This window comes from Dipodomys merriami, unplaced genomic scaffold (genome assembly GCF_024711535.1).
Source record: "Dipodomys merriami isolate MVZ:Mamm:240054 unplaced genomic scaffold, mDipMer1.0.p SCAF_72, whole genome shotgun sequence".
NCBI lineage: Eukaryota > Metazoa > Chordata > Mammalia > Rodentia > Heteromyidae > Dipodomys > Dipodomys merriami.
In genome coordinates this window covers 711,630-855,808 of record NW_027206313.1, presented here as the reverse complement: position 1 = coordinate 855,808, position 144,179 = coordinate 711,630, and the positions used below count along the sequence as shown (strand labels likewise).

The following is a 144,179-nucleotide window of genomic DNA, read 5'->3' as shown; positions in this document are numbered from 1 at the left end:
CCTAGGGGTTTCACTGCTGAGTGGGTTCGCCCTCTGTCTCACCGTTCTGTGCTTGCTATGTCCTGTTTGTCTGGGCCACACAGGCCTTTCCCTATTTCTCCCGTCTTTGGCTTTTCCAGCTTGTATGTAGCTCCATGCCTCTGCCAGTCCCCAGCCCTTCAGCTTCACCAGTCAAAGCTAATTAAGGGAGATGGTTACACAGGAGTACCTGTGATCTACCTTCTTAAAGATCCTCTGAGCTGGTTGCGTAAAATGCAGAGGTTTGAACTTCTAAAAGACCACATATTAAGAGATTCTCAAACCATACTCTAGACTCTGGTCTGTAAGACTGCTTCTATAAAACAGCCCTCGCTCTGGCTTTCCACCTGACCGTGAGCTCTTTCTCCCCCACACATTCTCCCAAGCACGCATTCAACTATGGTGGTGCTAGCTACCATTAAACCTTTACCAGGGCCAAGACCATGCTGTTTAGACTTTCAGCTTCCAATAAGTCTCTTCTTTAGGTACTACTATGTGTTATAGTGACGGAAAATGGCAAACATTACAGGCAGTGATACAGAGAAAGAGGCATAGGTTTTAAAGCCAGAAAAACCCAGAATCAAGTATGATTGTGTCTACCTTCTAGACTCACTCTTTTCCTCTAAATCTCATTCTCTGTCCATGATATTAGTGTTGTTCCTATACAGGTTGTTGTGAGAACTCAATGTTCTGGGATTTAGCATACTAATGCACAGGCACTGGTAGGTACGTAATTATCTTCTCTTTCCTTCCTGCAGGGGATTGGTAAGTGCTTAATGGTCAGCTATCCAAAACAAAACCTATGTTTGCACATTTCCACGGCGTAGATTCTCCTGGTGAGGCTGATTTCAACCCACTAAACTGAACACAACGCTGGAAAGAGAAAAACACAGCATCCCTGCAGGCCAACCCAAGCTGCCCCTTTCTCTCACTCTTCACTTGTACCTCTTCCTTGTTTTCAGATCTCATTCAAAAACTTCTGGTCGGCATGGAAGGTGCATGCCTGCGATCCCAGAACTTGGGGCAGAGGGGTAAAGCGTCCATGGCCAGGGTGGTGTGCATTCCGTCTCAAAACAACAGCCATGACATGGTGATATTCTTCCTGGAGGCATCCCAAGATGTGAGCAGCCTCCTCTGCTACTTGTTCTGCCGCAAACACAAGCCAATCCCAATGGAACAAGAAAACCGTGGAATCGATCCCAACAAGTCCCCCCTTGCAGTAAACTGAAGCCATGTAACTCGTTCCCACTAGTGGAGTGTGCGCAGAAGAAATGACTAGGTCAACCTAAGGCCAACACGTGTGGGAACTGGGGCATGACCCTACAGAGGCCGGAGATGCAACACAGTGGAGACTTGCATCCTGAATTGTAAATGACAACAGAGGCAAAGGCTTCCACCAACACACGCTGCACGTGGAGCTTGCCGAAACCAGCTCAAAACCACTGCAGTGGCTCCTCAGCATGACCCTACCAATCCTGACTGACTGCACCCGGATGGTGTGACCCGGCCACTCTCCTGTGGGGAATTCCGTATGCATGATTGATGTCGTTCACGTGCCAATGACATACAAAGAAAAGCAAGGACCATTTGGTGTGGTGAAAATTTTTCTACCAAGAATCTTAGGCTTGAAAAAAGGTTTCTTTTGAAACATCCTGTAATAATGGGATATGTGTGGAAAAATAATAGAACAAACATCAATATGCCAGCCACACAAGTGTGACACAGTTTGACCTTTACACTTCCACTCTTCTTAACAATAAAATATTATATCAAGACTGTAATATAAATCACCCCTTAGAATTCATAAAGGATTTGCTCCAGGACTACTGTGATATCAAAATCTGAGCATACTCAAGTCTCTTATAAGAAAACAGGGCACGATATCTGCAAATAAACCCATGCATATTCTTCTTTTTGCTTTAAATCATCTCTAAAGTGCTGATACAGTGCAATGCAATGCACTGCGATGTAGAAAACAAAAATCTCCTAATCATATGAGTGCCCAAATTTTTAGACAAAAATCAAATGTCCCATTGTTGTTTTCTCACACAGCCCTCTGGATCTCTATTTCAAACCTTTCTTTTAATAACTCATAGTATTAACAATATTTATACTTACCAGTTACCTAGCAACCATTAGACTGTGGATAGTGACCACAGCTGTTCATTTCTCCACATTTCCCGTGGAAGGCGGGGAAAGCCAGTGTCCTGGAGCCAATCCCCTGAGGACACAGAGGACATCCACAAACACCACATGTACAGTGTGTACAAGCATCATAGGACATGGAACATCCTGGAACACAGCCCACAGGGGCAAGGGAAGAGCTCTGTGTGGGTAAGAAGTGACAGCTGGCTTTTGTCAGGTGGAGCTTAGAAAGAACGGCGTATCTTTCAGAAGCATCCATTTTATTCATACATTAGCGTCTCGGTGTGGTGAGATGATGAGAGATCAGGATATGAATAACTGAGGTGTTGAAGTAATGTTTCGTTTAAAGATGAAAGGAAGGATGGACAGTCTGTAGAACAGAAGACAGTATACGCATTAACTCTTACCTAAATCCAAAGACTTCAAAGAAATTAGGGCAAGCTTGGGCTCTGTGTCCCCCTATTCCTGCCCTCTGAACCCTCACCCAGTGCTCAGCTCAAGACTCAGTAGTGCTGCCCGGACTTCCATAAAGTCCATACACCATGTTCTGCGTAACAGGTGAGCACTCCTGAGCAAGCAGCTCCCCATGCGGCCTGCTCAGGATCTACCCTAACCCGTGAGCACTCCTGAGCAAGCAGCTCCCCATGCGGCCTGCTCAGGATCTACCCTAACCCGTGAGCACTCCTGAGCAAGCAGCTCCCCATGCGGCCTGCTCAGGATCTACCCTAACCCGTGAGCACTCCTGAGCAAGCAGCTCCCCATGCGGCCTGCTCAGGATCTACCCTAACCCGTGAGCACTCCTGAGCAAGCAGCTCCCCATGCGGCCTGCTCAGGATCTACCCTAACCCGTGAGCACTCCTGAGCAAGCAGCTCCCCATGCGGCCTGCTCAGGATCTACCCTAACCCGTGAGCACTCCTGAGCAAGCAGCTCCCCATGCGGCCTGCTCAGGATCTACCCTAACCCGTGAGCACTCCTGAGCAAGCAGCTCCCCATGCGGCCTGCTCAGGATCTACCCTAACCCGTGAGCACTCCTGAGCAAGCAGCTCCCCATGCGGCCTGCTCAGGATCCATGGGCCAGCCAGGAGTGCCTCCAGGGAGTGTTCCCCAGACACGTCTGTCCTGCCCCACATACGACCCTCATCTCCACCAGCACGGGGGCTGTGTTACTGTTCTCTGCACCTGGGAGGAAATCTCCACTGCCCCTTCTCAGGATCAGTTACAATGTGAAGAACCCACAGACGGCCTTGAAACATTTGCTGAACATGCATATTCGAGCTGAGATCACCAGAGGAATTGTCACTTCAGAAAGGTCTGTTGGCTTGTCTTTCCTACAGGAAGCAGGCCACACAGGTTTGGGGGAGGGGGGCTGGGGAGGAATGTCTTGCATATACCAAGCCAGAAAATAGCCTTGACCACCAAGACAGTTGGTTCATGCTATAATAAACCTTAAAAGACAAATCTACCCGAATAACCCTTATTTTCCACTAACTGCTACATACCACACTAAGAGATATCTCTTAGTAACATGTCTAGTATTTACTACACTCATTCAGAGATCATTTGTCATATTATTTACTCATAAATTTACTGTTCATTTAAAATGTGTGAGTGTCATAAAGCCCTCAAGGGACCACAGATTTTTTTTTTTTGGGGGGGGGGGAGGTGTTGGTCGTGGGGCTTGAACTCTGGGCCTGGGCGCTATTCCTCAGCTCTTCAGCTCAAGACTAGCGCCCTCTACCACTTGAACCAGTGACACTTCCAGTTTTTTGGTAGTTGATTGGAGATGAGAGTCTCACAGACTTTCCTGCCCAGGCTGGCTCTGAACCTCGATCCTCAGATCTCAGCCTCCTGAGTAGCTAGGATTACAGGCATGAGCCACTGACACCCGGCTTGGGACCATAGATTCTTGATGGAGAAAAAAACTGAAGTATGGCCTTCTTCAGCTGAACTGTTTCTCTTTTTAAAGAAAGTGGTACTCTGCTAAAAATTTGTAAGCCAACTGAGATGGAGCTCTATGAATAAATGTTAAACTCAGTCATCTTACTCCCGTTACTGGGAGTATGTCCACATGGAGAGGCCCATAGCTGTTGGTACGCTGAAAGCAATTCTGGGAGGGATCAGCATAGTCCAGGGCAAGTGAGCAGGCACCTGCTATTCTAGAAGGGCTGCATGTCCTGCAGAAATCTTCCCTGAGGGATACTCCTTTCAGGGCAACTCTTCACAAGAGTGACTGCTTACGAGATGGCATTGATGAAAGGCTGTCTCTCTGCACTTGGACCATCAGGGCCATGGGTAGATACGGAAACACCTAGACGATTGTGAGAGCCCGCACTTCTATCCCATAATGTTTGCCTGCAATGCCTTTAACCTGGATGATTCTCTGAACACATGTTACCAACTGCTCAACTTGGAAAAACAAAATTTGAAGAAAAAAGTATAACACTTCAATGCGGTGTTTTCATTTTTAATTGGTCATATTCTTCGTGGGGACCCTCTCCTCCCAGCATGTGCCAATCCTGTGTGATAAAGTAAACTAGCCTGCTTGCTTGTTCTCTACAAACCAATTAAGTATTGGAGGTCACATACTGAAAATAAATATAGGTTGCTCTTACATTAAAGAGACTCGAAGAAAAATAAACAAATCATCACAAAATAAATACTCAATTGTAGATTATTATAGTCGGAAGACCCCTACTGAGGCAGGCAAGCCCACTCGTCGTCCAGAGTGACAGAGCCCACCGCAACAAAGCTGTTAACAAAGAAGCAACTTGATTGAGAAGGTTCCTACACTGACTGGCCAGGGATGCAGCACAGGCTCGGGAGCTGATACTGCGATCCTGAGCGGCCCACGTACTTTGTTTTTTAAAGGGAAAATTCACGAGGTCAAGCCTGGTCATGTGCAGGTGACCAATGAGATCGCCACACACACAAAAGATTGCACAGTCATACTAGATCACATGCGGTGGCCAATGAGGTTACAGTTTGTCACATAATGGCTGTTTAAACCAGCCAGTCACTTTTGGTTCAAATGACTCACAAATTCAGCAGGTAAGGCGGGGCTTCCGGTAAGCACGTGGAAAAAGTGGAAAAAGTCGGAGTGTACAGTAAGCTCCTAGTGTTGCCAGTTTGAGCCAGATTACAACCTGATTTACCAGTCAGTCCTTAACAGAACAATCAAGGTGGGTTAGGTTGTTAAGGGGAGGGGAAGCTAGGGAGACCTAGAGGCTTCTTTCCATTCAGGAACTGGGCTGGTTGGAGCCAAGGTCTAGTTTACCTTGTTTAAAGGTTTTTTCCTCCTAAAATCCCTAAAGCAAAGACAAAGCCTGGAAAGAAGCTATGCCAGCTCGAGTCTCCTCTCAGGGCCTACTTCAATTATGAGAAATGTTTTGAGGGAACAGTCTGAGAAAATGACAGGGCGGACTAAACTAAACCATGAAGAGGTAGAGGTAGGTTTCATAAGATCTCTTTGAGGAAATGAAGCATAAACCAAGATATCAAGAATTAGTGATAGCTCTTCAGATAAGAAGGATTAAGGATTAGTCCTGAGGGTACTGAGGGTCTTCCAGGTCGAAGAAGAGCAAGCAACAAGTCTCTGGAACACAGACGAAACCAGAGGCCAGCACATTAAGTGAAATAAACAGACACAGAAAGACCAAAGCCACAGACTCAGTCATTTGTGAAAAACAAAAAGTTAATCTCATAGAAGAATGGAATGGAGGCTTGGTCCCCAATATAAAGGGTTGAGATGATGGAACTGATTCTGCAATGAGTTCTGATTTTCTTTTTTCTTTTTTGTTTTTGTCGGTCATGGGGCTTGAACTTTGGGCTTGGGCGCTGTCTCTGCAACTCTTCAGCTCAAGGCGAGCACTCTATCGCTTGAGCTACAATGCCACTTCCGGTTTTCTAGTGGTTTATTGGAGATGAGAGTCTCATGGACTTTCCTGCCCAGGCTGGCTTCGAACCGCAATTCTCAGATCCCAGCCTCCTGAGTAGCTAGGATGACAGGCGTGAGCCACCGGTGCCCGGATGACTTCTGATTTTCTATAGCATGAGCATAACTATTGTTTATAGCAATATATACTTTAAAATAACTAGAAAGAAGAGCACAAAAGTTCAGAATATGTAGGAATGATTTATGTTTGAGGAAATGGAAGTTGTATTGCCCTAATTTGACCATTATACATTCATTATATATACATGGAATTATCCTGCATACCAATATAGCATTAAAAGTAAACACACAATGTCATTTAAGCTATAATGCTATTGTTGGCTCTAGATGGAGACAGTGAAGGTCAAAAGGATCTGGCAGATTTCAGGTACATTTTGAAGAATAAATTCATATATTTCAAATCTACATGACTTGGAGATGAATTGGATATATATTGTAAAGAAGTTGTGAGAGATATTCCTGGTTCTCTAGCATGAAAATTGACTGGATAGGTGAACCATTTCCTGACATGCTCAAGATAGGAGGAAAGTCAAATTTGAGAGTAGGAGTGTCAATAGTTCAGCTTAAGATGGGAAGAAAATCGTTTTGAGTTTGTGAGACTTCCAAATGAGGCTATCCAGTAGGTAGTGAGAAATGGAAATAGGAAGATAGAGTTGACAGAATTTATATAATATTAATGTTTATTAATAACTTATAGAATATATTTTATATGTGCAAGTTATATAGATGCAAGTCATCTTCAGCTCTTCAGCTCAAGGCTAGCACTCTACCACTTGAGCCACAAAGCCACTTCTGGCTTTTTTCTGCTTATGTGGTGCTGAGGAATCAAACTCAGGGCCTCATGCATGCAAGGAAAGCACTCTACCACTGAGCCACCTTCCCAGCCCTTCAATGTTGTTTTGATTTGCATTTCTTTTATGGCCAGCGATATTGAACATTTCTTCATGTGTCTATTGGCCATTCTTATTTCTTCTCCAGAGAAGTCTCTTTTTAATTCTTTAGCCCACTTGTTAATGGGGTGGTTGTTTCTTTGAGGGTTTGTTATTGGGGGCATTAATTTTTTGAGTTCTAGATATATTTTTAATATGAGACCCTCCTCTGTTGTATTGCTAGTGAAGATCTTCTCCCAGTCTGTGGGCTTTCTGTTTATCTTGCTAGCTATGCCCTTTGCCATGCAGAAGCTCTGCAATTTCATGCAGTCCCATTTGTCCAACCTTTCTTTGATTTGTTCTGTTTCTGATCTTTATTTAGGAAGTTTGACCTGTGCCAAGGAGCCCTAGCATATCCCCTATCCCTTCCTGTAGTATTTTCAGGGTCTTTGCTCTTACCTCAAGGTCTTTGATCCATTTGGAGCTCATTCTGGTGCAGGGTGATATATAAGAATCAAACTTCAGGTTTCTAAATGTGTGTAGCCAATTCTGCCAGTGCCATTTATTGAAGAGGCTGTCTTTCTTCCATCTGATATTTTTGGCTCCTTTATCCAAGATTAGGTGGCCGTAGGTCTGTGGGTTCATTTCTGGGTCTTCAGTTCTAGTCCATTGGTCCTCAGGCCTGTTCCTGTGCCACTACCACGCTTCTTTTATAACTACAGCTTTATAATAGAGTTTGAAGTCTGATATTGATGTTCCTACAGCACTGTTCTTCCTGCTAAAGATTGTCTTTATATGAAAGTGATTCTATAGGATAGATTCCTACAAGTCAGAATAGATAAAACTTGGATAGAAACTGCTGAATTGCCCATTACAATTTATACTCCTTCGCAGTGGCCTTTCATTCACACTCTTACCAAATCTATATAGTATGAATCTTTTTATTAGCACCCTTACATAAATTTTAATGTCCTATATCACTATTTATGAATAAATGTGAAAAAACAAATCTGGCTTTGATTCACTTCATCCCAATTGAATAATCTTCAAAGGAAGTAAGCCAGTTGTATTTCAGCCTTTGTGGTCTTTACCTGACCTTTCTAAAACGATTATTAATGTTTTATAAGCATTAGCCCTTGCTGTTATGTTGCAGGCATTTTCTCCTAGATCACCTCTTGTCTTCTGTGCATTTGGGGCAATGTCTGTCATGAAGACACTTTCAATTCTATAAGAGCACATTTGTGTCTTGTGCCTGACCCTTCCAAAAACTCAAAGGTAAGCTTTGCTTTCATTTAGCATAGCAAAGATTTGGCTTTCATCCTTTGGGATCTATACTGAAAATTTATATAATGCATCCATGAGACAGGAATGAACTTTTTTGTTTACATGACTGGTTTTCTCAGTAAGCATTTACTGAATATACCATCCCCCTACTGATATGAAAAGCCATTGATATAAATGTTAAAATACTCATTTCCCATTGATAAACACACCAGTGTTAATTAATTAAAGTTGGTGTAAGGTGTTCTTTCAGCAATAAGAAAAAAAGAGATTTACAGAAACAGGACATTAGTTCCTAATAATAAAATACTGGTCTCAGCATATGTGCCCCTATCTCTTTGGCAGGAGGTCCTACAACCAGCTCAGCTAATGGCAATCCATTACAGAACCTCTGCTTTAAAGGCGAGTGTAGACTGTATCACGTCCTAACCCAGCTCTGCAGGGTCCATTAAGATTAAGATGCTGTCTTAGCTTCCATAGTTCCCTGGCTATAGGAAGCTCTACAGCTTAGTTCAGAGTAGATTCTTCACCTCAGAAGTAAATGTCAAAGGAATATCAATAAAGGTTTCAGGCAACCATATGCTGTTTGTATGAGGCTTGCCACAGGAGATCAGTAAGACGATGGTCAACAATGGATGAGTAGTTCTAAATCTCTGGTACTTGCCCTATGAATACCTAAGAGACCTCAACTGGAATTTCTCTAGAACAAAACTAACCAGCAAGAATTCTAGATTTAATAGCTAGTAAACTAAAGGCCTATTGTCAAAAGGGAATAGAGAACTGACCTTTAACACACACACACACACACACACATACACACACACACACACACACACACACACACACACACACACACACACACACACACACACACACACACACACACACACACACACACACACACACACACACACACACACAACCACATCCTAGCACTTTAATGAAGTTTAAACACAAGATGTGCTACTGACTAGAAGCCAGGCAACTTCTACCACTTATTTTCTTTATTGGAGCCATGCTATGTGAGAAAAGTTCTCAACTCAGAAAAAGGTCCATCTTATTTGGCTTTTCCTACTGTTATAAGACTAATAAAACAGGAGCTAGGATTCTGAGTTGAGTTAGTCCTCCTAGTGTTTTCATTCAAACCAGAGTGGTTTATTAAATACTTCTCAAAATCCCTGATAGCAAAATGGCCACTAGTTATTAAGCAATTTGTGTATGCCAGTCGGGATCCTAAGTACTACATTTTAATTCTAGTATTTCCAACAGCCCTATTAAATAAGTATCTTTGCCCTTCTTTTACAGATGACAAAGAAGCTTAAAGAAGCTGAGTGACTTAAAGCTAGCTCATGACATGGCCTGATTCAGACCTGGTCCAGCTCATTCTGGAGGTTATGTTCAAAGTAAGGACAAGATTGGAGGACTACAGCAATGCATGTTAGGCAAGTGGACTATATAATATCTGTATAGCAATAAGCATACTAGAAATTATGTTTTATATCATTTTTATTGAAAGAAACGATACAAAACTATTCCATTTGATTAAAAACCAGGTTCTATGAGTCATCTTATAGCTGTGGAGCTGTGGTTTTTATTTTAAGAGTTGATGCTTAGTAATCAGATGATTTTTTTTTAACTGAGTTTTTTTTTTCCCCCTCTTGGACAAAAGGCAGGCTCATTAAAAGGCAATCCAAGTTAACAACTATTTTGTCAAAATTTTCATACTCCTACTACAAATGTCTTAATTTTGTTTCCAGCTATAGTTAAAAGTAGATTGTCTTTCCGTACTGAGTGAAAGGGAATAAATCTCTGCTTAATGCTGGCGCTGACGCCATTAGATTTGTGTCAGGGATATATAGTTTGATTCTATTATAAGTAAGAGACTTGGTTCCATAGCCATGCAGTAAGCATAATCTGTTGGCTTCTAGCCAAATCTGCTGCAATGACTGGTCCAGGTTATGAGAGTGGAGAGCTGAGTAGAAAAGGAAGTCAATGGCTGGTGCATTTCTTATCTTTTACATAGGTGGAAACTATGCATCACATTAGGAAGAAAAGAAATAGCTGGTGAAATGGAACGATTTTCTTTAAAATCTGAATGAAATCCAGAGCTATCTTTTACTTTCAGAGTTCAAAAAACCAACGAAGGTGAATGAAATAAAGTAACTGGGCCAGCTGCCTCCCGTGCAGGCCTACACCTGAGCTATCAAGGCTACGCAGAGCCCCGACGCAGAGGCTAACCCCAGTACCAGGGGAGTGTCCACTGCTCCCTGCCTGCACCAGAGCCTCAACCTGATGAAGAGGAGGTTTGCCCCTCACAGCCTTGAACTGAAAGTAGCTGCGAATGATTTCACCACATCTTTTGTTCTCCTAGATCTAGCCAAGGATGTAATTCAAAACATCAAATCACACTCAGAATATACCTTTAGAATTTTCTTCCCTATCTATCCAATATGTCAGACAAGATGTGATCACAGACTAACCTTGCTCAGGATGTGGATGGTTCTATCAGTAGAGGATGGTAGGAAGCATTGGCACAACTGTCCTTCCTGAGAGGAAATTGTCCCAGAATAATGATCTTGCCATAAATTGAGAAACAGAAACAGGAAGATGAATGGACAAGTTAAGGGCATTTTCTACTTCCTGTACACATTCCAAATATCGTATTTCATTCTAAAAATCACTCTAATAGAGATATTGATAAAGTGGAATATAACCAGCAGGGGGTGCTCAGGACGGTGAACTGCCAGGATGTCAGCCTTTATCATTGGATGATTCTCTCAATGGGACGCTGGATATGCCTGACTGGCCCAATATTCTGTCCTTGAACTGTTCAGACCTGTTCTCAAAACACTTCCTCCCCCCCCAAAAAAAAATGCTCCCTCTTCCATACACTCAACCCCCTCCTAGTCCCTGCCTACTGCCGCCCGGACCATAATCCTTCCCAAGTGGATGGCTTCCTTCCCCTCCATCCAGCACATCACAACAGGGATGGCACAGGTACTCTTGCTCCTCAGTCCTCCAAGCCAGAGTGTCCCCCGGGGCAGGACATGCACTGATAGGATGCCTCACTACACAGGCTGAAAGAAGCATTCAGAAACCCACAGAAGCCTCCGGAGATCCAGAGGTCCAGAGCAGAATCTCACCTGACCACTTCCAGGTTCTGAATAAATTACTTGAACCTGTTTCTCGCACAAGGGTTTTTGTAATAGTTACAGGCAATACCGAGCACAAGTAAGTGCTTGATAAATGTAAGTTACCAACATTAAAATCACCAGTCCAGCGATTCAATCCCCAGCCCTCCCCCCTGAATCGTAATCTCAAAGGCAAGATGCACGGTTTCCCCTTCTTCGCACAGAAGAACAAAGTACAAATGTGTGATTGTGTTGGCTGTGAACACAAAGTTAGATACAAACATCACTGCAACCACAGTCTCTTCTGTTGTGACTGTAGAACACGGTGTCTCCCCCTGGGATACAGCCTGTGGGGTGAGTCCGGAAGATCGGGCCTCTTGGGCTTCGACCCCATCTTCTCACCCTCTGAGAGCATGCAACTCTGCAGAAGCCCCTCGTTCTCTGCTGGGGGTACTGGGAATTTCAAGTGGTGCTCCTGTTTCAGGTGTGTCCACCCGCGCTGGTCCTGTAGCCTCCCACGCTGCAAAGCGTCCCACTGACGCACCGCACAGCCCTCACCCTCCCCGCACTCTCCTCACCCCCCCACCTGTACTTCCTGCCAGGGCCTGTCAGCAAGCCTGCCTTCCCCTGCCTTTTCAGGCAGAATCTGAATGCTTCCAGCGTACTCAGAAGTCCCTGACTGTGTGGGTCCCGCTGCATAATAAGAATCCTTGAGGGTTCTAGAACTGATACCAACAGCGAACATGCCCCTCCTTTAGGCAAGTACCCTAGAATTTGCTTCTAACCAATATCTATTGTCTCACATAACTCCAATCATCTCTACACTGACCTACAGTATCCAATACAATGTTAATGCCACATACATAGTTACTGTACTGTGTTACTTGGGGACAATAACAAGAAAACTATATGTGCATGTTTGATTCGGGTATTATTTTGTGTGCCAATCCTGGGACTTGAACTCAGGGTCTGGGTGCTGAAGTTTTTCCTCAAGTTTTTTGCTCAAGGCTAGCTCTCTACCACTTGAGCCAAAGCTCCACTTCCAGCTTTTTTCTTTTTTCAATGGTTATGGGCAAATAAGAGGCTCACAGACTAGATGGCTTTGAACCTGGATCCTCAGATCTCTGCCTCCTGAATGGCTACGATTACAGGCATGGGTCCCCCAAAACAGATGGCCCACTGTATATATTCTGCAAATATTTTGAAGTCATCTCAAGTTCCCTTATAAATTCCTTAAATTTCCTGAGTGATGTGTCTTTTACTGTAATATCTGGTTTTTGTAAACAGCTCCTAAGCTTTGTAATTTTCTAAGGAATGGAAATCTCTTATTGTCCACAATCAGCCCTTGGGATCCTTTCTGAGTTTAGTAAGTAACTTAGGAAACTCCTGGCCTCTGAATGGGGTCAGTTAGTTACCTGAAAGACCAAGTGATTAGAAGACGGAACTTTGGGGCTTTATTCACTAGCAAGCACTGGAGGTGGAGCTCCATAAACACTGCTGGACAGTGAGATGGTCTACACTTCTGGTTGCTAGGCACGAGGGGTACGGATGGGTGGTGCAGTCAGGACCTGCCAGAGGCAGGCCTCTCCCTCATTCCTTACCGCACCCACTTCTTCCTCTGACTGTACTATCCTTCACAACATCCTCTACACCTCTTTAGTAAATGTAAATGATGGACTTTCCCCAGCTCTGTGAATTGCTCTAGCAGAGACAGCAAAAAGAGGAAGAGGGTCATGGAACCCCCATTTGTAGCAGATCCATCCAAAGTATGGATCACAATCTATGGAATCTGACCCTCTTTCAGAAAGTATAAACAAACCATAAATCACAGTAAAAGTCCTTTTCACAAGAGGACAAGACATCCCATTCTGGTGGCTGCTGAGGACTGTGAACCTCGGTCACCTCTCCTCTGACTACAGGCAGAGGGACCGATCGCACAAGTACATGGGGCCTGAGGCCCAAGACAGGTATCAAGAGGTTTTGCAACATTTCTATTCTCTGTGCATCGTCACTTCCTTATCTTCTATCAGACAGGTAAGGTAGCCTGCTCCTTCTCAGCACTCAACTGCCCACTTTCCCTGCCTCCCTTTGGGCATTGGTTCAAAGCTATCTGATCTGGTGTCTCTCATAAGTCCCCAGATAAAGTTCGTGTTCCCTCTTGCAGTTTCAGAGTTTGGACTGATGGACTTAGGAGACTTGGGTGATAGCTGTTTTAGAACAGCTCAGTTGGGGGGCAGGGAGTTTCCCTACATGCTGCTCACAGAAAGTGTTCCATGCTGACTGTAAGAGTAGTGAGGGGAAAATTGTTAGGTTTTTCCCTAAGCACAGAGACCTAATCTCTTTCTCCTTTCCTGGGGTGCCAGGAAAGCTGCACCAAGTCACTGTGGCCACTGGTACAACTGTGGATACACTGTATCAATAGATACATTCCTGGGGGAACCTGGGCAATGCTTCCCTGGAGGCTCAGACAAACTACAGTGTCCACAATCCTCAGACAAAAACTACAGTGGCCACAATCTTTACACAAAAACTACAGTGTCCACAATCCTCAGACAAAAACTACAGTGTCCACAATCCTCAGACAAAAACTACAGTGTCCATAATCCTCAGACAAAAACTACAGTGTCCACAATCCTCAGACAAAAACTACAGTGTCCACAATCCTCAGACAAAAACTACAGTGACCACAATCCTTACACAAAAACTACAATGACCACAATTCTCAGACAAAAACTACAGTGACCACAATCCTCAGACAAGACCTACAGTGACCACAATCCTCACACAAGACCTACAGTGACCACAATCCTCACACAAGACCTACAGTGACCACAATCCTCACACAAGACCTACAGTGAGCACAATCCTCAGACAAAAACTACAGGAGGTAAAAGGAAACTTATAAGTAAGAAATTTTTTGAAACATAAATAGTATTTTTAAAAGGAGAGTGAAAAATGGAGTATGGAAAGATTGTGTATACAAACAAGGTTTTGGCTTAAAAGCAAAGGATTTTGTAAAATGCAAACAAATAAGGACAAAATCAGGAGGATAAAAGTGTGTTGCAAAGAATTGTGATAAGGTTTATCATGAAATATAGTTGATTTTTTAAAATGCTATGTTGATAAATTTATAAAAGACTCTGAAATTTCCTCCTCAATCCCCAATAAATCTGGGGCACAAAAAAAGTGCACTGAAGATTTTTCTGAGATGACCCCACTCCTTTTTGAGAGTACGTTCTTACTGTTCCTACGTTTTGCATCTTGCTTGACCCTTTTCTCTCAGAGGAATACAAGAACCAAGACCCTGACCAGAACTTTACGTAACAACAGACTCAAGTCCATATTGCACAGTACCTTTTTGTCTCCTCTTCCATCCAAAGGAATCAAGGGGAAAAGTCTTAAGGCCACAGGACCATTCTGTACTCAAAGTCTTTTCTCCAAGATCACAGTCTAGAAAGTTAGCAATCAATTTATTCGAGGTGATTAGAACTTGGGAATGTGAGTCATACAGCTCCACCTCATACAATGCCCACATCCTTGGAACACATCTTTAAACCTTCAATGTTCATGTCCATAGCCCTTCTAACATTCTAATTTTCTGGATTATCGGTTCCCTCGACTTTGGAGATGACAATTTCTACCTCATTCGGCTTCCCGTTATTATGATCATACTTGACTATCATCTGGAATTGTCCTACTGATTAAGTTTAAACCACAGTAATGCATCCTATGACAGGGACCTCTCTTCTTCCAAGGACCCATAGACAGTCTGTCTCCGACCATCTGTCACCCATCTCTTGATCATTTCATGTATAGCACACCAATCTTCTCCCGAACAATGAAACCAGACAATCTCTTGGATGCAAATTTTTAAACAATCACAGGTGGTCTGCCTCCAGTGGAGCCTTGTATTTGCCAAGACTTCCAGGACAGTTTTCCCTAATCTTTCTTCTTATACACCAATATCACGGTAGTGAAAATGTTGTAGGGCATGTTGTTTTAAAATGTGAGTGTTTCCTCCTCTCAGTAACTAATGTAAGTTAATAAAAAATAAAATAATAGTGCCTGAATTTCCACTAAGATCAGACATTTTGTAAAGACAACAACAAGACACCAACTTGATTTTTAGTTGGCATTACTGAAAGAAAAGTAATAATAATAGGCGTATGCCCAGTTTGAACCACACTTAAAGTGTTGGTTGAAAGCCCAAAGAAAAGGATAAGAGAGGTCTTAAAAAACAAACTAAAAGAAGTAAGTGGGGGGGGGGGGTAGTTGTGGAGGTGGGGAAGGAAGGGATGGAAGGGGAAAAACAAAGGAGGAGGCAACAGTGTTCGATAGGAAATGTACTCATTACCTTGCTCCTGTAACTGTAACCCCTCTGTACAGTATTTTTACAATAAAAACATACGAAAAAAAGAAATAAGTAGCATTTCTACATGTGAATAGCAAAGAAAGGACTTCTAAGTGAGGAAACAGCACAAAAAAAAATTGAAGTAACTCTTGGATGGCTGGGGCACAACCATATTGAGAATTAGCATATGTAGACCTAAAGGCCAAATCCTTGATCTTTATGTGTCATATTAAGCTCCATTAGGGCCAAGATAATTTCATTCATCCTGTATCTTTACTAACTCTGGTACAGTACTTCATGCATAGAAGCAGATTATTAAATATCTGTTACATGAAAGAACAAATAAGTGAAACTACATTTACTCATGCATAGTTGAGTCAGGTGACCTAAATGCTGTGAGAAATTCAGGCAAATGGAAGAGGCAGTGTGAGTCAGGCTAGGAAATTTGCACGAGTTATGTGTATTGCTTTATGAGCTCACTAGATGATTCAGAAACTGTTTTCCCAACATTCCTGTAAAAATCAGATGGCAGTAACTTCCTTAAAGTAAAAAAAAAATTTTTTTTAAGTATGCTCACTTCAGAAAATCTGGGGCATATCCCAAAATTTTAATGACTATTTAAATCCTTGTAATCTTTCCAACTAAGGATACAACACCATAACAAAAACATTTTCTCCTGTCCTCAAAGATTCCATTAAAGAGTGATTACAGTGATATGATTTGTCTATTAGCATATACATGTCTACTTTTCATTAAATAATTTATCTATTATTAAACAGATAAACAATTTCCAAATGTTTACTTCACCTCCATAAATACATGTTTAAAATCATCTCTAATAATTTCCATACCTATTAACCCTAACTATACACTGGGCAACAGTGGCTCATGCCTGTAATCCTAGCTACATGGAAGACTGAGTTTGAAAGATCTGTACACAAGGCTAGCTCAGGCATATACCCAAGCCTCCTTCTCACCCAATAGCTGAGCACAATGGTATGTCCCTGTCATCTCAACTATGTAGGAAGCTGAGAGGATTTCCACAACAGGCCAGCCATGGCAGAAATGTTCATGAGACACTATCTCAAAGGAGCTGGGTAGAATGACAATGCCTGTCATCCCGGAAATGATAGAAAGTGTAAAACAGGCACATCACAGTCCAGAGATGCACCCAGGCAAAAGACAAAACTCTACCTCAAAAATAACCAATGTGGAAAAAGGCTGGAAGCCCATGACTCAGCGCCTGCCTAGGAAATATGAGATTCTGGTATCAAGCCTAAAAACCTAAACGTAGTCTTCCAAACTCCGCTGAAGACCTACAAGATGGCCATAAAAGATATATCATCATGCTTACATAAAACATATTAAGAGTAAAAATATGTAGGTTCATCTCAAAGGTAAGTAGATATACATTTCTAACATATTTTCAGTAAACATTCTAGCAGGATTTTGAGGGAGATGTAACAAGCTGATTCTAAAAAGAATAAAGAATACCTAAGATACAAATAACCAAGTTAACCTCCCTCCCTCTCCTCTCCTATACTGAGGTTCTGAACTCCAGGTTTTGTGTTTGCTGGACAGCTGAGCTATGCCCTCTGGTCCTTACCTTATTTTGAAACCCAAACTATATGAATGACAAAATGAAACAAGATTGCCTGTCTGTACACAGTGGTGGCCATTACACAGACTGTGTTGCTGCTTGGATGTCTACCTATTTTTTTTTTTAGCCTTTGGTTTTGAGTCTAAAAGTTTCAGATTCCAGCTTAGGTCAGCCTAGTCAACAACACTTGTAGAGGATCTGGAACAGAAAACCATTTTTTTAGTGTAAACGAGAAGGCAGAAGTGGGGATAGACAAGGGAAGCACCATATATTTAGGTGTTGCTCCTGTAGTTACATGTTAATCCTGAAATAAACTAAGAAGAAATGGAAAAATTTTACTTAGATGAATTAAGATAAATCACAAGACCACCACAAAGGAATTAATAGTGGCACAGAAACAAATAGATGGAACAAAATAGGAAGCCCCAAAGTAGACCCACATGTACGTGGAAACTGTATATAATATAGATGTCATCCAATTCTATAAGATTGATTATTGAGTAAATGGTATTAGGAAAACTGGAGACAAACATACTAGGTTTTGTAGTTTATAGGACTTTAACCTATACCCCCTCTAAAACTAGAATGATTATATGTATCATTATTACATAATTACTATATGTTAATCATATATAACATTGTTATTAAGTATATATTTAGATATATTAGTAATTTATGATATATTAAAGTGTATATATTTATAAATATAAATGTTATATAATATATATAATAAAATGTATGTTATACATTATATAGTATATAGTACATATCTAGTGTATTGTATATAATATAGTATATATAGTACCATATATGTGTGTGCTATATTATGTATGTACTATATCTCATATATTATATAGTATATAAAATATGTAAATATAGTATATAAAATATAGTATATATACCCTATATATGTATTCTACTATATTTTGGGGGAATAATGACAAGAAAAATGTATATAATATACAGTATATTATATACACTATAGTATATGTATATAGTATATGTATATGTATAATATACATATACTATACTATATATAATATATATAGTATATTATACAGTATATTATATACTGTATAGTATATGTATATAGTATGTGTATATGTATATACAGTATATTATATACAGTATAGTATATGCATATAGTATATGTATATATATAGTATATGTATATGTATATAGTATATGTATATGTATATAGTATATGTATATGTATAGTATATGTATATGTATAGTATATGTATATGTATATGTATATAGTATATGTATATGTATAATATACATATACTATACTGTATATAATATACTGTATATTATATGTATACTATATATAATATACAGTATATTATATACAGTATAGTATATGTATACTGTATAGTATATATTATCTATAGTATATATAGTATGTATAATACATAGTATTTATCATATGTAATGTATAGTATGTATACTAGAGTATATACTATCGTATGTGTGCTATATTATATACTTTGTATACATACTATACTATACATAATATGTATACATAGTACATATATATAGCTTTATATACTATGTATAACGTATATACTATAGTACATGTATTATATTAGTTGATCATCTCCTCTTGTATATATTTGCCATTTGTGTTTCTCTGGTATGATGTGAGTTCTAGATCTTTTTTTTTTAAATCACCATGCCCATGCATCTTTTGCCTACATGAGGGCTGCTGTTTCAAATCGTGCACCAGGTAAATTCTTGTTAAAACTTTTGAATTATTTTGAAAGAAGTCAGGGAGCAAGCAGTTTGCAACTTGAGAGAAAGAATATTGCAGGCAAGGGAAAGATAGCTGCGAAAGCCTGAGTCAGGAATGTATTTATGTTCTAGGATAGCAAAGGACCTGAACAGGCTGCAGAAGTGGCCAGGGGAGAGTCTAAGTAGATAAAGCTAGGGGAGTCACTGGTGTGACTTTGTGTGCCCTTTTGACTTTGCTTTAATTTGAGTAAGGCAGCAAACCAGATGGTCTTAAAGTGGGTGACATCTAATTTATGTTTAATAAGATTGTTCATAATGATCTGTTATGTAAATGTGATCACTATTGACTTCAAGATATCTCTTACCTGGTTAATAGTCTCCTATAATCATAAAACAATGTAAAAGAAAAATGTCACATAGTTAAACATTGTGTAAGGGAACAGAAAAGCACTACACATTACTCTAAACATAATGCTACCAACTAAACAAGCAAAAGTCAATTCTGATTGGTGCCCACCCATACTTTCAATAAGTGAAAATTGTGTGAATCGTTAGAATGTTAGATGTGAAAAGCCATAGAAGTGTATTTTTTCAGTCTGATTTTAAACTAAGTATAACATATTTTAACTTTAAAAACAGGGAGAGAGGAATTCCTCCTTCCAATGTGTATTAAATTTTACAGAGAGATTTAAATAGTCTCAGCAGTTCACAGCCAGCTTACTCTAGATCCACAATGAAAACCTGAGTGACAAACAAACAAGGAAAGCAGGAAAGCAGCCCAGCCTTTGAAAGTAAGCCTTTGAAGTGACTAGTGTTTGGGAACCAGTTCCTTAGAGAGCTAGACAGAAAGTTACTAGGCTAATTATTCAATCTAGCAATGACAGAGAACCTATGTGTGGCTATTTTTCATATCCTCTTGGGATTTTATTATACAGACAGACAATAACAATAGTTTGCTGACTGGGTGTTATGTATGTTTTTCTCTTATGTATAATTTTTGTAGGGAAGTATGCAATTCTTTTTGTGTGACCAGCCAGCTGCTAGACGCTCACATCTGTAATCCTAGCTACTCAGGAGGCTGAGACCTGAGGAACAGGAGACTATTGTTCCAAATAACTACCAGAAAAGCCAGACGAGGAGCTGTGGCTCAAAGTGATAGAATGCTAGCCTGGAACATAACAGTTCAGGAACAGTGCCCAGGGCCTACAGCCAAGCCCGACTACAGGCACCATACATACATACATACATACATACATACATACATACATACATACATACATACATACATACATACATACATACATACATACCAATTTCCATACCTATAACTTGCATCTAGGTTCCTATTTTCTAAACTTTTCTTCATGTCTCTCTCATATAAATTCATATTTCAAAGCCAAATTTTCTGTCCCCATCATAATAAGCACGTTTGCAAGTCATGCACACACACTTCCAAAAATTTATCATGGTGGCATGGTCAAAAGTGGAATTCCACTCAGGCTAATGCATCGTGTAGGAGGAAAGTGGTCTGTGTGTCAGTAGTTCACACTCTGTGATATCACATTCAAATGAACGGTTTTACTTCGCCACACACTTTTGGAGTTTCAGTGATCAAACTTCTTATGCTGCTCCTCTGTAGTGCCGAGTCTCCTTCTAATATTTTAGGCAGCATTCCCTTGACTAGTTGGTCATTCTTCCCACTGTGGGAAAACCACACCCCGTCTGTGCAGGGCAACACGCGGAATTACACACATTCAAGCTCATTCCCTGCTGGAACAGAATCAGTGATCCTGGAAGTTTTCTACTGGGCAGGATGGTGAGGGTGAAGCTCAGACACCCCATTTTTTCCCCACAGCAATAACTGCTGCCTTCCCACTTAGACACAGGCACCATCCTAACGCTTTCACCAGGCCATTTTTATACACAGACAGCCCACGGGGAGCACATAATAACTTCTCCTCCTCTCACCTCCTCCTCCTCCTATCGAAGGAATTAAACCCTAAAGAAAGTGAACATGTGGATAAGCTAATTTAAGAAATTGTGGGTGAAGTTGCAAGCCTGTTTGGGGATGAAGAACTTCTAAACTAGCAGCTTTCCAAACCACAGATAACTGTGGTTCTTCACGTGAGAAGTCATGACACTTATTTATATTAATCAGATGACAATAGGAGTTGCTAAACATTCACATTTCAACTTTCTAAAATATTAAAATATGTGGATGCTCAAGTTGCTTATATAAAATAATCTAGTATTTGAATATATATGTGCATATGTATGTATATACACATACATATATATAGCCAGTCCTGGGGCTTGACCTCAGGGCCTGGGCACTGTCCCCAGGCTTCTTTTGCTCAAATCTAGCACTCTACCACTTGAGCCACAGTGCCACTTCTGACTTTTTGTGTGTATGTGGTACTGAGGAATCCAACCCAGGGCTTCATCCATGCTAGGCAAGCACTCTACCACTAAGCCACATTCCCAGTCCTTGAATATATTTTAAATCAACCTGTGCTTGTTCCTAATACATAATGCAAAATAAATGCTATGGAAATCATTGCTACATTGCATCTCTTAGAAGGAAAGAAAAAGTCTGAATGTCCTCAATATAAACACAATTGTCGTTGCAGTATTTTTGATATAAGGTTGGTCGAAACCACAGATGGAGACATCTTGGGTCTAGAGGGTGATAGGACTGATTTAGGTTGACTTGATGTTTTTTTGTTTTGTTTTGTTTGACTTCGTGGTTTGTTTTTTTAATTTTTTTTTTTGGGGGGGGTCCGGTCATGGGGCCTGAACTCTGGGCCTGGGCGCTGTCCCTCAGCTCTTCAGCTCAAGGCTAGCGCTCTACCACTTGAGCCACAGCACCACTTCCAGCTTTTTTCTTTTTGCTTATGTGGTGCTGAGGAATCGAACCCAGGGCCTCAGGCATGCGAGGCAAGCGCTCTACCACAGAGCCACCTTCCCAGCCCGACTTCATGGTTTTTATGCTGCCAGGAGAAAATATATGTATATCTGTCCACTTGTTTATTGTCTTTCCCTGCCAGAATGAAAGCTCAATCATCTCAGGGACTTTTTTTGTTTTTTGGGGTTTTTGGGGTTTTTTGTTTGTTTGTTTGTTTTTGCGTCCGGTCGTGGAGCCTGTACTCTGGGCCTGGGTGCTGTCCCTCAGCTCTTCAGCTCAAGGCTAGCACTCTACCACTTGAGCCACAGCGCCACTTCGGCTTTTTTTTTTCTGCTTATGTGGTGCTGAGGAATCGAACCCAGGGCCTCATGCATGCAAGGCAAGCACTCTACCAATGAGCCACCTTCCCAGCCCTCAGGGACTTTTTTTCTCTTCTTCTGCTTTGCATGCTACTTAGAACATACTAGGAGCTGTAGAACATACTAGGAGCTCAATAGTTATTTGTTGAGTGAATAAATACATGTCATTACCTAACTATATTGTTCCCTTCTTGCGTCTGTGTGAGCTACCTGGGTCTATCTTTGCCTCTCACTCAATCTTTAATGCTCTCCTAACTCACTACCACATTGCTTTAGAGAGAGTCAACTGCGGTTCACTAACAAACTACCTCAAAGGTATTCCATGGCGCCAGCATGAGTCATCAAAGCTACTATTCCTCAGAGTTTTCACAGTAGTCTCTTGATACAAATCTAAGACATTTACAAGAGGTGAGTCTACACCAGCTGAGGACTCTTGGGAAGTTTACAAACTGTTAAACTAGTAAAACCAATAGTTACTTCTCTTGCATAGACTGAGTTCCCCTCAGTTCACAAGCTGAGCATCAGCAGATGCACAGAAGTACTGAGCCAAGCTTGTCATTTGTAAACAGGATTTTTCTAAGATCCAGTCAGCCTGGAAAGAGAAGCAGACTATTTTAATCCATCTGTTTCATCCTCTCTGTGTCTGCGTGGTGATTCACAGAAGCAAGAGTGGATCTGAACCATGGTGGTTCTCAGATTCACAGAAGCAAGAGTGGCTGTTGTGCACCAAACTTCCCTCATTATCAGTCCTTCTCACATCCCAATCTTATCCAAACTTTTGGATGAACCTCTCCTGAGAGAGTATCTCTGGTGCCATTTGACTCAATTTCATTCAGATGGTTACAGTAGGAAGTACTTTTCCAAACTTGCCAGATTAGGAAAAAAATGTGAATATTATTATTTTTTTTTCTTGGTCATGGGGCTTGAACTCTGGGCTTGGGCGCTGTCCCTGTGCTCTTCAGCTCAAGGCAAGCACTCTACCGCTTGAGCCACAGCTCCATTTCCGGTTTCCTAGTGGTTTACTGGAGATAAGAGTCTCACAGACTTTCCTGCCCGGGCTGGCTTTGAACCAGGATCCTCAGATCTCAGCCTCCTGAGGAGTTAGGATTATAGGTGTGAGCCACCAGCACCCAGCGTGAATATTAATTTTTAAATGCAACTCCCAATGAACTGCAAAATGATCATAGTCGTATAAATCTCTAGCCTCCTGAAAAGCAGACAAGGCAACAATGAAGACAATAATAACACAGACATAGACACATGATGTGTACATATAGTGATGCTCATGGCACCATAACCCACAGCTGTCAAAAAAGCAAGTCTCCAACAAGAGCTGTATGGAGGAACCCAATGTGGAGCAATGCAACTGAGTATCATTCAGACTTCAAAGGAGCATAATTCCGATATATGCTATAACATAAGTAAACACTGAAGGTATTACACTAAATGAAATAAGCTATATACAAAAGGGTACATGTGTAATTTCACTCAAATTTCCTATAATAGTCACAGTCATAGAAATAAATAGGAAGTAGAAGGGTAGTTCCAGGGCTTTAGGGCTAAGATAGATGGGAATGAGAATTAGTGCTTCATGTTTCAATAAGAAACGAGAGAGACATCTCCAGATATCTGTAGTCATCAGTTGTAATAGTTACATAAATATCTGAATACAAATAATGCTATTGAACTGTAAACTTAAACATGATTAGTGAATGTTTTATATTTTATGCTTTAAACATGGTTGAAATATATTTTATGTTTTGTATATATTATTGTATAGATAATTAGAAATAATACACGTTTGGGTATATGCATATGCACATACATATACATATATAATATATCTATATATAGGTATATATGTATATATCTACAGAAGAAGCTCATTGTTGTGGTGTGTGCTTGTCAACCCAACCACAGTGGTGTGAGGTAAAAAGATCACAGTGTAGGTGCTGGCTCATGTAAAAGGAATGACTTTTAGCCAGGCACCCATGGCTCACACCTGTAATCCTCACTACTTAGGAGACTGAGATTTGAGGATCAAGTTTTAAAGCTAGCTTGGGCGGGAAAGTCCATGAAACTCTTTATCTCCAATAAACCAGGAAATGAAACAGAAATTGAGCCAAGTGTGTTCCAAGTGGTAGAACATAGTCCTGATTACAAAAGCTCAAGGGCAGTGCCCAGGACCTGGATTCAAGACCCGGGAGCAGCACGTGTGCGCACACGCGCGCGCGCGCACACACACACACACACACACACACACACACACACACACACACGACATTTAAAAATAGCCAACACAAGATTAAACCAGAGTCATAGCTTAGCATTAGAGCCAATGTCTGGAAAGCACATGGCCCTGAGTTCCAATTCTAGTACTGCCAAATAAGCAAATAAATAAACCACTCCATTTCAACAAAACTAATTTAGAGATAGTAACTACACGCACCAAAACATGTACTAAAGCAGCTGACCATGCAGGGAGTGCCTTCCCCCCATGAAACCAGAAGGGAGGAAGGAAAGAGAAGTGATAAAGCTCTTGCCTAGCATGTACTAAGCCTGGGTTTAATCTCTAGCCCCCTGTGATGATGATGATGGTGGTGGTGGTGGTGGTGGTGGTGGTGGTGTCATTGTAGAAACACCTGCTCACAATGAACAGATCACACTCCTTTTGAATCCTCTCCTGTCAGCAACAGCTGTATTATTCAAGTGTGCTGAATTTGTACTTGTGAACAAAGAATAGGAAATAGAACATCCTTATTAACATTCTACATGTGCTTTTGGAACAAAGCCTTATGCAGTGAATGTTTGTGCCTTCCAAAGGCCATGTATTAGAGCCTTGGCCTCGAATTCAGTGGAATTCGCACGTAGGCGGTAGTTAGGTTTCGGGGAGTTTTGGGAGCCCCCGTGATTTGATCAGTGCTCTTACAAGAAGAGACATGACCCCTCTCCCGGCACCCAGAGCTCTAGAAAGCCCTCATGGGGAGGGACGTCAGCCGGCCTTGCTGTTGTACTGCCCGCCCTGGAACCTCGTGAGAAATAAGTATATCCGTCGGTTAAGCCACCCCATGGGTATTTTGTTAGGATAAGCTGGACACATTTCTAGAGAGGTTGAAGAAAAAAATAGTGTTGTAAAAGGTGTTATGGAGAAAAGCCTTTAGAAATATTTCATTGAGGTGAGGTTTAGAGAGAACATAATGAGCACCATATACGTGCGTCCCACTTTAAGCAATTATCAACACGTGGCATCTGTTGCATGTGGTTCTCTATTTTCGCTTTGTTTTTGTGGAGTATTTTTAAAGCAAAATCTTCACATGGTATCATTTTACCTATAAATATTTCTGTAAGGACCTCTACAAAAGGAAGATTACAAAAACCCAACATGACCACATTTAGCTTTATCATACCCTATAAAATTATTGACATCCTTAAATTAGCCAATGTCTAGTCCCAGAGAATCTTTAAATGGATTAGGTTGCCAAGCAATAATTTTTCAATGAATCTAAAAAAATTTAAGAAGAGGTTTAAAACTAATACTGCAATGTCATTTTTCTGTATTGCCCTGAAAATATAAATCTTGGTGTTCCGATGCTAGAAGAGTATAAAAATAGGCTGTGAATCAAAACCATTAATCACGTCCTGTTATTTTTAGTTACCAGTTTCTTCCTGATATTTTAACTTAGCATCAGTTTACTAAATTTAATCATTATTTTCCAGGGAAAACGTTGTAGATAAATCATGGAAAATTTTGACCAAAAGTAAAATTGAAAGCTAAAGCAAGGTAGTTTTCAGAACCTGTTTCCATGTCCTTGTTTACTTAGTTAATAGTCTGTCCTATAACTCAGCCATCTGCCACAGACATAGTATGACACAGTCTCAGAAACCTCACATCTAGAAATGTAAAAATGAGGAGGGAAGAGATGGTAGGGGAAAAACAAAGGAGGAGGTAACAATGCTCAATAGGAAATGTACTCATTACCTTATTCATGTAACTGTAACCTCTCTGTCCTGTATCTTTACAATAATAAATATATACTTAAAAAATAAAAATGTAAAAATTACAAAATACAAATGACAGTTGGCAGCAGTCCATAGGACCCTCCATACTACAGATAATAACAACAGAAACTTAAGAGGCCACTGGCCTATGAAATATTTGCATTTAGACAAATTTACAAAGTATCACTGGCTTTTTTAATGTTACTATGATCTTTAAGTAGTCATACACAGGAGTTGCTACAATGCATCTTGATCGATATCAACCTTTCCAACATTCTCTTATGCTGCACTCCACAGGTTCTCAAAAAATTGACTGAATTTTGCTGAACTCCAAGTTTCCAACATAACAACAATTAACACCTAATGGTGTAAAATATATCGCCTGGAACTGAGTAGGAAAAAGCTTTTTTTTTAATTAATACATTTTATCTGTATTCAGTGCATTTCCTGCTATGACACAGTTGTACATTTGTACTTAAGAATCTGTGTCAGCAGTCCAGCACTGTGACAAAATGGCTGTTATGAACAACTTAAGGAAGGGAGGGAGAGAAGGAGGGAGGGAGGGAGGAAGGAAGGAAGGAAGGAAGGAAGGAAGGAAGGAAGGAAGGAAGGAAGGAAGGAAGGAAGGAAGGAAGGAAGGCAGGAAGGAAGGCAGGCAGGGAAGGAGGGAGGAAGGCAGGCAGGGAAGGAGGGAGGAAGGCAGGCAGGAAGGAAGGAAGGAAGGAAAGAAGGAAGGAAGGAAGGAAGGAAGGGAGGGAGGGAGGAAGGCAGGCAGGTAGGCAGAGAGGGAGGGAGGGAGGGAGGGAGGGAGGCAGGAAGGGAGGAAGGAAGGAAGGAAGGAAGGCAGGCAGGCAGAGAGGGAGGGAGGGAGGGAGGGAGGGAGGGAGGGAGGGAGGGAGGGAGGGAAGAAGGAGAGAGAGAGAAAGGAAAGAAAGAAAGAAAGAAAGAAAGAAAGAAAGAAAGAAAGAAAGAAAGAAAGAAAGAAAGAAAGGAAGGAAGGAAGGAAGGAAGGAAGGAAGGAAGGAAGGAGAAAGAAAGAAAGAAAGAAAGAAAGAAAGAAAGAAAGAAAGAAAAAGAAAGAAAGAAAGAGAAACAACAAAAGGAAAGAAAGATAAAGAGAGTAAGGAAGGAATGAAAGAACGAAGGATGGAATGAAGGGAGGGAAAGAGGGAGGGAGAAAGGGAGGGAGGGAGGGAGGGACGAGAAGGAGGGAGGGAGGGAGGGAAGAGGGAAGAAGAGAGGGAGGAGGAGAGGGAGGAGAAGAGGGACAAAAGAGAGGGAGGGAAGGAGGGAAGGGAGAGAGGGAGGAAGGGAAGAAAAGAAAAGGAAAAAGAAAAGAAAAAGAAGGTTTATTTTGGCCCATAGTTTCAGAAATTTCAGATTACAATGTGAGCCTTGCTAGGTCTGTCCTGTGGTGGACAGTACCCTGCGTGAGAACACGTGACTGCATGCACTTGTGTGAGGAGACCTCCCAGGACTCAGGCTGCATGCACTTGTGTGAGGAGACCTCCCAGGACTCAGGCTGCATGCATTTGTGTGAGGGGAGACCTCCCAGCACTCAGGCTGCATGCATCTGTGTGAGGAGACCTCCCAGGACTCAGGCTGCATGCATCTGTGTGAGGGGAGACCTCCCAGCACTCAGGCTGCATGCATCTGTGTGAGGAGACCTCCCAGGACTCAGGCTGCATGCACTTGTGTGAGGGGAGACCTCCCAGGACTCAGGCTGCATGCACTTGTGTGAGAAGACCTCCCAGGACTCAGGCTGCATGCACTTGTGTGAGGACACACCTCCCAGGACTCAGGCTGCATGCATTTGTGTGAGGGGAGACCTCCCAGCACTCAGGCTGCATGCATCTGTGTGAGGAGACCTCCCAGGACTCAGGCTGCATGCATCTGTGTGAGGGGAGACCTCCCAGCACTCAGGCTGCATGCATCTGTGTGAGGAGACCTCCCAGGACTCAGGCTGCATGCACTTGTGTGAGGGGAGACCTCCCAGGACTCAGGCTGCATGCACTTGTGTGAGAAGACCTCCCAGCACTCAGGCTGCATGCACTTGTGTGAGGAGACCTCCCAGGACTCAGGCTTCATGCATTTGTGTGAGGGGAGACCTCCCAGCACTCAGGCTGCATGCATTTGTGTGAGAGGAGACCTCCCAGCACTCAGGCTGCATGCATTTGTGTGAGAGGAGACCTCCCAGCACTCAGGCTGCATGCATTTGTGTGAGAGGAGACCTCCCAGCACTCAGGCTGCATGCATCTGTGTGAGGAGACCTCCCAGCACTCAGGCTTCATGCATTTGTGTGAGAGGAGACCTCCCAGGACTCAGGCTGCATGCATCTGTGTGAGGAGACCTCCCAGGACTCAGGCTGCATGCATCTGTGTGAGGAGAGACCTCCCAGCACTCAGGCTGCATGCACTTGTGTGAGGAGACCTCCCAGGACTCAGGCTGCATGCACTTGTGTGAGGGGAGACCTCCCAGCACTCAGGCTGCATGCACTTGTGTGAGAAGACCTCCCAGGACTCAGGCTGCATGCACTTGTGTGAGGAGACCTCCCAGGACTCAGGCTGCATGCATTTGTGTGAGGGGAGACCTCCCAGCACTCAGGCTGCATGCATCTGTGTGAGGAGACCTCCCAGGACTCAGGCTGCATGCATCTGTGTGAGGGGAGACCTCCCAGCACTCAGGCTGCATGCATCTGTGTGAGGAGACCTCCCAGGACTCAGGCTGCATGCACTTGTGTGAGGGGAGACCTCCCAGGACTCAGGCTGCATGCACTTGTGTGAGAAGACCTCTCAGCACTCAGGCTGCATGCACTTGTGTGAGGAGACCTCCCAGGACTCAGGCTTCATGCATTTGTGTGAGGGGAGACCTCCCAGCACTCAGGCTGCATGCATTTGTGTGAGAGGAGACCTCCCAGCACTCAGGCTGCATGCATTTGTGTGAGAGGAGACCTCCCAGCACTCAGGCTGCATGCATCTGTGTGAGGAGACCTCCCAGCACTCAGGCTTCATGCATTTGTGTGAGAGGAGACCTCCCAGGACTCAGGCTGCATGCATCTGTGTGAGGAGACCTCCCAGGACTCAGGCTGCATGCATCTGTGTGAGGAGAGACCTCCCAGCACTCAGGCTGCATGCACTTGTGTGAGGAGACCTCCCAGGACTCAGGCTGCATGCACTTGTGTGAGGGGAGACCTCCCAGCACTCAGGCTGCATGCACTTGTGTGAGAAGACCTCCCAGGACTCAGGCTTCATGCACTTGTGTGAGGAGACCTCCCAGGACTCAGGCTGCATGCACTTGTGTGAGAGAAGACCTCCCAGGACTCAGGCTGCATGCATCTGTGTGAGGGGACCTCCCAGCACTCAGGCTGCATGCATTTGTGTGAGGAGACCTCCCAGGACTCAGGCTGCATGCATTTGTGTGAGAGGAGACCTCCCAGCACTCAGGCTGCATGCACTTGTGTGAGAGGAGACCTCTGGCATCCCTGCTGACTACCATTCTCAACTCAGGCAATGAGTAATAGTGGAGACATTTTCCTTATGGAAGGGCTCCTCTCAGTACTATTTATGTGTCAGCAAAGTACAGATTCTTCTGAATGAACAGCCAATTTGATAAAGATGTCATACCTGTCAAACCCAATGCCTGAATTTGCTGTATCTAAAAAGTTTACCGGGGCTGGGAAGGTGGCTCAGTGGTAGAGTGCTTGCCTTGCATGCCTGAGGCCCTGGGTTCAATTCCTCAGCACCACATAAGCAAAAAAGAAAAAAGCCGGAAGTGGCGCTGTGGCTCAAGTGGTAGAGCGCTAGCCTTGAGCTGACGAGCTGAGGGACAGCACCCAGGCCCAGAGTTCAGGCTTCACAACCGGACCCAAAAAAAAAAAAAAAGTTTACAGGCTTATATAGAAACACATTCCATCAGCCGGAGTACTGTTCCATAGGACAACTTTATTCTCAATTTTAGTAGCATAAATGTATCTCTTAGCCAGAAGCTGGTGGCTCACGCCTGTCATCCTGCTACTCAGGAAGCTGAGATTTAAGGATCACAGTTCAAAGTCAGTCCAGACAGGAAAGTCCATGAGACTTTGATCTCCAATAAACCACTCAGAAAAAGCCAAAAGTGGCACTGTGGATCAAGTGGTAGTGCTCTATCCTTCAGCACAAAGAGACTCAAGGACAGCATCCAGGCCGAGGACTAGAAAAAAAAATCAACCTGCTATATGAAGTTTTAGGCTGTGTTTTTCAGCCCAAATTTAAAAGAAAGAGTTTACTTGGTTTTCTTTATGCAACATTTACTCTTCTCCTAGACATGTGAAGTGGTATAGTGCCTGTAGAACATTTCCCCTATCAGAATGATACATCAAAATCACATGCAATATCTTAATTGGTATGGGGTGTGTGTGTGTCTGTGTGTGTGTGTGTGTATATACTGATACTGGAGATGGTACTCTAGACCTCATGCTGTTGTTTAGCTTTTTAGATCAGGGATGGGGATTTATCACTTGAACCACACCTGGATTTTTTAACTGGTTAATTGGAAATAACACATTTGTCTGGGCTGGCTTTAAACTATAATCCTCAAACCAGTGCCCTATATATGAAAACTTTGTTTTTAAAACAAAACGTGTGTGTGTGTGTGTGTGTGTGTGTGTGTATGTGTGTGTTCACCGAACAGCCCACAGAACAAGTGTGTGTGTGTGTGTGTGTGTGTGTGTTCACCGAACAGCCCACAGAACAAGTCATGGTGGGCACATACTTGTAATACCAGCACCAGGAGGCTGAGCTGGAGAAGGACAACTTCAATGCCACCCTGGGGCATGACACCGAAAAACACCTTCAGAATGGTCCTGAGAGGAGGTGAGCCTTTACACGCTTGTAGGGACCAGTCATCTGACAGTGCTTGACTCTGAAAGAAGGTCTGTCTACGGGCCGGAAGCTGCCTCTAGAAGGCGATCCTATTTGAAGGCAGGCCCTTCTCAACCAGCGCTCCCAGGAGCTAGGGAAACAAACCATTCCTTCCCAGAACGAGATCTGAGGACACAACTCAGGGCCCCCAAGATAGTGGCTCTCGCACAGACACGCAGAACACTCTTTCTCAGATTGATAATGTGGAACATGAGAAAGCTGCATCATCAGTGAAGTACTACACTAGTTTATTAGTGAGATTTTGACTATGATACTTAAAAAGGAGTTTTAGAAGCCTTGTCTTCTCCAAACAAATCACTGAAAGAATAACTTCCACGTCCTTAGGTGATTAAGGTGAGGTTTCTACAGAGTTCAAACACTGGGGGGCGCTGGCTCTGCTTCCTTCTCCCCATCCTGACAGCATTCAGTAGCCCCAACCCTTTCCAGCGCCCTCCCAAGTCCTGGCATTGTCATCAGAGGCTCCTACCAGAGCCGCTGTTCCACACACTAGAGCCAAACAAACGTTTCATGCAGTGACACTTACATCTCCCTCAGCTGGCACTGCCCCAGACACCGTGCAGGCTCAGTATCTCTAAGTAAATAAACCATTAAGCAATAGTATACATTAAGCTATATTTCAATAAAAATCATGCGGTCTGCCTGACTTACACGATATTCTAGATTAAACCTGACTTTCAGTTCTTGAATAGAATATAAATTCAATTTATCAAACTTTTCCAACTCTCATTTCTCCCTTTGAAGTTCTGATCTTTGTCTTTTTCTCCCTTTTTATTTTTCACTTTCTAAGCCACAGTGCTATTGGGAGACTTTAAAATCCTGAAATGCCAGGTACTGGTGGCTTACACCTGTACTCCTAGCACTTCAGGCTGAGATCTGAGGATCGTGATTTGAGGCCAACTCTGGCAGAAAAGTTCGCAAAACTCTTATCTCCAGTTAACCACCAAAAAGCCAGAAGTGGAGGTGTGACTCAAGGGGTAGAGCACCAACCGTGAGTGAAAGCATAAGGCCCTGAGTTCAGGTCCCAGTCAGTACAGGCACATACACCTTTCTTCTCTCTCTCTCTCTCTCTCTCTCTCTCTCTCTCTCTCTCTCTCTCCTTCAGAATGAACAACCAGCCTTTCTCTAATATCACAGGAGGCTCCATTCTTGTTGGTGGTCCCTAAAAAGACCATCTTCTTGGGCAGACAGAAGAAACCACAAAGGTGAGTTTAATGTGAACTGAGCCTGAGACTATAATCTAGAAACTCCACTCCATTGTGGCCACCGTGGGGTGACCAACTGTCCTTCTTTGCCCTGGGTCAAATTGTTGCTTGGGTCATGGGACATCTATGCTAACCCAGGGCATGAAAACTGGGACCTTCTCAAAATCGGGTGAGTGGTCTGGTCACATGTAACCTCATCATTATAGCGATTGAGACTTCCCAATGCATTGAGTTGATATTGAGTATTGAAACTTTTTTAATGCAGCTTACCCAGGATGTTAAATACCTGAAACACTTTTTAATGTTCTTTTTCCTATTACTATTCCTACCAAGACTATCTGCCATATGAATTTAACAACGGCGCACAGGATGCAGTGCTGTATTAATTCCCATCGGAAGCAATTATCTCACCAAGGTTCTGAACAACTCAAAGAAATATTTCTGAAATAACTAATTAACCCCAGCAGAAATAAGGGAGAACACAAGCAAGCAAACAGAACAGAAGTAGGCATGGGTTACAGGTAGCTTTGTTAACACATGAAATTCCTTTTTGCACTAGGTATTGTTCAAAATACCTCGTTCCAGTGCTAATGAAGAAATGGACTGCCAACTTTATCTCCCCATTCTTGCATTTTGAATGTGCAGATGTTATATCAGAATGAGAATTGACACACTCAACCTTACTTAATTACCACGAAGCAATGAAAGAACTGCAACAAGGTAGTTCCACTCAGAATTGCTTGTACAATTGGTTAGGCAGGAAATTCAAAAGTACCTTATACCTTGAGAAATGCTAAAAGCAGCCACCAGAATTGCAGTTTCAAAAATAATTATTGAGAACTGGTCATAATTATATTCATCAGCATGATCTGAAGTTTCTATGCTCTGATCTAAAAATTAAAATCCCTTTTCTTCTTCCACTAGCTGACTTGCTATTTCCCTTTTTCCCTCATTTTTCTGTTCTGCATCTGCCGGGCCTGAAACACTTTCCCCTTGCTATCTCCCCCGTATCATGCTGGCTTCACGACCAGAACTTCCAGCCAGCCTAAGGCAAAGCTGTGCACCACTGATGTTTTTCCTCCCTCCTTTCCTCCTCTAGCTCCATGAGGGACCAAGTATCACAGATAACGTTCTCTGCTCCATAAAACACGATACCCTGTTTTATAACCAGGCCTCCAAAAACTTAGCTTCTCTCAGCCCAGAAAAAATTGGGGGGGGGGGGAGAGATGGTAAATTAGAGTTAATTTTAACGTTAGCAACTTGTGACAATGACAACTTTTTTTACCCAAAATATACCTCTGATCAATTATAAAGGGGCTGGGAAGGTGGCTCAGTGGTAGAGCGTTTGCCTTGCATGCCTGAGGCCCTGGGTTCCATTCCTCAGCACCACATAAGCAAAAAGAAAAAAGCCGGAAGTGATGCTGTGGCTCAAGTGGTAGAGCGCTAGCCTTGAGCTGAAGAGCTGAGGAACAGCGTCCAGGCCCAGAGTTCAGGCCCCACAACTGGAACCAAAAAAATAAAATAAAATAAAATAAATCAATTATAAAATGTTTGCTGCGTAGATATGGTGACTTATGCCTGTAATTCCAGCTACTCACAAAACGGAGATCAGGAAGATTATGCCTAGGCTGGCCAGGTTAAAAAAAAATCAGTGTGAGTCCCATTTCAACAAACAAATTAGGTGTGGTGATAAATAGTCTATGAGCTATATGGAAGGCATAAGTAGGAAAAAGGGTCCTACTTAGGCATCCTTATTTTAAAACACACTAAAGCAAAATGTGGTATAGCTTAAATGATAGAGTGCTTGCCTGGCAAGCACAAGGCCCTGAGTTCAAAACCCAGCACCTCCAAAGGAAAACAAAGGTTTGCCTCCAAGTGTGGTGGGACACATCATTCATCTCAGCACTTGCAGATGGAGCAGGAGTACCGAAGTTTTGGCTCAGCCTGACATGTCTAGCAAGGTCTTGTCTCAAAGGAAATGTGCCAAGACAATTAATGATAGACTAGTAAGTAACAATATTTTATCCAACTTCATATTTAGTGCAAAATTTTACACACTATGTATATGACAGTTTAGTAAATAATTTCTTACAAGCTGGCAAAAAGTATTGACAGTGTTGTCATTATCTTCATTTGCAAACTTACCACTTCTGGCAACAGTTATAAGACAAGATCACCTTTTCTTGCAGTGTTTAGGAATTATGCTGTTCTTTTGCTAGTTTTTGCCTGGTTTTGGCAGAACTGGGGTTTGAACTTAGGGCCTCACACTTTGTAAGCAGATGCTCTACAAGTTTCATTATATCTGGCATATGATTTACAGTAAATATGGCTTACTGGGCCATTAATATTGTGAAGTGAAAATTGTTTTGTCTTCATAAGCACTTAAGAAACAGTATTATTTGCATGTTTGGTGCTAATGGCTCAGGTCTATAATTTTCACTACTCAGGAGGCTGAGAATCTCGGTTCCAAGCCAGCCATGGCAGACAAATCTGAGAGACTCTTACTTCCAAGTGAAGAAGTAGAGGTGTGGATCAACTGGTAGAGCTCTAGCCTTGAGCAAAAAAGCCAAGAGACAGCATGAGGCCCAGAGCTCAAGCCCCAGTACTACCACACACGAAAAGGATGAAAATGACAGGGGTTTTTGTTTTGTTTTGTTTTTTGTTTTTGTCCATTGTGGGCTTGAACTTAGGGCCTGGTAATTGTCCCTGTGCCTCAAGGCTAGTGCTCTACCACTTGAGCCACAGTGCTATTTCTGGGTTTTGAGTGGTTTAATTGGAGATGAGTCTCACAGTGACTTTTCTGCCTGGGCTGGCTTCAAACCACAATCCTCAGATCTCAGCCTCCTGAGTAGCTAAGATTATGGGCATAAGCCACTAGAACCTGGCTAAGAAAAATAATTATTTGCAACTTACTTTCTCATAAAATTTCAACAGCCATGGATTGGCAGTTACAAAATCAATCCCAAAGAAAATGTAAAATTAATAAAAACCATTTCTAAAGAAGGCAGGGCAATCACAAGTAAGACCATCAATTTGTTTTCAGGAAGAAACTAGTTTGCCTGATTTCATACTGCTAGGTAACAATTTGATAATGTTATCCTAAAATTATCATTTAATAATCTGTACTGAAAGTTAACTGGTAAGATCTCATGTAATGTGCCATAAGGTATTGTTTGTGTGTGTGCAGGTACTAGGGCTTGAATTCAGGGACTCACATTCTTCACTTGGCTTTTTTGCTCAAGCCTGGTGTTCTACCACTTGAGCCACAGCTCCATTTCTGGCTCTTTGCTAGTTAATTGGAGGCAAGAGTCACACAGACTTTTCTGCTCCTGTGGACTTCAAACAACAATGCTCAGAATCAGTGTCTCCTGAATAGCAAGGATTACAGATGTGATCTACTGGCACCCAGCCTCTCATGAGGTATTTTTGTATCACATCTTCTTAGCTTGATTAAAAGTGGCATTAAAAAAAAACTAAGACAAAGTTTAAAACACATTTATTAGCTGGGCAACGGTGGCTCATACCTGTAATCCTAGCTACTCAGGAGGCTGAGATCTGAGGACCATGGTTCAAAGCCAGCCCGGGCAGGAAAAACCATGAGACTCTTATCTCCAATAAACCACTAGAAAACCAGAAGTGGTGCTGTGGCTCAAGCGGTAGAGCGCTCACCTTGAGCTGAAGAGCTCAGGGACAGCGCCCCAGCCCAAGAGTTCAAGCCCTATGACTGTCAAAAATAAAAATAAATAAATATATATATATATTTTTGGTCAGTCAAGGGGCTTGAACTCTGGGCTTGAGCACTGTTCCTGTGCTCTTCAGCTCAAGGTGAGCGCTCTACTGCTTGAGCCACAGCACCACTTCTGGTTTTCCGCTGGTTAACTGGAGATAAAGAATCTCACGGACTTTCCTGCCCGGGCTGGCTTTGAACTGTGATTCTCAGATCTCAGCCTCCTGAGTAGCTAGGATTACAGGCATGAGCCAAAAGCATCTGGCCTTTAAAACATATTTATTGGGTTTTTGATATTGTACCAATACATGAAGGTTTCATTCAGATATTTTCCCCAAGAAATTGAAAACAAAAGAAATAAGCCTGAGAATTGAAATAGATTTCCTACAATGAATAAAAGCAAAAATAAGTAAAGTCACATTTAAAGCATAAACTGGCATGACTTAACTGCTACTTGGTTTTTATTCCAAGAACATTGCTAAGAGGTAGCCATGGACACAGAAGGAGGAAGCTATCTCAGCACTCCACGGCTGCTGCCCAGCGAAGTTTTGTCAAGGAGGAAAGGAGCTTAAATCAAGAACAGAGTTAGAATATCCTTACAATATTGGAGATCAGTGCAGAAAATTGCAGCCACTGGAAATTGAGTACTTTTTTTTTAATCTTTGGGTCAAAATAATCCTGCTGTGAAAATAGGAATTGAGAAGTGTGTGTGTGTGTGTGTGTGTGTGTGTGTGTGTGTGTGTGTGTGTGTACATATGTGTATCACTCTACTTATTTTGAATCTGTGCTATCATGCACCTTTGAATCACGCCTTATTTTCCTGAGGAGGTTTAGCTACCCAGCTGCTACTCAGATGTACAAATTATAGCTCTTGGAAGTTAACACACTATTCTGCTTCTATATGACAGTCTCATAACTTTGATTAATATAAGCTGATTTGATTGCCAAAGGTACTCTTCTTTATTCAAGAAAGATATTTCAAGCCAGGAGCAGTGGTTCAAGGCTGTAATTTGAGAGAGAGAGAGAGAGAGAGAGAGAGAGAGAGAGAGAGAGAGAGAGAGAGAGAGAGAGAGAGAGAGAGAGAGAGAGAGAGATCAGGGCATCATGATTCAGGGACAGCCTTGGTATAAAGGTTCATGAGACCTCCTCTCAGGCGCTGTTGGCACATCAGTTATCCTGGCTACAGGGAGAGCACAAGGCTGGTACGGTGGTGTGCACTAATCAGCCAGTGGTGACTCAGAGAAGTACACATGGGAGGAGAGCAGCCCAGGCATAAAAGCCAGACCCTGGGCTGGGAAGGTGGTAGAGCGCTTGCCTTGCATACCTGAGGCCCTGGGTTCGATTCTTCAGCACCACATAAGCAAAAAGAAAAAAGCCGGAAGTTCAGGCCCCATGACCAGACCCCCCCCCCAAAAAAAGCCAGACCCTACCTCAAAAATAACCACACAAAAACGAGGCTGGAGGCATGTCTCAAGTAGAACAGCAACCTACTTGCAAACACAAGGCCTAGTTCAATCCCAGGTTGACCTAATTCCCGCCCCCCAAACCAAAAAAAGATATTTCAAGACCAAGACACCCTAGACCAGGTTCTAGAAATTCATCGAAGTTATGCTTCTTTGTTCTCTTAGGGACAGCCACCAGGCCTTCCCTTGATAATGACATAATATCAATCTGCCAAGCTTTCCTGGTTGCTATGTGGTTCAAGGCTACAGCACCTGCACGGCATGGAAAAAGGCCTGCGTCCAATCCCTAGCGGAGTCGAGGAAACAAGACGAATCAGGAAAGGGATGCCTGTACTCTACCTTTCTGTGTCTCTTCCTCCTCCTTCCTCTTCCTTCCTTCCTCCCTCCCTTCTTTCTCCCTCCCTTCCCCCCGCGGCCCCCCTTCCCTCCCTCCCTTCTATTTGTCAGTAGCAGGTCTTGAAGTCCTGACCTCGTACCTGGTTCACATCTGTCCTTCTGTCACCTGAGTCGCGCCTCCGGCCTGGCCTTGTGTTGGCGGGAGACGGGTTTCCTGGGCTCTTCTGCCCGGACAGACCCGGGTTCTCAGGCCCTGGGCAGCCCGGGCAGCCCCGGCAGCCCCGGCTAGCAGGCCCCGGCGGCCCCGGCAGTCCCGGCTCGCAGGCCGCAGCCCCGGCTCGCAGGCCCCGGCAGCCCTGGCTCGCAGGCCGCAGCCCCGGCAGCCCCGGCTCGCAGCCCCCAGCAGCCCCGGCTCGCAGGCCCCGGCAGCCCTGGCTCGCAGGCCCCGGCAGTCCCGGCTCGCAGGCCCCGGCAGTCCCGGCTCGCAGGCCGCAGCCCCGGCTCGCAGGCCCCGGCGGCCCAGGCTCGCAGGCCGCAGCCCCGGCTCGCAGGCCCCGGCGGCCCCGGCTCGCAGGCCCCGGCTCGCAGCCCCCGGCGGCCCCGGCTCGCAGGCCCCGGCTCGCAGCCCCCGGCGGCCCCGGCAGCCCCGGCTCGCAGGCCCCGGCAGCCCCGGCTCGCAGGCCGCAGCCCCGGCTCGCAGGCCCCGGCGGCCCCGGCTCGCAGGCCCCGGCAGCCCCGGCTCGCAGGCCGCAGCCCCGGCTCGCAGGCCCCGGCGGCCCCGGCTCGCAGGCCCCGGCTCGCAGCCCCCGGCGGCCCCGGCAGCCCCGGCTCGCAGGCCCCGGCAGCCCCGGCTCGCAGGCCCCGGCAGCCCCGGCTCGCAGGCCCAGGCGGCCCCGGCTCGCAGGCCCCGGCAGCCCCGGCGGCCCCGGCAGCCCCGGCTCGCAGGCCCCGGCAGCCCCGGCTCGCAGGCCCCGGCGGCCCCGGCAGCCCCGGCTCGCAGGCCCAGGCGGCCCCGGCTCGCAGGCCCCGGCAGCCCCGGCGGCCCCGGCGGCCCCGGCTCGCAGGCCCCGGCGGCCCCGGCTCGCAGGCCCCGGCGGCCCCGGCCGCATTACAACGATCGGTATTCCCCTCAGCCTCGGCCGCCACGGCCCAGCGGGCCGGTCATCCGGGTACTTGCTCTGTTGCTCGCCGGAGAGCTAAACCCTGCCAACCAAGCCGCGCTGAAAAGGAAGAAGATTCCAGAAGGCGATGCTCTCCACCTGCTCCCCGCAAGGCCTTCCAGGCCGCGCCGCAGACTCCCCGCACACCACGCCTTCTCGGCCTCAAGAGAACATTCTGGAAAACTCCCGTCAGCAGTGTGACAGGCCCGTCCGTCAGATGTCCAGTTCACTGAGGTGTGCCAATTTGTAACCGAGTTCTAGAACCTTCCCGGCTTGAGCAGCTTTGTCCCGCCAGGGCTCTGTCTGCAGGAGCCGCCTTTCTCCAGTAGGAGGCGCCATTTCCTTCCGTCAGCTCGCGGGGAGGAGGGGCGGGCCCGCCACGGAGGCGTCACGTGACCCGGCCGCCTCCACGCCAGGGGGCGGTCTTGCGGAGATTACTTTACGTCCGTGCGCGGCGTCGTGACGTAGCACGCCGGGGCTGGCTGGCCGCCATCTTGCCTCTTTTTCCTCGCTCGCTCTCTCTCCCCCTCGGCCAGCAGCGAAAGTGCTTGTGGCGGTTTGGACGTCCGCGGCCTCGGCCCCGAGTCCCGCGGCCCTTCCCGGCCCCTCCTCGCCTCCCCGGCCCCGGCCCGCCCGCCCTCGCCTGCGCCCCGGGCTCGGCGCGACCCTCGTGCGCGGACCTGACATCCACCCTGGCGGGTAAGGAGGAAGCCGCGGGCGGAGGAAGGGCCCCGACGGGGCGGCGTGGGGCGGCCGGGGGGGGGCGGAGGGAGGGGCGGCCGGGGGGAGGGGGGCGGAGGGAGGGGCGGCCTGGGACCCCGGGAGGGGGGCCTGGGACGGGAGGGAGGGGCGGCCTGGGACCCCGGGGGGGGGGCCTGGGACGGGGGGGGGCGGAGGGAGGGGCGGCCTGGGACCCCGGGAGGGGGGCCTGGGACGGGAGGGAGGGGCGGCCTGGGACCCCGGGAGGGGGGCCTGGGACGGGAGGGAGGGGCGGCCTGGGACCCCGGGGGGGGGCCTGGGACGGGGGGGGCGGAGGGAGGGGCGGCCTGGGACCCCGGGAGGGGGGCCTGGGATCCGGGGGGGGGCCCGGAGGGAGGGGCGGCCTTGGACGGGAGGGAGGTGCGGCCTGGGACCCCGGGAGGGGGGCCTGGGATCCGGGGGGGGGCCGGAGGGAGGGGCGGCCTTGGACGGGAGGGAGGGACGGCCTGGGACCCCGGGAGGGGGGCCTGGGACGGGAGGGAGGGACGGCCTGGGACCCCGGGAGGGGGGGCCTGGGACCGGGGGAGCCGGAGGGATGGGGGGCCTGGGACCGGGGGGGGGGCCCGGAGGAAGAGGCCGCCTGGGACCCCAGGGGGGGGACGGCCCAGGACCGGGAGGGCCGGAGGGAGGGGGGGCCTGGGACTGGGGGGGGGGTGGCCCGGAGGGAAGGGCGGCCTGGGACCCGGGGGGGGGCGCTGGGACCCAGGGGGGGCGGCGGGATCGGCCCCAGGCCGGGCGGGAAGGCCGAGGCCGCGCTGCGAGCGGGAGTGCACCGGGCCGGCCGGCGGGCGGGAGGCCCGACTCCATCCCGCCCGAGCGGGCGGCGGCGCGCGGCCTTCCCGGGCGCGCGTGTGCGTGCCTTCCCCGAGCCCACGCGAGGGCCCGGCCGCGGGTCGGGCGTGTGTGCAGGCGTGAGCTGAGCGTCTTCCTTCCGGAATGGAGGGTGCGGCCCCTGCCGGGCCCGGTCCCCCTCCGGGCCCGGGCTCCCCGTCCACCCGGGCCCCGGCCCACCCCGGCCGCCGTCCCGAGGCAGGCCCCGCGGCTCCCGTGGGGGCGGGGCGTGCTCCCTGGCGCCAGGCCGCCCGGCCCCTCGCGCCCGCGGGTGGTGAGGGGCCGGTCCGTCCGCCCCGTCCGCCCCGCCCCGGGGGGAGGCCGGTGCACGTGGTGGGTACGGCCGGCCGGCCCCTCACCTGAAGGGGGCTCGCCCGGCAGCACGGCCTCCTGCCCTCTGGGACCCAGTGTTCGGGTTCCAGATTGGGGAGTCCGAGGCGCTTGGCGTGATTGGCGCCACCATTTTACTGTGCGTGAGTCCAGCAAGATGGACAAGGCTCCGCTCGGGAGTTGTTCTTGATTCCCAGACTCCTCAGAGGCGCTTCCCCTACCCTTATTGTACCGACAGGGAAATGAGTTCAGATGAGAGAAATTCGCCCAAGGTCACACAGCAGTTCCTGCTGACATTATATATACATCCAGACCCGTGGGTGAGACCCAGCTGTCCAACTGCCTTCTTGTTCCTTTTAACTTTATCTATCTCTGGGTTGCAGTATGTACAACGCCGCTGTATTGTAAAGGTGAATGCGTTGCTGGGTCTCAAAATGGGCTATAATCTACATATATGTCTCTCTATATAGATCCATCCCTCGTTGTTTAGGGGGTGTGTGTGTGTTCTCCTCATTTTAAGAATTTGAGAGAATGTTGGTAGAGTATTTCTCATTTGTGAAGTGGGGTAGTAGCTCTTCTCAAAGATTTGCGGGACAGGTTAAAAAGATTGTGTATGTAAAAGGCTTATTTCGATTTCAGTACATTGAAAAAGTCCTAATAATGAAGGGAGAAGAGTAATCTGTATTCTCAGGTTTGAACAAAGTTTTTCCTGGGTACTTAACATAATTTTTGTTCTCTTTTTCCTTACATTTAGACTGGATTTATATCTTAAATGTTTGTTCTTTTTGTTTTATATATTAGATAGCTCTGAGATCAGCTTCTTCTAAGGAAAAAATGCAGTATTTCTGCCTTCAACTTTTCTCCTTTCTCTACCTTATGGGAAAAAAATGTCTTTGAAGGTTATATTATGTCTCCAAGTACCCCTACCACACCTACACTGCTCAGTTTGTAAATTTGTTTGGTAACATGTGTCTTTATGCTATTTATGTCATACTGTCATCAGCAAGAATTGACCATTGGTAAAATTTTGAACAGAACTGTATTCATAAAAGGAGATCCAGAAATTGTGCCTGAATTATGACTAACATTCTTTTTAGTAAAGCAAAACTTGTCATCGTATGCATTGGGTAATAATGAAAACTTAGTCATAGCACTGTAAGTTTTAGGATAATGCTGTTGGTGGAGCAGTCAGAACATTTTTGCAGTTCAGAGTATTCTGTAGGGGTAACTTCAGCTTTTTTCCATGAGAAAAGACAGAAATAGTGCTAGTTCAAATCCTGACTTTGCTCTAGATTGATAGAATGCTAGCCATGTTTTGTGGCTTGTGTCTGCATTTGTTTGCTGGCATGAGCTGAGTTTCAGCAGGGAACTTGTGTCTCCTTGGCAGATGTGGTTGACATACACTAAGAGTCTGGGGGCTGGGAAGGTGGCTCAGTGGTAGAGCACTTGCCTTGCATGCCTGAGGCCCTGGGTTCGATTCCTCAGCACCACATAAGCAAAAAAGAAAAAAGCCGGAAGTGGTGCTGTGACTCAAGTGGTAGAGCGCTAGCCTTGAGCTGAAGAGCTGAGGAACAGCGCCCAGGCCCAGAGTTCAGGCCCCACGACTGGACCCCCCCCCCCAAAAAAAAGGGAGGGGCTGAAATTATTGCTGCCAAAATGATGTAATCATCCCTGTGTGGTGGTCTTGGTGCACCATATTAAAAAGGGGATAATCACCATGTACAGATCACATCTAGTATTTTTAAAACACAACTGTTTATTCATGTAGCGTGCTGTCTAGTTTTTTTTTTTTCAGTTTACCTTCTGTGTTCCTAAATTTTTCTTTACTGAGCTATTTCAGTGTTCTCATCTTGTGTAGTGATTGGAATATAGTTTTTGTGGATTATTTAGTGACAACAGGTTTGAATTACCAAAGGATAAATACTCACCTAATGATAACTAATACGCATAGTAGTTCAAAAAAAGCACTCACCTTGTCTGTTGTTTCCTTTTATTTTCCCATTTGAATAATGTTGCAGATAGTTATTGTAGAATTAATAGATTTACTTGTACAATATTTTCCTTAAATTGTAGTTTTATCCAAGAACTAAACATCCTTACAACTTTACAAGGCCCACAGAATCATGGAAACAGAAATAAGATTCTACCAACATATTCACAGTTTCAAAGGTTAATATTAACTAAATGTTATGTTGGAACTAGGGTGATAGAATACTTGCCTTAAGGTATTTGAGGGCCTGGGGCAGTCCCCAGTACTGCCCTATCTTCCCTCAAAAAAAATTTTGGAGTCATGCCAAAAGGTGAAAACAAAGGTATATAAGAAGATAATAGAAATTTGGTGGAGATAAATCCATAAATAGAAAAATGTCAGAGTATGGATCTGGTTTATTACAAATGAATAGATAAGATTGGTGGCTAAAGGGTAAAAATAACTGTAGGTTTGTTTTGTATTTGTGCAGGCTACCTTGAACTCAGGGTCCTCTGGCCTTGGGGCTTGAAGGGTTGGGAATTTTTGGCCTATGCCATCACACGTGTCTGGTCTGGCAAGGGTTTCTCTATTCCTTGTCTTCTTGATATGGATCATCAAAGCCAAGCTCTTGCATGTGCGAGGCAAATGCTCCAGTAGACAGTGTTGGGGGGGAGGGGAACAGGAAATTTCCTCTCCTTCAAAACTATTAGCTACTGCAAAGAGTACCTGTATCTTCCCCTCAAAGATGGGTTTTTCTGTTTGCCCAGAGGCCAATGTACATTAAGAAAAAGCTCCTGGGGGAAAAATTAAGAGTACATTTAGAACAGCACAGAAAAAAAAAAAAACAATTGAGAGACTGGAGAAATGGTCACTAAGGAGCAAACATTTTTGAGCATTTTACTTAGATTACAGGTGGCTGAGCAAGTTTAGAACTGAAATTTTCCAATATATCTTCAAGTTAACTATTTTATTAACATTTTTTAGTAAATGGGAAATGCTATACTAAATACCAAACATGATCAGATTTCAAAGGAGCCAGAGAACATGTAAGTGCAGTTAATACACTTCATTCTTCAGATAGAATTGTTGATTTGAATTAAAATTGAGAGGGGGGGGCGCAATATGGCTATTGTAGCTTTGTCTGTATTTTTGAAGTACCTTGACATTAGATATAAGTTTTGTAGATCTTAATTGAAGGAGCACAACATGAGGAGTACAGAATTACTTCTGAAGGTTATGGAAATGGAACAGATGGGGAAATTCTAGTTTAAAAATAAGAAAAAGACTATTGGAGGATGGTTGAAACAGTTTTGTTATGTGACCCAAACTGTCGTTGAACTAACGCACCCCAGTCCTCTTGCGTCTGCCTACCAAGGTGCAGGCATTACCAGATATATGTGCCACTACACCCAGCTTAGGGGAAGAATGTAACTGAATGCAGGTGTTTGACCTAGAAGCGAGGGTTCATTGTATTGCTCTATGCGTTTGTCAAGTTTGTATTTTAAAAAATGGACTCTGGTTTTATAGTTCAGCCAGTTTTTATCACATCGGATTTGTGTATCCCCCACTAAAGTTAGGATATTATATAGGCTGTAGAAAGATGAAACACCTCTCATCAGTAAACAGGTTTTTTGGCATTTTAGAGGCAAAGTTGTTGCTGCTGTTGTTTCATTTTGTTTTTTTGTGCTGAAGAGCTCTTAACAGATGGGAAAGGCCAAAAGTTGCCCACATGTGCTGATGAATTTTCTGACCAGAAAGAAAGTGAATATCTGATGCCTAGATTGTTTAAGAAATGTCTGTTTTTACTATTTTTCTGTAATACTATTCATATAGAAGCATTCTACATATGTATGGCAGTATCCTTAACTTTAATATTATAGCAGTTGATAAAACTTTAAGACCATTTCCCATTCTTTACACAAAGCAATGGTAAGTGAGGTGATGGTTATACCAGTTATCTAATAATCATTACTCATTATGTGTGATTATGTGGTACTTAAAAATAAACGTTTGAAATCCATTTGATGTTATTTTAGACTTTAGAATTGCTGATTATAATACACTTTAGAATTACTAATGGATTATAACAATTAGATATGGAAGAGACCTTAGTAAGTTAGTGAGTTCAACTTTTTCCCAAAACAATTGCCATGACAACAGATTAACTTGATTATGCTAGGATTCCTCCAGTCAAAAAAAAAAAATGGATCAGGAGTTCAGGACAGTTGACCTTTAACATTCACAGGGCATGTATTCTACAATCTTCTAATTTTCTAGATTTGTAGATATACTAACATTCAAACCCCTTCACTTTGTCTCTCTTCATTTCTTTTCTGTTATATCTCCCAGAAGAAAACAAAGTGCCCCCGGGGCCTGGGGAAGGCCCCATGAAGGAAATAATGTGAAATACCTCCATTTTTCCCTTAGAAGCATCCACCTAGAAGTATATCTGGTGTCATTGGATGCAGATTTTGTGTTTCAGCAAAACTAAATCTTTTCACAGCTCTCTGGGTTGCCTGGCAAATTGTATAAATGGAATGCTAAGAGTTTTAAGATAACTCATTTCTACTCATGGATAAATGGCCAGTTAGAAAGATTTTACTTTGTATTCAATCTAAATGGTTATTTCTAGATGGTTAAGCCTGGAATTGAGATACTTTAAAGCATGATGAATATGAAATTTGTAGAAGCTTAGAATTTCAGATTTGTGCCTAGGTATTTATTAAAATAACAATTTTTATAGAATAGGGATATAATATTACTAGCTGTCACAGACCTTAGAATCTTTTCTTGCAGACACACTGGGTCTGTATTCTGCATTTGGAAATTTAGTGTATGGGGGTTTGTTTTTTGAGACTGTGTTTCCTAGTTCTGGTCTTCGATTTCTGAGTTTAGGTTATCCCCTGCCTAGCCTCTTCAGTTGCTAGAATTATAGTCACCTATCACCAAGGGCAATGACATTTTGGTTTTGATCCAAGAGTGATCTGCATGCCATTCCAAGACCATTTAAAAGAGGGTAGACACATGCACACGTGCACATGCCAGTGTCCTGAGGCTTGAACTTAAGGCCTGGGCACTGTCCCTGAGCTTTAAAATAAAGCTCCAGGCTAGCACTTTACCACTTGAACCACAGCTCTACTTCAGGCTTTTTGCTGGTTAATTGGAGAGTCTCATGGACTTGGCTGCCAGGGCTGGCTTCAAACCCAGAGAGATCTTCAGATCTCAGCTTCCTGAATTATTAGGATTACAGGCATGAGCCACCAATACTGAGCTCCGATACCTTTTTAAAGCTTAGAAAGTCATCGAAAGACTGAATTCATTGTTCCGATGAATGTATTTCATTCACCATATCTCCTTTACAGTTCTTTATTCAAACTTAACAAAAGTCATTGAAATGAACAGTGTACAAAATTGTTTAATTGTTTAGACCATGTTATAAGCATCCTTCGGTATCTTTAGAAATAACCCTCATGCCAAAATCCACGAATGCATATATAAAATGTGTTGTTTGCATATAACATGTACAGGCTGTGTATTCCAAATCATTTCCACATTGCTTAATACCTAAGATAATATAAATACTGTGTGCGTAGTTATACTGTAATGGTTTTTTAACTGGGTTTATCTTTCATTTAAATATTTGAAATATATTTCAGGAATTTCAGTCTTTATTATTATAAAAAATATTCAATGTATTTTTTAATATTTTCTGCCCACGGTTGAATCTGTGGACATGGAATTTGTGGATACCAAGAGTTAACTGTAGTTCATATTGATCACAATCTTTATTAAGTCTAAATTGTTTTTCTCCTTCAAATACTCTAGTTCTCATTTGTGTTGTATGCATTTAATGAGGGATGTGTAGGGACTTTTTGAATAATTGGTTTATAAAAATTAAACAGGAAGGAGAAGTAGGTGTATGTATAGAACACAGGCAGATCTCTGATGTTAGTTTGTGAAAAGTAAACATCAAAGATTACCACGGTGTAGGCTGGAGGCATGGAACAAGCAGTAGAGCACTTGCCTAGCAAATGTGAGGCTGAATTCAAACCTCAGCACTCCAAACAACAAAGATGAGCAAGAAATAACATGCTTGGGAGAACAGATTAGTGTTTGGGGAGTGGGGTAATCACTTCAGTTTTATAGAAAAGTTTCAGTAATGGTATAGAATTCCCCTATTGCTTCATCTAGATCACACTGTGTGGCGTTTTTTTCATGTTACCTTATAGCATTCTATATGCACCAGTTGAGGTGTGTCCCCACACCACCTGATGGTAAGGGAGGAGGGAGGTGAAGCTAAAAACTTAGGTCGACCTAGAAATCAAAGAGAATGCTTTCCGTTGAGCCATTTGCCAAACTTTGTGTTTGGTATTTGGCTCTTATAAATAGTATGTATGTATATGTGTGTATAAGATCTTGATATATTCAGTAAATGTTTGTTAAATGCCTACAGTATGTTTTTCTGAAAATGGTTACACATTATTTTTTATGTTAACACAACTGCAGGACATTAGTTCCTCTTGAAAATACAGTCTAAACTTAGAACCATATGAATAATTAGGAAAACAGTAAACAGATACTTAGAAACCCTCAAATGATTGAAAAGATAATTGTGTTGTTAAATTTGGTAAATTACAGTTTACTGAAATTAAAAAACTACTTCTCCACATATACTAGATTTTAAATGTTAATATTTTCAGTATTGAAAACTGGAATCTTACAAGCTTGTATGCTAAAGGAATTTCAGGGATCATAGCTAATTTTTTTCTATAGATGTAGAAAACAAAGGTTTTCTTCCACAGCATTTTAAATGATAGCTTTTAAACAAAACCACTGAAGCTTTATTACATGGTTATTTACAAAGAAAAATGAATCAAATATCCCAATTCTGCTGATTATAGAAAACGTGCTTATGAGAGCATTTCTACCATATAGAAATTCTTTTTCTTAACATTTGGGGTAAACTTGTCCTTTCTGGTTTTCATGAAAACCATCTTTTTGTTATCACTGTTTGGTGTTGTGTTTCTTCTTTTTGTCAGTCCTGTGAACTCAAGGCCTGAGCTTTTTTGCTCAAGGCTAGCGCCATACCATTTAGAGCCACAGCGCCACTTCCTGTTTTCTAGTGGTTAATTGGAGTTGTGTCACGGACTTTCCTGCTCTGGCTGGCTTTGAACTTCCATCCTCAGATCTCAGCCTCCTTAGTAGCTAGGATTACAGGTGTAAGCCAGGGCTCTGGGCCCATCCTTTCATTTTGAAAGGTTGATACTGCCTTCCAAATTTCTAAAGCTTTTAGGAACAATGCATTTGCTTCAAAAGCACTGGCTTCCTTCTTTTCCCCCTTTATTTGTTTCTTTTTCTTTTCTCTTCCCCGCCCCCTCCTCTTTTCTTTCTTCCTGCTGGGGTTTGAGCTCCAATACAGTGCTAGGCAGGCAGTCTACCACTTGAACCCTGCTGCCGTGGCGGTCGTAGGGTTTTAACTCAGGATTTCACACTTGTTAGGAAAGTACTCTTACTACTTGAACTGCACTGCCAGCCCTTTCCTTTCAGTGCTTTTCTGCTAGAAACCTGTTAAAAGACAAATATACTTTTTGTGCATAATTTGGAAAAGGTACCTGTTTTGTTGTATCTAATTTCAGTAAAAACTGTTGGGGTGTTTTTTGGGGTTTTTTTGTCATTGCTATTTAAACAGTGACAGGATTTTTTTTAAGGCTTTGTTTTTGCAGACATGCTGGACTTTAATAATTTAGATGTTAGGGTGCATGGTCAGCAAAAGGGTAATCTAGAAGTATTGTTACCATTGTATTAGTAAGGAAAAGCTTTTTTGATGGCTATAGTTTCTTTTGAAGTCAATTTGGCAAGCTGAAGACAAATGCGCCTGTTGAGCTCATTGTTTGAAGGGGGTTAGTGTATTAGCTGTACATGAATCAGTTTAAGATGTGTTTGTTATATTGTGTGCAACCATGTATTTAACAGCAGTTCAGATGTTTTAACCGGTGTTTTCCTCTATTTGCTCTTGATAGCATTTAGAATAAATGCTAGGGTAATACTTTTTCTTAGTCTAGTAGACTGTGAAGTTTGACAACTCTGTTTATTTTGGCTTCATCTTCTGGCTCTCACCCTTAACCATAATTTTTATACTTTATACTTCTAGATCAAAATGGGTTTATTTCAAAAGTTCTCATTTGTGGCTATACTGTGGATAGACATTCTTGGAGAGTTTTTTTTTTTAAAGAATACTTTGAAATTATTCCATAATACTGTCAGATGTAGTCCCAGAAGTTCTGCTTTGTCTGGCATGCAGCTTTGGAAAGTGTGTGTGCACTTGCACACACTTGCGTGTGTGTGTGTGTGTGTGTGTGTGTGAGAGAGAGAGAGAGAGAGAGAGAGAGAGAGAGAGAGAAATCTGTGCAGCCTGCATTGAGAATTCGTTTTTTTCTTGACTCATCACCTAATCAGAAAGGTCTTACTGAGCTTTACTACCCCTCTACTAAAGTCCTTCTCTCCCTTTTTGTGGTCCCTTTACCTAGTTATGTTTTTTCATTGCTATGATTTTATATTCTTGTTGAAAGTTCCAAATTGCTCTAGCAGGTTTAAAAGGACATTTTCATTACTTAAGGTTGTAGTATTCAAGAATTACAACATACAGTAGTAAAGTGTATTATCCTTTAGAATAATGGGTAGAATAATGTGGATTAGGTTCCCATGCCAGGAGTACATAGGCATGTGCACGGTGATGGAAGAAGAGTTAATGGCAGTGATATAGTTAATGTTCAGGTAGTTATGTGCATGTATTTATAAATAACCTTTTGCTCATGTTACTTGTTGCCTAAGTACATAAGAAGTTGGGGTTTTTTTTTAAGCTTTTGCTTATCAACTACTTTTTTTCCATGTTCACCTGTGGTTTTTGTTAACATTCTTATGTTGTGTATATATTGGGACTGCCAGTATGGATAAATTTGAATCCTTTCCTTTCCTCTTCTATTTCCTTATTTTTGAGATTGGTTCTCACTAAGCAGCCCAGGTTGGACTCAAACTCAGATTCTTGGTCTCAGCCTCCTCACTGCTGGGATTACAAGTGTGACCAGCATTCCCAGCTTGACTAATAAAAATATATGGTTATTACCATGTTTTAAGAGAACATAGAGTCTTAAATACTCTAGTGAAGCACTTAAATGCTTTTTCATTCTATCCTTTGGGATATAGCTGCAGTAACAAAGGAATGTAGCATAGGATTAGGAAATAATTGTAGTTGATTAAGACCAAATTCTTATCCTTTTCATATTCATTTGTTTTTATATGGATGTATTTTTTTCTTTTTTTTTTCTTTTTTTTTGTTTTGTTTTGTTCATCATGGGGCTTGAACTCAGGGCCTGGACACTGTCCCTGAGCTCCTTTGCTCAAGACTAGCACTCTACCACTTTGAGCACAGTGCCACTTCCGGTTTTGTCATAGTTAATTGGAGGTAAGAGTCTCCTGGACTTCTCCTGTCTGGGCTGGCTTCGAACCATGATCCTCAGATACCAGCTTCCTGAGTAGCTGGGATTACAAGTATAAGCCACCAACACCCAGCTTAATATGTATATTTTTAATTTTATGGTCTTGAAATCAGTTGTGGGTTTTGTTTGTTTCCAAATCACCATGCCTGGGGCTGGGAAGGTGGCTCAAAGGTAGAGCACTTGCCTTGCATGCATGAGGCCCTGGGTTCTATTCCTCAGCACCACATAAGCAAAAAGAAAAAAGCCGGAAGTGGTGCTTTTTAAGAACCATTTTGGTATTAGGGAATGATGGGTATGTATGACTTCTCATCCTGGTAAGCGGAGGACTAAAGGACAAAATAAACCAGATTGGGGTTGAAATTTAGATTTGCAAAACACCAGGAAGTGGTGGGGTTACATGAAAGAGATGAAGTGGGGCCAAAGGGACAGTGGTAGACAGATGAAGCGTAGAAGAAGGGGGGAATGCAGTCAGGAATCCAGAATATCTTACAAAGTGAACAAGAGTGAGAGAAGGGCTGAGTAGGGGAAGGAGGTGTGAGAATATTGAAATTTGTCACATTGATCAAGATATATTGTATTCATTAACCAGTTTGTTAAATAGCAGTTTTTTTTATTTTTATGTATTTATTTATTTTGTCGGTCATGGGGCTTGAACTCTGGGCCTGGGTGCTGCCCTTGAGCTCTTTCTTCAGCTCAAGGCGAATACTCTACCACTTGAGCCACAGCACTACTTCCAGTTTCCTAGTGGTTAATTGGAAATAAAGAGTCTCATGGCCGGGCGCTGGTGGCTCTCACCTGTAATCCTAGCTACTCAGGAGGCTGAGATCTGAGGATCGCGGTTCAAAGCCAGCCCGGGCAGGAGAGACCGTGAGACTATCTCCAATAAACCACCAGAAAACCGGAAGTGGCGCTGTAGCTCAAGTGGTAGAGCGCTCGCCTTGAGCTGAAGAGCTGAGGGACAGTGCCCAGGCCCAGAGTTCAAGCCCCACGACCGACAAAAAAAAAAAAGAGTCTCATGGACTTTTCTGCCCAGCTAGCTTTGAACTGTGATCCTCAGATCTCATCCTCCTGAGCAGCGAGGATTACAGGTGTAAGCCATGGTCACCTTGCCCCAAGTGTGATTTAAAAAAAAAAAATAGACAATTGTATAATTTGCATGAAAAGTATATAACAGAGGAGCCATAGTTCTAGCTTGTTTTACTCAGCATAATCATGCTGAGAGTTATCCTTGTTATTATTACCTGTTCATTGTTTAGTAAGATTGTACAAAAATTAGTTGCTTTTCTTTGTAACATCAGTAACAATCCAAAACTGAAAGTAAATGCAATATTTAAAAAATTCTGACAATCTATTCTGTTAAGATGTATAAGATCTGTATATTAAAAACTACAAAGCATTAAACCCTAGATAAGTGTATGTATGTCCCCATGTTAAAGGTGTCAAGACTCAAAATTAAACTGAGAATTCCTACAAATTCATCTACAGATTTAAAACAATTACTGGAAGAAAGCTCAGAAGAAAAAATTGTGGTATAAGAGACAGGGCAGGCAGAATTTTAAAAGCTTATTCTAAAATACAGAAAGAAGTGGACAAGGACCTACAGTAGTCTAATAGAATAAAAATTGAGAGTTAACACCTGATTTAAGAGTCAAAGTAGTAAAGTTGTGTGGCACTGGTTGTAAAAATAACAATTAGGCCAATGGAATATAATAGAATCTAAAAATATCTGATTTTTGACAATTAGAAGGAATGCCCTGGGTAAAGAAAGATGGTCTTTCCTATAAATGATATAGGAACCATTAGGTGTGTATAATATAGAAAAAGAAACATGTGTATGTGGTTAGACAGGTTGTGCATAGTGCATGTCTTATTCTATACGTTTTGATCTATTCATCTTTTATGTCTGAATTCAGCCATTACTGAACTTGTTGGACAAGTAGTATGATATGCTTACTTTATTTTGTCGGTCATGGGGCTTGCATTCTGGGCCTTAAGCCACAGTGCCACTTCCTATGATACGCTTATAAAATAACATTCCTGTCCACTAACTATAGTAACTGCAAAAATGCTGGGCATTTTTCAGTGGATTGTTCTTTTTTTTTTTTTTTTTTTTTTTTGGTCGGTCATGGGGTTTGAACTCTGGGCCTGGGTGCTGTCCCTCAGCTCTTCAGCTCAAGGCGAGCACTCTACCACTTGAGCCACAGTGCCACTTCCAGTTTTCTAGTGGTTTTATTGGAGATAAGAGTCTCCCAGATTTTCCTACCCAGGCTGGCTTTGAACCTCCATCCTCAGATCTCAGCCTCCTGAGTAGTTAGGATTACAGGTGTGAACTACCAGTGCCCAACTGGATTGTTCTTTTTTTTATTGTTTTGTGTTTCTTGCTTCTTTGCCTACATGATAATACTTGTTTTTGAAATAGTGTCTTGCTACACAGCCTAGTATTCTTTAAATTTGTTTTGGGACACACCCCCTACCGTTGCTTCTCTGCAAATCTTTACCGTTTTCTTGATGCTTCTAGTAGAGCACTCTTTCTGGTGGCTGCCTTGCTCTCCCTGAACTATCAGCTTCAATTTTTTTCAGCTGAAGGACCTACCAACCTTCAGTTTAATTTCTTTCCTTGTGCCAAGCTTGTAGACCTCCCTTAGACAGTAAATTTAGGCAGCTGGATGGTTCAACCTCATTGTTTCCCAGGTATCAGGAATCCCTGCCCTTTTTTTGCTTCTGTTCAGTTCAGTACCTTAAGCTGTTGGTTCTATACGTGTGTGTGTGTGTGTGTGTGTGTGTGTGTGTGTGTGTGTGTACCTATACAGTTTAGCTTTTGAGTTGTTTCAAAAATGGAGGAAATCTCACTTCTGTTACACATCTTGACTGAACGTATAAGGCTATTAGTGTGGGTCTAAAGAAAGTCTTAGATAGCCATGGTTCTTTGATTCATTCTAGGTATCCAGACAGGAGTCAGGTCTTTCTTTTTAATCTTTAAATAAATTGTACAAAACAAAGTTAAGCCCTAGTATGATACCTCTTCTGAGTTGCTTGGATTCTTTTGATAGTCTTTCCTAGAAGTAGTCTTCATTTTTAAAGAGTTTATTATCATTTTTCACATGTATAGAGTGAAAATTCAGCCTAATTCAGAATTTCTGGGTGTTTCCCAAGCCTTCAAAAAGGAAGACACCAGAAAAGGAAAGAAGGTTAAGTTAAACTTTGGCTGTAAGCTCAAAACACCCACAACTGACTAGCAAGCCATAGTGGGATTGCCTTTCTCAGTTATCCAGTCAGATCCCTTTTTGGGGTACAGTAAGTCATAGTTCCTCTTTATATTTGATGGAACTGTCCCCTTGCTTTGCACCTGTACTGTGATCATGAGCTTTTTGATGTGTTCTTTTTGTGGTATAGTTGGTACTATAGAACTTAAGATTGAGTTTCTCATAACCTTCAAGAAGCATAAATATTCTGTTCTAGTGCTTTGAAAATAGTTGATTCTTTGTGCACTTTTCTTACCTTAGAGAGTGTACCATGTGTGTACTTTGTTTACCTTTTCTTTGAGAAAGAGTGCATTACTGAAAAGTATATATAAACTAGTTTATTCATAGTGAAAGAAGAGACTTTACAGAACTTTGATCTAAAACGCACTACTCATTATAGCATAGGAGCTTTTATTTTGGTTTTTTGTAGAATCATCATTTTGTGACTTTTAGGAATAATAGTATGTTCTTTTTTGGTATATGCAAATTCCTTATTTATAGAAAAGTTTTGGTTTTGCTCTTTTAATTTTTTCATGTGTGTGTGTGTGTGTGTGTGTGTATGTACATGCTGCTTGAAACACTGTGAGATGACCCCTACAGTTAAGCAAATTAACCTCTTGTTAGCCACCATGATTGTCACTTGAAATTTACTCAGCAAATTTGAACAATACAGTACTCGGCTATTACCTGTAACCTTCACATGGTGCACTAGATCTCTGAGTCTGTTCATCTTACGTGAGTGAAAAGTTGTTTGTTGCTTTACAATTCTGTATGCAAGATTGTAGTATTTGTTATGTTCCCTTTGTACATCTGGTTTGTTTCACTTAGCATAATGTCCTATAGGTTCATCCTTGTTGTTGCTAATGTTGTTTTCTTAAGGCTGGAAAATTGTGTGTGTGCGTGCACACATGCATATATGCATGTGTCATGGCCATATACACATCACAATTTCATTCATCCATGAATGGACAACTTAGATTGTTTCCATGCCCTGACTAATGTGAATAAAGCTACCATGAACATGGAAACATATGTCCATGAGGTAATTATTTACATCCTTTTGGGTCCCCAAAGAGGGATTTAGACAGTCATTTACCTGCTATACTGTTGTTATCTGTAATAGCCATACTAAATTACATTGGGACCAACAGTATACAAAGGTTGCCTTGTCTCCATGCTCTTGGCAGACTTTTTCTTTTATAACAACCTTAATTACAAGTGTTTTTTTGCTTTTTTCCTTTGTAGTAAATTTCATTTCCTTCACAATTACCTTTTCACATTTATTGGCTATGGTTATATTTTTTGTCTATTCAAGTATCTTTATTTCTGGGCCCTTTGTTTTATTTCATTAGTCTATTTGCATTATACACTACTGGGATTATAACGATGTTATAATTGGAAAAGAGAGTTTGCTGTCTTAGGCTTTTTCTTTCTTGAAATGAATTTTAGCCTGTCACAGTTGGCAGGCTTGGGTAGGAGACTTTTTTGTGCCCAGGAGTTAAAGCATAGCAACTGGATAACATGCAGATTCCATCATAAACAAAGATGATGACTTTATTTGTATCTTTAATTTCTTTCATCGGTGTTTAATAATGTTCAGTGTACAGATCTTTACAGATCTTTCGTTTCCTTTGTTAAATTTGTTCCTAAGTATTTTGTTAATTTTGCTGCTGTGGGAAATAGAATTGTTTCTTGATTTCAAATAGTACTGGTGAAAAGAAAAGCAGCTGAATTTTTGGGTGCCTTACTGAATTTTTTTGAAATCTTTAGTGTTTTGCATGTTAACTACAAATAGGTAATCTTACGTATTTTTTTTTCTTTTTCTTTTTTTTGTCAGTCCTGGGGCTTGAACTCTGGGCTTGGGCGCTGTCCCTCAGCTTTTCAGCTCAAGACAAGCACTCTACCACTTGAGCCACAGCACCATTTCTGGTTTTCTGGTGGTTTATTGGAAATGAGAGTCTCACGGACTTTCCTGCCCGGGCTGGCTTTGAACCGTGATCCTCAGATCTCAGCCTTCTAAGTAGCTAGGATTACAGGCATGAGCTACCAGCGCCCAGCCAATTTTACTTATTTCTTTGGGGCTTGGATTACTCCCCTCTTTTTTTATCTTTTATTGTTCTTGCTATAGTAATTACAGTTCTTCATTGAATAGAACTGGTGATATGACATACTAATTTATACCACATCTTAGTGGAATTGTTTTGGGTTTTCTATTTGACTCTGTTAGCTTTGGTAATTCTCATTCCGTTGACACTATTTTCTTGTGTATCTATTTTGTTGAGCTTTTTTTATTAAAAGATGAGAGCTTTTTCTGCATTTACTGAGATGATCAATGTATTTAACTTTCTGATATATAACATTGACTGGTTTTGTTTCTCTGTGATAAATCATACTTCATCTTGGGTGGCATATAATCTAGATGTATTGTTGAATTCAGATTTCTGTTGTTGGAGATTTTTGCAAATGTGTTCATAATGGTCTGTAGGTGCCTTTGTCTGGCTTTGGTATCAAGAGGAAAATATCCTCATAAGTTTGGAAGTATACCTGTCCTTTCAATTTAGGGAAGAATTTAAAGGTTGGTATTAATTGGCTCACATTTAATGAGGAAGTTAAGGTTCATTTTATGATTCTCTCCATTCTGTGACAGCTAGAGTTAAAGCAGATAATGTGTAATGCTGTTTAAATTGTGTGATGTTGCTAACCTCGTGTAAGGAAATGGACAAACTAAACATGCTATCTTATTTTGAATTTGACTTATAGTATGAAATTGACTTATAGTACATTTGCTCACTAGTTTTTGTGGTAAGTTATTTGAGATTTAATGTTTATGATTCTTGAGTGTCGGGCACTGGTAATATATTTACGGGTTTTTATGTTTCATCAACTGTTTATATTACCTGTCAATGCTTTAACTACCATTTTCTTCTGCTAGTCAGACTTCATTCTTCACCCTTTGATATGAATAGATGTCCATGTTCTAGATAAAGTCAAAACTACTGGGATTGAAACTAGTACTGCTAACCACTGTAGCAGTAGGTAGAAGAGAAAAAAGATAGGTATAGATTCAAGTGGTCTTATAGATTTGCTCCTAGGAAGTTGTATTGTGATATTGTTGTCTCTTGGGTAAGAGAGAAGGAAAGGTGTGCTGCTCAAGATAGTTGGCTTGAGTAGTGGTGTTCTAAGAGTCTGGTATTGAATGATGTTTAGTTATGAACCGTCGAGTGAGGGTGAAAGAAAGTGCTCGCGTTGACTTTTTCATGATGCATTAGTTCCCTTTTTTTCACCTAGCAAAGTATCTCTTTGAATTTTAGCATATAGTAAATATTTGCTGTCCTTTTTTGTCACTATAATTGTTCTTCCTTTTTCATGCTGTTCGTGAGAGCTTTTCCAATGGGTTAGATTTCTAGGAGTACATCTCTTCAAATCAAATTACCCCTGAAGATAATATTTAATTGAACATGACAGTAAATGCACAATGTGTTATTGTAGGATTTTGTTGTTGAGCTGGAATTTTGAACTAAAGCATGTGCTCACATGTCCTGAGGCTTGAACTCAAGGCCTGGAGTGCTGTCCCTGAGCTTAGCTTTTTTCTTCCCCCGAGGCTAGTACTCTGCCACTTGACACAGCTCCACTTCTAGCTTTTTGGTGGTTAAAAGATAAGTCTCACAGACTTTCTTGCTTAGGCTAGCTTCAAACTGCAGTCCTCAGATCTCAGCCTCCTGAGTAGTTAGGGTCAGCACCCTGATTTCAAGCCTTAGGACAGGCTTTAAAGGGGGAAAATATATATATCTACTCAACATTTAGCACTTGCCTAAATAGTATGCACAAGAGTCCCTAAGTTTTAGGGCATGAAAAAACCTTGTTCTCTGACATGTTTATACTTTATATGATTTTTTTAAATGTATATGTGGAATTTACACTAACTTTGATTGTTCTGCTTCTATTGTCAGTGTCTTTCTTAGTAGTTTCTGTGGTTGAATTAGCCACTTAATTCAACCGTAACTTCCAGAACAAATGTTTAGGTTGTAGGAATAGTATAAACTGTCTTTCTCCTACTTATTAATAGGCTAGTTTTAGGTTGGTATGCATCTCCCAAAATTAGGATACATTTTGGGGAATGATAAAAGTTTAATTATATGGATTCTGTATATGTACGTAGGCTGGTGGTGCCAGTCATTTACAAGCCTTATAAGTTATATTCATCTTTACTAAGTAGACAATCTCTACAAATTCTTTATATTTGAAACATGCAGTATTCTCTGTAATGCCATTAAGTGAATATAAACCATAGATAATACATTCAAGTGTTTATTTTGATTAACTTCAGCACATAGTAAAATGGTTGGTAAAATATTGATGTTAAATTACTGCAAATAGATAACTTCATTTCTCATTTAAAGAATTGTTAATATATGAGTATACTGTTTTTAGGCAGCTAATTCTAAAATATTTCTTCTTTTTTTTCATGTACATATTAAAGACTGATTTTAAGGGGTGTGACCAGGAGGTTTTGGACTAGATGAGTTTCCACCGAAATGTCGGAGAAGTCAGGCCAGAGCACAAAAGCAAAGGATGGGAAAAAGTATGCAACACTCAGTTTATTTAATACTTACAAGGGAAAATCATTAGAAACTCAGAAAACTACAGGTGAGTAAAATGAAGTGCCATTTAATATTTTCTGTGCTTTTGTTTTCTAAGTTTAATTCAACCTTACATTGGCCTTTTTATGAAGGCATTCAGTTTTCAAGATACACAAATTAAATATGCTAAAATTGAAAATTCATACCTCTGAACTTTACTTAAATGTTTTCGCTTTGAATTATGTCACAGGTTTGTAAGCTGAGTCTTACAAATCCTTTTCTTAGTATTAAGAATAATCAAGCGGGCACCAGTGGCTCACGCCTGTAATCCTTGCTACTCTGGAGTCTGAGATCTGAGGATCGCGGTTCAAAGCCAGCCCAGGCAAGAAAATCCGTGAGACTCTTATCTCCAAAAAACCACTAGAAAACTGGAAGTGGTGCTGTGGCTTAAGCGGTAGAGCACTCGCCTTGAGCTGAAGAGCGCAAGGACAGCCCCCAAGCCCAGAGTTCAAGCCCCTTGATCAACCAAAAAAAAAAAAAAATTCAAAGAGTCTGTTAATTCTTATTGTTCTATATGATTGGAAGAATAAAATAGGTCTTCTAAGAAAGTTGATGTTACTGATCTTTTAGTTGCAGCTCGACATGGGTTACAGAGTCTTGGAAAAGTTGGAATTTCGCGGCGTATGCCTCCACCAGCTAACCTCCCAAGCCTCAAAGCAGAAAACAAAGGCAATGATCCTAATGTAAACATTGTGCCTAAAGATGGCACCGGATGGGCATCAAAACAAGAGCAACATGAAGAAGAAAAGTAAGTCAGAATTACTAAGGAGTGAAACCCTACTCCTTTCTTTGTGGAGAACTTAGGCTTCCTACTGGGCGCTAAATAATACACTGCTTATCTTACATATTCAAAACTCTTTAAAGTCTTGATTGCATAGTAGCTTTTGGTTAATTTTCCCTTTGGTCTAGTAGTAATATCTATTTGTCATAGTAGAACAGATAATAGAGTTGCTAATGAACTTTGCCTATATCAGTCTCTCCTTTCTCATCAAATCAGATGATTTGATGCCTGGTTCTTTTTCTAATATGAAACAATTCTGTCACCCTAATTTCATTGATGCTAAAGATTTTGCCTGCTTAGTTCACTGTGTATCTTTAGCGTTGACATTGTACATGAAGCATTAAAATACTCTTTATTGAATAAAGAGCAAGAAAGCAGAAATCAGTTTTGTAGTGTCTCTCAATCATGATTCATTCAGGTATTTGCTCTTTGTCAAGCATTGTGTAGGACTTTTAACTGACCCAGCTAAATAGCAGTAATTTTACTTAAAAAGAAGTCAGCTGTTGAATACTTGATTGGGTTTGAGGGCTTATATCTATTATCAAATTCCTGCCCTACTTATATAGAGCTTGAAATAGTGAATTTGATCACTTGTTAGTGATCAAATTTGTAGACTATTGTGCTCTGAATTTTAGTTATAATAAAATTACTTTATAGTAACAAGTCAATTGTAGGTCCTAAGTGTACTAGAAATGTATTGACATTTGCATCTCTTAACTACTTTTTTACTTTTAAGCATTACCACAGCACAAGGATTGTGTAAAACAAGATTGTGTAGACCATTTTAAGTGTCTTTTTCTCATGGGAATGGATCAGGCAGGTTGCTGTTACCTGTTTGAATTACAGTATAAGTGCAGTGGTGAACCTGTTGACTGCCAAGTGGAGAGCTTGCCTAGCCTTAGCCTGGCTCATTGTACAGATTGTATGTATTTACGTATATATTTAAATTTCTGCTTACCAGTGTTTGCTTCAAAACATTGTGTTGCTGTGGCTATTTCTAATAATAAGCCAGCATTGGGAAGCAAAGCTGTCATTTTTACCATTGTGCAATGATAGAGATAAGTAAGAACAAAAACAGCTACGATTTTAAAGGGATGTTGCAGAGAGAAACCATCTGAGTGGATCTGTAGCTCCGACACCTAGCACGCAGATGTACCTTACATGTAATACTGATTTTATTTTACTTAAATATGTAATGTCTGAAATAATGGATTCACATTTTTTTAAAGAGCACCAGAAGTGTCACCAGCACAGCCAAAACCTGGGGTAACAGCTCCCCCAGAAGTAGCTCCTGCTCCCAAATCATGGGCCAGTAACAAGCAAGGTGGGCAAGGAGATGGTAAGTGGCCATTAGCTGGGGAATATGGTCAGGTCTGATAGTTACTGAACAGCCATGCAGAAGATTAGGTGTGAAAAGCATTGTCAACAGATCTATTCAGATCTTTTTTTAAAAAATTATCTTTAGTTGTATAAAGGGATTTCACTTCAACATTCAGATTATTAAAATGGACCCTTTAAAAATCTGAGGTAATTAAATTTTTTTTAAGAGGCATGCATGATCCAGTGATACTGCTTAAAAAGGGAGTCTTTAAAGGTCTTTCTTCATCCCTATGCAGCAAGAGAAAGTCTGTACTGTCAATATTTTGAAACATACATATTTGTAGCCATACATTGTACTGATTACTCAAAACTCATTTCTGTCTGTTTCAAATACTTTGTCATGAGAGGAAGAGCTAATAGTGAACACACTTGCCTCCAAGCAATTGTGGACTTGCAAAACAGAAACTCAGTAAAGTAGAATTCTGTGAAAGAGCAAGTCTAAGCACTAAGCTAGTAAAATTAGCAATATAAAGACATATAAAAACCAGTACATAAGTGGGGGTGAATAGTTAATAGTGAAGTACAAGTAGTTACTCAGTGGTAGGTTAAAGACATTTCCAACTGCCAGTACAAGGCTGTTTTCAGTAATAACAATTTAATTGTTACTGTTTTCTATTTGTTTCCTTTTTGTTGTTTTTTTCTCAGTCCTGGGACCTATGAACTGTCCCTGGGCTCCTTTTGCTCAAGGCTAGCACTGCCATTTGAGCCATAGCACCACTCCAAGCTTTTCTGTGATTAATTGGAGTCTTAAAGACTTTCTTGCCTAGGCTGGCTTTGAACAACAATTCTCAGATATCAAGCTCCTGAGTAGCTAGGATTGCAGGCATGAGAGCCACTGTTGCTCAGTTGGTTCAATTTTAATAAAGGAATTGGTTTTGGCTTGTGCTGTATTGTCAGAGAGTCATAATAAAAGAGGAAAAGGGCAGAATTCTACTTACATGGCAGATCTTCATGAATGAGTCCTTTAGGATATACCTGGCAGGCTCTTTAGGTTTTTATCTCTTCATGGCTGTTCAATAACTTTGCAAAAGATTTGAGGAGATAAATTTTTTATGGATATGAACAGTATTGAAATAAGGAATAATTTATAAGAAAGATGAAAGAAACTATCCTGGGAGGGCTGTTTGAACTACTATTAGTATAAAAGTTATCTTTAATGTGTTTTTTAACAAATCTAGGTATCCAGGTGAATAGCCAGTTTCAGCAGGAATTTCCTAGCCTGCAAGCAGCTGGAGACCAAGAAAAAAAAGAAAAGGAAGCAAATGATGACAACTATGGACCTGGACCCAGTTTACGACCACCAAGTAAGCGTATGCTTTCTACCTACCTATGAAAACTGCACAACAAAATCGTACTGTTTTATCTTGGATGTACTTTCTAAATGTTCTTGGATTATGTGACCTGCCTAGTGTGAAAACACAGACTACCACTGTACTATTGTTATTTTTTTTTGCTGCATGAAACATTTTGTGATACATTTTTCCTATTGCATCTTGGGATCATGAATTCAAGAGCAATTTATGGGTTATGGCTAATGGATTCTTACAGGCCACAATAAAGCTGGGAGCTAAAGCTGTCTTGGATTGGGGTGTACTTCCTGGATCCCTTGCACAGCTTTTGGCTGAGGCTGTTCACAACACAGCTTCCTTAAAATATGTGAAGAGAAACAGGCTTTCTGAACCCCAAAAGAACCCCCCACTGTTTTTGAAAGGGACACACACTGTTACTTCCGCTGTAATTCTGCAGGTTTGCAGACCGACCCTGGTCTACTGTGAGGAGGCCACACAGAGTAAGTGTGAGGTAGAGGCCGGTTAAGCCATCGAGGAGGAGGCTGGCCACCATATGGGGTCTCTTGGCTTAATACCACATAGTGATTGTACTTGGTTAAGCCAGAGGTTACTAAATTTGGGCACCTGGGCACATGGTGATTAGCAGAACTGAATGAAATAGATGAGAGCACTGCCACCACTGGTGGGTGAGAAATTCTCACCTCTTCCTTAGAAAGCTCAGCTGACCCCGTCACACAGGTCAGATGAGAACCGTGATTTTAGGATGCACGGTCATAGATTGGAATGTGGAGTGCACTGAGTTTTAGTCTCTGTTTTGGAAGACACTACTCTAGACTACCTAAATATTAGCCTTAGTAGAGTTCATTAAATAACTAGCCCTCCTCCTTCACTGTACTGCTTTGCTTATTTTCTTGAAATGTGCTTAAGTTGCTTTCAGTGTTCATGTTCAAATATTTCCTTAGTCCTTTTTTTTTTCTTTCCACACCAGATGTTGCTTGTTGGAGAGATGGTGGTAAGTCTGCCGGCCCATCTGACCAGGATGAAAAGCTTCTTAACCAGGATGAAAACCCAGCTATATCATCAGAACAAAATGACATCCTCAAGGTTGTGGAAAAGAGAATAGCTTGCGGTCCTCCCCAGGCCAAACTCAATGGGCAGCAGCCTGCCCTTGCTTCCCAGTACAGAGCTATGATGCCTCCTTACGTAAGTATGTTAGTCTATGGTATTAGGAGAGAATTGGAATGGGGATAGGTTTAAGGCTATCTAACTGAAAATTAACATTTAAAAAAATAGTAAGCATAGTAAAAAATTGCACGTGTATATCAACTGAAATCACAGGTTGTTTCACTTCATATTACATTGAACATTTCTTCAAAACGTAATTGATCCCGCATGTATAGACTATTTTAGGACTTAATAAAACAGCATGTAGCACAAATGTTTATTTTTGAAAAGTTTTATGGTTAGTAGAGTTTTAGTACAATTATTTTTGAATTACATATTTTAGATAATGAGTGTAAAACATTTCTCTGAGAAGAAATCTTGCAGGACTAACATTGCCAAAGGGATGTGTTTTATGGCACAAAAAAGAGCCAAGAGTATTTGCTTTAATTTGAACGTTGGGTTTTGTTTTGTCAATGTGCATGTGTTTGTTTTCAGTGTATTGCTATATAGCCCAGGGTAGCTAGCCTTGAACTTAGAACCCTTATACCTCAGCTTCCTGAGTGCTGTGTGTGTGCTGCTACGCCTGTATAAATTTTTAAGATCATCGTTAGTTGTACAAAAGGGTTTCAATTCAGCATGCCAGTTTATAAGTACAGTGTATCTTGATCAATGTCAATCCTTTTAATTGCTTCCCCACCCACCCCTCATACTAAACAAAGTTTAAACAGCTACAAAAAGAGTGAATTTTCCTTCCATCATTTTAGACTACTAAAAAAAAAAAGATGTGTTATTTTGTCGCTACCGCCTCGGCCGGTAATGACGACGCGACACCGGACTCTTCTCTCCGCAGTTTATTCAGGACCTTTTAGTAATCTTCTGACCCCAACCCCGGGGAGAATTCCCCACAGCCTTAAATACCCGCTGGGTAGCCAACCCTGATACGCCACGTGGGAACCGCCAATAGGTTCAGGTGCACAGAAGCAAGCCAGATTCTTTGCCTTAGCCATATCAGGAGTTGTTTACCACGAGAGCACTCGCCATCGGGAAGGCGGAGGGCGGAAGCCGGCGCCATCTTCCAGGTGCGGCCTCTCGCAGCTCTCTACATTATTTCATCTACTAGTAGTTTGCATTGTATTTTTAAAGGTTTTTCAGGGACAAATACATAATATTAACACATCTATAAAGCAAATAATTCCTCACCATCAGATTTGAAACTTTTTGTACTGCAAGAGGAAAGACATTAGAACTAAAAAGTTCCTGCACAGCTAAGGATGTAGTTCCCAACCAGTTGGGAAAGGATCTTTATCAGCAATGCATCAGACAAAGGCCTAATATTTAATATATACAAGGCGCTCAAGAAATTAACCCCTCCCAGACTTAATAAACCAATCACAAATGGACAAGGGAGCTAAGGAGAGACTGCTCAGAAGAAGGTGTAAGAATGGCAAAGAAACACCTGAGCAAATGCTCATCCCTGGCCATAAAGGAAATGCAAATCAGAACAACCCTGAGATGCTGTCTCATCCAAGTAAGATTGGACAACATTGTGAATTCAGACAACAACAAATGCTGGCGGGGATGTGGGGGGAAGGGAACCCAGGGAACCCTGCTGCTGGTGAGAATGTAAACTAGTACAACCACTCTACCCTGAGCATCACGAGCCAGGATATGATAAGGACACCTGCACATCCATGTTAACTGCTGTACTATTCACAACATCCAAGATATGGAAACAGCTCAGCTGCCCCCCACAAGAGAGTGGATCAGAAAAATGTGCTTGTACATAATGGAATTTTATACAGCCATTAGAAAGAATAGAATAAGGTCATTTGCAGGGAAATGGGTAGAACTAGAACAAATCATGTTTGATGAGGTAAGCCAATACCAAAGAGATACAGCACGTAATTTTTTTATATTTATGTAAAATAATATGTATACTGAAACAGACTCATGGAAACAAAAGACTTTGTTTTTTCTTTGTCTGATGATTCTGTATTCTTTACCTTATATATGGTGTATTTACATGTATATCTATGGGAGCAGGTGAGGATTAGCATAGAACTCAAAAAAGGGTGAAAAAAGTGGCAATGGAAAGTACTGGACATTGATGAAAGTGAACTGTACAGCTCAAGGGAGAAGAAGGGAGAGAATAGGGGAACAGATGACACTGCAAAGGAAGTGTACTTTCTACTTGACCCATTCAACCCCTCTGTACATCACCTCTATAATAACAGTAAGTTTTTAAAAGAAAATATGTAAGGACAGATAAAATGGCTCAAGCCTAAAACCCTAGTACTTAGGAGGCCGTGGTCCTGTAAATGGCTTGGTTTGGGGTGGGAGGTTGTCTATACCTAGTAAATAAAATATGGAATTAGTGATAAAAAATAGTATTAATGTTATGATTTTACACCTAGTCAAATTGAAAATATTTGGCAAGTAAGTGATAAAATGTATTTTTTTTCTTCATTCAGATGTTTCAGCAGTACCCAAGAATGGCATATCCTCCTCTCCATGGTCCCATGCGTTTCCCACCCTCTTTATCTGAAACAAACAAGTAAGACTATGAAAAGAAAACAGCAGATGTCTAGAAGAGTCACATGTGCTCATGAAACTTTCTGAATGCTGTATGGATTGAGGATTTATTTTGTGTTCTCATGAGTATAGTTGCTGTTCATACCTTACAGTGATAAAGCCTCAATGTTTAAGAAGTGGAATTGTTAAAGAACTTTGTTGTCAGGCACTAGTAGTGGCTTAAGCCTGTAATCCCCAGGTACTTGAGAGGCCGAGGTTGTTTAGACCGAGTTCCAGACCTACCTAGGCCAGGAGAAGAAAAGCTCATTGGACACCTTCTCAAGGAAGAGATGCAGTGTGGCAAGAGCCTGCTGTCTTAGCTTCCAAGCCTATCATAGGTGGATTGTGTCCAGAACAGGAAGAGAGGCCCTATTTCAGAAATCACAGATTAAAAACTCAGGGCTGGAGGTGTGGCTCTATGATAAGAATGCATGTCTAGCAAGTATTAGGACCAGAGTGCAAAACCCAAGTATTGTAAAAAATAATAATAATTCTGCCTAAAATTGACAACACATTTTTTTCTCCCTTTTACTTTCCATGATATTAATCCCTGTTCCCTTTCCCTCTTCTTCCTTCCCTCCCTCCCTTTCTCCTGAGCTTATTTTGGTGGTGTGGAGGTAGTATTTAACAGGATGTGGTTTGAGCTCAGCTGACACTCATTTGAACCACGCTTCCATCCCTGGTTGTGTCTGGTTAGTTATTTTTAGGGATAATAGTCCTACCTAGGCTGGCTTTGAACTTTGATTATCTAGATCTCAGTCTCTTAGAATTACAGGCATGAGCACCAATACCCTCCTTGAACATTTTTTTCTTTTTCTTTTTTTTTTTCTTTTTGCTAGGCCTGGAGCTTTAATTCCGGGCCAGGGCACTGTTCCTGAGCTATTATTCTTTTTGTTCTTGTTTTTGCTTAAGGCTGTTGCTCTACCACTTAAGCCACAGTCAGTCCCATTTCTGGCTTTTTGGTGATTAGTTGGAAACAAGATGCCTAGGCTGGCTTTGAACCTCAGTCCTTAGAGTAGACAGGATTACAATTAACTGAGCCACCGGTGCCCTGTGTTGAAAATTTCCTTAATATGGTAGTTTTCTTTATTACGGTTTTATATTTTGAAATTTAGTTTAATGTTAGCCTTTACCATATTTCATATTTGAGTCTATAAGAGTTTTTAAAACTTTCCAGCTATTATAACAATTGTGCATTATTACATTTGTGTGCCAATACTAATTAAACACTAATTTCCTATCTTAAACGTGCACCTAGTTTTGTATCATTAAAACTTGACCTTTTTCCACCATGCCCTCTCTCATTCATTAGAGGACCTCGAGGAAGGGGCCCTCCCCCTTCATGGGCCTCGGAGCCTGAGCGCCCATCCATCCTCAGTGCATCAGAACTGAAGGAACTTGATAAGTTTGATAACCTAGATGCTGAAGCTGATGAAGGTTGGGCAGGTAAGATGCAAAATTAGTTAAGTGTTTGAGGTTGTTTACTTTAAGCAGTCTGTCTGAGTTTGCCTTGATTTGACAGGTGCTCAGATGGAAGTAGATTACACAGAACAGCTGAATTTCAGTGATGATGATGAACAAGGAAGTAGCAGTCCTAAAGAGATCAGCAGGTAACTTGTGATATTTTCTACTAGTACCAATTTGAAGTTCACAGAAGAACAACTTCTGAGTTGTTTTTCAAGGAGTTTTTACGGCACTTAGGAAAGTAATAACTCATATTGTGCAGCTAACGAAATAATTGAGGTGGAATTTGCATAGGAAGGGACAGTTTATAAAGGATATTTGGGTGCTTGACATTTGACTAGAGATGTTTTGATATAAGGTATCAGGGACCATTTTAGATTTTTACTTGGATGACCCCGTATTTGAAAAACTGGAAAAAAATTCCTTGGGTTTACATAGCTGCTTCAAACTTCTTGATTTTTTTTATTTAAACATTCAAACTGACTACTGGATAGACACATAACATTGTTACAAAACAATTGCAGAGCATAATAGTGCTCTGTAAAAGTCTTTCCTTGATTTTATTAAACTTAGCATTAGGGTGTTAGAGGAGCTTTGTATTTTCTGCCTTTTTAAAAAAAATAAAAAGAATAAAAAATATGGGTTATGTATCATAAAGGTTGGGAGTTAGATTTTTTTTGTTTTTTTGTGTGTTTTGTTTTTATTGCCAACCCTGGGGCTTGAATTCTGGGCCTGGGTATTACCCCCAAGCTTCTTTTTGCTCAAGGCTAATGCTCTACCACTAGAGCTATAGCACTACTTACGGCTTGTTCAGAGTAGTTTATTAGGGATAAGAGTTTCGTGGACTTTACTGCTTGGGGCTGACTTCAAACAGCAATCCTCAGATGTCAGCCTCCTGAATTGCTAGAATTAACAGGTGTGAGCCACTGGCACCCAGCAAGTTGAGCTTTTAAACTATTCAAGGAGTTTATACTGGTATAGTTACTCAGATATGGCATTGTGATTTGTTCAGATTTATAAAAACTATAATTTGGTTTATGTTTTCTCACTAAATCAATAAATTGAAATGCAGTTAATATTAAATGATGGGCTTATATTCTTTTGTAGCAGGTTTGAGTAATGTCACTAAGCCATACTCAGCTCATTCTTTTGATATATTTTTGCCCCCAGAGCCATACAGAAACTGTTGTTTTTCCTAGAAAAATCATATTTGCTTATATCATCCTTCACTTTCTTATTTCTTATATTTTTTCATTTTTCAGTGAAGATCAAACTTCAAAAGTCTCTGAAAATACTGAAAACCAGAAAGAAGCAGAAGAAGTTCGCAATACTAAATCACCTTCCCAGACACCTGCTCAACCACCAGTGACAAAAGGACCCTATGCGAAAGGACCTACGTTTAGTCAGGTCTGCTGAGCTCATACAAATCTTTCATCATTACTGATAATGTGGGTGAATTAGTTTTGGGATGGGGACTTTAAAATGGGAACTTCATCTTTTTTGTAAGTTTCCTGGATCTCTGATTTATTACACTAAATAGTGGCTAACATGACCAAGCAAAAGCTAAAGTTTACCTTTTTTTTTTTTTTCCTTCTTCTTAGGTATGTCTAAATGGAAGGATAATACTGTTTTTCTAAAGTAAAAGTAAACATTTATCAATTACTGAATATATTTTACTATCTAGTTGGGTCTATGTATGAGGTGGTATGCTGTCTTTGTAGATAAATAACACCTACTGACAATGCTTGTCAAAGAAAGAAGTCTGGATCATTGTTGGGGAAGTATGGGGAACAAGTATATTTGATTCTATTTATGTTATTGTAAATGTTAATGGGAACTAGAAATGAAGGGTACCTTCAAGAGTTCACTTAACTCTCCTTAAGGAATCACAACATAGTTGGTCTATATTTGTTGAATTTGTGCAGAACAAGTATTTCTCTTTTTGGGAAGCTAAAAGAAGGTAGCTGACAGTCTCAAAGGATAAAGAACAGCTAATAAGCATGAGTATATTTAATGCACTATGATATATAGTAAGGCTGAGTTCACAGTGTGATGTCTTAAAGATTATAAGTTCAGGCAAAGGCTTTGCAAAGACTTAATACTTGAGCCAGTTCTTAAAACAGTAATTGCCCATTAAACAAAAGTAAGAGTGTGGTTTCAAGTTCTAGGAAGAAAAAAGAGGTAAGGAAGTCAAATTTAAGAAATACTGAGCTGGGCACCGGTGGCTCACACCTGTCATCCTAGCTACTCAGGAGACTGAGATCTGAGGATCACGGTTCAAAGCCAGCCCGGGCAGAAAAGTCTGTGAGACTCTTATTTCCAATAACCCACTAGAAAACCAGAAGTGGTGCTGTGGTTCAAGCAGTAGAGCGCTCACCTTGAGCTGAATTGCTGAGGGATAGCACCCAGGCCCAGAGTTCAAGCCCCACAACCAACAAAAAAGAAAAAAAAAATACTGAGTAGTAAGCTATATAAGAACCATTTGTTGGAGCTGAATTATGTAAATGAATGGTATTCAAAGGCATTAAGTTTGGTTAGTATGTGCAAGGGTCTGAGTTCATTCCCAGCAATGTCAAAGAACAAGAGGATGCTGTAAGAAGAGTTTGGATTTTATTCCAAAGGCATTGATGATCATTGAAGAATGAACTAAGGAATCCTATCAAAGGAGGATTTTTCACATACTACTAAAGTTTTTGTCTTATATAACATTAATATAATCAGGAATGAGGGTTTCTTCATGGAAGAATGGAGAACTGCATCTTGAACTTTTTGCAAGTTTAATCAAGTAAATATTCCATATATTATATCTAGGTCTCATAAAGAGAAAAGGATAGATGGATTTTACTGTGTTGTCATTGAAATTCTGTCTTTATAATAGGAACGAGGACCATCTTCACACCTACCACCACCTCCAAAATTGCTTGCACAGCAGGTAAGTTTTTTAGAAGTCTTGTTATGTTATTTATATTATGTTTTAGATAATAGTTTTAAATATACTTTTCTTGATATTTCAGTCTAAACATAGATCTGTCTCCACCCATGTTGATTTCTTCTTGGTGTTAATAGCCCTTCTTTCTCCATCTTTTTAATTTATCTGATTCCTCCGCACTGTTGCATGCTGACCTTCCTAGGCACATGTGCTGCTATCCTGAATATTTTGCACCTACTAAAGTGCTCACACTCCTAAATATCCTCGATCTGTCCATTTTTTCTTCATACTTTTCCATACCTGTGACGCCCAGTAATGGTCAGAATTCCTCATTCTCATCTAAAATCTGAATGTTCTAGCATCCACCTCCAGATCGGCAGCCAGTGTCTGGAAGACCAGGCTCCTTTCCTCCCAAGCAGCAAGTACCTGATGAAGATGAGATATGGAAGCAAAGGCGAAAACAACAGTCAGAAGTTTCTGCAGCAGTGGAGCGTGCTCGTAAACGGCGTGAAGAAGAAGAGCGCAGAATGGAGGAGCAGAGAAAGGCGGCTTGCGCAGAGAAGCTGAAGCGCTTAGATGAGAAGCGTGCCATTGTGCAGAAGCAACCTTCTCCAGAGGAGATGCAGAGGGAAAAAGAACGAGAACGTGAGAAAGAACTTGAAAAAGAACAAGAACAGGAGCGGGAGCGGGAAAAGGAGAGACAGCAGGAAAAGGAGAAAGAGCTAGAGAAAGAGCAGGAAAAACAGAGAGAAATGGAGAAGGAAAGAAAGCAAGAAAAAGAGAAAGAATTAGAACAACTGAGGGAAAAGGAGAAAGAACTACAAAAGATTAAAGAACAGGAAAAGGAGAGTGAATTGAAGACGGAAAGGGAGAAGCTGGAGGAAAAAATTGAACCCAAGGAATCTCCTTTAGAGCCTGTGGCAGAAAAACAAGAAAGTGAAAACAGCTGTAATAAAGGTACTGTTGCTAATTCATTGTTCTAGATTTGTTTGATAGAATTGAAAAAAGGCCTTGTGCAAACTAGACAAATGCTTTACCATTGAATTGTATCCACCCTATCTTGTTCATTCTTACATAAACCTTATAAATGTATAATTAGTTCAATCATGGGTATTTGTATCTTGTTCATATAAACAGGTGACTGTTTTGAGGTACCATTTGTAGTACTAAAAGGATTATAGCCATCTATTCTAATTTTATATATAAATACCGTGTTTCTTGAAATTATGAAATGAGCTTCAGTTTTATTTTGTCTGCAGATATAATTGGTTTCATAGTCTAATGTGGTTTTTTTTTTTCTCTGACATTTACCTTACAAAATTTTATTTACTGACTTTGATTCATACCTTTAAAACTGAACTGGAATAGCCCTTCATAAAAATGCTCCCTTCTCAGCCAGACGCCTGTCATCCTAGCGACTCAGGAGGCTGAGATCTGAGGATCACAGTTCAAAACCAATCCGGGCAGGAAAGTCTGTGAGACTCTTATCTCCAATAAACCACTAGAAAACCAGAAGTGGTGCTGTGGCTCAAGCAGTAGAGCGCTCGCCTTGAGCCAGAGAGATGAGAGACAGTGCCCAGGCTCAGAGTTCAAACTCCATGACTGACAAAATGTTGCATTTTCATAATTAAGTGACTATACCAGTTTAAATTTGGCTTTTTCCTACATTAAATTCACCAGCTTCCAAGCTGTAGCTTATTATGCTATTAAGACTGTAATTTTTAACTTTTAAAAAAATTATTCTTGTTAAAAGTCTTAAGAAAATGAAAATGTAGTACAAAACCATTACTAATTTGTAGTGGAGCTAATTTCTAATGAGTGGCTTGAGATAGAATAAAAATAAAATTTCCGTTACTTGATTTCATTTGTATTTGGAGGGGGCAGTACTGGGGTTTGGACTTAAGGCTTCAGACTTGCTAAGCATTTACTCTGCCACTAAACTAGAGTCTTGAATTTCCCCTTCATCTCCCTCTCTCCTCATCCTCCAGCCTGGTTTGGATTGAAATCCTATTTCCTACCATAAATACAATGATACCCAGCTTTTTTTTTGTTTTGTTTTTGAATAATATTGACTCAGACTGGCCTCAAACTATAATCTTCCATTCTCTACTTCCCAAGTATCTGGGATTATAAGCATGGCTGCTAGTGCCCAACCCATAATATTTTTGGAAATACTTTGATATTAATATTAGCTTATATATTATTTATATGATTAAGTCTATAAATGCATAAGAAAATTGTTCACAACACCAAAAAAAGCAAAATGTAATGTAGCACAACAGAGATTAGTAACATTGTTATACTTGAATGTTCATAAATTCTATAATCATCCTTTAGGAATCTGATTTAATAGTGAGAAGACTGAATTAAAAAATAGGAAAGTAATTGTAAAGCTGCCACTGAATACATGTATTAACATTGATGAGTTTGATTTTTGAATGGTAACAATATCTAAAATCATTTTAATTGTCTCTTTAATAATCTTTATTCATTAGCATTGTACTATCACTTATCTCTGTACTAGGATTTGAGCATAGCATTTGGGGGGGGGGAATGGGTCAGTTGTGGGTCTTGAACTCTGTCTGGGCTTGGGTGCCGTCCCTGAACTCTTCAGCTCAAGGAGAACACTACCACTTGAACCACAGCACCACTTTGGTTTTCTGGTGGTTTATTGGAGATAAAGAGTCTCCCAGACTTTCCTGCCCATGCTGGCTTTGAACTGTTATCCTTCCTGGGTAGTTGGGATTACAGGCATGGTGCCCAGCTAAGATTAGCACTTTTTAGGCAGTTACTCTGTCACTTTAGCTTTGCCTCCAAATGTGTTCTCTCGTTGCAGTTTAAATTTAGCTAGCTTTCCATTGAGGGGCACCTATTCAATTTTTAATTATAGCACCTATATTACTATATATTTTATCATTCACGATAGTAAATATAATACAAAAAAGATAAATGTATTTGATTCTTGACATTTTTACATTGGCAAAAAAAATTTCCTTTTAACATTCATCACTAGTCATCTGAGAAAAGAATTTGTAACATATTTCTGTAATTGTTGATATATGACATTCTCTAGAATTACCACTAATTTTCATTACCATAAAAACCTTAATGTGGAAGTGGCGCTGTAGCTCAAGCGGTAGAGGGCTCGCCTTGAGCTGAAATGCTGAGGGACGGTGCTCAGGCCCAGAGTTCAAGCCCCATGACAGACAAAAACAAAAACCTGTAATGTGTGTGCATATGCATGTGTCTGTGATTCTTTTAGTACATAGTAATTGACTGAGTGAATACTAATTATGAATAATTCTTTTGTTGGAAAGTAGCTAGCTGGCACTGTTGCCTTCATATTTAAGCTCAGTAAGGTGTTTTTTTTAATAGATAATAGTTATTTAATCCAGTAAGTATGTTAATGAATCAATGCGCTCTATTCTTAAGTATTTATAAGCCAGTTTTCATATAGGTCCTACTAAGATTGACATTAAATATTTCCTTGATATTTATGGAAATTAATGGAAAATAGAAACAATATTTGTGCAACAAAGTATTTTGCACTGTGGTCTCTCACAATCAAGTTTTGGGGAAATCTAAGGTTTTAATAACACTATCTTAGGACTTCCAATTTAGAATATAAAGAGATGTTTTGAAGTGTTGTAGATGTTTCTTATTACATTTCCTTGTACTTCAGTCTGGTCATTAATACGTTTGACAGTTCTTTTACCTTTTCCTCATACAGAAGGGGAGCCAGTTTTCACTAGACAAGACAGCAATCGCAGTGAAAAGGAGACCACTCAAGTAGCACACGAATCAGAACCAGAATCGGGGTCTCAACCCCGTCCTGCTGTATTATCTGGTTATTTCAAACAGTTTCAGAAGTCATTACCACCAAGATTCCAAAGGCAGCAGGTAATGATGCAAAAAGGGTTTTAACATGAATATGTGAGATTGTTTCATGGTCTCTGTCTAATTTATAGATACTGTCTTTTGACTTTTCAGAATGATTCTATAGTGTAAGATCAAATTTTGTTACTTGTTCTTTTGGTCTTTTCACCTGGCCAACTTTCATCATTGTCTTTTCCCTCATGGATTCAAAAAAGGCCATTATTTGTGATGTAGTTGATTTTATTGATTCATGACGTGTGACTCGAATCCTAACACATGAGGTCTTGTTCATTCAGGAACAAATGAAGCAGCAGCAATGGCAGCAGCAGCAGCAGCAGCAGCAGCAACAGCAGGGTGTACTTCCACAAACCGTCCCTTCACAGCCGTCGGGTGGTGCTGGTCCTCCGCCACCACACAGACCTCTTTACCAGCCCTTGCAACCTCACCCCCAGCATTTGGCCTCCATGGGTTTTGATCCGAGGTGGCTGATGATGCAGTCCTACATGGATCCTCGGATGATGTCTGGAAGACCTGCTATGGACATACCACCCATTCATCCTGGTCAGTCCGGACTGCCAAACCTTCCTTGCGGTTTGTTTCCCTCCCCCCTCATTTAGTCTCAATTTTAGAGTTGTAATCTAATAAGAGTTTAAATAGGAACTCTAGGTTTTCATAATATAAATCTCAGCCCAGAAAAACACACACACACACAAACAATCCAGGTAACTTACATCAACTGTGTGGCAAAACCAAAATATTTCCTTTTGTTTTATGAATATTCTTTAAATTTTTAAATGACAGTTATTCCATGTCTTCTAAATGCCTGCCGTTGGTTAAAATGGTTTTATTTTAAATCTCTTTCTCTCAGTGGTGCTGAGATTTGAGCTCTGAGACATTTCTTTAGTAATTCATTATTTAAATGTTACCTATTTTTACAGGGGAGGGAGAGCCGTCAGTTCCCAGCTTTATACCATCTTTTTAAATCCTTGTATTGTTTACTATTCTAACACTGAATTTATTTGTGTTAGTCAAAATAATTAGTGCCTTTATGAAATCCATTAGAATAAATCCAAATCATCAATTATCAAAATGATACTGAGGAAAACAAAGTGTCATAAGAAGCTGATCAGTAATCACAACTTGAACCAGCACAAGATGACTCACATGTAATCCTAGCACTCTGGGAGATGAAGCAGGAGTTTGTGGCCAGACTAGGTTACATAGCAAGACACTGTTTTTGCTCCCATCCCCACCACAGTCCTCCTAAAAAAGAATTTGCTATAGCAAATAGTTTTCTCTGGAAAATTATCCTGTTGCTATAATTCTGATGTTTTGTATTAACATGCTTACAATTACAGTGTGTGGATTTTATCTGTTGTTGTTTTTTGTTTGTTTTGTTTTTTTGTTTTGTTTTTTGTTTTTTTTTATGCTACGGAGGAATTGAACCCAGGGCTTCATGCATGCTAGGCCAACACTCTACCACTAAGCACATTCCCAGCCCATTAGTATCTGTTTTTATGCCTATTCCCCCCCTTGGAAGTAGACTGTTATTTTGGTTTCAGTATTTTCAGAGCAATAGCAAAATCAAATTCCCGTAACAGTTTGTTGTTTTGTTTTTGGTGTCAGTCCTGGGGCTTGACCTCAGAGTCTAGGCTCTGTCCCTGAGCCTTTATGCTCAAGACTACCACTTAAGCCACAGCTCCACTTCAAGCTTTTTGCTGGTTGAGACAAGAGTCTCAGGGACTGTCCTGCACAAGCTTGCTTTGAACTGTGATCCTCACATCTTGGCCTCCTGAGTCACTCTAGAATTATAGGCATGAGTTTCTGATTCCTAGCCCAGAACAGCTTTTATATAATTTCTCAACAACCTTCAGTATTACTCAAAATAACAACAACAAAAAAAAAACCTAAAAAAAAAAATTCCAAGTAATTAATGATGCATGTTTTGTCTTCAATTCTGATTTATCTCTCTGTAAACCTGTGTTACAGGAATGATTCCTACTAAGCCATTAATGAGAAGAGACCAGATAGAAGGATCACCAAACAGTTCTGAATCATTTGAACATATAGCTCGATCTGCAAGAGATCATGCAATTTCCCTTTCTGAGCCTCGTATGATGTGGGGGTCAGAACCCTATCCTCACACTGAGCCTCAGCCTGCAACTACTCCAAAGGCTCCTGAAGAACCTGAAGATCCAAGGTTACAAATTATTGAGATTATTAAAGAAAATCATATTAGTGGACTAAATGGAATATTGTGGCTAAAAGGAAAGCTGTGCTGTCCTAAAAGATTATTCTGAGCCATACCATTTAGTTTCTTCGTTTTGTCTTTGGGCATATTTTCTTCATTCCTTCCTCTGTCCTTTTTAAAATTTCAGATGAAACCTTTTTTTATTAATTAGATCGGGAAATTTAGCATTAAATGTTCAGACCAAACTGAAACATACTGTAGATTATGTATAAAGAAGTTTATTTGTATCTACCATGCTTATTCAACCTGGCTATAGTGTTGATACAGTTCTTCTGGTAGAAAGAAATGGTAGAAATTTAATGGTCAGTATCTTAAGAAAAATTACTGAAACCACAAGTTAAGGAGATGTGCTAATTTATGAAGTTGTTTTGTACTTACAGAAACAATTGATGGTAACCTATAGTAAGCTATAACAATATAATTGTTCTTTTGTGGAGTCTTTTTTTAAGTATAATATTTTATAATGAGTTGTAATTAATTGGGAGAGTTAAATTCTAGGTGGAAACTAGTCTTTTTTGGTAAGGTTTACAGTTTTTTACTAGATTTTATTATCTTTAAATAGTTCCATGAAGGGGTTGTCATTCAACATGTCAGTTTATGAGTATAATGCATTGTGATTGATAAGTTTTTAAAACCCCACATAATTTTAGGTCTAACTTGTGAGTTTCCAATATAGTATTGCAAGTATAAGGCCAGTGTTCTATAACAGAGCTTTGTAACATTATCTTTCATTATTGAAATTTTATAACATTGGAATAAAATAAGAAATAGCATCATCACCATTTTCACCTATCTTCAGCCCCTGGTGTATTTTTTTTTTTTCTCCTCCTGTGCTATAATTGAATATTCCCTATTATAGCGGGGTCATCTGGTAGTTGTCTTTAGTAGTATATGACAGGGATGTTCTGAGGGTTTGAACTCAAGGCCTGGGTGCCATCTCTGAGCTTTTTAGCTCAAAGCTAACACTCTACCACTTGAGTCACATTTTTGGTTGTTTAATTGGAGACAAGACTCTCAAGGACTTTCCAGTCCTAGCTTACTTCAATCCTTGATCCTCAGATCTCAGCCTCCAGAATAGCTAGGATTATAGGAGTGAACCACAGGCACCCAGCTTGACAGTCATTCCTTTTTATATCCTTGAGTAATTTAACACTCCCATTTTATGTATATACCACATTTTTCTTACTCTTTAATCTGTAGCTAGATGTTTGGACCATATCCACTTGGCTACTGTGAATAATGATGCTCTATTTTTTCCTATCAAAATGCCAAAGATAACTCATCATGATTAAGGTTCATAGTTCTGTATTTTAAATTTGGACTGGTTATTTTTCTATATATTTGCATATGTGAAAGATTGTTACGTCAATTAAGCTTTTGAATTGCTTCCATCGTAGGCCTGAAACTGCATTGGAGCAGGAGCACATTTCTGCTGCTTACCCCGTGGAACACAGTCAGCTGGAAGCCCATCCAAAAACAGACTGCGTCAGACCACCAGATGACACAGAAGTGCCTAAGTTTTTAAGCAGATCTGTGGAAGACATCAGACCTCACCATACTGATACAAATAATCAGTCTGGTGGCTTTGAAGTACCTGATCAAAAGACCTTATCTACTCCAGCAGATGAGAGGATCTCCATACTAGAAAGTCAACCTGCTCGGAAAAGAAGTGTTTCCCATGGATCTAGCCATACCCAAAAGTCAGAGGAGCAAAGAAATGAGCCGTCATCTGTAAGCATTCCTAAAGTAACAAGCAGATGTCTTGATTCAAAAGAGGCGTCAGAAAGACCAGAGGAGAAGCCGAGGAAGGAAGGCTTTATAAGATCCTCTGAAGGACCAAAACCAGAAAAAGTATATAAATCTAAATCAGAAACTCGCTGGGGCCCAAGGCCATCTTCCAATAGAAGGGAAGAAGGTAATGATAGACCTGTGAGAAGATCAGGTCCCATTAAAAAACCTGTACTTAGGGATATGAAGGAGGAACGCGAACAAAGGAAAGAGAAAGAAGGGGAAAAGCTTGAGAAGTTTCCTGAAAAGGTGGTTAAACCCGAAAAGATTGAAAAAAAAGATCTCCCTTCTCCCCCACCACCTCCCGCGCCAATTCCACCACAGCCAGTTCCATCAGTACAGCCAGAACCGGAAAAAGAGAAAGTACCTTCAACAGAAACGTCAGCTTTGGCTCAAAAGCCTTCTCAAGATACTGAGAAGCCTTTGGAACCTGCGACTGGTGTTCAGGTAGAGCCTACAGTTAAAACTGCAAACCAACAAACTGTTGCAGCACCAACCTCCAAGGAAGAGAAACAGCCTGAGAAAATCATCAGCAAAGATATTGCTACAGATAGACCTCGACAGGACTCAAGACCAGTAGTTTCCAATAGGCCCCCTAGGACCTATTGGAAAGAAGCTAGAGACAGAGATTGGTTTCCAGATCAAGGGTATAGAGGCCGAGGACGAGGTGAATATTATTCAAGAGGGCGAAGCTACAGAGGCTCTTACGGAGGACGTGGCCGGGGTGGTAGAGGGCATGCGCGAGACTATCCTCAATATAGAGACAGTAAGCCCCGAACAGAACATGTGCCCTCAGGCCCTCACAGACAGCGAGAAGAAAGTGAAACGCGAAGTGAGAGTTCTGATTTTGAAGTTGTCCCCAAAAGGAGGAGGCAGCGGGGTTCAGAGACTGACACAGACAGTGAGGTTCATGAAAGTGCAAGTGACAAAGACAGTTTAAGCAAAGGCAAACTGCCCAAAAGAGAGGAGCGATCTGAGAACAAAAAATCCATAAAGCCCCAGTCCTCTTTCAAACCTGAAAGTCACGTCCGAGTAGATAACAGGCCACTAGAAAAGCCTTGTTTAAGGGACGATGATAAACCTAAACCAGGCTTCCTACCTAAAGGAGAGCCAACCAGGCGAGGCAGGGGGGGCACCTTCAGACGTGGTGGGAGGGACCCAGGAAGCCGTCCTTCACGCCCTTCTACCCTAAGGAGACCTGCTTATAGGGATAATCAGTGGGATCCAAGGCAAGCAGAGGCTCCTAAAACAGAGGATGGAGAGACACCAAGAAGACATGAGCAGTTTATTCCTGTACCAGCAGATAAACGGCCTCCGAAGTTTGAGCGAAAATTTGACCCAGCTAGAGAAAGGCCTCGAAGGCAACGCCCTACCCGACCACCAAGGCAGGACAAGCCGCCTCGGTTCAGACGGCTTCGAGAGCGGGAGGCAGCCTCAAAGCCAGATGAGGTCCCAGTGCCCACAAGCAGCACCATGAGTAGTGTCATTCAAGAGCCAGTTAGTGCTTCTGGGGATATTTCTGGGAATAAGACACCAGATTTATCTAATCAGAACTCTTCTGATCAGGCAAATGAAGAGTGGGAGACAGCCTCTGAAAGCAGCGATTTCAATGAGAGGCGAGAGAGGGGTGAGAAAAAAAATGCGGATCTGAGTACACAGGCAGTTGTAAAGACTGGGGAGAATGTTGTTCCACCAAAGAGAGACATAGCGAAGAGAAGCTTTTCTAGTCAGAGACCTGGAATCGATCGCCAGAATCGACGTGGAAACACTGGGCCACCCAAATCAGGAAGGAATTTTTCAGGTCCTAGGAATGAAAGAAGAAATGGCCCACCATCAAAAAGTGGGAAGAGAGGGTGAGTATTTTGGATATAAAAATTGTGTACTACTAAATAAGCCAAGAGTAGAACTCTTAGTTGAATTAGGCAAGAAGCCAATGAAGATGAGATATCCTCAAGTGTTTTTCTATTCTCAAAATGTAAGGGTGCTTAACAAAGAGGTTAAATGGGGAATCTTCAATCTGCAAAGGAAACGCCTTTCAGAGGAGTCCTCATGGGAATTTGTAACTTTGAAAAAGTGCATATGGGGGGAGGGGAGATACGGTATCTTCATTTGGTAGGCTATCTTATTCCTTATGAGCTCCCTTATAAACCTCTGGTGTTGTACCAAATGTCCTTTGAGACCTAATGTGAAATTATGCTCCATTACTATGTGCTGTTTGTCTGGAGTCAAAATTGAACCTTAAAGATAAATTATATTCCCACATTATATTCCCTTCTGGAAATCCAACATGATAAGCCCAAGAAACAAATCCCACCCAACCACCATGACCACCAGTGTCTGTGGTGGTTTTTAATTTTCTTTTTTGGGGGGGGAAGGGGGCGGGGGGTCCAGTCGTGGGACCTGAACTCTGGGCCTGGGTGCTGTCCCTCAGCTCTTCAGCTCAAGGCTAGCGCTCTACAACTTGAGCCACAGCGCCACTTTCAGCTTTTTTTTTCTTTTTGCTTATGTGGTGCTGAGGAATCGAACCCAGGGTCTCAGGCATGCAACAAGGCAAGCGCTCTACCACTGAGCCACCTTCCCACCCCTGTGGTGGTTTTTAAATTGCTAAACTTCAGTATTGGAAAAGGAGGAGGCATTGCAAACTTGACACATGAGGTTCATAATGGCTCTGTTGAAATCTGGACTCTGCTACTTTGTAGTTTGTTCCTCATGAGTAAAATAGGGAGAAAATAATAGTGTTCATAAGGATTTATGAAGAACATCAAGTGATTATTCTTGGTACACCTGTAGTAACACCTGGTATATAGTAAGCAAGTATTATGGTAGGTCCTGTTTTTAGACCAAATTCCTAGATTTACAACCAGAACTGAGGTTTGTTTATGAAATACATTAGTTCAGTTCCTAGTTACACATTCTGGTAGTGGAAAGTATTTTTACTTTTCAGAGAATTCAGAGAAAGTTCAAAGACATAACAATGGCCAGTTGCATTTCCTGAATACCTTCTTACCTAAGAATATGCACATCCCTTTAATAAAAGTCTGATAGCAGCATAATACCTGTCCTGAGCCAAGTACCAATGGCTCACATCTCTTAGCCTACCTACTTGGGAAGCTACAATCTGAAAGTTTGCAGTTTGAGACTACCAGCCCAGACAGAAAAGTTTAGAAGATCCATCTCTAAAATAACCAACCCAACGCTAGTCTGGCTGCATAGCTCAAGTAACAGAGCACCACCCTAGTAAGCACAAGACCCTGACTTCAAACCCTAACACCACACACAAAAACAATACTGAGTAAACTGGGTGGGTAGGGCACATTTTTAATCCCTGCAACATAAAGAATAGAGGGAGGAGGCCAGTCTAAGCAAGATAAACCATCTCTAACAACAAGCTGGGTGTTAGTGGTACATGCTATATCCAGCTTTGAACCTGTGCAAAACAGTGGCTGATTGTAGTAAAGACAAATCCTATTTACATGATGATGCTAATTCATTTTCAGATCTTTGAAAATGTATATCATCTTTTACTGTAGTGTAATATAAGCTAACATGAAAATCAATAGTAAACCACTCTGTCATTTATTTTTGTCTGGAATTGTTTTTAAAGCATTCCTGAGAATTACTAGTTAAAGAACAAGAACTAGAAATATATTAGGTTTGTGACGTGAAATATTTCTGTAGCTAAAGTGTGGAAGGTAGCATTAGGCATTCAACCCCAAGTCTGGAGCATGCTGGGTAAGGCTTCTTCCACTTGAACCATATTCCCATTTATTTTGTTCCTGTGGTGTTTTGATGTAGTGTTTCCCTAATTTTGTTGTACCAGCCTTCATGATCCTACATCTGCTTCCCAAGCAGCATGGGCACAACAGGCTTGTACCACACACCTGACAGTGTTTTTCAGTATGTATCTGCACATGTTGTGTAAACAGATGCTGGCTGGTTTGGTTTGGTTTGATTTTTAAGCTTTATTTTCTTACATTGCCCACCTTTAGGGGGGAGGATCCAGTTCTAAATACTTCAAACTTGATAAGATTGCAGAAACTTTCTGCTATGAACAGTGCTAAATGGTTGATTTATAATGATTTACAAAATGGATGTAATGAAAAATCTTCTGAAGTAATTTAGAATTCTGGAACTTAGTTGCTGAAAAGAACTAAAAAAAGTAGTGGAGCTGTAGCTCAAGTGGTCTAGCACGCTCACCTTGAGCTGAAGAGCTGAGGGACAGCGCTCAGGCCCAGAGTTCAAGCCCCATGATGGACAAAAAAAAAGAAGAATAATTTAAAAAAGTTGCTCTGACTTGTTAATATTAGATTTGGAATCTATTATCGCAGTGCTGTTTTCATCTTGGGGAATCATGAAGAGTGTTTTTGTTTTGTTAGGATTAATGTCTCATTTCTTCGTAGGCCATTTGATGACCCGTCTGCAGGCACTACTGGTAGTGATTCTGTCAATGGCAGTTCTTCACACCACCAGGAAGGAACACCTAATGGTACAGGCCAAAAGAATCTCAAAGATGCCACTGGGAAGAAAAGAGAAGACACCAAACCTGCTCCTAAAAAACCCAAAGAGAAAGTAGATGCTTTATCACAGTTTGATCTCAATAATTACGCAAGTATGTCATGGTTCCAAGTATGTCATGGTTCCATAGGTTTGTTTCATTTAGGGGGATACTATAAGAAGTCAGTCATCCAACAAGACGATGATAAAAGCTGATTAGGAAACACTGTTTTAACGCAAGCTAAAATTATATCAGCTCTTAGTGTAGCCTTGAATGCTTAATAATCCCACAAGGTTTTACTGTTTTTTGTTTTTGTTTTTTGATGAAAAATTTTACCCATCCTACCTTGTTAAGAAAAAGCATGAAAAATGTAATTATCTGTATTGTTTTATTCTTTAAAATAGGAAAAAAAATGTTAGGCTCTGTGGCTCATGTCTGTAGTCCTAGCTACTTGGAAGGTAGAATATCTGCTTGGTATGGTACATGTTTATCATCCCATCTTGAAAGAAGTTGTAAATAGGAGAATTACAGGTATCCATGCAAAACTGTTTGAAAAATGAAACAAAAATGGGCTGTGGCTTAAGTGGATGATTGCTTGCTTCATTGTAGGCACACCCAAGGCTCTGAATTCCCAGTACCACTACCAAAAAGGGTAGAAATATAACACAACAAATTGTGTGCTTGGTAAAATTAATTTCTAAGATAACCATAGAGAATAAGTGATAGAATGGGAGACAGTGTTACTATTGGTAAGTACTTTAGGAAAATCATGAAATCATCTGTCAAATTTGAAGAGTAACAAGAAGATTGGATAAGAAATATCCATGAATAATAGACATTTATACAGTTAAAATGTACAATCTGCCATTATTACAGGTGAAATGGAAACTGAAAATACTTTAAAATTGACTTACTGATTTGCTTAAAGTTAAGCCCATATCATAGTAATGGGAAAGTTGAGTTAGCATAGTTATTTTGGTATTAGTGCTATAGATGGATTTTTGTTCTACTTAGTAATTGTAAATATTAAGAGTAATTTAGTCAATTCTTTGGACACTATTTCTGGACCACTTTCTCAAAGTGTGGTCCTCAGTGTCATCTGGGTCATTTCTACTCCAAACTTTTGAGAATGGATGCTAGGAATAACACTCAACTTGAGTAACTTGTTTTCTTAGGGAGCATATACTCTCTGAAAGTTTTGGGTTTTCTGTTTTTTGGGTTTTTTGTTGTGGGACCTGAACTCTGGGCCTGGGCGTTGTCCCTCAGCTCTTCAGCTCAAGGCTAGTGCTCTACCACTTGAACTACAGCACCACTTCCAGTTTTCTGATGGTTTATTGGAGAAATGAGACTTATGGACTTTACTGCCCTTGGCTGGCTTTGAACTGGAATCGTCAGATCTCAGCCTCCTGAGCAGCTAAGATTACAGGAATGAGCCACTGGCTCCCAGCTTGTGAAACATTTTCAGTTCTAAGAAGCTGGGGTAAAGTGCTATTGGTATCTTAGGTAGGCTAACAATTCTGTTAAATGTCCCATGATAGTGATCTTTAAAATGTTAGACGTGTAACACTTACATTGGAATGAGTATGTGTCATAGTTAATTTCTTTAAAGGATTTAAAAGCAGAAGTACATTTTAGATATTAATAATCAGTTGGCTGCTTTTTCTTTTTAAGTCAAGCTTTACTAGAGAAACGGTATGACAGTAATTTTAAAAGGATGGAAACCTTTTTCATGCTCCTTTAGTCTACCTGAATGTGAGTGAGTGTTCAGTATGTTTACCAAAAAAGCATGGAAATTCTTGAGAAATCATTGCCAGTGGCTTATTGATGTAATCCTAGATACTCAGGAGGCTGAGGTCTGAACTTCCGCAGTTCAAAGGCAGTTCAAAGCCAGCTCGGGCAGGAAAAACCTGTTAGACTCTTCAGTTAACCACCTTAAAATCCGAAGGGGACCTGTGGTTTAAAGTGATAGAGCACTAGCCTTGAGCTAAAAAAGCTCAGGGACAGTGCCCAGGCCCTGAATCCAATCCTAAGAGCTGCATAAAACAAAACAAAAAAAAGGCAAATCTCTTGGATTATATAATTAAAACTATAGTCAAAAATCATATCTGTTTGCTGGTGGCTCACACCTGTAATCCTATAATCCTAGCTACTCAGGAGGCTGAGATCTGAGGATCACGGTTCAAAACCAAGCCCAGGCAGGAAAGTCCTTGAGACTCTAACCTCCAATAAACCACTGGGAAAGTGGAAGTGGAGCTGTGGCTCAAGCGGTAGAGCACTCGTCTTGAGCTGAGGGATAGCGCCCATGCCCAGAGTTCAAGCCCCACAACCAGGGGAAAAAAAAATCATATCTGTTAAACTAAGCTGATTTTATTTGAAATACTATTTATCCTGATTCAAATATTTTTGGTTTTATGTGATATGTGTGTGTGTGTTACTAAGAGATGAACTCGTCTTCTAGCCTGCTAAGCAGGCAAAGACTCAAACATTTGAGTCACCACCACCCCCAATCAGTTTACCGCCATTAAGTTGATTTTAATTCTTGTACATCTATGCCACTTTATAGTGACATTTTAACAACTACAAATTATATAGGGGTCCTTGTAAATACAAGCATTAAAATTTATATGGGTAGCTACACTAGTCACCTTACTTTTAGTAAATCAGCTTCTTAGAGCTTATTTATCCTTTGTAAAAAGGAATAAGCTACCTCTTAGAATGGTAAGGTGTAAATATGGTAAAGCACTAAAAAAATTTTTAGATCTGATGTTTAAGAGTTAAGTCATGTAATAATTTGTGTTTGGGGTGTTTTGTTTATTTATTTTCCTAGACATTAACTTTTATTGCTTAAGGAAAAACCAAAATATTATTGAAAGCATATAGTTTTAGGACTTAATGAATTTTTCATAATTCTGAAACTTTCTAAATCTTACTAATGAATTGCCACCCATCTTACAAGGTAGAGGGTACATTATTATACCCCAAAATGATGAGAACTAGACCTCTAGCTTTTATTTTAGCTATTGGACAAACATTTCTACTTCATTTAACATGAGTAAAGTATTAATTAAATTGCTTTTCCTACTGGCAGGTGTTGTTATAATTGATGATCATCCTGAAGTCACAGTGGTTGAAGATCCCCAGTCAAATTTAAATGATGATGGTTTTACTGAAGTGGTATCTAAGAAACAACAAAAACGTTTACAGGATGAGGAACGCCGGAAGAAGGAAGAACAAGTCATACAGGTTTAAAGCTTTATCAGTTGTTAGTTATGTAGATTATTGTTTAAAGAATAGTATACAAACGATTCAGGTTTTTGTGTTTATTACAAGTTTTGAGTGATTTCTATATTCATAGTTTAAACTCATAAACTAGGTGTATTTTATTTATTTGCTATATGATAATTTCTGATGACCTTGGAAATCTAAACACAAATGCCATGAGCTACTATTAAAACTATAGATTCTTAGTATATAAAAGTTCCCATTTAATCTAATTTAGCTTATTCAAATACACAGCTTAGCTGGGTGGTATTGGCTCAAGCCTGTAATCCTAGCTTAATGAAGAGGCTGAGATTTGAAAATCAATCAGCCCAGGCATGAAAGTCTTGAGTCTCTTAAAGTGGCACAGTGGCTCAAGTGGTAGAGTGCTAGCCTTGAGCAAAAGGAGCTCAGAGACCACTCCCAGGACCAGCAAAAATAATAGTAATAAATGCATAGCTATTTAAGTACATATTTGAGTCAATTGAATTCCTAGCGCTTAGATTCAGATACTTTCAGAAGTGAGGGAATTTAAAGTTATTAAGAATAGTGCACGTACTCTATAGTAAAACACTAGCCATACTCTGAAGTTTTGTTTTTGTGGCTAAAGTGAGTTAAAGATATTGTAAACTATTTCAGCCCAAGCCAAGTTTTAATGCCAAATTTATTACAAACATCCTTTATCTCAGAATTTAGAGTAAACACTGAAATATATGGTGTATATATGTGGATATTATCTTGGATTCTTATTAGCAACCTTAACAATGAGTATCTAATACAAGCTAGTAAAAAGATCTTTTAAATACTATATGCGTGAACTGTTACTTTTAGCTATATAGTTGACCTAAATGATTCCCACCAATTTTACAGGTCTGGAACAAAAAGAATACAAGTGACAAAGGAAGAAATCAGACTTCCAAGCTTCCTCCAAGATTTGCCAAAAAGCAGGCTACAGGGACCCAGCAAATCCAGTCTCCTCTCTCTGCTGCAACCACAGCTCCAGTCCCAATCTCGACTTCAGTTTCTGTTCTGACTCCACCCTCAGCTTCTGCCCCAGCCTCAACCATAGCTCCAGTTCTAGCATCTCCTTCAGTTCTAGTTCCAGCTTCAACCCCAGTTCCGGTCCTAAATTCAACCTCAGCTCCTATTCCAACCTCAGCTTCAGCTCCAGGAACCTCCACTTCAACTACATCCACAGCCTCTTCTTCACCTCCAGCTTCAGCCCCTGCTCCAACCCCTGTCCCGTCCTCAGCTCCAACCACAGTCTCTGTTCCAGTTCTTGCCTCATCCTCAGTTCCTGTCCTTGCTTCAGCCCTAGCCCCAACGTCAGCTTCACCTCCAACCTCAGTGCCAACCCCATCTGTACCAACCATTTCAGCCCCAACTTCCCCAGCTTCAGCCCCCACCACCTCAGTCCCACTTCCCCCAGCCGCGGCTGCATCCCCTTCCCCAGCTCCAGCCCCAGCCCCAGCCCCAACTGCTCCAGCCCCGACTCAGGCACAGACCCACAAACCAATTCAGAGCCCACTACAAGCTTCAACACCATCTGCAAAACAACCGCCACCTTCAATTCGGTTACCTTCAGCTCAAACATCCAATGGCACAGATTATGTAGCTCCAGGAAAATCCATTCAGACCCCACAATCACATAGCACTCTTACAGCTGAATTATGGGATAATAAAGTGGCCCCTCCAGCTGTGCTAAATGACATCTCTAAGAAATGTAAGTGCAACCCGGAATTGTGGGGTGGATAACGGCATGGAAGTGCTGAGCTTTTTTCAGTCCATGTAATTAACTTGGCCAAGGAACTTGCTTTTAAGAACAACTTTATGTGTGACAGTCCTTTTTTTTTTTAACTGCCTGACTATTACCAAAAAGAAGTGTTAAAAGGAATGGAAATTATTCACTTTTAAATTTTAAAGGCCACGTTCCTTCTTTCTTTTTTTTTTTTTTTCCAGTAGGTCCAATTAGTCCTCTGCAGCCACCTACAGTCAGTGCATGGAATAAACCCTTAACATCATTTGGATCAGCTACTTCATCAGAGGTAGGAATGGACATAATGGCATTTGGAAGAGGTGGGAAGCTATGCTAATTAGTGGCAAAGGACCAAAGTAGTACAGAAGGAATAATCAGTCTGGGAATGGGAATTTGTATAGAGTTGGATGAGACCATCAAAAAACAATGATTGTGAAAGTAGTTCAGAAAGAGAATCAAAACGTCAGTGTTGGGGCTTTTCCACCTCAGGTATAGGAGACATAGAACCTCTGTGATTGGATAAGTATCCTAAAAGCCACGTTTTCTCTTTATTTTTTTTTTTTTTTTTTGTCCAGTCGTGGGGCCTGAACTCTGGGCCTGGGCGCTGTCCCTCAGCTCTTCAGCTCAAGGCTAGCGCTCTACCACTTGAGCCACAGCGCCACTTCCGGCTTTTTTCTTTTTGCTTATATGGTGCTGAGGAATCGAACCCAGGGCCTCAGGCTTGCAAGGCAAGCGCTCTACCACTGAGCCACCTTCCCAGCCCTACGTTTTCTCTTTAAAGAGAAAGATGAGTTTATCTAAGAAGGAATAGATGAAGTATGTCAAATGCTGCTGCTGATAGAAGTCATGTGATAAAGTCACTGGATTGAGGTGACTATATGGAGTTCACTGGAGACTTTACATAACATTTTGGTAAAGACATCAGTGATGGGCCATGGGTACCACAGTACCCACAGCCTCATGAGTCCCATGAGACTATTACCTAGAAACATGGGACTTTCATAAACACTATGGTACTTATTTTTAAAAAAAATCAGTTATTGCCAGGCACCAGTGGCTCACACCTATAATCCTAGCTACTGAGGAGGCTGAGATCTGAGGATCACAGTTCAAAGCCAGCCCTGGCAGGAAAGTCCATGAGACTCTTACCTTCAACAGGAAGTGCTGCTATGGCTCAAGTGGCAGAGCACTAGCCTTGAACTGTAGAGCTGAGGAACCATGCCCAGGCCCAGAGTTCAAGCCCAAGAACTGACCAAAAACAAAAGTCAGTTATCTTAAGTATGTCTTCTTAAGAACACACTGTCATTATAAGAGTAAAACAGGAGGGGCTGGGAAGGTGACTCAATGGTAGAGTGCTTGCCTTGCACCACGTAAGCAGAATAGGCCTGAAGTGGCACTGTGGCTCCAGTGATAGAGCACTAGCCTTGAGCTGAAGAGCTGAGGGACAGCGCCCAGGCCCAGAGTTCAGGTCCCACAACCGACAAAATAAAAAAAGAACACAGAGCACAGCAGAATAGGCCAGTAGATGGAGGATGAACAAAGATTTAAGATTTTGTTTCCTCTTTATAGCATTGTTGAGCGAAGTAAGCCAGACATTCACATACAGTGAGACCAGACATTCACATACAGTGAGACCAGAGGAGGTTATTCTCAGGCACAGTATCTATGTGTTTGTTTTTTTGTTTGTTTGTTTGTCAGTCGTGGGGCTTGAACTCTGGGCCTGGGCGCTGTCCAAGGCGAGCGCTCTACCACTTGAGCTACAGCGCCACTTCCGGTTTTCTGGTGATTTATTGGAGATAGGAGTCTCATGGTCTCTCCTGCCCGGGCTGGCAGGAGATGCTCAGATCTCAGCCTCCTGAGTAGCTAGGATTACAGGCGTGAGCCACCAGCGCCCGGCTCTATGTGTATTTGATCATATAAAATACCATCAAAATGAACTCAAGAAAATGATGAAAAGAGGTTTTTTTTTCCTTCGTTGCTGTTGTTTTCCTTTTATCTGTCTTTTTTTGGGGAGGGGAAGGGGGGACAGAAATTGTGGAACACAGGGTGAACAAATGTCAGCAGTGATATTCACTAGACTCTTGAAGACGAACTACAACTTGGGTGGAGGCCATGGGAGGGAAAAACTGGGAGAAGGCAAGGGGAAGTGATAATGTTCAAAAAGAAATGTACTTTTTATCTGACCTGTGTAACAGGAGCCGCTCTGTCCATCACCTTTATAATAACAATAAAAAACGTTTTTCAAATGCATGGGAAAAAATCTTGATGCCACCTCACCTGCCACTCTGGTTTTCAGATATAGCTGGTCCAGAGTAGGCCTCTTTCGGTATTAAACTTTTTTAGAGAACTCTGCACAACCAGTATCAAATCACTGGATTTACTGTTCAGGAACTTTCATACTTTTGTTGTTACATTAATCCTAGAGACTGTTCCTTAAACACACCTTCAGCTCATCTGTGCCAGTGGAAGGATATATTGGAGTGTTATTTTTCCACAGATGTTTCTTGTAGACATCTGCAGCATTACCGTGCGGGATGTTTCTGCCCTGACCTTTAGTCCATATGGGACCTACATGTTTTGGAAGTTCCTCCACACTTTTTTTGTTCATCTTTATGATCAGAAGATGATTTTTTTTTTTTTTTTTTTTTTTTTTGGTCGGTCGTGGGGCTTGAACTCTGGGCCTGGGCGCTGTCCCTCAGCTCAAGGCGAGCGCTCTACCACTTGAGCTACAGCGCCACTTCCGGTTTTCTGGTGGTTATTGGAGATAGGAGTCTCATGGTCTTTCCTGCCCGGGCTGGCTTTGAACCGCGATCCTCAGATCTCAGCCTCCTGAGTAGCTAGGATTACAGGCGTGAGCCACCAGCGCCCGGCTCAGAAGATGATTTTTTTGTCTTTTGTTCTTAATAGAAAAAAATTGTTGAACTTTCAAATCAGAGTTGACATTTCACAAGGTAGAAAGAAAGCATTTCAACGGTACTCTTTTGAATGACTCTAATGAAGTAGAGTCATTATTTGTTCTGTATTTATAGGCATTTTTTATTTCAATGGTTATGGTGCTCTTAAAAAATTGTCTTAATAGTTGCTAAACCTTTTTCTGTTTATGAATGAGATCTTAATTATTTTGTACAGAAGCTTTCACAGTCATGAATATACTACAGTATGTTACTCCTTTTTTTTTTTTTTTTTTTGCCAGTCCTGGGGCTTGAATTCAGGGCCCGGGCACTGTCCCTGAGATGCTTTTGCTCAAGGCTAGCACTCTACCACTTGAACCACAGCGCCACTTCTGACATTTTGTGTTTATGTGATACTGAGGAATTGAACCCAGGGTTTCATGCATGCTAGGCAAGCACTCTACCACTAAGCCACATTCCCAGCCCAGCATGTTACTCTTAATACTAATAAGTTTATATTTACCTGATTGTAGGATTTCCACATTGACCAGGAGAAAAGGACATTTTTATTGAAACTTAGATCAACATTTGCCTATATTTGAAAGTGAATGTAAAGCGAAACTGATAGACTGCAATGTAGCGTCTAATCACATTAAGTTCAAGAATACCAAAGTAGCCATAGGCCAAAACTGTAGTTGAACTTTGTGCCTGGTTTAATCTGTAATGAAGCCCCGTGCCATCCATCTCTGTCACTAATGCTGCTGTACTCCATTCTCATGGCCCTTTTTGTATTTGTTTATGGTAGATGTGTTTTTATGCTGAAACACTTCCTATGGATTTCATTCAGTATCAATATGTTCTCTTCAGGAACTAACAACACTCTTTAGAGATTTTTGTTTTGTCTCTTAATCACTTGAATCCAAATTACATTGCCTAGCACAAAGACTGTACTCAGTAACTTGTTGAATTGATTTTGTTTTCCAAGATCTAAGTGGCACTGGTATTCCTTGCTTGCTTTTCTTCACAGTTTTGTCTGTTTCATAGTATCTTTGTGTACTTGTTGCTTTTACAGTTGTTTTTAAGGGATGAAACGATTTGAAGCTATGATTCACTCATGATCACCACACTTACAAGATCTAGGCCTTTACACATTAAATTTTTTTCCTAGTTTTCATAATTCGTTTTCTATTACAAGCCAAGAGTGCTTCAGGAAATGTTCCCCTAAAACGCCAATTGATGTCAGTTAATATTCAAATTAAACTTCTGCTGTACTGTTTTATATGGTAGTATTGCATAAACCATTTTCAATCAAATCTGAACATTGCTTTGATAACAGATTTTAAATATTCTTACAATAGGGGACAAAGAATAATCAAGAGAGTAGCGTTGAAATTGGAATTGACACGATTCAGTTTGGTGCTCCAGCTTCAAATGGTGGTGAAAATGAAGTAGTCCCTGTGCTTCCTGAAAAATCTGAAAAGATAGCTGAGCCTAAAGAGCAGCGGCAGAAACCGCCACGGGCAGGACCTATCAAAGCCCAGAAGGTAAACATAATCTTACGATCACTGCAGGAAAACCACTGCACTGCACTTACAGAAAGCAAACCATTTTAAAATCAAATTGGGTTTTTAATAAATGTTTCACACGGTAGTCCGTCTTATAAACATTGATTTTAGCTTCCAGATTTGAATCTCATAGAAAACAAAGAACATAAACCTGGTCCCATTGGAAAGGAAAGATCACTCAAAAATAGAAAAGTAAAAGACGCCCAACAGGTGGAGCCAGAAGGGCAAGAGAAGCCCAGCTCTCCTACAGTCAGAAGCACAGATCCTGTTTCAACAAAGGAAACCAAAGCAGTCTCTGAGATGTCTACTGAAATCGGAACAATGATCTCTGTGTCATCTGCAGAATACAGTGCTAATGCAAAGGTAAGGTTCATGTGTGGATTACCAGTTCACTTGATGTACAGGCTATATCTAAAATAAACCAGAATAACAGCAGTGTACTTTTTTTTGCTGAGGCAGATAAGCATGGAGCCTCTGAGTTATTCTGCCAAGTAGATGTTCTTCCTTTGGGTGGGGAAGGGGACCATCGTAGTAGTTGCTCTTAAACTCAGGGCCTCGCTCTTTTGCTGGTAGTTAGACATGAGAGTCTGAGATATGTTTGCCTAAGCTATCTTTGAACAAGGATCCTCATGTCCTCATGTCTTAGCCTGCTGAATAGCATGAGCCACCAGCACCTGGATACAAAGTAGATTTCCATGGTGTCCATCTGTAATATGTAATTGTTGGTAGTAAATTTTTGTAGAAATTCCTTTGTACTGAGTTGCTTCAATTGGAAAATGTCTACATGAAATGGGAATCTTTTTTGTTATGTTTGTAGGCTTTGCTAGAATGGCTCTAAGCTACTTTTTATTTTGCTAAAAGTGAGGAAAATGGCCAGTTTATAGTAACTACCAACTACCATACAGCCAGTTGTCTGTCTTGTCTTCTCTTTTTTTTTTTTTTCCTTGGTTGTGGTGCTTGGACTCTGGGCCAGTTGTCTTTCATGAGTGGAACCATTACGTTTCTTTGGTTAAACACTAAATGTTGATTGGATTTAAGGGCCAAATTGAATAAAGATAGATGTCTTTTAATATATGGTCTGCCCTCATCTGTGAGCTCACCATCCATGAATTCAACCAGCTGCATATCACAATCACCCCTCCCCACCCCTGCAAACAAAACTTGGATCTGTATTGAACAAGGACTCAACCACTGAGATATATCCTCTGCCCTTGACTATTTCCTAAACGAAATAGTGCAACTAAGTGTATTCTGAGTGTGAGCGTGTGTGTGTGAGTATGTGTATCAGGCATCACTGGTAATCTGTAGAGATTTATTGAAGGTATACTTGAATGTGTGCATATTTTATATAAGCAACTGAAGCTTCAACAAATTCTGATGTCTAGGGGTCCTGAAACTAGTTTGCCATAGATACCAACAGGACAACTATATTTATTGAGGCAAATTTCTGTTTGCCATCTTGTGTTCACTCCAGTACATACAGTCATGAGAAGGAATATAGATTTGATCTCATCATATAATTCAAAATGTATAACCTATAGATAAGTATGGGAAATGCATAAAATATTTAACATGAAAATAAATATTTGGTACTATTAATGACCTCCTAGTACTATGCAGTGCATTTTTTAAATATGAAAAGGCTCAGTAATAAAGTTATTCAGCATATGAATATATCACCACTGCTGTTTGAGAATTTAGTTTTAAACGAAGTCTTAACTATTTGCCCTCCACTGCTTTCTTCCAAAACAATGTTACTGTTAGGGCTATCACTAAAAATGTGTTTTATTTGTTCACTTTGTAAAAAAGTTCTTTTTTTTTCTCTTACTCTTCTTCCACAGGAGTCTGTAACAGATTATACTACACCTTCTTCTTCTCTGCCTACTACTGTGGCTACTAATAGTACAAAGATGGAGGATACTTTGGTTAATAATGTAAGTAATCACTTGAGATTTTGACAAGTTTGGCTAGGAATCTTGAAGTTACCTCAGGTCTTTTACTACTATTATGTCCAATATTTGACTTACCAGGGAAAAACTGATAGTAAATTTGTTTCTGTAAGCATTGTATTATAAGTCATAACAATAATCAAAAATAGGCCTTGTGCCGGGCGCTGGTGGCTCACGCCTGTAATCCTAGCTACTCAGGAGGCTGAGATCTGAGGATCGCGGTTCAAAGCCAGCCCGGGCAGGATAGACCATGAGACTCCTATCTCCAATAAACCACCAGAAAACCGGAAGTGGTGCTGTAGCTCAAGTGGTAGAGCGCTCGCCTTGAGCTGAAGAGCTAAGGGATAGCACCCAGGCCCAGAGTTCAAGCCCCATGACCGACAAAAAAAAAAAAAAAAAAAAAAAAAAAATAGGCCTTGTTTTGAAGCAGTATTGGTGATTGACGTAAGGCCTGCTTATGAGAAAATTGCTATACCTCTTGAGCATGTGCCAGGCAAAGTAAACTTTTACTTTTCCTTGAAATCGTCAGCTTTCCAAAGATGTTATTATTTCTTTTTCAGTTTATGTCTTTGCCAACATTGCTGCTATGAAAATTGAGCTATACTGTGTACAATTATATATGTGTACGTTATGTTGAGCTATAATGAAGTATCTAAAACTACTTCCAAACTCAAATACTCTCATATTAGGTGGTGTTGAATCCCATTGTAAGTTGAATCCCAGTCTCTCGGAGTAAACATGCTATAGTTGAAGTTTATGGTAAAAGCTATACAGCCAGTCTCATACAGTTGGCTCATAGTGGTTGTCCTAGCTACTCAGGAGGTTGGACCCTTACCTCCAATTAACCGCCAAAAAGCCAGAAATGGAATTGGGTCTCAAGTGCTAGAGCACTAGCCTTGAACACAGAAGCTCAGGGACAGTGCTTAGCCCCTTAGTTCAAGCCCTAAGACTAGTACCAAAAGAAGAATAGTTAAGATAATTTATCATTTTGTCCAGCTCACTGATAGAAACGTTGTAAACTGAAAAATGTTAATAACAGTATAACTTAAGAGCAGCGCTTTAGAAGTAATTTACGTGCAGCTGTCCTTTAGAAGAAAAATGTTGCAGTAATATTGTCAGCTGATCTTTGAAATACAAACCTCTATTCAAAAGCTATGAGACTAAACTTAAAATATTAATTTTCAAAAGTATCTTTTACATGTACATATTGTAAGGTTTTTCACAAAGAACTTTATCATTTTGAATATAATTATCTTAACTTTGGCCTTGCATTTTTCCCCATGCTGTTTCCTCTAATAGCAAGTATACGGAATTTTAGAAAAGTGATGTACATGTAATCCAATTTTGGAGCTCCAGTGGAAAGACTTAATGGAATGGAGAAGAATGAGTGATACTTTCTCATAATGTTAAGAGCAAAAGAGCTGTGACATTTCGTCCAGTTTTTGATACTAAATTTTGATGTGTCAAACTAGGCCTCCCAAACATATCTTTTTGAGTGGCTTGAATATTTTTTGTTAACTCCTTGTGTGGTAGAAAACCTAGGAAATAGAAGATGTCCCTTCATTTTAAATACTAATATCAATTCCTAGATTATCTAAATACTGAAACAGTAAAAAATTAAGTATAATTTGCTCATTTTAAAAATATCAAATACTTAGCCGGGCACCGGTGGCTCACGCCTATAATCCTAGCTACTCAGGAGGCTGAGACCTGAGGATCACGGTTCAAAGCCAGCCCAGGCAGGAAAGACCGTGAGACTCTGATCTCCAATAAAACCACAAGAAAACCGGAAGTGGCGCTGTAGCTCAAGTGGTAGAGCACTCGCCTTGAGCTGAAGAGCTGAGGGGACAGCGCCCAAGCCCAGAGTTCAAGCTCCATGACCAACCAAAAAAAAAAATCAAATACTTGTAGCACATTCAGTTCGCCAAAAAAAAAAAGTATATGATGCTTCTTCTCTCAACCATCTGAAATAATATTTATTAAAATGTGGGGATAGCCAGACACTGATGTCTCATGCCTGTAATCCTAACTATTCAGGAGGCTGAGAGAGATCTGAGGATCATGGTTTCAAGCCAGCCCAGACAAGAAATTCCATGAGACTCTTCTCCAATTTACCACAAAAGGCTAGAAGTAGAGTTGTGGCTCAGGTGATAAGAGTGCTAGCTTTGAGCAGAAAAGCTCAGGGATGATGCTTAGGGCCTGAATTCAAGCCCCACAACCAATCCAAAAAAAAAAAAAAAGTGAGTATAGAAGAAAAAAAATTCCCAGAACCTTGAAAATTTTGTCTTGAGGATGAACATATGATCATTTTAATATTTTGTGCATGTTCTGTAAATGCATGGCTTATACATTGAAAACAACCAGAGGAACAAGACCCAGTCTCATGTAAATAGTCTGCAGTTTAATTATTAGCAGCATACTTGGGATATGTTTGGAGATAGAACTGTTAAGTTTGGGTCATGGAACATCATAGAGTTATTTCAGTTTTGCCTTATGCCGTATGTTGCAGGGATTCTGGACTTACTGTAGTAGTCAAAAGTCTCACATAGGAAAAATTTAAGTCCTTTTGAAGTTTTTCTTTTCAACTTTATACATAACTTTTTGTTTTCTTAACTAAGTTATATTTCAGTTTATTTCTGTTACTGATGCTTAATACAGTTTTTTTCTCACTGTCTTAATTGATACTTACTGAATAGTATTACCCATTACCTGTTTTTGTTTTCCTGAAGATTTAAAAGGAAGTGGCATTTTTATTATAATAGAGCATAATTTAGATACTTAAAAGAACCTACATTAAGTAATCCAGGCTGTGAAAGCTCTCTATGAGCTAGTCCATAGTATCTCAGAATGATAATTTAAAAAAAAAAAAAACTCAAGCATTTGGGGCTGGGAAGGTGGCTCAGTGGTAGAGCGCTTGCCTTGCATGCTCAAGGCCCTGGGTTCGATTGCTCAGCACCACATAAGAAAAAAAGAGCTGAGGGACAGCGCCCAGGTCCAGAGTTCAGGCTCCACGACCGGACCCAAAAAAAAAAAACTCAAGCATTTTTTTTCCTGAACAGCTGGGTAAACCAAAAACAGATAAACGGAAGCAATAAAATTCCAAGATAATAGAGGGAAAAGGGGGAAAACATATGTATGGGCAGTGAGTGGGTTTCCCATAATTGTTGTTATTAATTAGAATACTAGTAGAACAATTCTTGTTATAAAGACATAAGAATAATCTATACTCCAAGAATTACTTTTGTTCTTAAATATAGCTCTCAGAAGGTGGCATTTCAACAAAGAGATAAATATCATGTATTTCCAGTGTTAGATTCAGTACTCATGGTAGAACCTATGGTGAAATAGTATTCCTTAGAGCCTTGCTACTACACACTTGGCACTTGGACGTGCAATAGCATCATCACCTGGGAGCTTGTTAGACCCACGTGATTTCAGGTCTTAACCCTGACAAGCATAATCAAAAATTTAACATTTTAGCAGCAGTCTTGGGTGAGTCACACACGTTAAATGTGAGCAGCATCACCTCAGGTGTTTCTCTTTGTAACTTTACCATAATTATTAACTGTAGGTCGTTCTGTCGTGCCACAGATGGTGTAAATTAGTATCCCTGTTGACTCTGCTGAAAACCACAGCCTTGTGGTCGCCCTCTCCTTAGTGGGCATCCGTACATAGCACAGCTAGCGTGATACCTACCTGTCGCCTGCCTTTTCAGGTCCCCTTGCCCAGCACTCTGCCCCTCCCCAAGAGGGAGGCTGCACAACAGAGCTCCAGCCTCACTTCCGTTCCTCCCACTACTTTCAGCCTCACCTTTAAGGTATGTACAACGTACATCTCAAAAGGTCCATTATTAATGATTGCATGCACCAGTACGTAAACTAGAAAGACTTTATACTTTAAAATCTTACTAACCCTTAACACCACTTACCAGTGGTTTGACACCCTCTTGTTTAAAGCAAGCCCTATTGTGCTGTCTTTAAAATACAGGACATTTCTTGTTTGTGATTTATTTTCCAATAAATAATAATGGTAAGAATGTTGGTTTGTTTTGTTTTGTTTTTGTCTTTCCTGAGTCATGAATGAATTGGAATAATACAGGGTAGTGACAAATATTAGATGAAAGAGCAGTTAAAACAAGTTGTTTGCCTTGGGGTTAAGAGCTTAAGAAAAACAGGATATGAATTGTGGTGCTTATTCATGATCTGAGCAAATTAACATGACTTCTGTTACAGTTGGTCTTTCTGATGCATTGTTTGACAATGAATTTAGATAGCTTTCAAGAGAAGGAAAGAAAACCAAGTCTTTAGTCATGTGAACATTGTTGGTTTCTGGACTCTTCTGTTTGAGTCGTAAGCCTCATAATAACTTTCAGACTTGGAGATGGGGAATTTTATATAGCTAACTTGTGCTTTGTGTCATCCCTGGTTACAGCCACCAGTCACTTAACAGTTTGCTACTAACTCCTGTTTGCTTTTACTGTTGTTTTTCCAGTTGAATGAATGTCTCAACCTGTGTTCTTTAGTCTTAAAATGTATATGATTTTTATCATTAGAATAGAATGCCACATAAGCAGATGTATTATCTTCTGTAATGATTTTTAAACCAGCCAATTCTGTAAAATCCCTATTCAAACTTTGCCTTTCACTCATTTGGTGTCATTCAGTTAAGTTGCATTACCTTAAAACTTCCTCTGGTTCCATTTATTTTTATTTTTTATGTCATCTCTCTGAGAAGTGAATAAATTATTAAAAGGTTTTGTTTGGATTTCATTGGCTGTATATGCAATTAAATATTGTTAATTAGTTTGCTTGAAGCCAGAAATAGAACATTTTAGTTTGTTGTAAATGATTTAGTTTAATGTTTGGCATGTTAGGGTTGGAACTCTTACCTTGTGCTTGTAGCAAGCACTCTGCAGCTTCCTGCCCTAGGCTTCTCTTCAGAATGTGTAATTATGGCAGTCATTAAGAAAAGGTTAAGTAGTATGTGTATTTTTTTTTTACAGGAAATAGAGTAAAATATGTACTATTTCTCAAATTTTTAAAGTAGGTTAAAACTTCAGAAATGTGTACCTCAAAGACCCACTTTCCTAACAGTGCTATTAAAAATTGAATGTGCCAGATGGCAGTGCTTGGGCCTGTAATCCTAGCTGCTCAGGAGGCTGAGATCTGAGGATCACAGCTCAAAGTCAGTCTGGGCAGGAAAGTCCACAAGATGCTTAAACTCCAGTTAACTCATCCAAAAGCCCTAAGTGGAGCTGTGGCTCAAGTAGTAGAACACTAAAAGATCAAGAATAGCACTCAGGCCCTCAGCTCAAGCCCCAGAAATGGCAACAACAAAAAAAAAATTGCTTATATAAACCATTACAACTCAGTCTTAAGGAGATTATCTTCAACCCAATTTTTGCACTGGTTCTGCTAAAAATCTTCAAAATATGCACACTTTTATTATTAAGTATGCTCATATTTGTGATAATTGTCTTGTATGCTCCATCTTATTAGATATGTGTAGCTATTGATCACGTGAACTATGTCTAATTTGAGGTGTGCTACAAGAACAAAATACTAGAGGGCTGGTAGATTGTCTCAGTTTGAGTAAAGGAGCAAATGAAAAATGTAATCATAGGGTTATATTTTATGTTAACATTGTTATAAATATCTATGTTACTGCAGATGGAATCTGCACGCAAAGCGTGGGAGAATTCTCCGAGCATAAGGGAAAAGGGGTCTCCAGTAACCTCGACAGCTCCCCCAATGGCAGCTGGAGTCAGCAGTAGCACTAGTGGACCAAGCCCTGCTAACTACAATTCATTCTCTAGTGCGTCCGTGCCTCCGATTCCTGTGGCTTCTGTCACTCCTACAACATCACTGTCTGGTAGAACTTCTTTTATACCCTTTCCTTAAATCTTTTTTTTTTTTTTTTCTTTTTTGGGGGGAGGAGAGGAGGGCCTTGAACTTAAGGGTTTGTAAGTTATATTGCTCAAGGCTAGCTCTACCACTCTGAGCCCCAGCTCCACTTCCAGCATTTTGGAGATAGGAGTCTTGTGGGCTTTCCTGCCCAGACGTCACACCTCTATCCTCTGATCTTAGCCTCCTGAGTAGCTAGGATTGCAAGCATGAACCACTGGTGCCCATGCTTAAATATCTTTTTGTGATACTGGAGATTGAATCTAAAGGTCATAAGCAGGGCTGGGAAGGTGGCTCAGTGGTAGAGCGCTTGCCTTGCAGGCATGAGGCCCTGGGTTCAATTCCTCAGCATTACATAAGCAAAAAGAAAAAAGCAGAAGTGGCGCAGTGGCTCAAGTGGTAGAGCACTAGCCTTGAGGGACAGCGCCCAGGCCCAGAGTTCAAGCCCCACTACTGTACCCAAAAAAAAAAAAAACTAAAGGTCTTAAGCATTCTAGGTAGGCACTCTACTACTGAGCAGCATCTCAGCTTAAATATCTTTGATTATTTAGAATTTCCTATAATCTTCATTAAACATGAAATAGTTATCATTTCTTTTATAAACTACTCCTTTACCCTCTCAGAATTTGGATTAGTATGAAAAACATTTTATTGGTGGCTTACTAAAATAGATTTTGCTAGATCCTCATGCATACTCCAGATACTAGATCAGGCATTGATGAAAAGAAATAATATCTTCTAAATTTTTCTGTAAATTTACCTTTTAATTTGCATTTTCATATATACACAGCTACTTAGATCACAGAATGGCACGGTGTTTAAATAGTTTATACAGTCTATCAAATTTAAAGGTACCATTTGCCTAAACCTGTGGGAGTAATTTATTTTTTCTAATGACATTTTATATGTAAAGCCAGGTTCAGTGTACATGTACGATCAGCTGGTCAAGGGGAGTGGGAATGAAGACAGAAAGCATTGTTAGGGCCATCTCAAAAAGCTAGACAAACAGAAGTTTTCTGTAATTCCGGCCATGCACGAAGAGTTGATAGGAGGGTCATGGTCCCAAGCCAGCCCTGTGGAGCAAAAGGGTTAAAGAGTTAGGAGTTCCCACCTGAATAAAGCAAAGAAGTATTACAAATGTGGCTCAATTGATGGGGTACCTAGCTAGCTAGCAAGCTTGAGACCCTGCTTTCAAACCTCTAGTAACACTGAAAATAAGAAGTAATTTTGGGTTAGTTGTATTTTGTTTGTGTTTGAGGTGTAGGCTGAAATGCATTATATTTTGGATTGGTTTGGTTTGATTGGGTTGTTTACTCCAATTTTGAATTTGTTTTGGTTTGTTTACTTTGATTGTCTTATTAGTGCCTGAGGCTAGTGTTTTTCTTCCCTATTTTCTTAAATTTTCACTGGTGTAGAATCTTTTCAAACTGTCCATTTGGACCCTCTCTGCCTCTAAAAGAAATACATTTTCCTAAAATGCTTGACTCTAGAAAAATTGCACCCTTTACTTAATATATAATCATGGTTCTTATAAAATAACTAAAATAGATATTTTGGCTGAGCACCAGTGATAGCAGTATTATTGTACCAATTAGAATTTTCAGTTTGTTCTGTTTATATTACTATGATCACATAGCTCATTGATTAACACACTTAATTGGCTCTTTAGGGTCTAAATTTTACAATTTCACCTCGTTACTCATCTTTATTTGTATCTTAAGATACATCAGTTTCACAGAAGAGAAAAATCTAATCTTAATGAATGACTTTTAGGAGTAATTATGATCTCTCAAAGCCCATTTGCATTTATAATTAGACCTAATATGCAGCACTTTATAAATTATCCTGGTTTTTTTGTTCAGTTGTTGGGCTTGAACTCAGAGCCTGGGCCCTGTCCCTCACCTCTTTTGTTCAAGAGTCACAGTTCCATTTCTTAACTACCCTTTTACTCAGTCGTCTTTTTTTTTTTTTTTTTTTTTTTTGTCCGTTGTGGGGCTTGAACTCTTAGCTCTTCATATCAAGGCGAGCACTCTACCACTTGAGCCACAGCCCCACTTCTGGCTTTTTCTGCTTATGTGGTGCTGCAGAATCCAACCCAGGGCCTCATGCCTGCAAGGCAAGCACTCTACCACTGAGCCACCAGCCTTTTTTTTTTTTTTTTTTTTTTTTTTTTTTTTTTTTTTTAACTATCTTATATCTACTTCTGGCCTAAGGCAATTTGAGAATGGTTTCAGGTCCCATCCATGATCATAACTGAAATCTAAATCCTCAAATCATTTCCATAAAATGCCATATTTGCATGTGTCCTACATACACCCTCTAGTATACATTGAATTGCTTCTAGATTGCTTAAAATACACACAGAGCAGTGATACTAGATACTACATTAAAAATGAACTATACAGCTTGTGGGTGGGGATGGGAGGGAACAACTGAGATAGAACAAGGGAAGGGGCGACATTGTCTAAAAAGAAATGGACTCTTTATCTGACTTTTTCTCAAAATTTTTCAGTACTACAGTATTTGAATACTCCAGTGTAGAACCCATCCATATGAAGAGCATACTTTATATGTTGGGTGTAAACATTAATTTTCTCAGTTCCTGGTTGGCTTTTTTAAATATGCTGTATTTTCCTCTTGTCCCTTCACCAAATACAGGAGCTGGTACATACACTACCTCTTCTTTGAGTACAAAATCTACGACCACATCAGACCCTCCTAATATTTGTAAAGTGAAACCGCAACAGTTACAGACAAGCAGCCTGCCTTCTGCAAGTCATTTTTCACAGCTAAGCTGTATGCCTTCTCTTATTGCCCAGCAACAACAGAGTCCACAGGTTTACGTTTCTCAGTCTGCAGCAGGTAATATTGTAAAGAGTGGCAAGAATGAAGATTTTTTAACATCATTTTTTTTCTCTTATCTAATGCTTTCCAGATTAGTTTTTTTTTATATGCTTTATAAATATGTCCCTCTACAGAGTTTAATTCTATCCCTCCTTAACAAGAATTTTAGGACTCTCGGGCACTGTGGATGTGTACCAATATTTCTTGTACATTTCTGACACGATGATCTGATAGCTTGCAAACTAATATATAAGTATGCCATATTTATATGCCATATTTTCATACAAATAATAAACAATAAAGGTTACAGACTGAGAGTAGAGTATCTGAAACTTTTGAATATCACCGTTCATCTGTAATATTTGAAGTACCTAAACTCAGTAATCATTTAAATTTAAAATAGGTGCATTTTTTTTTATCTTGTATAAGGTTAGTAAGTACCGTCTGTTAATAATCATTACCTATCAGTTATTATCTGCCTGTACGAGGCAGTATTAATACTATATATTGACATAATTATTTTTGAAAATTGTCTTAGAAGATTTATGAGTATATAATATCACTTTGGTTAACAGATGTAAGAGTCCTATCTGACAACTATGATAGTGACAAATTAAAAGTTACGAGTTTTCTTGAGTATACTGCTGTATAAAAACAATCACAAAAGCTGTGTGCCAGTGGCTCACGCCTGAAATCCTAGCTACTTAGGAGACTGAGATCTGAGGATCACGGTTAAAAGCCAGCCCAGGCAGGAAAGTCCATGAGACTCTTTATCTCCATAAAAGCACTAGAAAACCAGAAGTGGCGCTGTGGCTCAAAGGGTAGAGTGTTCGCCTTGAGCTGAAGAGCGCAAGGACAGCGCCCAAGCCCAGAGTTCAAGCCCCATGACCAACCAAAAAAAAAAAAAATCACAAAGTAGTAAGATACGTTGTATTAAATACACTATATATTAGTTAAGTTTCTGCTAAATTGTAATGAGAATATTTCAGATGGAGTACATTGCTTGTTGGGTGTGTAGGTTTGTTTATGAAGCGTTACTAGCATAGTCTCTATTCATGATAACTTTTTTTTTTTGCTGGTTGTGGGATTTGAAATCAAGCCCTGTACGTTCCCTGCTTACTTGCTTGGTTGGTACTCTACCACTTAATACTTGCTTTCAACCTGGCTTTTTGCTGTTCATTTGGAGATGGAGTCTCATGGACTTTTGGCACCGGCTGGCATTGAGTTGCCCATCTCCTGAGTAGCTAAGGTTATAGATGTGACCCACTGGCACCAGCTTACATTTTACATTTCCTTCTCTCTCAAAAATTTTACATCTTTTTGAGTGGTATGTTTTTACATTTCTAATTTTTCAAATGTAACTATTTTCATATGATTCATTTGAAATCTCTATAAAACTATTTGCTATTTGGAAAACGTTGAAATTTAGACACTTATTATTGTTCATTATGTTTTGTTTTTCCTGATGGTCTACAGCTCAAATCCCAGCTTTCTATATGGACACAAGTCATTTATTCAATACTCAGCATGCACGGTTAGCTCCACCATCCCTTGCTCAGCAACAGGGCTTTCAGCCAGGTCTCTCTCAGGTAAATATCAAAGACTACTTTGTCCTATATTCGTTTCTTGACATTTTTATGGTTTTAATATTTTTGTTGAACTCCCATAATAAGCTCCTTGATGTTATATACTTACATAGTTATGGTCTTACCTTGCATAAGGGACTAGCAGAATTTTTAAGCCTCTGCAAATTTGCCAGTGCTGAATTCAGCTAGCTAATAATGTTAAATTAATTAAAGGGGAAATTTGTGTAAAATAAATTAATATTCTATCCTCGTGTCTTTTTTTTTCTGAATCTTCTAATTTGTATTACGTGTTCATATGTTGCATATATACCATTTACGTATGCATGTACTTTTCACTGTGTTGCAGCCAACTTCAGTCCAGCAGATTCCAATCCCTATTTACGCACCATTGCAAGGGCAGCATCAGGCCCAACTGAGTTTAGGGGCTGGACCTGCTGTTTCCCAGGCTCAGGACTTATTCAGTTCTTCACTTCAACCATATAGGTAATTTCTTTCAAAGTTGTTTGCATTTAATCAAAGTAGTATAGTTATTGGTTTTCCTTACCATAATCCCAACAACTCCCCCAAAAGCTGGGGTGACCTTGTGGTAAATCATACTAAATAATTCAAGCATCTTAGTTAAATGTTGTGAGCTTTAGTCTCTGATAATTCAACCTCAGACTATCTTGATAAAGTAGGCAACAGCTCCCACACAGCATTTAAAAATCATTGAAAATAGCTGCTGAGAACCTTAAAGGTTTACTTCATAAATCTGTTTAAGCTGAGGCATGGCAAATAACTACCATGTGTTAGGAGCAGAGAACTGAAAAGAAAGGAGTAAATACAATGTCAGATAAAGAACAGAAGCAGTATGATAGTGGTGACCAAATAAAGCTGTGTTGTACAAAAGAAAAACGAAAGTTAGATGCCCTTATTTACCATTACAATTAGAATAATGAAAACATTTTATTAACTGTTCCTTACATGTGATAACTGTCCAACCTTTCACATGTAGTAAATTGTATGCTTTCCGTCCAATATCAATGGAAATTGGGCATCAAGATAAAGCATTTTTACCCCAGATTACAATGTAAGAGACAGCCTGGGTTGAACCCCAGGATCTCTGTTCTTCTCTCTTTGACTTAACAGTAGGAATTGTGTTGGGGGAGTCAGGTGGTGGGAACGACGCACCGCACCGTGACATAGGTTGCTGTTACAGGTGTTGAAAGGTAAATTGTATTTAGTTAGATGATAGACACAATCTGTTTGCCTTTGGATATTTGTTTTCTTCTGTTTTTTTATACATGGTTTATAACTTCTATAACTTCTAAGTTTGGCTTCAATTGGTAAGCTTATTTCTTTTAGATAATTCCTTTTACTTTTTTGTTTTGATTAAAAGTTTTTGGTAGAATCTAGTATGTCTGTATTGTTACAGGTATAATACTTCCTTTTTATTCTGGTCTTACTGTTTTATTTAACTGGGCTATTTCTTTTTTTTTTAGGGAGGGGGTTCAGTCATGGGGCCTGAACTCTGGGCCTGGGTGCTGTCCCTCAGCTCTTCAGCTCAAGGCTAGCGCTCTACCACTTGAGCCACAGCGCCACTTCCGGCTTTTTTCTTTTTTGCTTATGTGGTGCTGAGGAATCGAACCCAGGGCCTCAGGCATGCAAGGCAAGCGCTCTACCACTGAACCACCTTCCCAGCCCCTAGGCTATTTCTTTTACATTCTTCTGTAGAATTGTTTACCCTTACAGAAGATGGAAGTAATTTCTTTTTTTGTTTGGTTGTTTGGGTTTTTTTAACTGTATTTTTTTTTTTTTTTTGTCTTTTTTGGTACTGGGAATCGAACCCAGGACGTTGCACTTGCTAGGCAAGCGCTTTGCCACTTCTTTCATTCTCAAAAGCCAGGGTTGTTTTTGCTGTTGCTGGAGATCAGATCTAGCACTCCCATCCCATTAATTGATGCTGGCTGCTTGAAACAAAGTTTCCATTGTGTGTTTTGTCAAAAAGAATACAATGATAAATTAGTATTGTCCACCATAGCCATGGAAAATACAGTAGCAGTGCACTGACTAATTGTATTGGAAAGCACAGGCTTAGATTTTCAGCATATTAAGTCCCTAAGTACAGTTTGTTTCGGTTTCTGATGCTTGGGAGTTTTTTATTTGTTTTTGTGGCACCACTGAGCACCCCCATTGTTTTTTGCCTGAGCTAGTCTAGGTCTCAGTCCTTCTACTGAGGCTTCCTATATACCCAGGTTTGAGGTGTGAGCAACACTCAGCTACTCTTTGCTTTCTTTATAACCTCATTGGCATAGTCCTTATTTAGGACATTGCTGCCTTAATTTCATCAAGTACAGGATAGGATATAGGATATATTAAACAGTATGTTCATTTTTTCCCCATATTTAAAACAAATTATAAAGCAGACAGTATGAAGATTTACTTATCTAACTATCACACTTGCTTAAATTACTGGCTTTTTCTTCTGCCACAGAACAGGTTTAACAAAGGATAGAATTAATTCATATAATCTTAGAAACTTAGAAGTATAGTTTTGAGGCATCTTTCCCAAAGATGACAAGGAAGCCTTGGGTTAAAGTCCAGTATTAAGTTTTTAGAAAGGAAGTAAACCTTGTGCAAATCCTGATTAAAGCTACATTGCTGTAATTTATAGAGGACTTAAAGCTATATGTATAGGAAAATAATAAGACACAAATAATGAAAGGGTTGTTCAATACTATAAGTTGGAATTTAATGTCCCAAAGATAAAAATAAATTTAGTTGTCAGCTTCAAGAAGTAACGACAATCAGTTTCTTGGCAATAGTAAGCTTTTTGCAGAATTTCTACATGTGGAATTTTGTTAGATGCAGATCTCTAAATCTTGAAATCTCTAAATCTTGCCACTTTTCTTCAGTTGTGTACTAATTGCAGTGCTTGGTCATCATAAAATAGTCATTCTTAAGAATTTTAGATCCCAAATAAAATGAATTTGTAACACAAGCTTTTCCTCTTGTACGTAGGTCTCAGCCAGCCTTTATGCAAAGCAGTCTTTCCCAGCCATCTGTGGTGCTTTCTGGAACTGCTATCCACAACTTCCCAGCTGTACAACACCAAGAACTTGCCAAGGCACAGTCGGGTCTTGCCTTTCAGCAGACTTCAAATACCCAGCCTATCCCTATATTGTATGAACATCAGCTGGGGCAGGCATCAGGACTGGGAAGCTCCCAGTTGATTGATACACACCTTCTCCAGGTAAGGCAAAGGCCAGAACAACGTACAATCATTGCATTCCGATTTCAAAATACATCCAGAAAGAAAAAAATAATTACCCGACACTGGTGGCATATACCTATAATCGTAGGCACTCAAGAAACTGAAATCTGAGGATCTCAGTTCAGAGTCAGCTGAGCAGAAACTAGTTCATTAACTAGCAAAAAGCTGGATCTGGAGATGTAGCTCAAATGGAAGATTAAAGTCTTTTATCTACTGCTAGTATTGTTAACAGTTTGCTTTGAAATACTAGTATCCATAGATGAATTAGCAATTTTTCATTAATTTACTGCTGCTTTTAAATTTTTTTTTTCTTTCCTAGGCTAGAGCAAATCTTACTCAGGCTTCAAATCTTTATTCTGGACAAGTACAGCAGCCTGGTCAAACAAATTTTTATAACACTGCCCAATCACCAAGTGCTCTCCAGCAGGTAAACTATGGCATGGTAAATTTCCTCACTTTTCTTTTTATTATTATTATTAATTAAAGTTTGAATATTTATGGAGTGGAGGTAAAAAAGCTTGGTTTTCAAACTTCTCTGCAGAAGCCTGGGAACGCCTTTGTGTCCACTAGGAGGAAGTGAGGGCTTCATTCAGTCTCTTCGCACCAGTCTCCGCACTCCTCCCCAGAGCCTTACTTCAGGCAGTTCTGGTTATACCTCTTATACTCAAAATATGTTTCCATATCATAGTTTATTTGGACCAAAAAAAATCCATGAACATGGAAGTTTGAAAACCATCTTTTAAGTATAATTAGGATAGATGATTTGCCCATTTAGTGTTAGAAGTAAAGGAAGACTAAAGAATTTCAGCCGGGTTGGTGGTGGTTCACGCCTATCATCCTAACTAATACCTGAGGTGGGGGTGACAGAGGATGACAGAGAACAAATGACAAATGCCTAAAATACGGATTCAGTAATACTTTAGAGTATTTTTCACATTTAGAGTGAAAATTTGGTTGAATTTTTTAAAATTTAATGATGTTATGCTTTAAAAGCTGGTGGGATGCTGACAAAAAGCAAACTAACATGTATATGAGAATCTGATGCTTGTTCATTCTTATTCAAGTTTACTCAAATATTTTGTAGTTATTTAATATATACTGTGGACAGTTTAGTCATAATTATTTCAGAACTCCAGTCATACGCTACCTGATATTTCTACTAACAGACTGCTTGATATTATTAAGATAATATTACCTGTAAAGTGTGGTGTACACCTATGTACTGGAGGTCGAGGTAGGAGAATGTAACTTGAGCCCAAGATCTTTAAGGCCAGCCTGGGCAGTACTGCATGCCCTGGTCATCTCAAAAAGAAGTCACCTTAGTTTGTGGAGGTATCCTCTCATGCTGCACATGATAAAGTTGCCCAAGCAGCGAGACGTTTGCCATCACTAAGTCCTACCTACTGTTTTGTTGTTGTTTTATGAGTACAATGCATCTCTTAATTTTGTACATTAAGTAGTGGTACAAAAGTAGTTATAACAAAGTAGCTTATGAATACAGTGCACTTGGTCAGTGCCACCCGTTAACATTCTCACCCCCTTCCACCCATTTCTTCCCTTACTTTTTGTTGCACATTAAAGAAAAGAATGAAAGCAGTAACTTACTGAAGCTTAAGATTTGTGTCTGAGACATATCAGTTATACCTACAATAGATGCATGTATGTGTATATATACACAATAATCATAAGCAAATTGCTGCAGTTTTTGTTTGATTGCTTCCTAGGTTACAGTACCTTTGCCAGCATCCCAGCTTTCCTTGACTAATTTTGGATCTACAGGACAGCCTCTGATTGCTTTGCCTCAGACTCTTCAGCCCCCATTACAACATAGCACCCCACAAGCACAGGCTCCAAGCCTGAGCCGTCCTCCACAAGTAGGCCAGGCTTTCCGAGGGTTAATCCCTGCTGGGACTCAGCATAGCATGATGGCCACCACAGGAAAGGTAAGTAAAGAGAGACTTGGACAGCCTCTTCCAGATTTTAAAGCTGGGTGTTTGTATCATCTACATAGTCTATAAAAATAAATCTGTTTTTTAACACCCTGCAAAAAAGAAACCCTGAGATAACGCAGATGTAAGACACATTGTGGAGAAGTTATGTTTACAGAGTCACTTGCTTAGTATAAGTCTTAACTGCTTTGTTGATTCCATGGAATTTGAAACCTAAATGTTTTCCCTAAGGTCTTTACCTCTTTTCTGGGTTGAGCCTTTGTATTTAGAGATTAAGTGCTGTACTGAAAGAATGTTAAGTTTTATTTTATACTTTTTCTCAGATGTCTGAAATGGAACTGAAAGCCTTTGGAAGTGGCATTGATATAAAACCTGGCACACCTCCAATCAGTGGTAGAAGCACCACACCAACATCTAGTCCCTTCCGGTAAGATGGACACTTAAGTATTTCAAAGTAACGGATCACCATGTGTTAAATACTTAAAGAATCATTAGAAATCTAATGGTGTTTCTCATTTGGTGCTACTGTACTGACCAGTGATGGATTCCTTCCAAGGGCTACTTCAACAAGTCCGAACAGCCAGTCCAGCAAAATGAGCAGCATTGTCTATCAGAAGCAGTTCCAGTCAGCCCCTGCGGCTGTGAGAATGACACAGCCATTTCCTACACAGTTTGCTCCCCAGGTAGGTAGATAGAAGAAAGAATGAGTGTGGTTTACTCAGATTTGATCGTTAGTCTGAGTAAATGTCCAGTTTTGCGATCTTACATGTTAGTCAGTTTACCAAGAACTTTTGAATGGAAAATCTCCAGATTCATATATGTTTATGGTATTCAAGTGCATTCCTTGAAGTATGTAGCTCAACACAGGCAGTAATTGTTTAGTTAGAAAGCAGACAAGAAATTCTTAGAAGAGTCCCCACACAGCTCTGGTCATTTGAAGCCTGTTCCTTTTATCTTTTTTTGAGGAAGCTGATTTTTCAGCGAAGGGTCCCAATGCTTGCTGTTTTCTAGGCCCCAAGTGGTTTTTATATGTTAGAGTTTTTGTGCAGCTTAAGTAAAATTTTCAGGAAGATGTTTTCAGTAAATATGTAAAAAATGGCTTTTCTTCCCTTCATTGGTCATATTGAAAGACTAACAAAAAATTGATTAAAATGTTTCACAAACTTGAAACACACAATTGTTGGATTAGGTCTGTTTATCATCAAATTGCATTTGTTTTAGATGTGGATCTCTTCTGCATTCATACCTTTCTTAAAGATACCCTAATTAATAGCCTTTCTACTCAGTTATTCAATTTAGGGTCTAGCTGAGAAGCTAGAACCAACTGAAGTGCCATAGAGTACTTTGCCTAATTTTTCTGTTCAACTTTCCAGTCACAGCCTGCCTGTCCTTTGTCCTCATTAATGAAATAACATAACCCATAAACTGCCTTTTGTTGGCACAGTGGGCAGGTTTACTCTGGGATAAGCAGACCCGGTCTGATGGGCAATTTTTTTTTTAACAGTTGAATGTTGTATGTTTTGTCTTTTCACTCAGATTCTCTCCCAGCCTAACCTGGTCCCTCCATTGGTAAGAGCCCCACATACTAACACCTTCCCAGCGCCTGTACAGAGGCCACCAGTGGCTCTGGCCAGCCAGATGCCTCCTCCGCTGACCACAGGCCTCATGAGCCACGCTCGTGTGCCACACGTAGCCAGGGGCCCTTGTGGATCACTGTCTGGAGTCAGAGGTAATCAGGCCCAGGCTGTGCTGAAGGCTGAACAAGATCTGAAGGTTAGTACAGCGTTAACAGCCAGCAGATCAAGAGTCTGTCTCTGAACGTCTTAAAATGCCTTGGGACCCATGGTCACAAATCCGGGCATTCATTGTGTTAGCATACTAAACCACGCTAACGACTTTGATTCCTTCCTTTTTTTTTTTTTTCTTTTTTTTTTTTAACTTTGATTTTTTTGTTGTTGTTGTTTTTTCCTCCCACCTACCCTCACCTTTTTCCCCTTTTTTTTTCCTTTTTGTTTTTTGGTTTGTTGGAGTTGGGATTTGGGGTGTTTTGTTAATGGGTTTTTGGGGTTGGGTTTTTTGGGGTTTTTTTCTCTTTGGGGGATTTTTTTGTTTTGTTTTTGTTTTTGCAACTATAGTTAGCAAATTAACATTTTAAACTCTGCAGCCAAATGAATTGCTTATAAAACAAGTGTTTGATGGAGATCTGAGTTCATGTGTTACATTTTTTTGAAATAGCAAAGAAGTAATATGGTTTGGTGGTTTATTTATAAGCTTCCTCATTTTCTTTTTCTTTTTTTTTTTATTCCTTGTTTTTCTTCCTTACCTCTCCCTACCCTGCCCCCACTGCAAAATGTAGCTTAATATGTAATCATGGTTCTTTGAAAGCTCTGAAATGGGTAAGACTTGTTACTATCTTGACCTTTCTTCCTTTATAAGTCACTTGAAATTTCCTCAGGCAGTGTTCACATAGTGTTTTGCCTGCCACTTAAGGAAGCCATTTTCCACAATGTGCAGTTGTACATGACAAACTTAAAAGCACCTTGGGATCCTTCATGATGAAAGTCACAAATAAACATGAGGTTTGCTAAAGCAGGTGCCTTTAGGAGTCTGTGTGGGGACAGTTCTTGGAGCATAAGCCTATCTGTCTGCCTGTCCAGCCAGTTGCAGTGTTTCACTGAAGATTAGCTTCAGAGTTCTTAGTAGGCATTTTGCCTGTTTTGCCACTATGTAGACCAAGAGATTGACTTTAGAGATCTTAGTAGGCATTTTACCTGTTTGCCACTATGTAAACCAGGCTACAACAAAGAACATACTACTTACAAACAGGGGAGTGTACACAGCATGGCTTTATACTAAACTAGAAACATATGTGATAATGCTCTTATAGAATTCAAATGGCAGAATTTCTTTTTGGAGTTGACATCCTTTGTATTTCTGATGATGAATAATAATCAGATTATAGACTACCAGAGGCCTTAATATCTTATTAGGCCATGTGCCTTGGATTTTTTTTCACTAAAAAATACTAGTGTGCTAAAAAGTTTTGGAGGTAATTTGGCCTTGGTTCCAACTCTGCTCCTAGCTATTTACCACTTGGTTTTCACACATTCCTATTAGAATTGCCATTAGAACTTTTCATGGGGTGGGAGAGGATACAGAATTTCTTAAATTGCTCTAAATCTTTGGTTAGTATAGGTTACCTTGAGAACATGAATTTGTTATATGAAACTTATTATATATATATGTGTGTGTGTGTATTATATATATATATATATATATATATATATATATATATATATATATATATATATATATATATATATTACACTGTATATAGTAACGTAAGTATAATCTTTGGGGCACATAGTGAGTGAAACTAGGAAACTATTTTACCAGCTCAGAATTGTGGTAGGAGCTATCAGAACTTAGTGATCAAGTGAAGTTGTAGTTACTAATTTCTGATGCTCTTCCCCTGCAGAAGAGAGCTGTGGGAAGAGGACTCAGCCACAAGACATTTGGTCCTAGGTGTTGGTAATGCCACAATATAAGTGCTTCCTTTTCATTTTATTGTAGACCACATATTGATAACTAGAAGTTTTTTAAGTGTTACATGTATGTTTTCAGACTTGCAAGCAGCCTCCTTGAATAAAATATATCAATAAGCTATCCCAGAAAAGATACAGTCCAGCAGCAATTTGTATTTTATTGCTAAGAGGGCAGACTGGAAAATGGTGGGAGGTGGTTCTTGTTTCAAATGTAAAAATAAAAATATAATGGAATATTTTCAGAGATAGGAAGAAGTCTATACATTGAAAGTTGAAAGATCAATGAGGTACTTTTGGCTTGGGCCAAACCAAGATAGAGAAAAATGATTTGTGATTGGTAAAAGAACTTGGACTGAGATTGATTTGACAGGCTTAGATAATGCTGAAACATTTTAAATTATTGTTTCTCTTTTTTTTTTTTTTTTTTTTAAGGCAAAGCAGAGAGCAGAGGTTCTTCAGTCCACGCAGCGGTTCTTCTCTGAACAACAACAGAGCAAACAGATAGGAGGCAAAGCTCAGAAAGTGGACAGTGATTCAAGTAAAACTCCTGAAACACGGACCGACCCTCCTGGTGTCTGTCAGGAAAAAGTAGAAGAAAAGCCGCCCCCTGCACCTGCCATAGCTACCAAGCCTGTTAGAACTGGACCAATCAAACCTCAGGCAATCAAAACTGAAGAAACAAAATCGTAAAGGCTGTAGTTTCCTGCAGGGTATGGAGGGAGAATAGGGAGAATGAAGTCTGATAATGCCAGCAGCCACAGAGGAAAATTGGTCTGTGACGTTACCTTGTGTAGAGCTTGGAGAGAGATGCACATGGGGCACAGGAGCAATTACATTGACACACAGCTGCTGTGCCAGTTCAAATGAACCTTCGCAAGCTAACACCTATACAACTTTCACTCAGTTGATGGACATGCATCTTCAGTCAGAATGTATATACAGATACATGCACATAGTCCTTGAGTGCATACAACTTAGATCTAAAAATCTCTTAATGGTTAGGTGAAACGCCAAAAATAGGAAGAAAGTAATACCACAGAGGATAAACAGTTCAACCTGAACAATGTGTTGGTCCCAGCTAATACATCAGAACGCTGAGTCTTTACCTCCCTTCCTTGCATTCTTTGGAGATGGTTATGATGTGTATGGTTTGGAAGTGAACTAAAGATAATTGGTGCTGGGTAGAGGAGCCTTATTTTCTATTATGGCAGCTTGCTATTTTTATAACATGGTAATTGGATTGCACACAATCAAAGTACCGTAGTAACTGATCTCCCCTTCCTGGATGAGTGAGCAAATGGTGAACTATTAATGACAGCATCCAAACGTGCAGGGCCTGGCTACTCTGTCATCTGGCTCTGTGAGGTTCTCGCCATTCAAACATAAAACAGACAGGTTGAGTCTTGCTTGCCTTCACTCAGTCATCTTTGTATGAGTCCAGTGGTTGTGGGGTATGGTTTTTGTTTTGTTGTTTGGGTTTTTTTTTCCCCCTTCCTGCTCCCGCACCTCCAATTTCAAACGGTTTGTAGCTGATGTTCACTAAGAGACTGAGTACTTGGAACTGTCCCACTGATGGAAGGAACTCCTATCTAAGAAAGTGCATTTCTTCACAGAGCTGTGTCATACCATCCTTTGGCCCTCTGCTGGAAAAGTAGAATCAAGTCTCAATAATGCCTTTTTAATTGTATCCTCTAGTATTATAGACGTAGGACAGTACTGTATCATCCCTCTGTGAATATAAATACCTTGTACCTGCTTTATGATACGTAGTAGTGACTGTGCTTTATCAGAGCTGTTTTTAATGATGTTACTCAAGAATGTTTTCTTTCCAGATGATGATTGAGAAGTTAATAAAAAAAAAAATGGTGCCAGGTACCACAACAGTAACAGAACTTCGCATTTTTCTGGGGTTTTGTTTTTTTATCTTTTTTTTTTCTTTTTATTAATGGATGTGCTGGATGTCTAATTTTGTTCAGATGACTGCAGAACCTGGAAAAGCTGTTGCTGCTATTGATGCATAACATACTGCTATTATTGGTCTTTTATATAAATATAAATATATATATATATACATATATATAATTTGAATTTTTGGAAACTTTAGCTGTGCTGTCAACTTTGGAAAAAGTATCTCAGTTTACCGTGTTGAGTTGGCATTGTACAGAAATTAATAGCCATATTGGTCTAGAAATGTTAAACTTAATTTTTTTCCATTTGTACAGGGGTAAACGCACTGTATTAAATATGTAAGGTCTTATCTACGTGGGTTTGATTACAGAAACTAATAAAGTATTCTCTAAATAATGAATTTTGGTGCTTTTAATCCATTCCTGAAATCTAAAGTTTGTATGTACCAAAAATAATACATCTTCCAAAGACTTAACTTCTGCCTTTCCATGGCTATGAAGCTTTCTCAGAGTCAGTATTTGCAGGAGATAATAGTTATAGCTTCTTTTCTCAAAGTGGTCAAACTTAGAAATAAAAATAATTTGTCAGGGAGGAATAAATGTAGCATAATTTCCCCATTTTTCTTCGAGAAAAGTTGAAGGACCAAAAAATAGGAAATATGTATTGTACATTTATATTTTGCATATTTCCCTACAGAGTATTTAGCCTACTGAAGAAGACTAGGACATTACTTTTTCATTTACTGAGTTCATGTAATGCTGTCAGATTGTGATTGCTTATTCTAAAACTCATACTCAGAACATAACCTTGTAGGCAAAGCTTTAGCAGAACTGGTACAGCCACCAGTGTTATATGTGCTTCTTTACTTATGGATAGTATTATTAAGCACTAAAAATATTCCAACCTTGACCTATGCTTTTTTTTCTCAAGATATGCTCTACATTAGTGGAAATGGTATGATAAGGTTGGCACTCTTAACTGTACCAGAGAGCCATGACCACTTCACGTATTTACCTTCTTACCATGCCACTTCTGTTGTGTCTGTTTTTCTTTAAGTAAATTACTTCCAAGTTTTAGGATCTAAAAGGTGACCCACTATATTGCTTGTATTATCTTCACATATCACCAAGTATGTGTACTCACTCAATTGTATTAACTTAAAATACCACTGTTAACTTGGCCTAGGAGTTGAAAGACTAAACCTAAATGCATTAAGTCCATCTTTTGCAGTGGGGCACCGGTGAGGTGGTTTGGTGGTTCATACTGGCACGACAAATGGAGATAAGCAGTGCTTGTAAATAGCACCTTTATTTGACAAGCTTGAGGGTTATATTTTTGGGAAGGTAGAACGGTGGTATAGCCTCGGCCATATCATTTGTATGCTTTGTTTTGAAGTTGGTCCTGCTGCCTTAGCCTCCTGAGTGCTTGCGTTTACCTGGTGCTTTTGTTTTATCTTGGTTTTGTGCTGGTACTGAGGCTTCAGCTAGGGGAGGGTTCTGTCTTTACAGCTCACTTAAACTTTTCTGTGTTAAGTTAGAAAACTTGTGTGCCGGTCTTCATGCCTTCAGTGTAGGAATCTCTGGACTTCGCTAAAAATAGGAGCTATAGATGGTTTCCCTGAAAGGCTATGCTATTTCTTTGAGATGTTTGCGAGCTTTTTACATACATAGCTGTAGTTTTCAGTTTTGTCTGTAAAGTGGCATGGTTGATTATAAAGAAGCCTGAGTATAGGCTTTGTTTTTGTTTCTTGGCACTATTGAGATTTGAAGTCAGGCCATTGTGATTTGAGTCACACTCCAGACTTTGTCAGTTCTGGGTTGGTTTTTTTTTTCTTTATTTTTCAGAAGTGGGCTAATGTATTTGTCTCCACTAGGCTGGGACCATTTTCCTCTTACCTCTGCCTCCTGCACAGGTAAGCAATAGTTGGAGTTACAGGCATGTATTACCATGGCTGTCTTGCTGAAATGGAGTATCATTAACTTCCTGGCTTCTGTCTGCACTTCCAGCAGTGGGCTGGGAATCACAGAGATACCCAGAGTCACACAGGGTCGGACACACAGGATCTCTTCACTCTTCCCACCCTGCCTCCTTTCAGACTGTTGCAGATGAACTACTTGTAGCATTCAACCCCAGAGATGTTTGGTGGAAATGCATTTCCCACATCTGCATCCACACTGACGGGCTGCCTGTGATGTAGAGGAGCATGGGGTGGGTGGTCCATGGACTCCAGGTCCTGATGGCAGAAAACATTGCAGGACTTGTCCCACGCCTGTCACGGTAGAGCACCGTGTGACTGCAGGAAAGCCATGCTGCTTGGCCTTCAGATCTGACCTGACACATTGGACTAACTCCCTGGCCTCACAGCAAGTAAACAAACCTAAGAAAAAGCAGCATCTCCATCTTCATAGCAAGGAAGAATCAGCATCGTCTTCATCCTATTCCTAAGTCGCTGCTCGTAACTGCATCCTATACACTTCTCAGCATCGTCTTCATCCTATTCCTAAGTCGCTGCCCATAACTTCATCCTATACACTTCTCAGCATGGTCTCCATCCTATTCCTAAGTCGCTGCTTGTAACTGCATCCTATATACTTCTCAGAACTGTCTTCATCCTATTCCTAAGTCGCTGCTTGTAACTGCATCCTATACACTTCTCAGCATGGTCTCCATCCTATTCCTAAGTCGCTGCCCGTAACTGCATCCTATACACTTCTCCCCTCTTGGAGGTCTTGATTTTTCTTTTTTCCCTTTTTAAGTTCTATGAAGTTGTAACTCCTTTTCTGTCCTTATTGAAATATCTGGTTTGATTTTGAGTTGAAGACCTCAAGTGAAGGCTTTTCACTAAAAAGGTCCCCATTTAAAACAGGTATCCTCCCAAAGACATAAATGCATGGCAGTATTGAAACATGATATGGAGCTATGGCTCAAGAGGTAGAGTGCTAGCACAAAAGCTCAGGGACAGCAAACCAGGCCCTGAGTTCAAGCCCCAGGATCACCACCAAAAAAAAAAGGAATATGGGGGAGGGGTCAAAATAGGACATCTCCAAAAGTTTGTAAATTTTTTTTAGTCCAAAGAAATACAAAAGAATTTCAAAAAAAATTATTTAAAAAAACAGGTGACAGGTACACAAATGGAGAAAGGTTGTTTCAAGACTTCAATAAGAGTAGTAAAAAGGGATGACATTAATAAAGATGTGTGGGGCTGGGAAGGTGGCTCAGTGGTAGAGCACTTGCCTTGCAAGCCTGAGGCCCTGGGTTCGATTCCTCAGCACCATATACGCAAAAAGAAAAAAGCCGGAAGTGGCGCTGTGGCTCAAGTGGTAGAGTGCTAGCCTTGAGCTGAAGAGCTGAGGGACAGCGCCCAGGCCCAGAGTTCAGGCCCCACAACCGGACCCAAAAAAAAAAATAAATAAAGATGTGTTGTACTCAACCTGATATTGAATCAAATGGAGAAAGGTTGTTTCAAGACTTCAATAAGAGTAGTAAAAAGGGCATTAATAAAGATGTGTTGTACTCAACCTGATGAATCGCAGCTCCCATTGTACAGCTAAAGATAATTATATGTGTGTGTGCGTATATGTACATGTATACAGAAAAGTACTTGTATAATAAATTCACCAAGAGGTTTGGGGAAGACTACCTGAAATCTGGGAAATGAAAAGCTTTAAGAAGTCAATTTTTTTAAAAAAAATTAAGACTACATGAAATAGAGGAGAAAATATAAGGGTTTGAAGGGAAAGGTTGCATTCAGATAAGCAAGTCAGAGTTCTGAAACATGGTTAAGAGACCACATACCCAAAGATTCAGTGTGGGGGAAGGAATTGAGATACAAATGAAAATCACAGAAAACCCATTCAATAAGATTGAAAATTGTCCAAATCTCAGGGAATAAGGAATTTGGAATCCAGTAACATGGCTAAAATGCCAACTGTACAGAATGCAAAGGTGCTCAGCTTCTTTTACCTAGGAAACATCGAAGTTACATCAGACCTTTTCAGCAGAAACCCTAAAACAACAATGTATAGAATGATACTCAGCATTTGCAGTAAATATCTGCAAATGAAGAGCCCAATATCCAGCAGTTATCTTTAAAACCTGCTGAAATATTTGCCCTCCCTCCACTGTGCCAGAAGATACTTAGAGAAATCTTGCACATGGATGAAGTCACCATCCTGACTGCTCAATAAGAGTTTTGTGTCAAGCATCAGCTCGGTATACTAGCAAACTGCTAAGATAACTAAAACAAGGTTTGAATTGGAAAAACAATTACAGGGATTACAGGCATAAGCCTGTACCTGTCACTAATAGGCATAAAAGTGATCTTTAAAGAGGTAGACTGTCCTTGTTGGATTTTACAATTGAGATTGAGCTGCTTACTCTCCAAGAGATGCTGGCAAAAAAAAAAAAAAAGAAGAGGAAAGAATGGAAATCAACATTCTTCCAAGTAAATGGAGTCCAAAAGAACTGGAGTAGTGTTACTATCCGACATCAGCATCAAACCCAAGTTAGAAAAGCTAGAAACCGTGCACGAATAGAGGAAACAGTTCATCAAGAAGACACACATACCCAGTGAACCAATCACCAGCTCCAGACTGCAGAGGGGAAGAAGGGAGGACAGGAGACACTACAAGCAGTGCAGACCATAGAAATGGGAGAAGCTGTTGGGACTGGAAGAGGCTGTCCCAGGAGCCTGGAAGCCGTGCTAGGGAGTGGGGCCCAGCAGTTGGCTGGACAACTATCTCCCGACTACCAGCCTGGTGAAGGAAGGTTTTCCTAAAACAGAAACACACTTAGGAAGCTATGTCATCTAAAAAGATCAGAACAGGAGCCCTGACGCCTTTAGACCTTAATATAAGCCCAAGATGGTGCTTTACCATCTACAATAACCTTTGAAACCAAGCTTGCTCACCTGGAGATAATTATAAATACTAGCGGGCATAAAAGGTACAGTAGTAGTGGGAGATTTCCATACCCCACCCTCACACTGAGACAAAAAATTAACCAAGTTTAACTGTCTTAACAAGTGAACCTGAACCATACATAGGTCAAGTGGACTTAGGCATCTACAGAATATTCCATACCGTTGCAGGGGAAAAATTCTCAGCAGCTCACAGAACTTTCTCCAAGATAGTTCACACAGTAGGCCATATAACAAGTCTTAAAAACGTACCAAAAAGTTATTCCTTGTATCTTAACAGATCCTTGAAGAAAGTCAATACCAATACCAAGAGAAACTAAGAAACGGAGATTGAGCCCTGCGGTAGAGCCTTGGGTATATAATTCCCTGCCATTGAAGAGGAGCAGTGAATGTTCCGGACAGTTGATGGTAACAAGACCAACTGAACACTTCTCTGCCTCAGCTCACCCGGTGATGGTGGCTCACACCTGTCACCCTAGCTACTCAGGAGGCTGAGATCTGAGGACCATAGTTCAAAACCAGACCAGGCACAAAGGTGCATGAGCAAACGAGAAGTGGCTCTATGGCTTAAGTGGTAGAATGCTAGCCTTGAGCAAAAGAAGCTCAGGGACAGAGCCCAGGCCCAGAGGTTTGAGCCCTCGGACTGGCAAAAAGAAGGAGGAAGAGGGAAAGAGGAAGAAGAGAAGGGAGGAAGGGAGGGAAGCGGAAGAAGGAGCAGGATAATGTTGACCATGTTTTGTCAAGACAGAAGCAGACTTCCCATTTGAATGGTTGAAGAAATCAGGAGAAATGTGAAGGTTCCTAGTCAAATGAAAAATACGGGGCTGGGAAGGTGGCTCAGTGGTAGAGCGCTTGCCTTGCATGCCTGAGGCCCTGGGTTCGATTCCTCAGCACCACATAAGCAAAAAGAAAAAAAGCCAGAAGTGGCGCTATGGCTCAAGTGGTAGAGCGCTAGCCTTGAGCTGAAGAGCTGAGGGACAGCGCCCAGGTCCAGAGTTCGGGCTCCAGGACCGACCAAAAAAAAAAAAAAAAAAAAAAAACCTTGTGAGACTTCATCTTCAGGAATGGCTGGTGCTGGAGGCATCTCCTGCTGCCATGCACAGCAGCCATGACCTGTTCCTCTGGAGGGAAGCAGAGCCACACACTAGAAGCCCAGCCCAGCCCAGCGCGGCCTAGAACCTAACCAATGAGCCTTCCAGAAAGGAAGAATGGAGGTTAGAGGCGAAACTGAGGAGCACAAACCAAAATTAAAAGAACGAAATAAAAAGAGGGCTCTCTGAAAAGATGAACAAGATGGACAAGTCCTTAACCACAGCAGCCAAAAGCAAGCATGAAACCGCAGTGAAACAGATCGCCACAACAGATATTCCTGAAATTCAGTCCTTAACCACAGCAACCAAAAGCAAGCATAAAACCAGCGAAATAGAATGTCACAACTGATATTCCTGAAATTCAGGGAATCATTAAGGAATCGATTCAGAACTATACTCCCACAAGTTGGAAAATCTGGAAGAGATGGATACATTTCTACACTCATATCCTATAGATAGATCAATTTCTACACACACACGTCCTATCAAAATTGAACCAGATCTCCAATGAGCAATGAGACTGAATCATCATAGCCTCCCAACCAGGAAAACCCGAAGCTCCATGCAGAATTCTACCAGACCTGTAAAGAACTAACCCTAGTGCTTGCCAAAGTATTCCATCAAGTAGAAAAAAGGAGGGACATTTCTAAACTTACAAAGCCAGTATTACTCTCTGTTAACACTGCATAAGAACATTAGAAGAAAACTGGGACTAATTTCCCTGATGAACAGGGACTCAAAACCACAATGAAAATCTTATCAACTAAACTGAACAACACATTAAAAGGATCCTGCACTACAATCGTGTTGGTTTCACACCATAGATCCAGGGATGGTTCGACCTTCACAAGTCAACAAATGCACTGCAGCACATGCACAGAGTGAAGGCAGACAACAGGTTGTGACAGTGCCGTTGTTTGCCAGCCAAGTGCGGTGTCCAGCTTGCCAAGAGCTATTGATTCTTCACACTAAGGAGAGGATTCTCCGTACCTGGTTTTCCAGTGTTTAAAAAGAAAGCAAGAAACGAAAAACAAAAATCTCTTTGAGAATCCATTTCCTTAAGCCTCTGCTAGCACCAGTTGTGTTCCATCAAGTCCGCCGGAACATCAACACTGAGGTAAAGACTGGGGCAGAATGCGTGTGAAGGGGGTGGGGCGGAGGGGCCCTGGGCCCGGGGAAGCTGTGGGGGAAGGGGGGAGGACTGGACGGAGAGTGACAGCAGAGGCCAGCTGCCATGACAGGCAGCAGGTTCACAGGCGCCAGGCGCCGGCTCTTATGTCTCTAGGGGAAGGGCATAAACCTGGTTAAGACAGCTGTCTTAGCTGACAGCAACGCCAGCCAAGCTCTCGCTAAGAACCGGCAGCCAACATGACCGACCCAGGGGACCACCAGCTAGAAAGAAGTGCGTCCGCCAGAAAGGAGAGCTGGGCAGGGCTCACTGCTGCAGCGATCCCTGCACCGCAGAGCTGGCTGCACACAGCCGCCAACAAAGGTAGCAGACAAAAGCCACGCGTCTCTACCCTTGCCATGGAGGGCTCAGTAAGGCATCACTGCGCGGACTGTACTGAGGGTAGACTCGAAGAGAGGGATCGTGCACCTGTTTGGAGAAAGAATATTCCAGGCAGAGGCGACAGCAAACACAAAAACCTGGCTTCAAGGGGCATTGTCCCCGGCTGGTTGAGCCACAGTCATGGGGACAGAGTTGAACAGGGGAAGCCGTCAGAGACGGGTGGGAAAGAAGGCAGACATGTCCGGTTTCCTCGGAGTGAGGCGGACGTCCTTAGAGCAGAGAAGGCAGTATTGCTTAACACTTTAAAAAACAAAATGAACCATGGTTGTGGCTGAAGGAGGGACATGTCAAATACAGGCCAGACAGGAAGCCTTTGAGGCTCCCGGCCAAAAATAATGAGCTGAACCAGGAGCTAAGGACGGAGCTGGTGAGAAGAGACTGGGTCCGGATAGCTGAACACCTCCCTGTGGAGGGACTTAATGTGGGGTTGAGGGGAGAGGGAGGGAGGGAGGGAGGGAAAGAGACGAAGAGGGCCAGAGAGGGAACTTCTCAAATGGAGGCTTGAACAGGAGGAACCATTAGCAGACACGGGAATGACGGCTGGCGGGACGGGTCAGCTCCCATGCCAGTAGCGTGCATATTGGTCTTGGTGTTACACACACACACACACACACACACACACACGCACGCACGCACGCACGCACGCATTTATACATACACACACACGCACACAAATGTTGACAGATGGGCGTCAGTACCAAGAAGTCGTTTTGTTTCACCAAGTCCTAGCTTTCTGAATGTGTTATGCTTCTTTTTTCTTCCAGGTAGCAAAGGACTTTATTTCCCCTGTGTCCAGCATGATGCCGCGCCGCAGCAGGCTCTCGCACGCCCCGCTCACCACCGCCTTGTTCTGCTGTGAACCGACAACACTTGCGGTTGATATGCCTTCCAAGGTGTGTTCAATAAGAAGGACAGGGAAAACAACTTGAAGCTCCACAGCCATCGCGGTCTCGCAGCATCAAAGCCACAGCGCCCGCCACCTCCGCCGAGTGCTGTGGGAGCGAGGACGGCGCCATTCGGAACACGTGGTCCGTGGACACAGGTGAGGACGTGTGCGTAGCGCTGAGGCTCCCGTGGCCTGCGGCACGGAAGGCGCTCTGCGCTCTGCGCTCTGCGCTCTCTGCTTGGGATTGCTTCCTGCCCCGCACACCTGTGGGGCTTCTCAAGGCCAGGTCATCAGGGATCATTTGTGTCAGCTGCGTCCATCGAAGGGCGCAAATGGATCCTATTCATCGAGCTCCTGAGAGAGCCTGCCGCTACGAGATAAAAGCTGAAGGAAAGACGGTGATCTAGGTGTTCTCGTGGACTTCACCCTTGCCGGATAGGTGGGTACCGGGGACAATGACAGCATTTCGTCGCCAAACCACAAGCCAGAGAGTGGACACGCCCAGACTCTAAGCAGACCCGGATTCCAAGGTGAGTGCCAAGGGCAAGGAGGAGCGAGCTGGGGGATGCAGGCCTTGCTCAGGTCGCCTCACGGGGTGTCACTGCGGGTGTGACCCAGGGAACAGGCAGGGACACTCGGCCCGTTCCTTCAGAGAAGGTGTAGCACTGAAGCACAACTGGAGGTTGTTCAGCTCTGTTGTGAAGAGAAGGGGTTCTGTGGTTCCTGGTAAAGCCCCTAGTGTCCCCCCACCCTGCCTCCGCCCCCCCCCCACATCTCCCATTTGTCTCATGGGAGTTGGGGGGCGGGGTCCTGCAGGTCACAATATCATAGCCACGGCGTCTGCTTTGAATTAGGTGGCTGCCATGGCTTCCACAGTGGAGGTCCAGCCTTAGCACTGACACCCGCTGCCTGCCCGGGAAGCGGCCTGGCCCCCCAGCCCTCTTCGCTTATTCCTTCCCATCCTTTGGGAAGGAAGGGGTCTGGGAAGAAGTCCCCAGAGGGAAGGACCCCTGTCAGGAGAGCCAGCCGGCCCTGCTGGGGAGAATCACGTGACCTCTGTGGGCACCAGTTGCTCAGCCCTACCTGGGGCTGACACTGCCCTGTGTCCTGGGCTTCGTTCCCGTGGCTGGGGTGGCCGGGTGTGGCTCCTGCAGACAGCCCTGGGCTGCGCCCTCTCCTTCCTCCTCCCCAAGCGGCTGAGGAAGGAAGGGCGTGGAAGAACAGCTCCCCCCATGGAGCCCAGCATCCCCAACACCTGCAGAGCCTGTGTGATCACCCAGCTTTCCTTCCCAGCTGCCACGCATCCCAGGCCCTCCCGAGCTCTGGGGGCGGCCATGGCCCAGGAGAGTTCCGTGGACACCGCGCTCAACCTGCTCTGTAGAGACCTGGAGACAGAGGTGTCCAGACGCAGACTTAACATGGCCACGAGGTACCGCACAGCTCGCTCGCTAGCTCACTTACGGGTTTGGGATGGAGAACCCCACCAGGCGTGCAAGAGACATGGGTTTATGTAACTTTATTCCTCTGCTTAAACGGAGCGGAGGAATACATCTGCTTGTGCAAGAGGGAGATGGGAGAGAATTTTCTCCCAGGTCCCTCAGGAGGCAATGAGTGTTACTTGTTGGAGTCTCTCGTAGGAGCGATGGATGAACTTCGGATCAGTAGCTCTTCTCTTCTGTGCTGTGTGCGTGCATGTGTGCCAAGCCTGGGGCTTGAACTTGGGACCTGAGTGCTCTCCCTGCGCTTTTTTGGCCAGTGCACTATCTACCCCTTATGCTACAGCTCTACTGCTGGCTTTTGGGTGGTCAATGGAGATGAGAGTCTCACAGACTTTCCTGTCCAGGCTGGCTTTGAACCGTGACCCTCAGATCTCAGCCTCCGGCGTAGCTAGGATGACGTGAGCTGCCAGAGTCCAGCCATGTCAGTAGCTCTTCATGAAATGTGCGATCCCTTTGGAAATAATGATATAGCCTCTTAGGAAGAAAATGCACACTTTTACAAAGTCTGGGGACAACCTTGGTTTTCTGAAAGCTCACTCTCATTCCCAACAGAGCTGTGTGGGGGATTGTGTGTGTCCCCTCTACCGCTCGATGCCTAGCACCAGGTACTGGGCCTGAGGATCCTTAGAAGAGACCTTGGCCAGCTTGCTTGGCTGGTCCAAAGGGGAGGGTTTTCCTGAGTACCGTGTATGGTGCCACCTGGACTGTGCCCTTCAGTCCTAAGATGCCTGGCACCTTCTTAAGGCGAGTGGTAGTATTGGCACAGAAAATAGGGGCTGGGAAGTTGGCTCAGTGGTAGAGTGCTTGCCTCGCATGCATGAGGCCCTGGGTTCGATTCTTCAGCACCACATAAGCAGAAAAAGCTGGAAGTGGTGCTGTGGCTCAAGTGGCAGAGTACTAGCCTTGAGCTGAAGAGCTGAGGGACAGCACCCAGGCCCAGAGCTCAGGCCCCACAACCAACAACAACAACAAAATAGAGGATGCTCATCTAATGTACAATATTTGAAGCGTAATATTTTTGATCTCTTGAAAAGTGCTCACTGTTCACCTGAAGTGTGAGTCTAACAGGGCAGCCTCTGTTTTCATCTGCTACCTGTGGCCTTGCATTGTTAACCACTGTGGGGTTGACCTCGTTCTCTGGCCTGGTCCAGCTCAGTGCCCAAAGCCCCCCAAAAGGCAGAGAAAGAAGATGGCCGGACGCTAAAATGAAACTCCACTGGAATTGCCAGTCTGTGTGTCACATTCTGTGTGTCACATTCTGTGTCACATTCTGTGTCACATTCCGATCCTTCCTGATAGGGTGGAGGGCAAGGCTGATCCGTTTTCAGTGAATGCTAACCTGCTGTCGTTTACTTGACTTCGTGGATTTACCAGCTATGTAATTTAGTCTTGGTTAAAAAAGAGACATGTACTCTAAAAAAAACTCTCTTCCAAGAAAACCCAGGCTAAAATCATTCAAACATTGCAATTACAAGTTTAAGTTCTTTGTCCTGTATATTATTTAGCTTAAAAATAACCATCTCATTGGGCACTGGTGTCTCACACCGATATTCCTAGCTACTCAGGAGGCTGAGATCTGAGGATTCCAGTTCAAAGCCAGTTTGGGCAGGAAAGTCTATCAGACTCACCTCCAATTAACCTCCAAAAGCCTGGAACAGGAGCTGTGGCTCAAGTGGTACAGTGCTATCCTTGAGCAAATAAAAGCTCAGAGAGAGAGAACCAGGCCCTGAGTTCAAGCCCCAGGACCAGCACAAAAAATGTTTTTGTCTGTTTGTCAAAGAAATAAAACATATTGAATTGTTTATAATATCCCTTTGGTTTAGGGTTTAAAGTAAGGTAGGTATACATGTGGGCGTTGGAAACCTTGGCTGACAGGTGCATAGCCGACTGACATCCATCTGTGATCTAGACCATGAGAGCACATCATTTCCAAGAGACTGTGGTCAGAATGTCCACCCAAAAGGAGAAATACACTGTTCTATGGCCTCTCCTAGCCACCAAGTACCACTGCCCACGGGAGCCCGTCTCTTCTCAATGGTTTGAGGAAATCCACTCTCACTGAAAGATGGCAGCAGGAAATTCACAGCCAGACTAGATCCTAGTTTTGCCTTTTACTGACCCACATCCTGGGAAAATTACCTTAGGTCTCAGATTTCAGCTGAAGGATTAAGACTTAGGATTCTGGGGCACGGTTGAGAATCCATACACAACTCATTTCTAGTTTAGAGATATTCTTTAGAACCTGGAACTTAGTAACTGTTCAGGGAGCCACTGGATCTGAATCTGTAATAGCTTGACACGCTAATCCAAGCACCTTGGAGCAGGATGGCCAAGTCCTGGTCTTGAAGGATCCTTCCAGCCCTGAAGGCTGGAGAGGAGGAAGAGTCGGGACTGAAGGAGGTTGAACTAAATCTAAGATTGGACCGGGCTTGTGAACAGATGAATACAGATGAAACCTTGAGAGAGCCGGCTCCAGGCTGAACGTGACAGAGAACCAGTTGGTAGGATTGCAGAGGGCCAAAAAGCAGGAGAACTGCTTGTTCTAAGCCCAAAAAACCTCGTATGAGGATGCAGAGCGCGAGCCCCAGCGCCGCAGGCCCCTCGTATGAGGATGCAGAGCGCGAGCCCCAGCGCCGCAGGCTGGGGACGATTGGCGACGACCGACTTCCCTTGGAAAAGAGCGATGCGTTCCTGGGGTTTATCTCGGTTTTTCAAGGGAGCAAGTCTCTAAGTGTGGTGGAAGAGGTCTCCGTGTTAGAGAGTATCCCAGCACCTGGGAGACTCGGGCTGGAGGGTTGCAAGTTCCAGACCGATATGGACAACAGTTCAAGGCCAGCTTGAGCTATATAGTGAGACCATGTCTTAGCAACAATAAATCCACATAAGTTTTGTTTTTTTAAAGTGTTCCTCTTGCATTGTTGGTATCTAGGCCTTTCTTCCTTGCTTCGTTTCCCTTTTACTCTCCTGTTTTGTCCGTAGTGGGGCGTGAACTCAGGGCCTCGTGCTTACTAGGCTAGCACTCTACCATTTAAGCCATGCCTCTATCCATGCTTTCTGCTGATCATTTTTTGGAGACAGAGCCTCAAGAATTTTTCTGCCCAGGCTGGCCTGAGGCCACTCTCTTCTAGATGTTAGACTCTTTTTTTTTTTTTTGGGGGGGGGGTCCAGTCATGGGGCCTGAACTCTGGGCCTGGGCGCTGTCCCTCAGCTCTTCAGTTCAAGGCTGGTGTTCTACCACTTGAGCCACAGCTTTTTTCTTTTTTTGCTTATGTGGTGCTGAGGAATTGAACCCAAGGCCTCAGGCATGCAAGGCAAGCGCTCTACCACTGAGCCACCTTCCCAGCCCTAGATGTTAGACTCTTGAGTAGCTAGAAATAAAGGTATGAGCCACCAGCACGCTGTTTATCATGTTTTTATTTAAATGGAGTCTAATGTGAGTCTTTCTTTCTAGAGAAGAGCTGATCACCATGGAAAATGATGCAGTGAAGGAGATATCCTTCTATTTGGACACCGAACAAGAGACTTCTCCCAGCCAGACGTCTTCCCCCCTACCTCCTGCACCTCCTCCGTCTCCAGCAAAGGATTTTGCAGACTGGCAAGCAAGTACAATTTAAATTACTTAAAGTACGGGTTCAGTGACGTTTTTGACGACCATCTTACATATCTTTATTCTTTTCTCTTTTCCTTCTCCTAGAATGGCTGTTGAACACTGTTTATCCTCACTCATGTACATATCGGATTTTGAGTTTTCAAACTAAGTTTCTGATATATATATATGTCTATGTACACATAGACAAATATATATATATATATATATGGATGTTATGTTGTAGAACACTTGTGGTAGTCGGCAGTATTTGAATTAAAAGTATAGTTATTGGGCCTTGTTTGTTGTTAACTCTAACTCAGTAAAAACTGTAGGCATCTGTGACATTAGCTGGCAAGATCTCAGGTTCAGGCTCCTGAGGAGCAGGGTTCAAGTCTACTATTGTAATGGCCAGTTCATCCTAGTGTAGCTGAGCTACACACCTCTTCTGCGTGTGAGTTAGGGTCATCAAGGTTTGTATTTACTGACTATGTTGTCAGTTTACCTGCAGGAAGTTGAAGTGATTTTCAGACACTTTCAGAAGGAAAGCACAGGATGGTTTAGTGGGAAGAAGTCCATTTCCTGGTCGCCTGTGAAGACTTTGAGGGCCCCTCCTGTTGGCAGCGTCAGAACTGTGGTCTACGTTAGTCTTTCCGTTCCAGGATGTCCCTTCTGCTCCCTCCTCTAATATCTGGTCTCTTGAGTTCCATTGAGCGTCTGTGATGGGAGGCAAGTACAGTCGGAGGGATATCTTGTCACATGGAAGACATTCCAGTGGGAAAAGACCAGCAAAACTTACATACAGCCTAAGCACAAAGTATATACTGCGGAGCAACAAGTGTCACGGGAGAGAAATCGGGGCATAAGGAGGTAGGAGGAGCTGCAGGAAGCGTCGGGGTCATTGCGGTGCTTCGTAGGCAGCCGGGGAGGCCTCTTTGGGAAGGTGATGTTTGAGCCAAGACCGGAAGCCAGCGTTGGAGTTAAGCGTGTGGACAGGATGTGGGGGAAGTGTCAGCGGAAAGAGGGGAGCTGGTACGAGAAGTCTACAGGCAAAAGCAGGGCTGGAGCAGAGTGAGCCCCAAAGTAAAATCACAGAGCGGCCGGGGTCACCCCGGGGGGGGGGGGCTTTATGAGGGTTCTGACTTTGACTGGGAGAGGAAGGCATTGTGCTTTAAGGCAAAGGAGAGGCGCAGTGTGGCTCCTAGCCCAGTGGAATTATTGGAGCTGCCCTATGAGTAGGCCGTGTGGGGTGTGGGGCCGGGAGCCTTTCCATGCTATTGTAGTCAACTGGATCTGTAGCAGCTTGGGGGTGAGAAATGCAGCCAGACTCTGGATCTGCACGCATGAAGGCACAGCCAACCAAAGCCGCTGATGGCTTGGCTGTAAGATAACGAGAGCAGCAGGAAGGGAAAGGATTGCGCAAAGGTTCTTGGTTTAAGCAATTGGAAGAGTGGAATTCCACCTGCTCTAAGAAAGACAACATTGCCAGGCTCCGGCGGCTCACACTTCCAATGCTAGCCACTCAGGAGACCGAGCTCTGAGGCAGCACGCAGCCGTGCAAGGTGCTGATTCATGTGTGTAGCGATGCGAGAGTGAAAAACGTCCAGCGTGCTGCGTGTGGAAGGGCAGGTGTGTGGAGCGGAATTGAGTGATGTGGGAGAGACGAATCAACCCTCCTCCGTTGAAGTCTGATCCTACCACAAGTTTCAGGATCCTTACATCATTGCAAAATGTCAACCACCCCAAACCGGCAACTCTGGGGTGCTGACAGATGCCTGGGGATTCCTCCCTGACCTCACTGTGTTAGGAGTCGAATTCTTGGATTTGCTTTCCAAAGAAGAGCATTTAGAACTTGATGTAGAGAGAATTATCTTCTTGTAAAAATCAACTTATGTGAGAATTATCTTTAAAGCCAAGCATGTGGCTTTTTAATTTTTTTTGCCTAGGACAATGTAGCCTTGGAGAACTCCAACTTAACGCTCCTCCTACCTCAGCTTCCCAAGTGCCAGGATTACAGGCGTATGCTTCCATGCCATGACCCACGATTGTGACTTCTTTTGTTTGTTTTTGTTTTTGTTGGTTGGGTGGCTTGAACTCTGGGCCTGGGTGCTGTCCCTGTGCTCTTCAGCTCAAGGCGAGTGCTCTACCTCTTGAGCCACAGCACCACTTGCGGTTTTCTAGTGGTTTTTATTGGAGATCTGAGTCTCACTGACTTTTCTGCCAGGGTTGGCTTTGAACCGAGATCCTCGGATCTCAGCCTTCTGAGTAGCTAGGATGACGGGCATGAGCCACCAGCCCAGGTGACTTTTTTTTTTTTTTTTTTTTTTTTTTGTCGGTCGTGGGGCTTGAACTCTGGGCCTGGGCGTTGTCCCTCAGCTCTCCAGCTCAAGGCGAGCGCTCTACCACTTGAGCTACAGCGCCACTTCCCGTTTTCTGGTGGTTTATTGGAGATAGGAGTCTCACAGTCTTTCCTGCCCGGGCTGGCTTTGAACCGCGATCCTCAGATCTCAGCCTCCTGAGTAGCTAGGATTACAGGCGTGAGCCACCAGCGCCCGGCTCAGGTGACTTTTTTTAACAGCTAGTTCTTACCTTCTTTGGAATCAAGAGGCCACTCGTGGGCGTGGCAGTGAACGTAGAAGGCTGAAGTGCGAGATCAAGCTGAGGGAGACGCCGGACTCCAGCTCAAAAGGCAATCAGAGGTCTTCATCCGGTCCTATGAACGGTGACCATCCATGCAGAGTGGAGAGGGACTGCGGGAGCAGGGATTCCAGAGGGGAAGCCGAGGCTCTGAAGGGCTCCTCATTCCAGAGAGTGTGGCCATGTGAAAGAGGCATTCAGACATGCTGGAAAGGTGCCAAGCCTGCAGCACCACCGAGAGCACAGCGGAGGCCCAGCTCCTGTGGAGCGGCTCCTGCAAGGTCCCCTACCCCTGCGTACAGCCTGCGGGCCAGCCAGGAGAAGGCGGAGGATGTGGGCCTGGCGAGGGGGACGTGGGCGTGGGCAGCAAACCCCGGACTCTGCCCTGATGCCCAAAACCAGCTGTACGAACCTCGGCCTGCATCCCCAGCAGTGCTCCCCAGCCCGCATCTCAAGCCCCCTCAGGGAGAATGAGGCCGACTGAAACCCCGGATTGACTGATAGCACCCCGGTGGAATAGAGGCCGGACTGAACTGGCAGAGTAGAGGTTACAAAACCCGCGTCCTCGCGTGGTAAGCCGGCACTAGAGAGAACCGAGAAGGAAACTGCACCCAGTTATTTAAAAACAACGCTAGCGGGAGTGGAAGAAGGTCAGGTTATCATTTAATGAGTGTAGAAGTCCAGGGGTTTGTGTTTGTTGTTGTTGATGACGATGTTTTGTTTGTTTTAATGCCAGTCCTGGGACTTGAATTCAGGACCAAGGTTCTGTCCCTGAGCTTTTGTTGCTTGATGCTGGTGCTCTGCCACTTGAGCCGCAGCTCCACTTATGGATTTCTTTTTCTTTTTTTTTTTTTTTTTTTTTTGGTGATTAATTGAAGATAAGAATCTGAGGGACTTTCCTCAGCTCTCAGCCTCCTGAGTAGCTAGGATTCCAGGCGAGAGTCCCGGGAGCACAGTGTAGAATTTCAGTTTTATGAAGAAGGAACGAGTCCTGCAGGTGAGATGGTGGCCATAGTTGCGCAGGCCGTTTAATGGCCTGCAATTGTGTGTTTAAAAGTGGTCAAGATGGTAACGGTTTTGTGTGTATTTCCTGCTATTTAAACACATGAAAAATGCCACGTTTGCTCCCCTGATATTGTGGCTTGGGAAATGGATGTTCATGGAAGCCAGCGGGCCTAGCAGGAAGGGAGGGCGATTTTACAGACAGACGGCGAGGTGCAAGCGTTGTTCAGGGGGGACAGAGAACACCAAGAGATGGAAATGGGACGTGTGGTCCCCCTGCCCGAGTGTTAGACTGAGTGAAATCTCAACACCAAGCCCCAGCCCTCAGTGTAACCCCACACACACACACACACACATACCCCTGTCACGTCCTGCAACTGTTACTCCACCCAGAGGAATCTATCTGATGGCTAGAGACTGCCCTCTTCTCTTATGCCCAGATTTACAGAAAGCTCCTGGAAAATGAAATTGTGTAAGATAACTTTATTTCACGGGGCAGAGGATTACATAATACCCAGCTAAATTCTATTATTTGAAGCATTGGAAACGATTGATACTAACTGCATCGTACGTAAGTTCAGCTCTGGCCACAAAGCGAGCACTCTTCCTCATCCTCTGAGGGTGGTTTATGGTGAGCCATGGGGCTTTCGAGAGCCATGGTGTTTGGAAGAAACTCCCATTGTGCCGCGTGCCTGCCCCACCTGGCCAGAAAACCTGCACTCGTTTCGATAAGCATTCCTTTCAAAATAAAAGCTGGCAGAAGAAAAGACCTAGAGTCAGAGGAGATGGTCCGAGGCCTCATGTTACTGAGCCTGCGTGGTCAGATGGTGGCCCGGGCCTTCTCCTGAATGAACGAAGGCTCCGGGCACAGCGGCTGCGGTCGGGGCTGGCTGGGCGTCTGGCTGGGCTGCAGTGGGGGCTGGCTGGGCGTCTGGCTGGCTCAGGGCACAGCGGCTGCGGTGGGGGCTGGCTGGGCGTCTTGCTGGGCTGCGGTGGGGGCTGGCTGGGCGTCTGGCTGGGCTCAGGGCACAGCGGCTGCCGTCAGGGCTGGCTGGGCGTCTGGCTGGGCTGCGGTCGGGGCTGGCTGGGCGTCTGGCTGGCTCAGGGCACAGCGGCTGCGGTCGGGGCTGGCTGGGCGTCTTGCTGGGCTGCGGTGGGGGCTGGCTGGGCGTCTGGCTGGGCTCAGGGCACAGCGGCTGCCGTCAGGGCTGGCTGGGCGTCTGGCTGGGCTGCGGTCGGGGCTGGCTGGGCGTCTGGCTGGGCTCAGGGCACAGCGGCTGCCGTCAGGGCTGGCTGGGCGTCTGGCTGGGCTGCGGTCGGGGCTGGCTGGGCGTCTGGCTGGCTCAGGGCACAGCGGCTGCGGTGGGGGCTGGCTGGGCGTCTGGCTGGGCTGCGGTCGGGGCTGGCTGGGCGTCTGGCTGGGCTCAGGGCACAGCGGCTGCCGTCAGGGCTGGCTGGGCGTCTGGCTGGGCTGCGGTCGGGGCTGGCTGGGCGTCTGGCTGGCTCAGGGCTGCTTGTCCTGGGAGAGCCTGACGTCATAGGCGACCATGTGGAAGTTGTCCCAGGCGAAGAGCCTCCTCTCCAGGGGGTTGTAGTCGACCATGCTGCTGTAGCGGTAGCGGTTCTGGAAGGGGATGGCCAGGCTCTGGCTGCTCCCGGTGTCCGTGTCGTAGGCGAAGTTGACGGTGGCGTCGGGGGAGGAGTAGCTGCTGACCGTGTACAAGGTGCCGCAGATGACGAAGGCGTTGGCCACCGACCGCTTGCGGATGTTGGTCTCCCAGGTGCGCTCGAGCTCCAGGCTCTCGGGGTTCAGTCTGGACAGCACGATGGCCCCTCGGGCGTCCTCGGTGCTGTAGATGACCCACAGGCCGGTCTCGTCCACGGCCAGGTCGATGTCCGTGTAGCCACCCCACGAGTAGGGGAACTGTCCGTGGTAGCCGGCCCCGGGGATGTCCCTCTCCGCCCTCACCGTCTCCGTGCTGAGCTCGTATCTGACCACGGTCCTGGACTCGGCCCCCTGGAAGTACAGGCTGCCCCCGTACACCACCGCCCCGGTGCTCTCCAGCGGCCGGGGCAGCACGTACACCTTGGAGGGGTAACCCTGCTCGAACTGGCTGGCGCGGCCGTACTCCAGCACCTGGCGGATGTCCCTGCCCACCGCGTCAATCCGCCACGTGGTCTCGCGGGTGGCGGGCGGGGTGGGCTTGGGGTCTCGCATCCACACGCCGTACTTGCCCGTGATGGTGTCGGCCGTCCTCAGGGTGACAGGTTCACCCACCCACGTCAGCGCCCCGCAGCCTGCGGGTGGAAACAAGCGCAGGGCGGGCGATGGGAACAAGCGCAGGGCGGGCCCTGGCCAGCGTGAGGCGGGGAGCCCCGGGGAGCGAGGGCTGGGGCGCACTGGCCGCGTTGAGAGGCACGCCTGCACCCAGGCAGGAAGGCAAGTCTTCCCGAAGCCCCCCTTTTCCCATTTGCAAAGGGGGAGCCTTGGGGGGGGGTTAGTGGAGCTCGTACGAATGTTATCCACAACTAGACGTGTTACGTACTAGGGAGAAACGTCCAATAAATGTATGTGATCCCGCTGTGATAGGAAGGGAGCTATCTGGTAATGAGTTGTAAAAAACTAGGCTGGGTAGGGGGCTCCAGCGGTATTTGTCCTCTCCTGCAGTCTGGCAGGGACTCACCTGTGTTTACTGGACTAGTCCTTGTGACGTTCGAGTCTAATTTGTTATTAAAACAGAAAAGTCAGCAGGGCATGGTGGCCCACAGCTGTGATTCGAGCTACCTACCTAGCAGCGGATGAGAAGGGTCAGAGTCCACGCCAGCACAGCCAAAATTCTGGGACCCCCCCCCCATTAAAAATAACAAAGGCGAAGGGAAAAAAAAGTTGGGGGTAAAGTTCAAGGAATAGAGCACCTACCTGAGAAGAGAGAGAAAGAGAAATGACAGAGACACATACAGAGACAAGGGGGGAGAGGTCAGCTGGGGGTGTTTGTGCATACCCACAATTCCAGCTAGCAGGGAGACCGGGGCAGGAGAATCATGAGCTTGAGCCCAGCCCCAAATCAAGAGCCAGGTTGAGCATTCAATCTCCAGTACCCCAATAAATAAAAAAGTGAAGCTGGGCGCCGGTGGCTCCCACCTGTCATCCTAGCTACTCAGGAGGCTGAGATCTGAGGATCACAGTTCAAAGTCACCTTCAGGAAAGTCTGTGGGACTCTTAACTGCAGTTAACTACTAAAAAGCCAGAAGTGGAGCTATGGTCTAAATAGTAGAATACCAGCCTTGAAAGGAAAAAGCTAAGGATTGGTGTACAGGCAAGGTTTAAGGCCCAGAGCCTCAGTACCCCTTCCCTCTCTCTCTCTCTGTCTCTCTCTCCCTCCCCCTCCTCTCTCTCTCTGTCTCTCTCTCTGTCTCTCTCTCTGTCTCTCTCTGTCTCTCTCTGTCTCTCTGTCTCTCTGTCTCTCTGTCTCTCTGTCTCTCTGTCTCTCTGTCTCTGTGTCTCTGTGTCTCTGTGTCTCTGTCTCTGTCTCTGTCTCTGTCTCTCTCTCTCTCTCTCTCTCTCTGTCTCTCTCTCTCTGTCTCTCTCTCTCTCTTTCTCTCTCTCTCTCTCTCCATCTCTCATATACCTCCCCTCTCCACAAGGTGGCCAGCTCTCCAATACAGGGTCCCCCCCCCCACCCGTGCAAGTCTGGCTGGCAGCCTGCAAAGCCTTCCTGGCGGAGGCTGAAGAGGAAGGGCTGTTCCTCACTCCCTCCGCCCTCCTGTGCTCCCAAGGATGACTGACAGTCATGCATCCCAACTCCAAACCCCAGACCACACTCACGCAAAGACCAAGGGCGCTTAAAAGGGAAGCAATCTAACTTCATACCGTGGCTTCCCTCTTCACTCTGGGGATGGCCAGAGGTACTCTCCTTCAAGATTCGGGAAGCAGGGACCTCGGTTAACTCGGACTTCAGTTCCTGGAAAGCCGAATTGTCCAGATTCCACGGAGAAACTGTATTCAATAAAAGAGGCAAAATTGTGCTGAGAAGGGATGGCCCCAGAAGGGATGGCCCCAGCGGAGGGAGGTATGTAAGCAGGCAGGATTAGCCAGAAGGACGCTGGAGACACACTCTAGGTGATGAAGGGGCTGGGAAAGGGGCGCGTACCGGGACTGGACCACGCTGATAACCACTAGACCTGGGGTGACGGCTGCACTGGGGGTCCTTCTTTTTGTGGGTAGTGTTTTAGTAAGTAATGATAGAGGTGACACTGCCATAAGTCAGGCTATGCATACAGTGCTCCCTGATGCAAGCCGCAAAGGTATGCTGCAGAAAAAGCCAGACCGGAGCGCAGCCCTGAATGTTAGCCCCAGTACCAGCGAAAACAAGCAAGCAAATCAAAAGTTAGACATGCTGGGCGCTGGTGGCTCACACCTGTCATCCTAGCTACTCAGGAGGCTGAGATCTGAAAACTGCAGTTCAAAGTCAGCCCAGGCAGAAAAGTCCATGAGACTCTGATCTCAAACTACTCAGAAAAAGTCAAAAGTGGCACTGTGGCTCATTAGAGCACTAGCCTTGAGTGAAAGAAGCTCAGGGACCATGCCCAGGCCCTGAGTTCAAGACTCAAGACTGGCAAGGAAAAAAAAAAGTTAGACATGTTCACAGATAACTTCCTTTGTGGTAGCTAAAGTACTAGCTCAGAGATACTGAGAACTCTGTGTTTGTGTGTGTGTGTGTGAGTGTGAGGGGGGAATATTGAGATTTTTAGAACAAGGCTTTGGACTGTAGTCTGCACCTAATGAAATGTAATTATTGCTACTACTAATTAATTGCCTACTATGAGCCAGGCACCGGGCCAGGTGCTTTTCAGTCCTGAAAGGGAACACTGATCATCATTTGCAAGTAAGGAAAGCAAGGTTTAGATGAGTAAGTAACGTGCCCAAGATCACACAATTAGTAGGTGGTGGGGCTGGGACTTGAACCCATGTTTTCCAAATCCATGGAAGCTGTGAGCCGTTTCCCCGTGTGCTGAGCCCCAGCATGCATGGGCGGATTGAGCCTCCTTCCTGGGGCTGAGCTCAGCCTCAGTAGAGCTCATCTTGGCTTCGTGCTCCTTGTAGGAGCTGTACCTTCCTGGCTGCCTTGGGGTAAACAAGAACCATGGTAAACCGGTGTGAGGGATGGCTTCTAGCAGGAGAGCGTCCCCACGCGGTGGGTGGAGCTCCCGGGAGCCTGCTGGCGGCGGGGATTGGTCAGCCAGGCACCTTTCGGGTTTCCGGCAGGGAGACCCGAGGCAGGCTCGGCCTGGAGCCCGGAGTTGGAACTCCCTCCTGGAGGCCCAGCATCGCCCAGCTGAGTGGCTTCCTAGGCTGAGGCTTGCATAGGGAACTGGAAGAGCGCCACGTCCAAGCGCAGAATTCTCTGGAGTGTTTTAAAATCCATTTTGCTCTGAGAGATTGCAAAACCGTTCACGACTGTATCAGGCCAGATAGTTAAGAAATTTAGGGTGGTTTTTTTTTTTGAATTTTGTTTGGGTTTTTAATGCTAAAATGGAGTCATTCTGTGGCTCAGAAGTTCATGTCTGCTACAAAATCTTGGCAACTTTCTGCCTGTTCTGCCCTAACTTCTATCTGCACGCAAGTGGCATTGGCATCGGTTTTGTATTGATCTTCTAGTACCGTTTGAGCCCCCAGTCAATCCTATGTGCCGGAAGAGAATGAGGACAAGGACGGTGCCATGACAGCTCGTTCGCAAGTTGTGGGAAGCGTGTGAACGCCGCATGCGGCCCGCGCTTGCCGTGTCTGGTAGAAGCAGTGGGTGCGGGCTTAGACCTGCAGGGGACTCACGCGGCAGCCACCGCTTGACCACGGCTCTCTGGCATGCAGCCCCTCGGCCAGGCCTCTCCTGATCCTTCTACTCTGCACAGTGACACCCACGAGAGTCGGGTCCTGGTCTGGGGGTGACAGCGGAGGGTCTACGGCCCACCTGGGATGCCCTCCTCCTCCTGCCCACCTCTTGGCAGCTGCTGCCGGGGGAATCTGCCCGTCACCGCAGAGCCCTCCCTCCGCGACCACAGTCTGCCAGAGCCAACAGTGTTACACCCAGGATGATGGTCCCCACCCCCACCCCGTCTGGCGCATCCCCCCATCCCTGGGAGGTCTCGGGTCAGGACTGAGCTGCTGGTGTTCCTTTTTTTGTGTTCCTTCCCTTAATCGTTCTCCCTTCTTGTCCCTATTTTTCTTCCCTGGGGACCATGACCCATGAAGGCCACCCTTGTCCCAGCTTCCATTCTATGGGGAGAACCCACACGGAAGCAGGGCTGATCGGTGAAGAACGTTGGGACTTACCTTCTCCACTGTAATTTATTTTTAGAGAAAATTGTATTTTTCCCTTCTGTGTGTGTGTGTGTGTGTGTGTGTGTCTGTTTTCTGGCATATTTTTAAGTATCTATGTATCTGTCATTCCAAGACTTTTTTCCCATGAAATAAGCACATGATAATAGAAAAAAGTAGTGATAAAAATCCTCGCTACTGGTGAGCAGGCGTGTGTGCTCAGCCTCCCTTCCTCGCTGAACGTGGCTTCAAACACTCCACGCTTCAGTGCCCGCCAGGCTCTCCACCACCTGAACCCTAGGCTTTAGGTTTTGTCATTCCCTTCACCCTTACGTTCCAGGCACTCAATGCGCTTGTACCTCCCACATCTCAGACCGTGAGATGCATCTTTGTTTCAAGCATTTCTGTGTCTTTCTGTCTCCTGTGGTTAGGACCGATAGCACGCAGCATGGCTGGGGTCCTGTGGTCAGTGATTCTCAGGGGAAGTGGACAGGATTCTAGTTCAAGCTCGGCCATCATTGGGTAGATGGCCCCGGGCAAATTGAGTGGCCTTTCTGGGCCTCAGTTTCCACATTTGGAAAAATGAGCCGCGAGCCCCGGATGTTGGTCAACCCCCACACAAAACAATCCAACCCCAGAAAAGAAAGTCCAAGTTTGGACTTCGTAGAATGAGCTGTTTCCCTGTTCCCAAACTAGAGCAGCTGGAAAGGACAGTAAAAGAAAATTAGAAAATACATCTGATAAATCCTCCAAAGATGGGTTAAATGACCACAAGACCATAAACAGGCAAAATCTTGCTGCTGTTTTCATATGCCTGTACACACACACACACACACACACACACACACACACACACACACACACACACACACACACACACACACACACACACACACACACACACACACACACACACTTGCTCACAGTGTAATTCATCCAGTCAACAGTCTATCATAATGCCTCATGCTACTTCTGTTAATAACAAACTGTCATTTGCTCTCTCAGACTCAAGTTCAACTCTGAGCTCTGCATTGACCTCCTCCCCCCCCCCCCAGGGCTGTGTGCCCTGGGGCTGTGTAGCCTTGTGCCACTAAGCCTGTTAGGAGCTCACTTTCCTTGATGGAGAAATGCAGAACTGGATCTCTTCCAACTCATTCCAACAACAGAGAAGTGTTTTTAAAAAAATCTTTTACACCACATAGTTACTTTACTTCATTTGAATCCCATAGCAATGAGGGCAGGGGCTTCTTTGTCGCATTAGGGACACAGAGTGGAGGTGCAGAGTTAATTTTGTCACATTAGGGACACAGAGTGGAGGTGCAGAGTTAATTTTGTCACATTAGGGACACAGAGTGGAGGCGCGGAGTTAGTTTGCCCCCGGCCACACTCAGGCATTAGATTTTTAGCATCAACATGTTCAGATCTTGTCTTCCATGCAAAATCCCCCTTTTAAAAAAAAGTTTTCCCACTGTATTATTTTGGAGCTCTTCAAGTCTATAGAAACGCTGACAGATAATTATAATGCACCCCAGGCCTCCGAAACCACAAAAAGTAATGTACCCCCTGTGCCACTACCTCGCCAGGTCTTATGCTATTATGTTTTTTTTTCCCTTTCTTCTTCCCATTCTCTCTATATTTACTCTTTCCTGGAATGTTTGGAAACAGGTTGCAAGCATCTGAACAGCTCAACCTTAAGCAGGTGAGCAGGTGTCTTCTTAGAGAAGGATATTTTCTTTTATAATGCTAACATTTCACCTCCAGAATGGAAAATTGTGTGACCGCATAATCCAATGAGCAGTCTACATTCAAATCTCCTCAGCTGTCCTGAACTTTTCCCTTGTAGCATGCTCTTCCTCCATGAAGGAGCCAATGAAGCATTACCTGTTCCATTTGGCTACCCTGTCTCTTAGTCTCCCTTAACCTCGAGCAAGGTCCTTTTATTTTCACAGTGCTAGGAATTAAACCCAGGACTTGCATATGGCAGGCAAGTGATTTACCACTGGAAGATAGCTCTTTTTTAGTTTTTTGTCCTGGGAGTTGAACTCAGGACCTGGGTGCTGTCACTAAGCCTGTTTGCTCAAGTCTGGCACTCTATCACTAGAGCCACAGCTCCACTTCCCATTTTAATTGGAGATAACAAGTCTCAAAGGGGATCTTCCTGCCTAGGCTGGCTTCAAATCTTGATCCTCAGGTCTCAGCCTCCAGAGTATAAGTACCTAGAATTACAGGCATGAGCCACTGGTGCCTAGCTATAGCTCTTTTTCTTTCTTTCTTGATACTATCTTTAAAGAATCCAGATTAATTATTACAACTGAATTTGCTTGCTATTTTCTCATGGAATAAGAAGAGAAAAGAAGATACTAAGCAGTGAATTTGGGGAGCACATTTTCATGCAAAGTGACACAACTGCTGTCTTCAAGCCCATGGGAAAAATGTGCTTTGTCCCCTCACACACACACACACACACTCACTCTCTCTCACACACACTCACACACACACTCTCACACATACTCTCTCACACACACTCACACGTGCACTCTCACACACACACTCTCACACACACACACACTCACACACACACTCTCACACTCTCTCACACACACACATTCTCACACACACATACACACACACTCAACACTCACACTCACACACACTCACACACACACATTCACACTCACACAGCCCATCTCTCAATAAGCGAGTGCTGCGTGGTCGGCAGGTGGACGCCACCTCATAAAGCTGTATGGGGAAATAAAAAGGGAGATTCTCAGATTGAACCAAAAGAGGGAACCTTCCAGGCAAGCCATCGAGAGACGAACAGCTGTCACCTCTGCCAAAGTGTGAGATGCAAAAACAAGCAAAAGACTTGTTTTGTTTTCGTTATTAAGCCTTTTACTTCTCACACAGGGAGGTTATTTTCCCATGGGAAGACCAGAATCATCACTTCTGAGCAAAGACTCAGAGCCTAGTGTGCCAAGGAGGCTGCCGCCTGTCCCACACTGCACACCTCTCGCTCAGCCCCTGTGTTTCTTTTTGCCGTGGGCTGGCACAGCTTCGCAGGGACGGGCATGGTGCTGGCCGTCAGCACTCTGCAAGCTCCCGGGCCGAGTCACTAGCGCTCTGTGCAGGAGAGGCTGACACGCAGCCCCGCGTCCTACAAGTGCGGCTCTGGGGCCTGCGCCCGGTCGCCATGGACACCCACCTGCCGGGCGGGGCCCGGCCTCCACCTGCGGCCTTACCTTCCCCGGAGGCCTCGGGGGCGCAGGGGCACTGGCCCCGCCGCAGCCTGGCCACCTCCTGACGGCTGCTCTCCAGCCTCCTGGCCAGATCCTCCTTCTCCTGCCCCAGTCGCCGCTTCTCCTCCTCCAGCACCGAGTGATCTTGGAGGAGGTTGCTGTAGGCCACCTCCAGCGTCCGGGCTCGGGTGTCCAGCTGCTCCCGCTCATCCCTCAGGGTGTCCAGCTCTGCCTGCAGCCCCCCGTGGGCATCCTGAGGCCCGGCAGCCTGGCCTGAGAGCAGGCGGTGGAGCAGACCCTCCAGGGCCCCGAGCCGCGCTCTGGTGGCGTCCAGGTCCGCGCGCTGGGCGCTGCTGTCTCTCTGTAGGTCCCGCATGGCCAGCATGGCCTGGCCCTCCTCGGGGCAGCTGGCCTCGCTGGGACTGGCCACCGTGAAGGTGTACTGGCACCGGCCGCTCCGGTCATTGGCCTTCCGGAGCTGGGCTGTCCTGGCCCCTGTGGCCCACACCAGGCAGGCCAGAAGCAGCAGCTGGGCGGCCGGCATGGTGCGGCTGGACGCCCTCCACTGTCCGGAGGGGGCCCTGGCCCAAGCCGAGCTCCACGGGCGCTTATGTAGTGGGGGGCCAGAGAAGGACGCAGCCACGTGAGCCGGGGAGGGCCGGCGCGGGTGGGGTGGGGGACTGCTTTCCTAGTACTGGCTGGAGTCTCAGGAAGCAGCCGCCCAGAAGTCTGTTTTGAATTTCTATAAAGGGAGAGAGGGAGAAAGGGAGGGTGCGTGCCCCCCCCCCGTATGTACCCCAAGAATTGTCCTCGTGTGCACACTCCTGCACCGCTCAGGCAGCAGGTGTGCTTGCGCGATGGTGGGAAGGAGGCTCCTGGGCTTTATTTCCATCCCTGCGGTGGAGAGCCCAGACACGGGCACACCCCGCCCCCCGCAAGGCCAGGACAGAGCGGCCAGCCAGAAGAGAAGGTCAGGACCTCACCGGGGGAGCAGAGCCCTTCTTCCCTTGCCCCTGGTTCTAGAACAAAAGTGGGCGTATCTTGATAAGATTCTCTTGGACTTGCCTGCCCGGGCTGGCTCTGAACCCTGGAGCCTCAGCTCAGCCTCCTGAGTAGCTGGGATGACAGGCGTGAGCCACGGTGCTGGGCAAGCACCATGTGAGCGTTTTCTTTCTGTGAACAGAACTAACATCAGGAAGGCAGAAGGGGGCTGCCTTCCCCATGGAGAAAAAGAATTCCTGAGCAAGAGAAACCTGAGTCGTCTCCCTTCTTCAGATGCTAGCTCGTGGCTCTCTCCAGCTCTCTCTGTTTGTAGAGGAAGAACGCAGGAACTCTGCTCCCTGACTTCTCAGTGGCTTGCTTTCCACAGCCAGCCTGCTTCCCATGGTCCAGGCCCTGTCATTGGCTGTCCCTCTGGATTTCTTGCCCATTCTCTCAGCCTTTCACCAAGCACTGCTCTCTCACGCACACCGCCGCTCTCCCTCTCAGCTGCCAGCCGCTGCGTCGTCCCGCACTGTCCAGCCGTGGGGATCCGGCGAAAAGCTTAGCAACCCCTGCCATTCTCTCTGGCTTCAGCCTGAGTTTTTGGGTGCCAGGCAAAAGCTGCCGCCAGGACCCCTCAAACTTCCTCCTGTGTCCTGGCATCTTGTGGGCTCAGAGGGAAAGACGTGGCAGTTGTTTAAGTCACCAAGCTTTCCTCAGTCAGCATGGCTATGTCGGCCGTCTCTGCCCGCTGGGGTCTGATATGATGATAGAGATTGATGAAGCACCCACATTCTGCTCCCTCCCCCCACCCAATGCTGCCCACTGGGATCTGAGCATCTCCTTCTCAAGGAGGATCCTGGGGACATGTCCAGAGAACACTGGGGCCACCAGAGCCTTTCCAGAGAAGAACCGAGGCCTGGGGTCAGAAGCAGAAAGTAAACCTCTTTCCTGATGCCTCGGTTTCCCACGTTCTGGCTAGTTCACCAGTCTGCCCTTACTTGGCCAGAAAGCATGAAACTTTCCAGTCACTCCTCCATGAATCAGGACTCTAGGAAACTTGCTGGTCTCCTATACTGCAGTCAATAAAGGCCTTCAGTGAAGGACAGCTTGTGCACAGCTTTGAGGATTAACAGCTGATTTTCTGCACCCACGTGCTTCATGAGCCAGAGGGATTCTCCTCAGAACAGAGAGGCTCGCAGGAGCCAGGAAACGCCCAGCCCCGCGGGCGGGCAGCAGCCAACACTGGCCGCTTCCACCTTCCTGCCTCCCAAGGCCAGCACCCCGGTCCCTGCCGCCCCCTCCTGGAATTCTGGACCCGGAGCTGCTTTTCCCCCACGGGAGGCAACGCTGTCCACACCGTCAGACAGCATTCCATCTCCATTTCCTGCCTGGAGCCGGAGCCAGGGGGTCCCAGCACACACGGCCAGGAGGAGGCTCATGGGGTGTGTCAGGCCAGCTGCGGGAGGAATTGTTGTTGGAGGTTTGAGCAGCCTGGGCCTGGCAAGACAGGCGGCTGGGCGCGCTGGGGAGGGGCGTTGTTCAGGGGCTCGGTGCACAATTACTCCTGTTTCCCTCCCTTCCTCCCTCCCTTCTTCCCTCCTTCCTTCTCCCCTCCTTCCTCCCTCCCCCTTCCTTGCTTC

General features: G+C 42.8%; 2 protein-coding genes and 1 long non-coding RNA gene across 17 annotated transcripts; 2 read left to right on the top strand and 1 right to left on the bottom strand.

Moving 5' to 3' along the window:
* Nucleotides 1-39,638: 39,638 nt before the first annotated feature.
* On the top strand, nt 39,639-115,200 carry LOC138818218 (protein PRRC2C). Of its 15 annotated transcripts, XM_070009216.1 has the most exons (36): nt 39,639-39,851; nt 58,260-58,426; nt 58,990-59,167; nt 60,430-60,539; nt 61,759-61,884; nt 62,858-63,072; nt 65,505-65,587; nt 66,917-67,050; nt 67,127-67,214; nt 68,331-68,475; nt 69,947-70,000; nt 70,357-70,954; nt 73,728-73,897; nt 74,170-74,434; nt 75,863-76,073; nt 77,522-79,765; nt 82,313-82,521; nt 85,496-85,650; nt 86,536-87,388; nt 87,625-87,710; nt 91,671-91,856; nt 91,989-92,240; nt 93,719-93,811; nt 97,542-97,643; nt 99,496-99,697; nt 102,388-102,591; nt 104,050-104,162; nt 104,506-104,642; nt 107,160-107,391; nt 107,732-107,854; nt 109,137-109,355; nt 109,685-109,788; nt 109,900-110,044; nt 110,898-111,134; nt 112,840-112,892; nt 113,339-113,511. In XM_070009216.1, the coding sequence occupies exons 2-36, from the start codon at nt 58,315-58,317 to the stop codon at nt 113,409-113,411; spliced, it is 8,511 nt and encodes a 2,836-aa protein (XP_069865317.1). In that variant the 5' UTR covers nt 39,639-39,851; nt 58,260-58,314; the 3' UTR covers nt 113,412-113,511. The 15 variants fall into 15 exon arrangements, with proteins under 15 accessions (XP_069865317.1, XP_069865321.1, XP_069865315.1 ...); XM_070009220.1 differs by lacking the exon at nt 110,898-111,134; XM_070009214.1 differs by lacking the exon at nt 112,840-112,892 and having other exon boundaries at nt 39,640-39,851; nt 58,996-59,167; nt 107,732-107,839; nt 109,918-110,044; nt 113,339-115,200.
* Nucleotides 115,201-123,569: 8,369 nt separating this feature from the next.
* Nucleotides 123,570-128,474, top strand: LOC138818224 (uncharacterized). Its single transcript, XR_011369014.1, has 3 exons — nt 123,570-123,809; nt 124,573-124,708; nt 128,230-128,474. It is a non-coding gene; the product is annotated as an uncharacterized lncRNA (long non-coding RNA).
* A 4,024-nt stretch (nt 128,475-132,498) lies between these two features.
* On the bottom strand, nt 132,499-142,115 carry LOC138818221 (myocilin-like). The gene is made up of 3 exons (XM_070009230.1): nt 141,559-142,115; nt 135,875-136,000; nt 132,499-134,301 (listed from the first exon to the last, which is right to left on the bottom strand). Exons 1-3 carry the CDS (start codon nt 142,097-142,099, stop codon nt 133,508-133,510), a joined length of 1,461 nt encoding a protein of 486 aa, XP_069865331.1. The 5' UTR covers nt 142,100-142,115; the 3' UTR covers nt 132,499-133,507.
* Nucleotides 142,116-144,179: the final 2,064 nt, after the last annotated feature.

Bases quoted from the DNA above. Each gene is read 5' to 3' on its own strand.
- LOC138818221 (XM_070009230.1), bottom strand. From the start codon at position 142,099: ATGCCGGCCGCCCAGCTGCTGCTTCTGGCCTGCCTGGTGTGGGCCACA. The intron at 136,001-141,558 runs GTAAGGCCGCAG...TATTGAATACAG, and splicing joins CCCCGAGGCCTCCGGGGAAG to TTTCTCCGTGGAATCTGGAC. The intron at 134,302-135,874 runs GTATGAAGTTAG...TTCCACCCGCAG, and splicing joins GAGTGAAGAGGGAAGCCACG to GCTGCGGGGCGCTGACGTGG.
- LOC138818218 (XM_070009205.1), top strand. From the start codon at position 58,315: ATGTCGGAGAAGTCAGGCCAGAGCACAAAAGCAAAGGATGGGAAAAAG. The intron at 85,651-86,535 runs GTTTAAAGCTTT...CCAATTTTACAG, and splicing joins AGGAAGAACAAGTCATACAG to GTCTGGAACAAAAAGAATAC. The intron at 110,045-110,897 runs GTAGGTAGATAG...CTTTTCACTCAG, and splicing joins CTACACAGTTTGCTCCCCAG to ATTCTCTCCCAGCCTAACCT.